The sequence below is a fragment of the Onychomys torridus genome, chromosome 8 (genome assembly GCF_903995425.1).
Source record: "Onychomys torridus chromosome 8, mOncTor1.1, whole genome shotgun sequence".
Lineage (NCBI taxonomy): Eukaryota > Metazoa > Chordata > Mammalia > Rodentia > Cricetidae > Onychomys > Onychomys torridus.
The window spans coordinates 93265289-93387184 of record NC_050450.1 but is presented as its reverse complement, the minus strand read 5'-3'; the positions used below and the strand labels follow the sequence as shown (position 1 = coordinate 93387184).

Sequence of the window (121896 nt, the reverse complement as noted above, 5' to 3'; positions counted from 1 at the left end):
CTGAGGCAGAAGGATGACAAGTTTGAAGACAACCTCACCTACATAGAAAGAACCTGTGTGAATAACTAATAAGAAATAAACTCTATCTTCCTTTGCGGCCTTTTATCCCCTATCATCCTCCATTTAGTATACAACCGTCTGCCATTGTTCCTCTATACATCTGAAACCAAACCGGAGCGGAGGCGGAAGGAAGGAATCATTTTAACCTCAGTTATCAAATACAGTTTTAGAAATTAGACAATAGAAGCAAAGGCTGTTGTATTTACCCATGTTTTGTTGTCTATTGTTTCTGCCCCCTGCGGATGTTCCACATTTCCTTCGATTACTATTTCCCTCCCTGATGCTCCATGTGTATTTCTTCTGCTCTTTCCTCATTCTTTAGAAAACTTCCTCTAACTATCCTCTAAAATAGTTCTTCTGGTGGCAGACTCTTAGTTTTCCTTCATCTGAGAATGTCTGTGTAGTTGGAGAACTTCTCTCCAGGTGCCACCAAGCTCTGTTAGTCCGTCAACCCACTTGTAAAATAAACACACAGACATTTATATTATTTAAACTCCTTGGCCATTAGCTCAGGCCTACCATTGTCTAGCTCTTACTCTTATATTTAGCCCATTTCAATTAATCTATACTTTGCCACGTGGCTCGTGGCTTACCAGTACCTTATCTCTTTCTTGTCATGGTGGTGGCTGGCAATGTCTCTCTCCTCAGCCTTCCACTTCCCAGAATTCTCTTCTCTGCTTGTCCCGCCTATACTTCCTGCCTGGCTACTGGCCAATCAGCACTTTATTTATACAGAGTGATATCCACAGCACTTCCCCTTTTCTTTTTTGTTAAAAAAGGAAGGTTAATTTTTTACATAGTAAAAGTACAGATAACAAAACAATTATCAAGCAAGAATTACAGTTACAATATTAAAGAAGATATCCTATCTATCTTATATTTGTGAGTCTAAGGTTTTATATCTAACTTATCTTTTTGAGGAAATTATATCTATCTAGTCTTCAACCACATCAAAGACCTCAGAAGGATATAATATTACCTGAGAACATGGAGAAGGATGCAAGCAACTTTTCAGAGTCTTGTAGGGTAGACAGAGACAGCTGGCAGCCTGGACAGTCACCTAATGTTCCTTTGTAAAGTTGGGGCATTTGTCTTCAGCCCACAGGGCTAGAGTCTCTTGGTCACTTTTTTCAGTGTCCTGTAGAATGTCTGGCCGTTTCCTCTGCGAAGCAGGAACCTGAAGGACCATTTTATTTTTGAAGGATAGATTCTCTGGATTGACATTTCTTTTCTTTCAGCACTTAAAAAATACTATTCATAGAGATGCACAACTATGATTGTAAAACTTGGGAGGCTGAAGCAGGAACATAGCCATGAGCCAGCCTGGACTATATACATACGTGTGTGTGTGTGTGTGTGTGTGTGTGTGTGTGTGTGTGTGTAGTAGTAGTAGTAGTAGTAGTAACCAGGACAGGCCATTCAGAGATATCCATCTCTGTCTGTCTGTCTGTCTGTCTGTCTGTCTGATGGGTAGATATAGATATATAGTGAATATATGTACTTATCTATATATCAAGGCTCTGTCTCGGGGGGGGGGGGGGTGAGAGGCAACATCAACAAAGCAGAAATGTTGTGCCTCCTTCCTGAGCCCTTCCCCACCCGTAGTTTTTGGTGAGAAGTTCACTGTTAGTCAATTCCCTGGTTTTCTTCAGCTACTTGGAAGAATCTTCTCTTGGCCTTTACTCTTCAGAAATATAACTACGATCCATCTTGAGGTGAATGTCTCCAGGCTTATCCTGATTGGGATTTTTTTAGTCTCTTGAATCTAGAGATTTGAGTCTTTTGCCAAAGTTTAGGACTTTACAGCCATTGCTTAAGGTCTGTTCAGTTTATTTTGCTTCTTTCTTCCTTCTGGGACTCCAGTGACACATTTTATTTTATTTTTTTTTTATAGTCCACCAGCCCTTGAATCTGTTCCTTTTTCTTTTTAAGCCAGTTCTTGGTCTGCTGTTAGGACCGAGCGATTTCTATTAGTCTGTCTTCTGTTTGACTAATTCTGTTCCCTGCTGTCCCCATTCTGCTATTACATCTATCCATTTCAGTCAATCTATCTTCAAATTCTAAACTTGCATTTAGTTCCCCTTTATTGTGCCTCTTTGTTTCCTGGGGGCTATTTACTTTTGCATTTATTTCTAGTGTGTTCACAGCTGCCTTGAAACCTCTGTCATATAATTATAACATCCCTGTCATCCAGATGTTGGCATCTAGTGATGGATGTTTCTTTCTCCATTTAGTTTGAGATTGTCTTGGTTCTTGGAATGATGTGTGATTTTCGATTTAAAAAAAAGTGGGCATTTAAATATTACATTAAGACAATATGTATCTTACCTCTGTGTCGGCTGGCTCCCCACACCCCATAGTTTTCCAGCAGGGAAAGAGGTACCACTGCATTGCTTCCAGAAGTTGTGACTTGGTCCTGTTGACCCCTTAGTAGTAATTCTCTCACTGTTCCTGACAGAGGGAAGTCCTGGCTCTCCAGGCAGTCTCCACTGCCCTGAGGCGGCAGTTGCCTTGTTACCACTGGAGGATGTCAAAGTTCAGACTCTAGCAGGCATGAGAAGAGGCCAGCCAGTTGTGCTGATTAAATGGCGAAGTCTAGGTTTTCCACACTGCTCTCTAGGGCACCAGCACCAAATGGGAGGTTCTGCAGAACTTATTTGGCCTCTCTGACATGACACTGCTTAGTGAGTTGCCCCCCAGCCTCATCGTGTAGAATTATAGACTCTACACTCAGCCTTGGCTGGCACAAGGGAGACAACGTCTTTGCTATGGTGCTTGGTTGAAATCAAATAGTTGTTGTCTATGCCACTCAGGTTGGGCTTTTGCTGTAACAAAATACCTTGGACTGGAAATTTGGACCAGTTTAAAGTATAGACATTGCCTGCTCACAATTCTGGGAGCTGGGGAATCTAAGGTTGAGATATTAGCCAATTTGGCCACCAGGGAGGACTCTCTTCCTGTATGTAGGTAGCACTTTCTCACTGTGTCCTCATGTGACAGGGAGTAAATGATATGCCCCCATTTATTCTTTAAATATGTATTTACCTATTTATTTATTTATTGTATGTGTACCTGCACAGGTCTACGTGCACCATGTGGGCGCACATGCTGCAGAGGCCAGAGCAATGGAATTTACACATGGTTCTGAGCTACCTGTATGGCTGCTGGAACTGACGCCAGTCCTTTGGAAGAGTAGCAGCACACACTCTTAACTGCCACGCCATCTTTCCAGCCCCTTCTTCCAAAGCTACCAATCTCATGATGAGGATCTCACGCTCATGACCTCACTCAGCCTCAATTATTTCCCAGAGGCCTCATCTCCAAACAGCATCACCCTGGAGGCTAGAGATTCAATGTAGAAAATTTGAGGAGACATCATTCAGTCTATAGCATTACCGAAAATTTTCCATCTTGCTAGGCTGCCCTTTTCTTGGTCTTTTAGCTAGAGAGAAAGGGATTTTGATAAGGCTTTTTACCTTTGTCAGCCTTTCCAGGTGGCTTGCTTCTTCAATTACAAGCCAGAGTCAAAAAGAAAAGCCAAGAAATATGGTAATGTTGTCCTATGGTCCCCAGACATTCTCCAGGAGCCTTCTTATGATTGTTTTGAATATAACATTGGCATTTATAATAGAAATAGGAAAATTGTGTTGTGTGTCAATGTGTATGTGTGGTGTGTGTGTGTGTGTGTGTGTGTGTGTGTGTGTGTGAGAGAGAGAGAGAGAGAGAGAGAGAGAGAGAGAGAGAGAGAGAGAGAGACTCACTACTGGGCATCATCTACAAAGTATTGGCCACAAGTGTTTCTTAGTGGCTCCTAAACTTTAGTTGATACATGCTGTGGGATGGTCTTTCTGTACACTGTGAATATGTATTGCTACCATTGGTAAATAAAGAAGCTGCTATGGCCTATGGGAAGGCAGAATAGAGCTAGGTGGGGAATCCAAGCAGAGAGATGAGGAGAAAACAGAATCAGAGATTCTGAGTGCTGCCAGGGAAGCAAGATGTAATGGTTCCAGGTAATGCCACAAAGCCATGTGGCAAAACATAGATTAATAGAAATGGGTTAATTTAAGATGAAAAAGCTAGCTAGCAAGAAGCCTGAGCCATAGACCAGACAGTTTGTAATTAATATTAAGCCTCTGAGTGATTATTTTATAAACTGCTTCAGGCCAAGTGGGACACAGGAAAACTTCTGGCTACAGATACATTTGTACACTTTTATACAACACATTGAATTTCTTGAAAAATAAAATTATAGTCTGTCAAGAATCATGGAGTAGGGTATAAAAAAAATTGACTCTGCCCAGTGAATTAGAACACCAACTTTGGTGCATGATATTTCTTATGTACTTTGCAAATCCTTTCTGCAGAAAACTAAATTGGCATTTCACATTTGGGAAACTCAGATTCCTTTTTCTATTTAGGCTTACAGAGGTTTGAACTAACTCAGGTGGCCTTATTTGCCCTATAACAGTGGTTCTCATTGGTCTCCGTGAATCTTGGGTGTGTGCTCACACATTAATGCCATTTTCACAATAACAAGATTCGGTATGTCTTTCCCATGTGTAAATTTGCACTGATACCATACAGTTATGGGTAAAAGTGCTGATGCCTTAGCATGAATCAAGCCGTGGTACAAACCATATGAAACATGTCTGAAAAGCCATTTATTTAAGTGAATTGAAGACAAGCCACAGACTGAGAAAATACTTGCAAAACACACGTCTTATAAAGTGTTAGTGCCTCGAATATACAAAGGACTCTTAAAACTCAACAATAATGCAATTAAATAATGGATGAAAGATGTAAATAAACACCTTGCAATATGAAGCTATATGAATGATCCATTGATTTAAACAAATCAAATCCCCAGATTGAGAGGAAATATTTATGAAACATACATCTCATAAAGTATTAGTGCCACATATACAAAGAACTCTCAAAACTTTACAACAACAAATAACCCACTTAAATAATGGGCAAAAGTCATTAATAAACACTGTATTCTTTTGAGACAGGGTCTCCCACTGAACCAGGAGAGAGGCTGCCTCCTGTCTTCTGTCTCCCACAGTGCTGGGGTTGTGTGTGTGGGGGCACACCTGGCTGGCAATTTATACCCTGACAAGGTAACTTCAGGAAGAGGGGACTTACTCTAGCCCACAGTTCAAGGGTGCAGTCCATCATGGCAGGAAGTCAGAGCCAAGGGAGTGGGAGGCAGCTGGCCACATCACCTCCGTAGTCAAGAAGCAGACAGTGAGGAATGCTGGTGCTCAGCTCACCTTCTCCTTTTTATGCACTCCAGGATCTCAGCTCAAAGAATCTTGTCACCCACAGTGTATGTGGGGTCTTCCTACCTCAACTGACCTAGTCAAAATAATCACCCACTAGCATGCCCAGAGACCCATCTCCCAGGGGATTTGAGACGTCATCAAAATGACAACTGAAATAAACTATCACAACATGAATCTTCACATCAGGAAGAAAGAACCCTAAGGTGAACTGTGGGCTTTAATCGATAATACTGTATTAATATTGGCCCATCAGTTGTAACAAATGCACCACAATAATGAAGTCTAGCTGGATTGGTGGGAAATGCCTGCACTCCCAGCACTCAGAAGTAAGGCGAGTCTGTGGCCAGCCAAGGTTACATCACGAGTTCAAGGCCAATCTTGGCTACAAAGTGAGATTCTGTCTCAAACAAATGATAAGGAGAGGGGGCAAGATGGCTCAGTGGGCAAAGGCACTTGCCACCAAATCTAGGGCCCTGCATTTGATCCCCAGGACCTGTGTGGTGGTGCTAGAGAACTGACTTCTGAAAGTCTGACCTTACATGCATGCCATGCATGAGTACACCAAGCCCCCACCCCAAGTAAATAAATGTAGTAAAAACATGATATTTCTATCTATATTTCAGACTTCACATTGATACTAACCTTTAAGAAACTACCACCAGTTGAATTTTGGTTGGAAATTCAAAAAGAATATTCATAATTAGTTTTAAAGGATGTTACAACACCATTTTCCCCACCTACACAGCTCTGTAGGGGCAGGTTTTCTCCCTATACTGAAGCCAAAGCAACATCTTATAACAGACTGAATGAAAATGCAGACAGGGGAATCCAACTGTCTTCTATTTCGTTAAAATCTAAAACAGTTCTCTCCTCTCAGGAAACCATTTGTTCCAGAAAGTACAGTAGTTTGTCAATGTTGTTAACATGTAACAGTTTATTACTATTTTTAAAGGAGCCAATAAATGAACATTTAAAAATATCTGTTTTCGTTTCTATTGTTGTTTTCTTTGTGTTGAGACAGTGTCTTACTAGGAAGCCCAGCTGGCCTCAGATTTGCAGTGATCTTCCTGCTTCCGCCTCCTGAGTGCTGGGATTACAGGTACGTGCCACCACGCCTAAGTTTCTGTGTGCTTGCTCATTCTCTCTCTCTCTCTCTCTCTCTCTCTCTCTCTCTCTCTCTCTCTCTCTCTGTTTATATGTGTGCAGGTGCATATGTGTCTACATACATGTAAAGGCCAACTTCAGGTTACACGTTCCTAAGGAGCTATCCACCTCTTGTTTTGAGATAGACTTTTGTACTAGAAACTGGGTTTGCAAAGCAGGCTAGGCTGGCTGTCCATCAAGCCCCAAGACCCCACCTATCTTCACTTTGCTAGTGCTAGAATTACAAATGCATGCCATGTGCCTGGCTCCCTGCAGCCGCTGCCCCCCTCCTGCCCCCCAGATAGGGTCTCACTACGTAGCTCTGCCTGTCCTGAACTCACAGAGATCCACCTGCCTCTGCCCCCTGGATGCTGGAATTAAAGGCGTGCGCCACTACACCTCACTGTGCCTGGCTTTTTTTTTTTTTTTTTTTTTTTTGAGTTCTGAAAATCAATTCCATCCTTCGTGTTTGCATGCTGATCACTTTACCCACTGGGCTGTATTCCCAGGCCCTTAATTTCTTATACAGTAAATATGGATCTACAGAATCCACACAAACAGAAGTCCTTTAGAGTCTTCCAAAGTTTTTGAGTATAAAGGGATCCCGAGATCAACAAGTTTGAGAACCATTGCTCTAGATCAGTGTGGTCAGTTAAACTTTAATCTTTAGGTCCCCTTTTAGACAGTTTACCAAGGGAGCCCCGAATAGCAACCGTACCCACCAGGTAGAGAAGCTGCCAATATTTGCCAGAGTGGTCACCAGGCTGTCTGGGCACATCTCAGCATTTTCTTTTCAAATATGAATTTGGGATTTGTTCAATTTTCGTTCTTCTGTTATCTCCCTTCAAAATGAAATATTTCAAAAGAATAAAATGAAACATAAAGGTAAATAAAAAAACAGTGAATTCAAATTCATGGTGTGGGAACATAAGGCATGCTATTACAGCTTTTAATGGCAGATAGTTTACAATAAACATTGGGCTTAGCCTGGTAGAAAATAGTCACAGACGGGAGGTAATTACTTGTCCATCTCCAAGCATCAGAAACTCTGGACTCCCTCCAGTTGAATAATTCAGATCTGCCAACTGTCACTCACTGCTTTTTGTTGTTGTTGTTGTTGTTTTAATTAAATTGAAAGAGGGAAAAGAGGGAATGAAGGCTAAACCTCCCTTTGAGAAGCATCAAAATGCCAGGGAAGGATAAATCCTTGACCTGCCTTTACAGTGTCTGTATCAGCCTTGAGTAGGCGCAAAGGGGATGTATATTTCCATGCCGGGAGGGCCTGCTGCCAACAGCTCTGAGTATTACAGGCTTCTGGAAACAGTGAGAGGGGAAAGGCTCCATCCCCTCCAGCTAGGCATGCAAATGGACCTCTTAACCGGCCTTGCATCGTCTCATACAAAATAATAAATACACCCAAACAGAGAGAAGGAGAGGAGCAAAATTGGGCAGAAAATCTGCTCTTAAGATATGTGGGCAGAACAGATGAAAATAGAAACCCGACAGCTTTCCAGTGACTTGAGGGTCTAGATAAAGAAAACATAGCCACTCTAATTCTTATTTAATCCTCCTTCCTCAGGCGTTCTTTGTTTAACTTTGGTCAGAAACTGTTAGCCATCTCTGCTTATTTGAGGGCAGTGGAACTGCTCAGAGCAATACCTGAGCCAGAGTCTCGCCGGCACACATTCTAATTTTGGAGTCCTTACATTAAAAAAAAACAAAAACAAAACAAAAACAAAAAAAACCTGTGGCAGAATTCAAGGTCGTGGTAGGGAGAGAAAGCTGACACTCATAGTGTATATCTCCAGTACGATTCAAGAATGGGTGTTGCTTATGCTCGTTATATACGCATTTCAGATTAAGGGGTAATTAGACACCAACTCCAGCTGTTAACTAAAGAAGTTTACCTGTTATTTATTGATACCTTAGATTATTTCAAGTCAAGGGCTCTCAGTGGCATGCTGGGTACTTACTTATCTGGGGTGTTTCTTGCTAAAATAAACAATGTATGTGGCTCTTCTTCTGACTGCTTTATCATTACCCTGGCTAAGGGGCTGTGTCAGACCACAATGGAAACTTCCAGTTTATTATACAGTGTATGAAAACAGTTTTTCTTTACAGCTATGTTTTAGCAAATCTAGTGTCTATTCCACAGTGATGTTAGTAAATCTGACTCATTTTATGTTCCAAAGGGACTTAAAAATAAATCAAACTGAATCTCATGAACTGAGATAGGTGGGATATCATTTCAACTTCCTTCTGACAATGTATGGTAGCTCCTAGGGGCTGCACCCTGAAGGCGTGGTAATGTGGGGAGTGAGGAAACGGATGAGCTCTAGGGAACTGAGGCTTGGTGTTCCTGTATTGCTTCCCTTCTGGTGCTGATGCTCACATCTGTCAGCCTCCCAGGGCCTAGCAGGAGTAAATCCAATGGTATCTGGTCAGTATTTTAGAAACCAACAAAATTCAGTGACAGGGCTGGGGAGATGGCGCAGTCAGCAAGTGTTTGCCACAAACATGAGGAAGTGTGTTGGAATCCCTAGAACCCACATAAAAAATAAATAAAAAATAAAAACCAAAAGCCAGGTGTAGCGGAACAGACTTCTAATTCCAGTGCTATGGAGGCAGAAAGAGGCAGATCCCTGGGTCCAGCTGGCAGCCAGTTTAGCCTAATCAGTGAACCCCAGGCCAATGAGAGGCCCTGTCTAAAACAACCAACGGAACAAAAGAACCCATGGTCAGCTTTTGAGGAATGACACCCAAGGCTTCTGGTCTCTACACACACTTGCACACACATGCACCCGCTGGAAAATGGACACACACACACACACACACACACACACACACACACACACACAAATTGAGAGAGAGAGAGAGAGAGAGAGAGAGAGAGAGAGAGAGAGAGAGAGAGCCTTGGGTGATGAATATGAACAAATCTTGGACCATCTCAGATATACTTTGAAGATTCATGGGTAGACTGTAAGTTCATGAAGTCTACTTTCTTTGATCGTTACAGCTTTATACTAAAATTTGAAAAAATTCACACAACATGATATGTCAGGAAAACAAAAGCAACCAAAGAATCTAAATGTCTACCTTATCCACACTTTCAGAAGATCTGGCCATACGAGAGCCACCATGATTCACTAAATGACAAGAAAATCCACAACTGCCAGGCTGCTCCCCTCCCTGAGACATGCAGCTAGCCCTCACCTAGCCCACCTTCTGTACACAGTATCCACAGGGGCCGGGTGCAAAGGGCCCGTGACGGAGCAATTCACTGCACTGCTTCTCTGCAGGAGAGATGGAACCAAAAAGAGTCAGGATTCTAGGCTCACTGTGCTCCCTTCCAAGCTGTGAGACCTAAGAAGAGTCACTAAGTCAGACTATGAAAACTAGATATGTTTCTTCTCAGTGTGTGTGTGTGTGTGTGTGTGTGTGTGTGTGTGTGTGTGTGTGTGATGTATGTATGTGTGTAATGTATGTGTGTGATATATGTGTGTGTGATGTGTATTGTGATATACATGTGTGCAAGTGCATGTGCATGAAATATCTGTTACATGTCTTTCTCCGCCACTCTGCACTTTACTTTTTGAGACAGGATCTTCCACAGAAGCTGGAGCTCACTGAAATCAAGTAGGCTTACTGGGCAGCAAGCTCCTGGCATCCACCTGTCTCCACCGCCCTAGCTAGTAATGGTGTTATAAATGCATGCCACCATGCCTGATTTTTTTTACATGGGTGATGAGGATCCACCTTCGTCTTCATGCTTGCAATTGAACCATTTTACGAACTGAACCGTCTCCCCAATCCCGTTTCTGCTTATAGCCCAAACTATACATTGGAATCACTTAGGAGACTTAAAAAATCGCCTCACTCTTACTTAGGGCCAGTGTATCTGATACTTTGAGAGGATGTTCAGGCATCAGTACTTTCTGAACGCTCAGTAAGAGACTCTAACACAGAGAAGGAAAGGCATGATTTAATATGATCACAGAGATTCCTTCCCTCCCCCAATTCTGTGGTCTTCGTAGCTTGAAGCAAGTGCCAGAAAACTAGAAATAGCTTATGTGCCAGAATGCCAGCAAAGACGAGCACTCCCCACCCCCGGCCCCCCACCCCACCCCATGGCGCAGTACTCACGTGTCAGTCTGAGGACAACCTTGGGTGTCCGCTCTCACCTTTCACCATGTTTTGACAGAGTCTCTCACATTGTTCACTGCTGCAAACATCATGTTATCTCACCCACAAGTTTCCAGCAACTCACCTGTCTCTACTTCCTGTCTCCTGTACGGCACAGAGGGATTGCAGACCCGTGCACTACTACATCCAGCTTTTCACGTGGGTTCTGGGATCCGAACTCACGTCACCAGGCTTGCTGCAGCAAATGCTTTTCCCATGAACCATTTTCCTTGCTCTGTAGCCCAAACTGATCTCAAGCTTCCAGTGTAGCTCAGGCTAGCCTGGAATTCACAGTGGTTCTCTAGCCTCTGCCTCTGAAGTGCTGAAATTATAGGCATGTACCACCCACCATGTCTTGTTTTTTTCCTTCCATATACTTTAAACCATCTGTAGCACTCATATGATACCTAGTACATTGTAAGTGCTGTAGAAATAGCTGCGAAGTTGTGTTGTTTAAGGAATAATTACAAGAAAACTGTCTACATGTTCAGTATAGACATATCAAAAAATATTTTCTTTTTTTTTTGTTGTTGTTATTTTGTTTTTTGAGACAGGGTTTCTTTGTGAAGCTTTGTGCCTGTCCTGGAACTCACTCTGTAGACCAGGCTGACCTCAGACTCACAGAGCTCCGCCTGCCCCTGCCTCCCGAGTGCTGGGATTACAGGCGTGCGCCACCACCACTGGGCTGGACGGAGCTCAGCTTGTGGAGTGGTTACCTGACAAGTGGGAGGCCTGGGCTTGATTTCCAGTATTGTGAAAACCCAGCCTGGTGGCACACACAGAGAATACCAGCACTCTAATGAGAGAAGAATTAGAAGTTCAAGATCACCTTTAACTACATAGCAAGTTCAAGGCCAGCCTGGGTCACATGACACTTTGTCACAAAAAAATTTTATATATATAATATTTTATACACATACATACATGCACAAACATAGACCCATATATATATATATATATATATAATTTCCATCTGTGTAAGTTAGTTAAACCACCCAGAGTTTGGGAGTTTGGAGGGTTGACCACATTTGAAGTGCACAGACTCTCTCACAAATTCAACAAAAGCAGGAGAGGATACAGGACAAGGACAAGCAGGACAGGGATGACCACACGCCGATCTCAGGGACAACTGTGAGGAACAGTGTGACATTTCTCCAATCTTTCCATCACCTAGGAGTGTGACTTCAGTACCTGTTTTCACACTTCCCACACGCACAGGCTCACTTCGCCCATCCTGTCCCTAAATAGGCGAATACAAATGCTGAACAAAGAGCTAAATTAGAGGATGCCTTTGGAGACGACAGCATCTAATTGTGTCTTCCAGCAACTGCCTTGTCACTGGCACTCTCCTGGGCTTCAAAGCAGTTGTTTCTCTGGCCTGGGGAAGGGGGGATTTCCAGCCCACAGATTTAAGTCAGGCGCTTATCGGGCCCCCACCCTGGCCTTATCATACAGCCACAATGGAGGGCAGGGAGGCAACAGCCTGTGGGGCTGAGCTCTGTGGGAACAAGGCCAGTTCCAAGGACAGAAAGAAGTAGGCTGCGTTCCAGGACACAATGATCAGGAGTGCCAGGAGCCTCCAGCTCTCCCAGGAACTCTCTCCTCCCTGAGCCAAAAGAGTTATATAGATACCCTGATATATGTGTGTGCTCCAGGTACACCCCAGATCACTCACCTTTTTCTTGCTACAAATACCACAGTTTCAGATCAACTCCACTCCATAAACACTGGCTGACTACATCTGTTGCCTGCCCGCCCTAGGCGGCTTTTGATAAAAATGTTTGGAGGTTTCCTCCAGACAGGGAGGGGAAGGAACATGTGAGAAGGAGGAAATGGGCACAGAGGCTGGCAGAGAAGAAGCCTAACGCCACCCAGCTCGTGGTCTAGCCAGTGTCTGGCACTGCCGAGAAATGCTTCCATGGGAAGGGACCTACCCACCAGCAGGCTCCGCGGCAGGCCTGGGGCAACCCTTGGAGGTGAGCTTCCGCTGTGCAGTGCGGTGCACCGTGAGAACCTTCCCGCTGCTCCTGCCTTGGTCCGCCCGCCCCCAGTCCACACCTACCTCTGTTGTAGAGCTCACTCTAGGTCTTGTTTATCTACCTTCCTCCCCCACAAGCACAAAGGCTACATCTTAGTCTTCTAGGAGGCCTAGCGCTTGGCCCTTAAGTGCTTATAAACATTTGATGAACCGTTACACCCATAGGCCTTCTCTGCATATTTAGGGGTACCAAAGGAATGTCACCCCACCATGGCAGGCGAGTGAAGGAGGTCACAAACTTTTTCGTCAAACTCTAGCTATATTTTAAACAAAGATGAAGGAGAAGAGGTACAGGGCATGTCGAGACGTGTGTACCCGTGTACACACATACCCATTTAGATGCTACCAGAATGTTGCCTCTGCCCTTGCCTGTGTGCCCCACTGTTTTGCCCTTAGAACCAGGGGTCTCAGTGGAAAAGACCGTTAGGATAACTTGTTTCCCTTTAAAATAAAGAAAAAGCAAAACATAGCAAAACTTTTGCCGCAATCAGAGAGTTATCATAATTTTTTTTTTAACAAAATGACCTGACAGTGTTTCCCAGCATTGGCTGGCGATAATGCTGCCAATGTGTGCCTGGCAATCAGAAAGCTCGGGGTTCCAGCAACAGTTGTGTGGCCTTGGATAAGGAATACAGGGAGATTCTTTGTCCTCTGGCTGCTTCAGTGTATTAAAGAGAGATAATAGTATATTCAATGGGTATGAAAAAAGCTTAACATTAGTCTGCATGAAGCTCTTTGAAATGCATGAGGGCATCACAGTGTCTCAATTCAACACTTGTCCTAGTGTTCACTCAGAGCCTTTTTCTGGGCATTTGTAAAAAAATCTCTGTGTGGATGTGGCGTGTGCGCATGCACACACATGCGCGTGTGCACACACACACACACACACACACACACACGCACACACACACACATTTTAAATGGCTTAATTGCTTTTAAAAATTTTTCAGTAAACACATTGGAATGATTGTGAGGCATCTGTGCAGTGTACCGGCTGCAAGTCTGCCATGATAAGAGCTGTTTGAGAAATGAAATCGAATTCGTGACAGAATAGCAATGAGTCAATTGATGACATATTGCATTAGCGGTGGCCTCCGACCCATGTGATGCCAACCAAATGCTTTTTCCTTTCTCTGTAATTTAATCATTTTTCAATTAGATTAATTTCTTTAAAACCACACAGATAAGCCACTTGTATTGCACACACACACACACACAAACACACACACACACACACACACACACACACACACACACACACACATGGATTTAGATGAAATAAAGGATAGACTATAGTTGTGTGCTTTACTCTGGAAATGAGCTCTATCTTGTTTTTTTCCCTGTCTGACAAGAATTTTTTCCAAAACTTCGTATTAAAGTAAGAAGTCAAGAGACCCCCCCCCCCCCCAAAAAAAAAACCCTCATGGCAGAGACCCAGCTACCACAGTATGAAAACACAGCAAGGAGAGGCCCCACAGTATGGCCGCTGGACACATTGACGGCTGTTTTGAAAACACTGTTTTAATGCAGACTAAGCAGCTGGAAGGTGGTTTTGTGAGGGCAGTTAGTTGACAAGCCCGCCCTGCATGCCTGTGCTCAGGCTTGCTGGGAGAGTGTGCTCTACACACATCCAGGAATTTGTTTGAGGATGGAGCGTGGTTAAGTCATGGTTGAAGAATGTTCTCTCATTATCCTGACTCAGAGGGTGCAGTGAGCCACAGGAGAGATGCTGTACAGTGATACCTTCAGTTCTGTCTGGTTTTCAAGAACTGCTTCCCCGGTGCAAAGGACACGTCACTCACCCGAGGTTACCTCAGTCACGGAAGTTAACCCTGGGGCGTCTTTGTCACTGGAGGAACACTGCTTTTCTAGACTTAGATTAAGCCCCTGACCTGTGGGGGTTAGACCGAGGAGGCGGGGTAGAACCGAGAAGAGAGTTGGGAAGAGGCGAGAGAGATCCCTTTCGGTGGAAGGAGAAGAACAATTACCAAAGTCTACAAAACCAGCCAAGAAATTTGTTTGGGAAAGAGAAATCTTAGATCTGTGGTTTGGCAAGTAACAATAGCTTGTGATGAGAAGGAGAAAAGCAGAAAAGAAGGGGGGAGACAGGGATGAGGAGGTGGGGAGGAGAAAGGCAAGGCCGAGATCACTGCAAGTATCCTAGAAAGGGGCGTGCCGGCTCTGTCAATAAAGTGCTGTGCAAGCATGAGGACCTGAGTTCAGATCCTCTGCAACCATGAAAACAACAACAAAAAACCCAGGCAGTGTGTGCCTGTAATCCCAGCACTGGAGACGAGACCCAGGGAGATATGCCTGAGGCTCGTTGGCTAATCTAGCTGAATCACTAAGCTTGAGGTTCAGTGAAAGACCAGTCTCAAAAAATGAAGTGGAGGGATAGAGATTTGACTCAACGGTGAGGTGCTTGCCTAGCGTTGTGGGCGAGAGAGGGGAAGGACACCTAGGTTCAATCACCAGCATACCATAAACCGGGTCTGGCGGGGAGTGCCTATAATCCCAGAATTTGGGAGACGGTGGCAAAAGGATCAGAAGTTCAATGTCATCCTTACCTATGTAGCAAGTTTGAGGCCAGACTGTATGAGACAGTCTCAAAAAAAAAAAAAAAAAAAAGTTTGTAAAATAATATATGGTAGTGAGTAACTGAGGAAGAAACCCAATGGCATCTGCTTCACCACCCCCCCCCCCCCCCCCAACACACACAGAGCAAGGACATGCACAGTAAGGACAGGCTGGAAGGAAAACTCAGGATAGTAGCCACAAGGCATAACATAAGGTTGTGTGTCCATGTCCTGGAGCTAGCAGAAGTATCTAATGATTTATTTTTGGTTGTCTTTTCTCATGTCAATTGACACACACTTTGCTTGAATGACTATTTGAAGTTTCCTTACACACTAGACTAGGAGTCATAAGGACGTGACTACCATTTCTGGTGATGAACTTCCTTGTAGACCTACACAAAATACTCCACACAAAGTGCACACACCTGAGCACACATGCATGCATGCAGATGCTAAGGAACACAACCAGTTAAAAAGCATGGCATGGGGAAGGGAAGAAAAATAAACTTTGCACGAAGAGGTGGGGATGCAATGCAGTGGTGGAGTGCTTTCCTAGTATGTGAAAGGCCATGAGTTTGATGCCTACCCAAAGCCTGATGACCTGAGTTTGAACCCTTGGTCCCACAGGGTAGAGAGAACCAACTCCTGAAGTTGTGTCCTGACTTCCACACTTAGCTATTGTGACACACATATGTCTCTGTGTGCATGAGAACACACACATACACACACACACACACACACACACACACACACATATACACAGAAATAAATAAATAAATAAATAAATAAATGTGACATTTTTAAGAAAAAAATAAGCAAAGTAAACAAAAAAACCCGAACCTCTCCTGTGACTTTCCATGGTGCTTAGAATAAAATCCAACCTCATGTCTCAGAGCCCTTATTACCTTTTCCTGGCAATGGTCCTCCAGCTGCATGGCTTCTCTTTGTTCCCTGACCCCTAAACTTCCTTTTGCCTAAAGGCTTTCCTGGTGGTCGGACTATCTCCACCCTTAGAGTCCTCCTCATCCTTTTAGGTCTCACCCAGAGACCTAAACCGTCTCAACCACCACCTCCAAATAGCTTCTCCCTCTCCCTCCCATGCCTCCCAATATTCCCTGTCACTGCACCTATTAATGAACATGATTTACCACCTGTTGGTATTTATTGATATTTATTTGTCTAGGCATAAATCGTCTTTGACACTTATAGCCATTCAGTAATCATTTGTCGATTAAACAAACACATTTGGTATTCACAGCTTTGAGTACTGGCAGCAGCCGCCTCTGATAATCTGTCTTTGTTACATCTCCTCCCGCTCCTGGCTACCCCGGGTCTAGTTCACACCTGTACCTGGAAGACATTTGTGGGGCCTGTAAACACCCTAAAGCCAGGTAAGGGGAAGAGAACAGCTGTGCTCAGGTGGGGCAAAGGCAGTGCATTGAAGAAAGACGTTAGAGTGACCCATCTGGTGTGGTCTGTCACATTACAGAAACAGAAAGAGAGCCAGCCACTAAAGAAAGACACCTGGGCTGGGGGTGGGGGGTGGGGGGGATGAGTCAGTGGATAAAATCACTTGCTGAGCAAGCATGATGGCCTGAGTCTGACTCTCCAGAACCCATGTAAAGCCAGACACAGTAGTGCACATCTGCAATCCCAGTTCTTCTAAGGTGAGATAAGAGATGGAGATAGGGGAATGATGGGAAACTCTTGGGCCAGCCAGCCTGCTGTACTGGAAGCAAACAACAAAGAGCCCAAAGTGGAAAGAGATGGAAAGTGAGGCCCAGTACTAGAGGTTGTCCTTTGATCTTCACACACGAGCCATGGCACATGTGTCTTACACACACACACACACACACACACACACACACACACACACATCGTAAAATAATAATGATAATAAAAAGACAGGAAGGCAAGCATAAAAGATGCTTGATGTCAGGGATGAATGTCCATCTATGTGTTTGGTCCCCACTCCATCCCTGGGAGAGTGGAGGGCACGCCACAGAGCCAAAGCTTCATGAAGCAAACATTTCAAGATAAATGCTTAGAAAGAAGGCTACCCACCCCGTTTCTCTGCCCTGCCTGCTTTTTGCAGCTCTGGTCTTCCTCACTTGCTCTGCACTTTTGCCTGAATAAAATGCCATAGTATAGTTTAGTAAAAACCCATGATGTGCTTGGCGCATGTGTTTCCTGCCTTCTTGATTAGGGTCCCTTTTGTTTGCTTGCTTCAGCCTGAGTACTATTTGTGTAGAAACATATTTAATGCTCATATGATATTCTCTCTCCCCCACCCCCACAGTTCTGGAGATTAAACCCAGGACCTTGCACACACTAGGCAAGCACTCTACTGCTGAGCTACACCATTATTTCCCATGTGGGATTCTTGATGCTCCTTAGCTTCTGAAGGGAAGGCTGAGCCTTATGCAGTCAGGGATTGAGGATCAGCCCACAACTTGCACTCTTGGCTTAACATGTATGGCCTAAGTTTATCCAAAGTCCAAACAAACCTGATACTCCTTCTGGACAGAAGTCAAATTCTTTCCTTTGGTAACCATTTTTCAGAAATGAAAAAAAAAAAGGAATATATTCTCTCAGAGTTCATATAATCACATCTAATCTTACATCAGAGGCATTAATTGCCATAATGAAAGGTTCTAAATACTCCAAATCTTCCAAAATAGATAAAGCAATAAAAGCTTCTGAGAAGCATTTTTGGTGCTGGGGGATCTAAACCCTCTAATGAATTTGTCCCCTCATTGTAAAACAGGATGACAGGCCAGCTACAATTCCAAATGAGGAAAACTCTAAGAGCCCTCCTAAAGGGCATGCTTTGGCAAGAAATTAATTGTAGGGAGTCTGCCAATCTCTAACAGAGTCTACTTTATTCCACAGAAGAATTAGATCTGGAACATCTGATCTTTGAAAACCCAGCCGGCGTTACTAAATTTCGTATCGTTCATGGATGGCTGCAAGCTTCAAACAAGATCCACCCTCGACAGTAGAGGTGAGGTCATAATAACAGGGGTCTCTGAAATACAGCCTAAAAATTAGCCACAAAGATAATGTTTTAAAGACATAATAAGCCTTTGAAGACATTCTTTGAAGTTGTGGGTGATGTACCTTTGGGTGTCCTCAGACTTCAAGGAGAATGAAATGTACACATTGTTACGTATTAAGCAGCTCAATATTATGTATTAAGTGGCGCTGTTTGCCGTGTGAGAGAAGCCGTGAGGCACAACGAAGTCCACTGTAAGAGTTTAGTAAGGGGAAGGAATAGACAGGGTGTGCATAGGCCTGTGGAATGACCATGTAGGAAGAGAGGAGGGAGAATGGGTGGAACCCACTTTTATAGATTGCTCCGCACAAGCACACACGGGTTTATGCAGCTACACCACACATGCACACAGATTATGTGATCACGCTGCTAGCAAATTACATGATCACACAGCACACAGATTACATAGGATGTAAGGCCCTGGGATGACTAAGCATCTTGCCTGGCTACTGGACAGTGCACACTCGATCATGTAGCTGGGGGAGTGGCTAGGAATTCTAGCGCACGTGAAATGTAATCAATGGTGGTAGGTCCCATGTGTCGAGCAGTAACTGCTTTTGAGAAACTTTGCCTTCATTGTTTCATTCGTTCTCACAGTGTGCTGTTGAGAAGGCTCTGATTATTCTCCTTCTAACTATGGGGATCTGGAGGTCTGAAAAATGATAAGAAGCTGTTTGTTATCACATAGCAAATGCCACTGCTGGAATTTAACCTAAGTCTTCTTGAAGCCATACTATGCTGCAAATAGAATAAATGGAAGAGGAAATAGCCCCTGAGGCTGAGCAAGAGGGAATCTAACTGAAGCATGATGTTGTAAAGCCTCCAGAAGCTCCGAGAGGGGTGACCCAGCTCAGTCATGGGATGGCGATGTCCCTGGACTGAAGGAAGGTCGTTCTTCAAGTTCTCCTTGTGCTGCTGGGTAAATCCCCTCAGAACACACAATTCCCTTAAACCTATTTCAATATGCACCAAGCCTTCTGATCTTTAATTCAGTCTCCTGGGGGATGCTTTTCCACAGGAGAGTGCCTTGCATGCCTAACAAGGGTCAGCCTACCAGCTTTATACTCTGGTGGGGAGGGACATATGTTGAAAGTAAAATTACTGAGAATCAATTCCTAAAATGGTTGATTCTGAGGTAGCAAAAAAAAAAAAAAAAAATGGATCCCTGGAAGTGAGGAAATGGCTCTGTCAATAAAGGCTAGCTTCATGCTTGTGGAGATCTGAGTTACAATCTCCAGACCCCATGTTGAAAAGGAGAGCTTGGCATCCCAATGATGGTGAGATGGGAGGGGACTGGTGAAGCCCTAGAGCTTGCTGGACAGCTAGCCTTGCCTACTTGGCAAAGTTCTAGGCCAGTGAGAGACAAAGGTGGATGGCACCTGAGGAATGATTCTTGAAGTTATTTTCTGACATAACGCACACTATCGTATATATATATTCTCACATGTGTATGTGTGTGCACATGCATACACTCACATCTGTAGAGGGCACACATGAGGTCTTTGTGCCCACAGATAAGCACTAAGCAAACCAGGAATGTTAAACATGCAGGCTTGTCTCTTCAACAGAAGGGATGGATACCCGTTTTTCTACCCAGAGGTTGGGGGAAGATGTGGTTAACAGTCTGATGTCTTAGTTGGGGTTTCTGTTACTGTGAAGAGACCATGACCATGGCAAGTCTTATAAAGGAAAACATTTAACTGGGGCTGGCTTATAGTTTCAGTGGTCTAGTCCATTATCTTCATGGTGGGAGACATAGCAATGTACAGGCAGACATGGTGCCAGAGAGGGCATTCTACATCTTGACCCACAACAACAGGAAGTGGTCTGGGACATTGGGCCTGGCTTGAGCATATATGAAACCTCAAAGCCTACCCCCACAGTGACACATGTCCTCCAACAAGGCCATACCTACTAAAATAAAGCCACACCTCCTAAAAGTGCCACTCCCTATGAGTTTATGGAGGCCAATTACTTTTAGACTACCACACTTGGTGACCTGTGCTATCTGTAAGGCCAGGCCACACCGGAATCCTCCAGACTATTACATTTATTCTAGGATCTTCCTCTTTTACTTTGAGCATTGTTTCTCAGTCAATAGGACCCACCCATCTTTAGGGGAGATGTCACATGCACTCTGTAGCTTGCTGACCTCTGAGACCACAGCTGATCTTCCCCTAGGCACTTAAGCCATATAGAACCAATCTTTGGAAGAGGTCACATATGCTTTGCAAAAGCATTTTGATGTAGTCACACCTGAAGTTTTGTTGTGCACATGGGATTGAGATCGTTGTCACTAGGAATCTTTCTCCCAAAACTGTAGTGTACTTAAGTGCCTAAAAAGTAAACTTCCCAGTGTCAGACTCTAGAAGTTTGAACCAACACCAGCTACTAGGTCATTTTGAATCTGATTTCCTTCTTGCCTCCCTCAGACCATTACTCTGCCAGTCGTGGAGTTAGCAGGGACCCCACGCACAAAAGTTTCCTGATCCTGTAAAACCAAGAAGCAAATCCTGAATCTTCAATGACCTACTAAGCACTCTACTCATATGTTTGTGTATGTATGTGTGTGTGTGCATGCATGTGTGAGTGCCGGTATACATGCTCACAAATGTCAAGGTCTGAGATGGATCCCTGCATCTTCCTTGATCACTCCATCACCTTATATTTCAAGACAGGGTGTTTCACTGAACCAGGAGTTCAGAGATTGGCTAGACTGGCTGGCCAGTGAGTTCTGGGGATCTACTTTTCCCCACACCGTACCCCCAGCCTCCCACCTTCCAATCATGCTAGGTTACAGATGCATGTGATCACACCTAGCTTTGCACAGGAGGGCTCCTAACTCAGGCCCTCATGTTTGCACAGAAGGTAATTTACCACCTGAACCATCTCTCCATCCAGCCTCCTCTAATCCTCTTAATGACATTAATATGTCTACTTTGAATGGGTGACATTAACAGATTGCCACAATGGTACACTGTGTAAGGGTTCTGTCCTTAATTATGTCATCAGCCTAGCACGTGGCCCAGCCTAAAAAGCGGGCGGGCCCTCTCTGTGTCTCCCCTTTTCTCTTTCTGCTTTCTTCCCTCCGCACCGTCTCTCTTTCCCTCTCTCTCTCTCTCTCCCTCTCTCTCTCAATAAAGCTCTAGAAAGGTAACAATGGCTCCTGACTCCTGGCGGGCGGCGGCCAGCCACAAGCAGCGCCGCTTTAACCAACACCCTGTCTAATGAAACATGGCTATAGGGCAAGTGCAGAATAGCACACCAGCCCACAACATACTTCGTCATTATCTGGTTCTAAAAACTTTTCGGGGACTGGCAAGATGGTTCAGCTGGCAAAGCCACCAAACTTGATGACCAAAGTTTGATCCCTGGGACCCAAGTTGTCCTCCAGTCTTCATACACGTACCATGGCACCTGCTCCCCCACCACACACAAAACAAAAAATGTAAAAAGTTTTTTAATTAATTCTATGAATTCCCAAGGAATTCTAAAAGTCTAACATGCCCACAGCCCCTTTGTGAGAAAGCAACTCTCTAAAGACATTTTTTTTTTTTGCTTAGGTTTGTAATTAATTATTTTTATTTACCTGTATCTGTGTTTACGTTTATGTTATGTTTATGGGTGCCCTTATAGGCAGAGGACGGTGTCAGATCCCCAGAACTGGAGTTACAGCAAGTTGTAAGCTGTCTGATAAGAATATTGGGAAGTGATATGGGATCCTCTGGAAGAGCAGCAAGTGCTCTTAATCACTGAGCCACCTCTCTCGGGCCTCATATGCTTATTTTTTGAAACAGAGTCTCATTATGTAGCCCAGGCTGGCCATGAGTCTCGCAAGCTTCCTGCTTCCTACTTCCACCTCCAGAGTGTGGGGATTACAAGGGTGGTGCACTGCCACACCCAGGCTAGAGGGATTTTTTTGTTTCTTAACAAACAGACAGGCATAGTTCATGCCAGGTTTGAATGAGGGCAGCTCCAGCACAGTGACCTCAGCTGATGAGAACAGGAACTCATTAGTCATGGGAGGCTCAAGGCAGAATGCCCCTGTCTAAGCTGCATCGAGGGAGGCCACTTGGCATGAAGCTCTGTGGCCTGTAGGAGCTCTTGATTGTATGCTGACAAGGACCTAATTAGTCAGTAGTCTCTCTCTCTCTCTCTCTCTCTCTCTCTCTCTCTCTCTCTCTCTCTCTCTCTGTGTGTGTGTGTGTGTGTGTCTCTGTGTCTCTGTGTCTCTGTGTCTCTGTGTGTCTGTCTGTGTGAAGGTTGGCTATTTCAGTACCATTGAGTACCTGGGCCAAGTATTCATGGGAACCCTGAGTCTTACTTTTATGTTGTTTTTAAACCATCATAGCACCTGAAACATTACATTTGAAGTTGCCCTTTGCAGAACTCTTAAAGAATTTCTTGGGCCTTATTTGCAAACACAAGTCATCTCAACCCAGGCCTATTTAAGCCTTTTTCTTCTTTACTCATCATTTACGAGGGACGTTATGCAAAAAAAATAATGGAGAATAGGACGCTTCCTTCAGCGGATGTTGTTTTTTCTTCCCGGCTTTCACGCTTCTCTTTGGTAGTGCTTTGCTGTTTAGTGCTGGGAAATGTCCTGCTTTGTAATTTACATGTCAAGGTTAAGTTTACTCACTAAACGCTGATGTCAGAATGGCTTTGTAGCTTTTTTATGAGCTGACCTTTGGCACTGTCACTTTCTTTCAAGGGCATAGCGCTTTCTTATCATGGAACTGAACTTTCAAAAGCCACAACAGAAGGGACCAGGCACTTGGGCACTTGTAGCCCCAGCTTTGGAGAGGCAGAGGTAGAATGTTCCTGAATTTAGAGTTAGCCTGAGCTTTGCAGTGATGGCAACACACCCCAAAAAGCACAAAATAACAACATAGAGTACTCGAAATACAGGAAAAGTTTCAGACTGAGATGAGTGACTTCTTTAAACCTTGTTATTGTAAAATTTTAAAGTACTGATCGTCTCCGCTACTTTGTGTTGTAGTAGTAAAACATGCCTTGGAAAACAAAACTACCAATTGACAATTTGTCTTCTCTCATTTAAACCCTACAGCAGTCTTTTGAAGCACAAAGTATTTTTTTCTATAACTCTTAAAACAGAAAATCAAAGATCCACATCTAATATGTGCCAATATGTTTTTTCTTGCTAGTGGGCAACATTAAGTTGTTGGGAATGGGAGTTTTGTTCTGAGCTCTGGGTCTGTCTCTCGTCAGGTGTCTGTCCTTGACTGCGTCATTTCTGTTCAACTATCTCACTCAGTCTTTGTATCTTTCTCTGTTAATCAGTAAGAATAATTATCACTAATTACTGTTATCATCTTTGAGGTAAGTCCTCAAGCTCACTATCATTTTACTACTAGTTTCAACCCCCCACCCCACCACACACACACACACACACACACACACACACATACACACACATACACACACACATACACACACACATACACACACATACACACACACATACACACACATACACACACATACACACACATACACACACACATACACACACACATACACACACATACACATACACACACACATACACACACATACACACACATACACACACATACACACACATACACACACACATACACACACACACATACACACACATACACACACATACACACACACATACACACACACATACACACACACATACACACACACATACACACACACACACACACATACACACACACACACACACACACACACACACACACACACACACACGGTGAGAAGGTTTCACTGTCTCAGGCCTCCATTTCCTCTAAGTACTGGGATTTCCGGCGTGTGCCATCACACCCACTTTATGTGGTGCTAGGGATAAAACCCAGGATCTCGTACATGCCAGGCAAGCACTGAGCTAGCTACATCTCTAGAAAGGCCAAGGCCACAGAGAGAGGTTCCATGCTACAGCTAACGGTTTAGGAGAGAATATCTGGTAGGCAGCTGAGAAGAAGAACAGAATGCGGTATTGCCAGATGGCCCAGCAGGTAAAAATACCTGCAGGGACCCACAGGGCAGGAGAGAACAGACTCCAGAAAACTGTCCTCTGACCTCCACGTGCATGTATTGTGTGTGGCATGCTTGCCCTCTCACACACCCAATAAAAATACAATGCAGTAAAAATATTTTTTTAAAAAAAAAATAGAATATGGGTGGGAAAGGCAGAGTGCTGAAGGCCAGATGAGAAAGAGCCCAAACAAGTATTCCCCCAAAGCATATTTTGTCTAGACCCTGTGCTATTCAAGATATCTCAGAAGTTGGTGAAGATGAAGAGAGGGATTCAGCGTGTAATAGAGGCCCATCTGGCAAGGGATGACTCAGGGAAAAAAACAAAAAAACAAAAAACAAGCAAGCAAGTCCTCGGGAACAATAGGGACCAGTCACAGTGAGAATCTGGGGCTCCCTTCTCAGACTGTGAGTCGTCTCTGAGAGCATCTTGTTGATGACTGAAGACATTTGGACCTATGCTGCTTATGTGACCGGGAAGGGGTTGGGCGAGGGAGTGGGTGACGGGCTCAGTGTCGTTGCAAGGTACATACATTAATCCAGTTCAGAGACCATGGAGTCCCAAATTAGGGGTGGTGGACCCCAGACATACGGAGACTCTGGGCCACTAGTGAAAGTTCCAAGATTTCTTTTGTCTATCTTCTTTGCTCTTCTCCACCCAGTTTAAAATGCCTTTAAGTGACACCAGCCTAAATATACCCCAGAAAACAAAACAAAACAAACAAACAAAAAAACAGAAGAGCCAAGGTTGTCTATCAGAACCTCACAGAGAAATAAACCCGGCCCAGGGACAATGAAGTGAGCCAAGGACCTGGTGAGCACTGGCCTAACCCTCCAAGCACCTCTTTCCTCGAGAAGCCAGTAATGATCACTGCTAAGAGGCCGGCTTCCCGTCTCGGTTCTGAAGCGGATCACTACCTCCCTTAAACGTAGGATTGGAACATTTTACTTGAAGATCCCTGTACATCAACCATCTCAAGAAGTGCAGCATCTTTTCTTCTTTCCATTTACTGCCTTTAATATTTTATTCGACTGCATTTTTTTTTCCTCTCCCCTTCTCTAATCTCCGTATGAGAAACAGCACTGCATCTGGGCGTGAACGCGGACAGCGGCCATCACTGCTTTCCTTTCCCAACTGCATCCCTTCTCGTTCCCACGGCAACCAGCGGGGCCGCCCACGTGTGGACGCAGGACCCCCGGGGGCAGCAGTCCTGCCCCACCCCCACGATCCACGCTCGCGGCTAGCGGCACAGGCTCCGCGCGAGGAAGGAGGCCCGGTTGCCAAGGAAACCGGAAGACGCCAGGTAGCCGCCCCCACTGTCTCCGCCCCGAGAAAGGCCGGCGGCAACGGCGGACAGCTGCCTCCGGGAGGAGAAGGAAGAGGGGCGGCAAGAAGGAGGGAAGACGTGAGGCGTGGGGGAGGAAGAGGAGCCCAGGACCGCCCCACGCACGATTGATGGGCGGCTCCTCTGCTGTGGGCCTGCCCACCCGCTCCACCCCGCGGCTCCTTTAGCCTCTGGCAAGGGGGCAAAAAAGTGCTGATCCCCAAGGTAACAGGCGACGCCCCAGCCTTCCCAGAACTGAGGATCAACTTTTCCTTTTAAACTTAAAAGATTCTAGAGGGAAATCAGGCCTGGAGCTTGGTGGCCCGCCTTTCTCTTTCTCTGGCTGACCCCAGCCAGCTCCAATTTGTTTCTGCCTCAAAGGAATAGATTGAGGGGTCTGGTCATGTTTTGCACATTGGCAGCCCCTCACACAGCTATATACCTTCTCTGTAGATGGCTTTGGTCTGTAAGTCCAGGAAACGGCTTTTGAGTGTGAAAAGATGGTATTATTAATGCTAGAACCCAATGGCTTGTCATCCTTGGGGTGTTCCTTCTTACTTTTCCAGTTAGTCTCTCCTCTGGGCTCTAAAGGTCAGTATTTGTTAGCTAGGTCTCTCCCGCCCCCGAACTGCATTTCCCAAATGAAATTGGAAGAGTCAGCCCCTCCACCAAGCCCTCAGCCTCTGAAGTATAAAGTGGGCCTAGTCACTAAACTTATACTCAACGCAAGTTTATAAAGTGAGATTCTTTTTAAAAAAATCTCTATAAGATTTTTTTCCCCACAAGCTAAAATGGAAACAAATCCTGTAATCCTTGTCATTACAAATTAATTCATTGTGGAAAGGGTTGAATTAAAAGTTTTCTCAAATCCTTCTTCCAAGCACCCAATCTCGGGAAAAGAGGAATTTATAAACCTGATTGCCAGGCAGTCACACAGCTACTTAAAATTTTGTTTCAAATGAAGCTTCATTCTAAAGAGGTTAAATTTACATTTTGCTTATTTGCCAAAAGCAACACAGTATCGCTTTAGTGATATTTCACAGAGAGAGCAGAACGAGAAAATGGTAATATAGCTTAAGGCACTCCCTTCAGATCAGGGTTTTTTTTGGGGGGAGGGGGGAGTACAATTACAGATATAGAAAAGGAGACAGCATGTACACATGAATGTACATATGCATTTATATATACACATATGTGACATTTTTTAGAGAATGGGAAGGAATGTATTCTGCCATCAAGTCCTTTTCTTCTTAGTTAGGGTACCTCACTCTGAATTCCCTGGAAATTTACCTCAGAGAGGAATTCATATGTCATAGAGTTCTTAGAATATTCCTCATTGAAATTTCACAGATGTGCAGAATTCTGAGCCGGCAGAACCCCTCACTTCCTCTCTCCTCTCACACACCTCCTCATCCCTGGCCCTTTCCCTCTCCTTAACATGGCTTCTTACACTGATTTCTAAAACATAATCTTGGGCCAGCACTTTGTCACCCAAGGCTTACAACAGAAATATGCATGACCATGTGTGAATTTCAGACTGGGAAGCAGTTCAAAGGTGAGAACAGAAGACAATACAGGTTGCTATTTTAGAATCACGCCTTGCCCACGTTTTATTATCCACCCCCACGCAGCACTCTGGACAACTGTCTATATCTGTGGAGGGGGCATAGGGGGGGGGGATGACGACACCCTTGGCTTCAAATGGCCATCTGGTTGAGTAGGCCCCCGAAATGGAACTCTGAGAATCAAGCATTAGCTCTTGTGCATTTATTCCCATACAGTTATTTCTATTTCTTGTTCATTCTGCTCAATTCTTCAAATTTGCAGCACAGTCTAAAATTCAAGTTGATGTGGAGAATATTTCTCTAACCCGAGATAATTGACTGTCTCCTTGCTCTGTCTCTAATAGGACAGACACCAAGAAAACAGATTGTTTCATCTCATAAGGTCTTGATATATTTGAATAAGAAAGTACAGGTGGCACTTTCGTGTTTCAAATATTCATTTTACAGTGAAATGTGATGGAGGGCTTCTGGTGGGTAGAGGGAGTCTCTTGTGGGCCCAGTCCTTTGTTGTGTAGACGATTATGAAGTCAGAGGCTATCTAGCAAGTCTTACAGTGGTGTTGGTTCCTACCTCTTCAGGCCAGGTTATTTCAGGCCTCCTGACTAAGAACCTTCCTTAAATTGTATCACCCCAAAGCCATGCTAGATTTTCTGGCTTTCTGTACTAACTTTGCACCTACACTATTTCATCCCACTGGACTATGGGCTGTGCCCTTTCGAGGCCATTAACATAGTCTGGTTATGAGTCCTGGTGTTCTCTGCCTGATTAATATTCAGACAGGCTTCTCTTCCCAACAGGAGCAGCAGGGGTCCATCTTTCTGTTTTTAATCCCACCGTTTTCTGAAAAGGGGAACAGACGTCATTCTATGCAGGTACAGATTTATATGAAAAGTTACAAGTGGTATTTTTAAATGTAGTCCATAAATGTCTGAAATGATCAGACACACACATACACACACACACACACAATCTTTATGCAGATTTGCATCAGGTATTCATTACAGTCATAAACTAACACAGTTGCTGAGAAATATAGGAAGAAAAAAACAGGTAATGAGGGTAGAGCCATATCCCTATGAACATGTATGATAGAAAAGTGCTCATCCAAATGATAACAAGTCCAAACTGTCCCGAAGCATTCAAGAGAACAAAGTGTAGTGTGTGAGGTGGGGGAAGGGCTCCGTAGAACTGGATCACGTTGGTCTTACAGGACAAAGGTTGATGTGGAACTCGATTATTAATTATCATGGGGAGAATTATTAGGGGGTTTTAAGAGGGGAGAAGCATGATCCTATTTAGGTATTTTACAAACTATAGAACTACAGACTGTAGCTTCAGACCCTAACTCTCCAAAGACCCTCTGTCTATCTTGAGAGAAAACAGTCATCCCCCCACCCCGGACCAGGAAGCTCTCCATGCTGCTCAGTGGTAGATGATAAACCTTGCAAGATTTAATAACTCCTAGACCAGACACTGGGTCACCTTAGTCAGGGACAAGCGGACTGTCAATATCTACACAAACTGAATAAACAGAGGAGAGAAGGAAAGCCACAGAACGCGCACACCTGAGGGTTCGGTTGGCGACTGTCCCCCTGCCCTTTCTGAGGAGTTGAGAGCACACTGGTCACTAAGAATGTATGCAGCAATCTATGAAAGTGCTTCGGTGAACCGTGAACTGGAACTGACTATGGCAGCTTAGATACTGGCAGTCTCAGTACAAACAGTGCCATTTGATAACTCCGTGAGCTATAATATTGTGGTCATAAATTGGACCACACCAGCAAAGCCTGATTTCTTGAAGTCAAGACACATCTTTATCACCTGTTTACAACTAGTTAAATGGAACTTCAGCCTTGTTGATGCAGTAAATGCCCTGGCTAGGGGTATTAACAGCCTCTTCCTGGAAACGTCTCTTCAACAGCTGTGGGACGGCACCCACTGGGCGCCCCTCCTGCCTCAGGGGTCCTTCACTGAGCTGCTCTTCAGCTTATTTGTTGATGGTTTTGTCCCACGTCCATCTTCTCTGCTCAGTTGTCACCAGTAGGCCAGCAGTGGCCAAATCTTTCCCTGTCCAGTCAGCTCAGAGCCTTGCCTCTCTGGCCGCTGGCTTGACCTCTCCATCTGCAGACACTGTAGACACTTCAAACTTCTCGCAAAGCCGCCCTTCCTGCTTCCAGGCAGGCATAAGGGTTACACGGGAGGATTATGGCTGGTTTTGTGTGTCAACTTGACACAGCAGAGAGGCAAGGCCTCAGTTGAGGAAATGTCTCCATGGGATCCAGCTGCAAGAGCCATTGAGTGTAGAGAGCTCTGTGGGGTGTGCTGTGGGAGCTTGGAAGATAAGAATGAGAACAGAGCAGACGATGGAGGCCTGGCTTGTGAAGTTTCAGGGGGAAGATAAAGACTCTATGGGGGACATTTATTACTATGATTCTGTGGTTCTGGGTAGCTGGGACTGAAGAATCAGTTGTGATTAACAAGATACCACAACTACAAAGCGACATTTTGCTTTACTGGGACACTAGATGCTGGTTGGCCAGAGCTAAGAAATTAGTGGTGATTAAGAAGAGACCAGAAGCCTGGTGGTGGTGGCGCATGCCTTTAATCCCAGCACTTGGGAGGTAGTGGATCTGAGTTCGAAGCCAGCCTAAAACTGAGAGGAGTGGGGAGGGAAGGGAGAGAGAGAGAGAGAGAGAGAGAGGGAGAGAGACAGAGACAGAGACAGAGACTGACTGACTGACTGACTGACAGCATTACTGGGAAATCTTCTGGGAAGTGTTTCCTGAGAACACAGAGAAGCTGTGTTCTGGAGGTGGCCAAGGTTGTGCCTTGTGCTGGCAGCTGGACTTGGTAATGTGTAGGAGTCACCCAGGTGGTACTGGTCTTGAAGGCACGAAGGGGTCATGGAGAGCAGCTGAGGATTGGCACTGAAGAGGCCTTTTAAAAACACAAATGTAAGGGTTGGGAGATGGCTCTGTCAGCGAAACGTTGCTGGAGGAAGCATTAGGACCTGAATTCAGGACCAACACCCCCATCATCATCCCTATCCCCCATTTAAAAACCTGGGCAAGCAGAGATGGGAGGATCCCTGAGACTTTCTGGTTAGCTATTCCTGCAAAATCACTGGGCTCTATCTAGGCTCAGTAAGAGACCCTGTCCGGACAAAGTAAAACAAAGAGTGATTGAGGAGGAATTCTGGTGCTGGTCCCCACCATCTGCCCCAGATGCCCTGCCCTCACTCTGTTCCTCCTTCGCGCCCTGCGGCACCTGCTGTCCTCTCCCAACTCTTGCCTAACTCGTGATTTATCAAACCCAGTGTTGTGGGCTGACTCCTTCCAGTCAGACTCTGCTCTTCTACACCACCATTCTTTCAAAGAAGCCACACCCGGCTCGGTACTGGCAGTTAGAGTCGGATTGTCTAGTGCTGGTTTTCCACCCTAGTCTGTCGGCAACACAAAGGCAGGACCTTGTCTGCCTGACTGGCTGCTGTAGCCAGCAGCTGGCAGTGTCTGGGTTGGATTAGGGACAACGGTCACATTCAAGAATTTAAGCAACCCAGGACTTCTAAGTTCTGAGATCTGTCTGGGTTCTTGTTTTCATCTCTGCCATGTGGTAGAGCTGCTACCCAGTCAGGGGTCTCTGTCAAGCTAACTCCCTTCGAGTAACCAGGGATCACTGAAGTCCTCTGATGAATGTGACAGCATTGTTTATGGCTGGGATAGAAAAGGCTATCAGGAGTTGGGTACTAATACAAAAAAGGAACGTCTGTACCTTTCAAACAGCAGGGGAATGGATTAATAAAAGAACACATGCACTCATACTTAAAGAAATCCATATATGGTGACTCACAAAAGCATTTGTCACAGTATGCTTATTTCTCTCTCTTCCGTAGATCGGAAACTAAGAACCATGTTGCATGAAGCCAGGGACAGGCAGAAGTTTGTCAGTGATGTTCAGTATCTGCGGGACATGCAGCATAAGGTGGACTCTGAGTATCAGGTAACTGCGGCAAGCAAGCCTTGTCTTGGGGGTAACAGAACCTTAAGGCAGCATCTGTGAAAGCCCACTCCCACCCTGCCACTCACTGATTGGCTACAAAAAGCCACTCATCTTTCTAACCTGTAAAATGGTTAGTACCAACTTCATAATACTGTGAAATAAGCATTTTATCCCAGTGATGATCCCAGCTTTCATGTTTTGCCCCATGCTATCCTCCATGCTACAATGTTAGGGGCCTTTTAAAAACCCAAATGTAGGGGCTGGGAGATGGCTCAAGCAGTGAACTGTTGCTGAATAAGCGGGAGGACATGAGAAGATGTTTAGTGCAGGAGCTGGGGCTGGAGCTCAGTGGACAAGAGCATTTTGCCATAAACATGAGGACCTGAGTTCCAAGCTCCTGCAACCACACTGTAAACTAAGCATGGCCGTGTGTGCCTACAACCCCAGAAGGGACACTGGGGTCTGCTAGTCACCATCCTAGCTCCAGATTGAGAGACCCTGTCTCAAAGGAGTCAGGTAAAGAGTGATACAGCAGGACACCTAACATCTTCCATTGGCCCCCACACATGTGCCTGTACACACATATACCGTACACACATCTATGCATCCAACAAATATTTAATGCAGTGTTTGGCCCACAACCCTTGACAATAATGATACTAGAGTTCATATTTTGCTGAGAAGCAAAAAGACCTCAAGAGGTTTATGCAGTTGCCCCACCATTTACAAAACAGCATGCCTTTGTGTCGTCCTGGGTGCAGGAAGAAAGGTGGTTAGCACACTCTACAAGCAAACTTCTGGTCTCCATGGTTACAGTGTTTGCATGCGAAAACAAAACTGACTGGGGAGCCTGAAGGGTCATGATGCAGTTACCTGGGGCTGGCTGCCATGGGACAGACTTGCTGGACTCGGCTGTGGGATTCTTAGAGCATTTAGGAGATGTCACTCCGCTCCCCGCTGTGAGAAGCAGCCCTTACCAATCAAAGAGACACATCCTCAGCCTCCATGGAGCTTGGAAAGCAGGCCCTCCCTAAGGAAAACACAGCTCAGCTATCAGGTTTTTCTGCTCCTTAGCAATTTCAGATAGAACTGAGCCTTCTGGGTCACCAAGGAAACCAGACCCGGCTCAGTAGCCTGACTTCACCTGAACAGTGCCACTCTGCTCTGGGGTTGGAAAGGATCGGCAGTTTCCACACCCAAGAGGACTACAAAAGGGAAGATTTCCAGAAACTGAGTTAAGAATGTCAACACAAGGACGGGTTACTCAGGGAATCATCATTTTTCACAAAAATGCCTCCACTACCTGGCTGGCATGTGGAAATACTTGTTTAATACTGTGTCTACGATGAATGTATAAGGCGATTGTCTTGTTGTCACTGGTGCCCGGTAAAGACAATCATACAACTACATGTTCTGGATCCTTTGCAGCTTTATTTTCTAAGATCACTTAGGCTTTCAACATGGCCAGTTGTGTTGGATTTGGTTTGCTTTGGATTGGTCATTCAACCAATATTTAATCCATGCCGTGCCCACTTTGTGCTGAACAAGATCCTTCTCTTCCAACATTCTTATTCTAGGTTTGGGAAATAGAAAATGTGCACACAGTGTAAGTTTTTTAGTTAATGCTCCAGTGTGGCTCTAGAATGTCCCTCATAAGCCCCTGTGTTAGAGGCTTGGCTCCCCACTTGGCACTATGTGGAGAGGGGAAGCTTTAAGGGGCATGACCTAAACGAAAGATCTTAGGGGTTGAAGGTGTGCTGCGGAAGGGAGCCATGGGAATCCAGTCCCTTTCTTCCTTTCACTATGAGGTGAGTGGCTGCCGCCGCCATGATGTCCTAGAGCCCAAAGCAGCAGGGCCATTTCATCATAGCATCTGTCATGATCAAACTTGCAAGGCTGGGAGCCAAATCAGACCTTGCCTGTCTTTAAGCTGCCTTGCCTCAGATACTCATTAGAGTAGGTGGAAAACTAAGATAGTTGCTAATAACTATATGAACAGACAAAAACAAACAAACAAACAAAAACCACAGCATCATACAGGGAGGGGGGGCTGCCACCCTTGAGAGCCAAAGGAAAGTGTCTAACATGGGGACATAGAAAAACTCTGCACAACCGGATCAGACTGGCTCTTACAAGGAAAAGCCGGACATGTCATACATGTGAACTCCCTACAGTGAGAAGTACTGCATAGTTTTGGAGGGAAGAGACATGATCTGGTTTAGCTTTTTTCTCCTTTTTTAAATCACTTTTTGGCTTTTGTGAGGGGAAAGGGCTGGAAGAGGCAAGAGAAAAAGCAAAAGATTTTGAAGGAATGATTGACATTTAAGAAAGACGATGTGGTGAATTGGACCAAGTTCATAGGCACGGAGCTGGCAGCAGAGAGGTGATGGATGGAGATGAGCATGGCGGATGGTCAAGAATGGCTCCCTCAGCGTGTTTACTGTCCACCAGCCCTTCTGGTTATACTCCTGATTTAAAGCTTCCCACTCTTCACATCTGATGCCACACTTCCAATTTCCTTTCAACAAAAACCCAAGCCAGCAGCAGGGGAGCCCTCTCAACCTCCTCCCTGTCATCTTAGGCTTTACAACCTTCCAGACCTCCAATCTCAGAGGGCAAAGTGACCACTGACCTGCTAGTGACCAGCTAAGGCCTTGGCCTAGACCAGCCTCTGCCATCCATGGGACTCTGCTGTCTATATTTTGATCTCTCTCTCATTTTATTGTGTATGTATTTATATTTTATATATTGGCTTATCTATTTATCATTGTGCTGGGGCAGGATCCCAGGCCTCCTGCATGAAAAGCAAGCCCTCTACCGACTGAGCTGTACCCTCAGCCCAACCTTCTGCCCTTACTGGCTTGGTCTACAAATACACTGAAGTTCCCATCCTAAGAACCAAGGCACGAAGCCTTCCCCCTCCAGCAGCATCCTCAGCTTCCTCCTGTCTGTCTCAGACATCTCCAGCCAGTCAGGCTCATTTCTGTCTCCACTTCCTTCTCTGTGCATGTGTGTGTTTTTAGCTCCACACTTCCTTCTCCCTAACCACTGCTGAGGTCAGCAGCCCAATGCAGTGATACCTCCCAGTCTTTCTTTCCTGGAGACTACTTCTCCTGGCCTCCTCTCTCTCCTGTCACGGTCTCCTGACATACTGCCTCCCTCACATTAATCTCCATTTGTCTTTCCTACTTCCTCCTCTTCTCTCTGCCCTTCTTTGCTGATGCCCCAGGGTCCCATCCTCAGTCCCCAACACACACACACACACACACACACACACACACACACACACACACACACTTCTGATATACAAGGCCCTCATCACTTGTTGGCTCTTCCTGTGTTTAATCACTACTTCATACAAATGGCTTGTAACCAGAGTCTCCCAGAACGCCAGAATCATGGGTTCACCTGCGAATTGGTTATTTTCACCTGGATGGCACTCAGGTAGCACTGATCCAACATGTCCACAGATAGGCATCACATGTCAGTCCCTCCTCTGATGGCCCCTCCTCCAATCGAACCCTTCCCTGACTCCTCATCTCTCACCCACAAAGCTTTGGCTGCCAAACTCTGCCAAGCTCACCTAAGGGCACATGATGAACCTGTGCCACCCTTTATCCTGTGGCCACCACCGTGGTTCTAAATACCGTAATTTCCACCCGTGACTACCACAGTCTCCTTCAGTGTTTAGCTCGTCCCCTGTAGCTTTACCATCTTTCTAACTTTTGTCTTATTCTAAACTTGACGTCGGCCTGTGCCACTGGACCACCTGAAGACCTTCATTAGCTTCCCAGCAAAGTCAGGCTCCAGACCCCGGGACCTAAGCAAGACTAACATTAGCAGGAACAGTTATTACTTAACCCCTGCCCCCACCTCTCCCCCCCCCGCCCCGCCCCTGATCCCCCCTCCCCCTGCACCCCCTTCCCCCGCTTTGCTTTTACTGCATTCTCTCCACAAAGATAGTAAAGATCACAGTTTTAATTTAGAACTAAAAATCTCTGACTCACATAGTATGCAGGTTCAGTTTTTGTTTGTTTTAAAGAAATCACTGAGTGGCAATTTACATGGCATGAAATTCAACCTGTTTTAAGTATGCTGTCAATGATTTGTGATAGATCTGCAGCCAGAACCACCATTCAGGCATTTCCCTCACCCCAGCTTTTAATACCGACAGCTGTCATCTGTATCACTTCCTCTCCATAAGGCCAAGGAGTGAGCCTATGCCGAGCCACACGCTGTAGCTCCCGAAAGCCAGTGCCATCTACCTTGACCACCAACTTGTCAGACATAGTCCAGCTGGCTTGTGACTGCTCCTAGAACCAAATGCATCATTACTGACCATTTTCAAAACCACTCCTCAATGGGGCTGCACGAAATAAAATATGGTTACCTTTAAGATAGAATGCTGTTGGGAGGTGAACATAGACCCACAGTAACAACTTCAAAGGGAACAGCAATGACTTTTTTAGTCAGGGTCTCACTCTGGAGCCATGGCTGGCCTGGAACTCACTATGTAGAGTAGGCTAGCCTTAAACTCACAGAGGTCCACCTACCTCTGTCTACTGAGTGCGGGCCTAAAGGTGTGTGCCACCATGCCCAGCCCTGCAACTGTTTTTAAATGATGCTATTTAATCTGTCCTTTGCCTTATTCCAGAAAGACTTTAAAGTTGTGGCCTAAAAATCACTTGCCGCTGGGCATGGAGGTATACCTCAATACCTTCAGCCCCCAGAGGGTTGAGAAGCAGAGGAAGGAGGACCATGAGGTCAAGGCTTCCCTGGGCCAGGCAGAAGATTGTCTTAAAAGAGAATCAATTTCGTGGCTTGAGTCACTGTTCACTAAGTCTCATACAGCCGAAGTGTATCAAGATCATTTACATTACTGAGGGTAGTTGTGGTGGATATCCTAACGTGGTACATCCATCCCATCTCATGTGTCTGAGTATAGCTGTGGATGCAGCCCAGCACAAATCCATAAGCGTATTTAAACATTATGAGATTATTTTAGTGATTTTGTTTTGTGACTTGACGGTGTGGCTCTTGCGTGTGAACTGGCAGTGACAGCGTGTGACACTGTCAGAGGTTGCCTGCTGCGGGTTTGGCCCATCACAGCCTTTGGGAATCCAAGCATCCTCTCTCAGGGCAGCCGTCTGCTCAGGGCACCTGGGATTTCCCACCGCAGGATACAGGAACAGTGTAAGACCTAATCACGACATGCAACTCCCAAATCATATACACTCACCACACAGTCCTTCCCACGCTCGGCTTGCCTTTAATGAACTGGCTCAAATTGAAGCCCTCTGGGACCTCCTCGTTTTTTCTAGAGTTGGGTTATTCCTGCTCTGTCCTAAAATACACCAAAGGTTGGTATGCAGCAAATTGACAGTGCCTTCACAGGTCTGTGGGCTAGCTCTAAGAGAAGGTTAACCCACCCTTGGTTGTTGTGCACCTACTCTTTTCAGTGGCTGGGTGGGGCTCTTGTAAGAAAAAAGAGGAAATATACATCTATTTGGCATATTACATGCTATTTCAGAATCTGGTAACTAGTATATAATTATACTCTATCTTAGAATTTGGCTCTGTTCCTTCCAGGGTGTTCATATTTCCTCTCTCTCTCTCTCTCTCTCTCTCTCTCTCTCTCTCTCTCTCTGTCTCCCTCTCTTCCCCTCCCTCTCTCACCTCTTACTCTCCCTCCCCAAATGTATTTATGTAACTGGAGGCAGAATTTAGCCTTAGCCATTAATGCCCACTGGAAAGCTCGAAAGGAAGATTACACTTGGCATTTCAGAACAATTTTCTACAATCTCTCAAATGTGTTCAGATTGGTTTCATTTCATGTCACTTACTCATCTCAATTCTTTCAAGTGCAGATCAAACAACTAAACATGACGCTATAAATGTGCTGAAGGACATGATGGTGGCTTTTATACCAGGTCGCAGTGGGTGGGAGGGGATGCAGGTTGAGCAGCCCTAATCTGATAATCCCAAATCTCAAATTCTCAAAAGACTGGGAAGGTTTCTGAGCACTAGTACACTGCCACACCAGGAAAATGTTTCACACACAAGCCTATTTAAAACATTACATAGTAATCCCAAAGTACAGGCTCACGGTACATAGATTTTTGTGGTTAGACTTGGGACTCATCTGCCAGACATCTCCTTTGTGATATATGCAAATATCTTAATATCTGAAAACAACTCCAAATCCAAAACACATCTGGTCCCAAAGCATTTCAGATAAGGGATCCTCAGCTGTCACCCAGCTCCTCTTCCTACCAGAGCCTGGGAGAAGAGTCTTATTTATTCATTTATTTTGCAGTGCTGGGGATTGAACCTGGGTCCTTGCCCAGGACATGCATACGCACAGCTATATTCCCAGCCTCCTAATATATCTACACTGTGTTACTAAGTTACCCAGGCTGTGCTTGAACTCACTCTGTAGCCCCAAAAGGCCTTGAGATTACCATCCTCCTGCCTCAGCCTCTCCAGTAGCTGAGATTACAGGCCAGTACCATGAGGCCCAGCTTTGCGGTACATGCTTCTCTAGTGTTCTCAGCCAGAGGGAACTATCATGCCAAATTTTCTTAAGTGAACTTTAATAATGCTGCCAATGATCATTAAAACCCCCAGCTCTGAGTCCCACACCTTAGACCGGAGTAAGAGCAGCAACAGAGCTTAGGCAGTGCCAGCTCCTTCCTCTCTGTGATGATAAGGTAGAGCAACCGCAACCGTACAGGTGCCGTTATTACTGGAGATGTACAGTTGGGGGGGTACTTCTGTCCAGTCTTCTAGTTTGCTTTCTACCACCCGATAACCACCATGGTCAGAAGCAACCAGGGAGGAACGGGTTTGTTTCAGATTAGAGCTTACAGTCCATCCTGGGAAGCCAGGGCAAGGATGGAAGCAGAGACCATAGGAGAATGCTGCTTACTGGGTCACTTCCCATGGCTTGCTCAGTCTACTTTTCTATACCATCCAGGACCACCTGCCCAGGGGTAGCTAGCTCTACCAATGATAGGCAGAGCCCTCCCACAGCAACCATTAATCAAGAAAATTCCCCATAGTCCTGCCCAGAAGCCAGTCTGATGGAAGCAGTTCCTTACTTGAGATTCCCTTTTGACAGATGACTCTAGCTTCTGTCAAGTTAAAAAGAAAGAAAGAATTAACCAACACAGCTAAGTTGCATGGAACCCTGGGTTCAGGCCCCAACCCTGCATCAAACCAGATGTGGTAGCAGCACCTGTAACATCAGCACCCAGGCAATAGAGGCACAAGTTGCCAAGATCATTCTGGGTTACACAGCAAATTCAAAGCCAGCCTGGGCCACATGAGACCTTGTGTGAAAAACAAACAAACAAAAAAAAGTAAATAAAATAGTAATGTCCATATTCATTTGTTGTGGGATGTTTGTACACTGGGTGACAATATATTGCTGCGATTGTTGTAATAAAAAAGCTGAATGGCCAATAGCTATGTAGGAGATATAGGCCAGACTTCTGGTAGAGAGAGAACTCTGGGAAGAATCTAGGTGTGCAGGAGATGCCAGGAGACAGAGAGAGGAACCAGGAGGTGCAAGATGGAAGAGAGGTAACGCCACGTGACAGAATGTAGATTAATATAAATGGGTTAATTTAAGTTATAAGAGCTAACAGGACAAGTCTAAGCTAAGGCTTAGCTTTCATAATTGATAAGTCTCCGTGTCATTATTTGGGAGCTGGTGGTACAAAGACAGATTTGCTACATTCATTTTTTGTTAATTTGGATTATTTTTGTGGTAGTTGTTTTTACAGCAGAACTGGAAGCTGATCACATGACACATGGCTTCTTGGGTCATCAGGAACCCAGATGATGACAGATAATAAAGACTCCCTGAGCCTAACTATGGGCTCAGACAGCTGTAATGTTAGACACAGCAGTACAGTGTGCCCCAGTGTGCCATAGCACAGGAGGCCCTCAGCTGACTGCCTGAGTTCTGTGGGTTGAGAGACAAGACCTTTCCTTCAGGGTATGAGTGTGCCTCAGACCCACACTGGAGGACTCTTTCTTCTGTGACCAAGATCACAGTCACATGCTTCGGCAAAGGCTGAGTTTAGAAATAAGTACACCAGGAAGTGGGCTGGAAGACAAAAGCTCGCTGGTGGTGATGGTGCTGATGGGAAGGGAACATGGAACCCTCCCCACAGGCCAGTCCCAGCTAGGATCCTGAGAGAATCCCCTGCTCTCCTAGTAATCTCGTGACACCATAACATCTCTCTCTCACACAGCTGAGGGAAGTGTAATCGATGGAGTCAGCCTGCCCAAGGTCTCTGCTAGAAAGTGGCAGAGCTGGGGTTGGGTTTGTTTACCGGGATTGAGTTACAGTGAGTCACAAAACCCACGCCATCCCCCACAGGCAGATTCTGTGACTTGCTCCCACAGTGGAAGCTTCCACACAGAAGGCAGCCTGGCTGCATGTGCTGTCGTCAGAGGGCCAAGAGGTGGGGGAAGAGAAGAGAAGGAAGACATAGAAGTCACCTGACTTTAACTTTACTGCCTTTAACTTCAAGACTGCCCTCTGATGGTCTGGCCACACATCCGAAACAGGAGACACACAGACATTTAATCCTGACAGGTGGGACACCAAGGGACTAAATTGAGAAGTCCAGAAGGACAGTCAATTATAAGTGGATTTCTCCTCCCCAGCCAGGGGTTCCACCTTCTCCGGCCAGCTGGTCACTTTAGGATCCATCGCCATCAAGGACCAGACAAACAAACAAGCCATTCACATTTACAAATAGAAAGAAAATGCTTCCTGGGGTGGGGATGCCAGGTTTTTGCCTCATCTAGGACTGGACTTCTGGTAGTTGCATTTCTGTGTTCCTTTACAGCAAAGCTGTAACTCTGAGAGGATTGGTGTTTGAGTTGCACAGAAAGATTGCTTGGCTGTCTTGGGCTGGAAATCATTAAGTATCTGCCCTGCCATGGTTTATCTTCCCTCCCACTAATCTGAGAGAGAAAGAGAACCAGAGAGAAATTGTTTTCAACATCATAAAACAAAACAAAACAAAACAATCTATCCATCCTCTCCTTTTAGTAAAGAAATATTTAAAGCCGGGCAGTGATGGCGCACGCCTTTAATCCGAGCACTCAAGGCAGAGATAGGTAGATCCCTCCAAGTTTGAGGCCAGCTTGGTCTACAGAGTGAGTTCCAGGACAGCCAGGGCTACACAGAGAAACCCTGTCTCAAAAACAAAACAAAACAAAACAAAACAAACAAACAAATCAGGAAGAAAGAAAGAAAATGGAAAGAAATAGTTAACTCAGTCATATGCATTCTTGAAGAGAATTTCAAATAACTAAAACCACCCAGCCAACAAGAATTCTGTTCAAAATCTGCCTTGGCCCTGCGGGTGTTCGCTCACGCTGTCACCTCCACTTTCTGACCTAAATACCGGTTAGGGGAGGTCACCACTTCACCTGTGGCTTTACCGACTTCCTCGCCTACGCCTACAGGTCCCCACAACAGCAGGTGGTCTGATTTGAAGTCACTGTGGGAAGCCGGCTCACAAACAGCTCAGGACAGGATTGGCTTAACCGGTGAAGTCTCTTGCTATCCGGTGTGGCACTCTGAGTTTGAGCCCCGGGACCCACACAGTGGAAGGAGAGAACTGAGTTGTCCAAGTTTGTCCTGTGACCTCCACATGTGTGTCATGGTACCTCCTATGAATACACACACACACACACACACACACACACACACACTACTTTAATGTTTTGGGGGGCCTGGAGAGATGGCTCTGAGGTTAAGAGCATTGGCTGCTCTTCCAGAGGTCCTGAGTTCAATTCCCAGCACCCACATGGTGGCTTACAACCATCTGTAATAAGATCTGGTGCCCTCTTCTGGTGTGCAGCCATGCAGGCATAACACTGCATACATAATAAATAAATCTTTTAAAAATATTTTTTAATGTTTTTTTAAAGCAGTTCATATTTACTCAAGTTCCCTGGCTTATTTTTTTGTTGAACTTATTTTTGATAGATACTGTCTAGTATTCTCTCTCTCTCTCTCTCTCTCTCTCTCTCTCTCTCTCTTGTGTGTGTGTGTGTGTGTGTGTGTGTGTGTGTGTGTGTGTGTGTGTGTGTGTGTGTACCTGCTCTCAGAGGTCAGAAGAGGTCATCATCAGATCCCCTGGAGCAGGAGTTACTTACCAGCAGTTCTGAACCACCCAGCATAGGTACCAGGAACCATTCCCATCCTCTGCAAGAGAAGCAAGTGCACTTAAGCCCTGGGCCATCTCTCCAGACCTTCTTTGGGTTTTCTTGCTTACATTATGCAACACAGAGATCCTGGCAGCACTTCCCAGTGTCCATTTCAATGATTTAACATGACAGCGTTGTTCAAAATAAAAGATGGACCAAGGGACAGCAGTAAAAACCAAAGCAAGCATTCTGGAGTGTTCTCATTGTCCAAGCTTGGTGGGGTGAGACCTCATCTTCCTCCTAGAATCCAGAAGTCCACCTGCTGTAGGTGACCGGCCGGTGAGCTTGGGGGTGGGGGGGGGCACTCCACCTGCTGCAGGTGACCAGCCGGTGAGCTGGGGTGGGGGGCACTCCACCTGCAACTCATTTTCGAGGCTCAGTGTGACCAACTTCTCAGGGGGGTCCAGGCAGCATCTGTTTCCCACAGTCAGGTATTTCTATTCTTAACCTTGTAGCTTACCCACCCAGGCTTTCCCCAAGGCAGGAAACTCTGAATCCTAGCGTTAAAAAAGGAAATGCTTTTTCTAATGGAAGTGGAGGGGAAATGTGAAAGAGATCTCTTTTCTCAACCCAGCTGGAAGTGGGGGAAATGGCAGGTCTACGTTAGTAACAGCACCAGACTTCTTTAGTGAATATTTTGACCCTGGTAGGTCACAGATGAGTGAGGGTCTGTGAGTATAGAAATTCAGAAATGTTCCAAGTGCATTTGCTGTTGGGGGGGGGGGGGGAAAGGTTAAAATCTGTTGAAATCCCTGGTGTCCTTGGGTTGCTTCAGTCCTAGGAAAAGTGTTTGGCGCTGGATTTTATTTTAATTTTGCTAAGAAAAATGGTGATGGGACGGGGGCTAGTTATTTTATTTTTATTACATTGCATTTAGGGACTGGTACTTTCTGAAGCAAAAAGATGACTCAAGCCAGACTCAGATCCAGCACGTTTTCTCTCATCCGCAGAATTTAAATTAAAATACGAGTATACAAGACCTGCACAGTGACCATACTAGTTGACATGGCAACATGAATGGGGGAAGCCCATGAAAGGCTACAGACAATGGCCACAGAGGAAGGGAGAGTCCATCCATTTTCTCCACTGATGAACTCCCTGAAAGGTTATCCAGTCCCAACTGGTCAGCCCTAAACACAAACAGCACGAAATGTACTCAGCGGGCTATACATAATACAAATATTATATATATATATATAAACTATAGAAGAAGAGGTTCGTTAACTTGAGAAGGGTAGGAAGGACCTGGGAGAAAGTGGAGTGAGGAAGCAGGGCTAAGTGATGCATACACAGTACTAATGTGAAGTTCTCAAAAACATTAAAAATATTTTTACATTTTATTGAATTACTTAAAATTATATATATGAAGGGAATGGCAAAAGAGTAATACAGTAAATATGAGCACATTACAATGCTATACATGTATGAAAATGTCAGGATGAAATCCATTATTTTGTATGCCAACTTTAAAACTGATAAAAGAAATGATAAATGCAATTCAAGATGCTCGAAAATTCAAAAGGTGAGAAGTGGTTCTTACTCCTCAAATTCTTAGTGGCTAGCTGGGAAAAAAAAAAAAAAAACAACTACACTGAACTAGGAAAATTATACAATTCAAACTACATGTGTTAGCTTTGTGTTAACCGATAGCAGTCCTCATCTTTACTCACAGGGACACCCTCCAAGACCACACACACCCCCAAGAGATTTTTTGTTTGTTTGTTTGTTTGTTTGGTGTTTTAGTTCTTCGAGACAGGGTTTCTCTCTGTAGCTTTGGAGCCTGTCCTAGACTAACTCTGTAGACCAGGCTGGCCTCGAACTCACAGAGATCCGCCTGCCTCTGCCTCCCGAGTGCTGGGATTACAAGCATGTGCCACCACCGCCCGGCTGCCCCCGATAGTTTTAAATGTCAACTTGTCACAACCTAGAATCACCTGAGAAGGGGCCTCATCTGAGGAAGTACCTAGACCAGATGGTGGGCACAGCTGTGGAGGAGTGTCCCGATTATTAACTGTGGAAGGAAGAGCTGCACTTAATCTGGATGGCACCGTTGCTGGGCTGGGCCCTGTTTGAGGGTGAGGGCAAGCTAAGCGGAAGCTGTCAGCAAGCAAGCGAATGTGCGTCGATTCTCCCTGCTCTTGACTGGCTAGGATCTAAACTGCTTGAGTTCCTGCCTGGATTTCCCCTTTCTCACAGACTGGAACCTGGAATTATAAGCAGAATAAAAGCTGGCCTCTCCCATTAGGCACAGTAAAAGATTAGCAATGCTGCCGGATTGTAAAAAGAGAGTTCTGATGACACACTATGTGTGATACAGTCGCCAGCATCAGTGCCCTTGCCCTTGAGGCCATCATTGAAAACATGAGGATTGCTTCAGCCACGGTGTTTTCATATGCCGAGGCAGAGCTGATAAATGGGCAGCTATGAAGTGAGTAATAGGAGTACCGCTTGAAGAGTGTGTATATGCTGGACAAAGAGATAATTCATGTCCAGGGCAGGAAAGAGTGGGATGAAGTGAGATTTTATCACATTATTCAGAATGGTGCGAGATTCAAAACTTATGAATTATTTATTCTTGGAATCTTCCAGTTCATGTTTGTAGACCAAAGATGACTATGGGTAACTGTTGAAATTGCGGGTGGAGGCAGGCTACCGTCCACTGCTTCATTAGCTATTCATCCAGCCCAGAGAAGAGTGGGCAGACAGGGAAAGAGGAGCCGTCACGCTTTAGTGTGACAGCAGGCTGAGCCAAGGGAACAGAGGGAGGTTATTCTGAGCAGAGGGAATGGCCTGTGGCAGATGTATGAAAAGTCTTCTAGAACTAAGGAATGACCCAGGAGTAGATCAACCCAAGAGGTGGTAAGAGGGGGTGTCACGGAGGGGAACAAGACTGGAAGAAGTTGATATGGCATTTGGGGTACAACCTCCCTAAAAAGGAATTAGTCTAGGTGCTAGAGTGATGGATGGCTTGGCAGTCAGGAGCACTTGCTACTCAGTTCTGAGGATGAGAGTTCGGCTTCCCCTACCACATAGGGTGGCTCACCAATGCCCGTGACCCCAGCTCCAAAGGATCTGGTATCTTCTGGCTTCTGGGGGCACCTGTACATACATGTGCATATATGGATATGTACACAGAGACATAAACAAAATATTTTTAAAAGAAAGAAAAAACTACTCTTCATAAAATGCCCCATGGTGTGTTTATTGTCTGTATTTATTAAAGCAATGATTGATGGTTTTGATCTGGCATTTTGGGCAAAGGGAAAAAAGAGTGACGCCTGGTCTTTGAACCTGGTGACAGATATGTCATGAACAGCTGGAGATAAATATCATTTTCCCTGTGCCTCTCACATTGGCATTAAGCCTGAAACTGCCTAAGCTAGTTACAGACCCAAGAGAAAGAAGCCATTTTCCCATCTCTGTTGTGTGTTCTCTAGGCTTGTTTGAAACGACAGGAATACAAAAAAGACCCAAATGAGAAGACACAGGATCAGCTATGGGGGAAGGACACAAGTGACAGATCCCGCTTTTCAAGTGGGTCATCGTCCAAACAGGTACGGAGAATTTGTCTCTTGCTTCCGTGTGTGTGTGTGTGTGTGTGTGTGTGTGTGTGTGTGTGTGTGTGTGTGTGTTCCTTGCTGGGCCTAACTCTTGTCCCCTGGTGGTGAAGGAGCTGATATTCATGGTCTGTGAGACCTGCGTTGATGCTCAAGTTGGAGGCACTGACCTCCGCAAGTCCAGCACCATGTTTGTGGTTTCTGATCTAAGTCTCGGTACTGCTGTCTCTGGTTTTCATTTCAGTGCAGGAATAGAGTAAGATGCAATGATAACCACATCTATAGTAATGGGCAGTTTAAATATTTTTGTGTAACTTGATAACAAATAGTTTAGAATAATATATGATAATGTTCACAGTAGCCACTGAGTGTTTGTAGCATTGCAAACACTGTATTCAGCTTTTCATATCTATTAACCCATTTAATTATCATAGATACATATATGTCTATCTGTCTATCATCTGTCTACTGTTTTGTTTTTAAGACAGGGTCTGATGTGTCTCAGTCTAGCCTCAAACTGGCTATGTATCCAAGGCTGGCCTTGAACTCACGATCATCCTGCCTTTACCTCACAAATGCTAAGATTAGTATACATATTAAGATATATAAACAGTACATGGTGGTACATGCCCATAATCCCAGCACTTAAGAGGCAAGAGGATCAGGGGTTTGAGGCTAGCCTGAGCTAACAGCACCCCTACCTCACCCCAGTTTACTTTCTATTGGTATTTACTTCGTCTTACAGTCCAACATGATGGGAAGTTAGGGTGTGAACTAAAGCAGAGACCAGGGAAAGATGCTGCTTACTGGCTTGGTCTCTACATAGCTCAATCAACTTGCTTTTTTTTTTTTTTTTTTATGCCATCCAGAACCAGTTGCTCAGGGGTGACACCATGCAAAATGGACTGGGCTCTCAAACATCAGCCATTAATTAAGAAAATACCTCCCCACACACACACACACAAATAACACACAGACTTGCACACACACACACACACACACACACACACACACACACACACCTTGGCCACATTACAGATGGCAACTTGCTTCAAGTAGTCCTAAGGAGTCTCAGCTACAATTTCACAGGCACTTTGCAGTGGAGGGGGCATTCCATCCCAGATGTGCTGACCCCAGAGCAGAGCTCTCTCTCTCTCTCTCTCCATGTTTCATGTTGAAGGTCTTCTCTATCTAAGAATTTCACTTGTTCTGTGTAAGAGCTAAAGACCACAGACTACATCTAACCCTGGCTGTTAGCAAGGCGAATTGATTTAAGGTGAGTAAAATGCCCCTTATGAATTCTTATTTAATATTTTATGCCTAAAACAGACTCCAGAGGAGGGACTGTCTTTCCTATCAGTAGTATGGATCTCTGAGACAGATCTTGGATGCCTGATATCTATCAAGCTCTTGATTTCTTCTTTAATCTACGACATTCACACAGTGGTTATTTAATGTTCAAAGGACACCTTAAAAACATCAGTGATTGATGTTTATGGATAGAGCTGTGTCTCTGGGAGAGATATATACTCCCTATTAAGGGATATAAAAGCACACGATAAACTATCCCACCTAGACTTTGAAGGTGAAAGAGAACCATCTCACCACATCAGCAGCTGCCAGAACGCTTCGCCTGGGCCTCTTCCTGCTGGTCAAGGAGTAAATATAAGGGAGCTATGCTGACACCAAGGGAGTGAGGTAAATCCAAAAATCAAAGCTGGTTTGGCTGGAACAGCTTATTTTAAGCACTAAGGTAAATTCTGTCATTTTTACACTTTGAATAAAAAAATCAAGGACAGATAACAAAAAATGTGATATAATTTTAAGTCAGATAGCAGCATGTAGCAATTTCTAGATTGAGATAACGGAACAAATGGACACCTGGTCCCTCTGTTTTCATACAGAGGGTCACACACCAGGTCACAGCCATGCTTTCACAGCAGGAGTCCCACACACCTCTGGGATGCTCCAGACTTGTCTGATGCTCCTCTCTGTCAGCACTGCAGGACAAGATGTTGTCACATTCCTACAGCTTTTTCTTCGCACTGTAAAAATCGCCCTTTCAGGCCCTCAGACCACTTCCAAACAAGGCCATGGCTGTCCATTTAAAAGTGACACGATCATAGATGACTTGGATCTGATTTTCTAACTCAGTTTTATACTTACTTGTACCTAACACAAAGTAACAACAGATATTGCATAAAACTGGCCATTTCTATCCAAAGACAAGTCCGGAAGCCAGGCATGGTGGCACACGCCTTTAATCCCAGCACTAGGGAGGCAGAGCCAGGCGGATCTCTGTGAGTTCGAGGCCAGCCTGGTCTACAGAGTGAGATCCAGGACAGGCTCCAAAGCTACACAGAGAAATCCTGTCTCAAAAAACCAAAAAAGAAAAAAAAGAAAAAGAAAAAGAAAGTAAAAGAAAGAAAGAAAAGAAAAGTGGATCTCTGAGCTGGAGGCCTGCTTGGCCTACAGAGCAAGTTCCAGGCCAGCCAAGGGTACATGTGTCAAGAAAAAGGAGGAGGAGGAAGAGGAGAAAAAGAAGACGATGACAAGAACAGGCATTTTCATGTTGTACTATGTCACCCTGCCTATGAAACAATACTTGCAAATCAACTTTAATTCTTCAAATACTATCCCAAAGGCCTGAGTCTTACTTGTATAGTATCTTCAGGGTCCCACCTTCTCATTGGGAAAAGAGACAGAATCTTAATTTTCCACAGTGGTTTGCTTCTTTGCTTTATCATTTGGGATGCTGGGGATACTGGGATGTTTGACTCTGGACACAAAAGCAGAGGAAGAACTTGATGAGACATGATAGTACTGGTGTGTGTGTGTGTGTGTGTGTGTGTGTGTGTGTGTGTGTGTGTGTGCATGTCCGTCCTGCTTGCACCCCACTTGGCTCAATACTTAAGCTTGGTACAAAAAACATAGCCCAAGGTCCCTTAGGAGATTCAAAACAGATGCAAGAAAAATCCTAACCCTCTATTGTGCGTCAGTTTGGATATACCCCTTCCAAGTTTGAGCAGTTCCTCAGATTTCTAGAGCAGTCCAGTTGTTAACTCCTTGGCCTGCTTCACAGTATCTCCTATCCCTGAGGGAATGCATGACTTATTAAATAAACCTCCTTCAAAAGGGTACACAATGCCAGGGGATGCTGGACCTATTTTCCCAGAGACTCTAAGAAAGAAGAAAGTTGGCATCTCCCAAAGGAGAACCAGGCCAGACAGATCCAATTTCCAGAGCCCAGTGTATTAAATGTCATACCAGGCAAAACATCCTTGGTCAGTCAGAAAAGGACTGGAAAAAGATACAGACGCATGAGATACTGTAAACCAAACAGCCCCTACCAGGGCGGGGGAGGTGTGCCTCACCAATTCCTTCCCAGAGACTGCCTGGACCTAGAACTCTAGGTAATGTTTTACATCTGATTTGTGAGGGCAAGTTTATCCTCTGATGGAGCGGCTGGTGCCAAAGTCAATTGCTGAATTCATGGAAATTTTTCCAATGTCCTGTCATCCTTTGAAGCATGCCATGACCAAATTTTGACAGTTGTGTTGCAATTTTCACGACTTGTTCATTTCTTAAGCCGGACTCCAACTGTCACAATTCTGATGAGCTTGGGACAAACCATCAAGGAATAGCTCCGGTGTCAAACTATCATTTCCAGACACCTGCCTTGAGGTGGGCAGATCGCCTCCAAACTCACAGTTAACCCAGTGACTGCTCCCTGGCACACCGTCCCTCTGTAACCAGAGGCTTTCCTAGGGCTGCAAAGGTTGTGTTTAAGTCCGAAATGAAGCAATCTCCATCAAGCCCTTTACTGAGATGTTCTTTCGTATGGTACATCGATCGAAGTCTGTGGCTTGCCATCATAGAAAACATAACCGAAGACTGCTCTGACCCTTGTCATCTTGTGAGTTTAAGCAAAGTGTTTCAGTTCTCCAAGGGGACACTCTCTTGTAGTTAAGAGTTTTCCAACTCTAACTACACTTACTATGTTATGCTTACCTTGCAAGATCATTGTGAGAATGAGGAAACTTGCTAAGTGATAAGCTAACATTAAGTCATGTCTATAAACTGCCTTGTTAGCCACTTCTACCGCAAGTGATGCCCCAACAGGTATCAATGAAGAAACAGGTTCTGTGACTTCTTGAACATTTTCCTTTGCCTCTGACCCATGGCAGGTCACATTTCTTTCTTTTTTTTCTTTCTTTCTTTCTTTCTTTCTTTCTTTCTTTCTTTCTTTCTTTCCTTTCTTTCTTTCTTTCTTTCTTTCTTTTCTTTCTTTCTTTCTTTCTTTCCTTTCTTTCTTTCTTTCTTTCTTTCTTCCTTTCCTTTCTTTTTCTTTTTTTTTTTTTTTTGGTTTTTTGAGACAAGGTTTCTCTGTGTAGCTTTGTGCCTCTCCTAGAACTCACTTGGTAGCCCAGGCTGGCCTCGAACTCACAGAGATCCACCTGGCTCTGCCTCCCTAGTGCTGGGATTAAAGGCGTGTGCCACCACCGCCCGGCCCAGGCCACATTTCTAAAAGCCAACCTAATGTAGCCACTTATCATAAACCTTTTCTAGAAGGTTGGAGGACAACATGGTGAACTGTTTCTTCCAATTAGAATTTACCAGGGAAATGGACAGCAGCTCTACATGTCCAACTAGAGGTTGAATAATTCTAAAGCAGTGTCCATGGAAGAAGAGAGTGGCATTTATCTTCCCTAGCCCATCGCCACCGCAGGGATTGATAGGGGCTCTGTCTTAGGGCTTCTATTGCTGTAAAGATACACCCTGACCATGGCAACTCTTATGAAGGAAAACATTAATGGAGTGGCTTACAGCTCAGAGGTTCAGTCCATTATCTTCATAGTGGGACATGGTGGTGTGCAAGCAGATGTGCTGAAGAGGTGGCTGAGAGTCCTACATCTTGTACAGGCAACAGAAAGTGAATTAAGACACTGGGTGTTATCTTGAGCATTGGAGACCTCAAAGCCCACCCCCACAGTGACACATTTCCTCCAACAAAGCCCCACCTACTTTAACAAGGCCATTCCTCCCAATAGTGTCATTTCCTATGAGCTTATGGGGACCAATTGCATTCAAACTGCCACAGGCATCAAGATATTTTATCCTCTCTAACCTTGACAGACAATAGACATGACCTGATTTCCCCATAGAAGATGAGAGAATTGATTGACTAAACTAGCCTAGGATGAGGGGAGGGGGCAGAGCAGGGGGAGGCAGTAAGCTTGTATAAAAGACTCAACATGAGCCTTCCTCGTGTTCTGGATCCTGGATCCTTGCTGGAAGGGACACTGTTCCAAAGGTACTAACCTCAAGGGCTGAAGCCAAGCGGTCTCTGGATATCCTACCCTAAGAAGGAAGATGGAGAGGCTGGAGAGATGGTTCCGTGCTTAAGAACTCTTCCAGAGGACCAGGGTTTTGTTCCCAGCACCTGCATCGGGTGGCTTATAACTACCTGTAATTCCAGCTCCCTGGTCTGTGGGCACATGTCCATTCATGGTACACACACACACACACACACACACACACAAATGAAAAAATAGGAAAGAGAGGGTTCAGCTCAGCTTTTCCAGGGCATCTGTCACTTTGCTGAGAGGAATGAGGTTGTCAGCCTTCAACTCTTGGCAGCTGAGCAACTAAAGATTCAGATTGCAGGCCGTAAAGACCCAAAATTACACTGGAAAACGGTGTAGGCAGTTTACTTGATACCAAGAAGCATCTGGTCATGGCCTGGGCCTGCTCACTGTGATGTTTACTGTAGTGAGGTCATCCAAACCTCCCAGCAAGCAAAGCAAGCTTCCTAGGCAAGGCTGTTACCCAACATAAACACCGTAATTGTTTTTGTCCATGAGAATCCACACAGACTCAGGGGATTTAAAAACAAAGCCTCGTAAAGTAACCTGCAGTGTCTTTAAAAAAAAAAAAAAAGAAAGGTGTGTTGAGGCTGGCTCAATGCCAGCTGGGCAAACATTCAGATCAGCACTCGGACTCCAAGCACCCAAGTAAAAGCCAGGCATGACGACACAGGTCTGTGGGGAAGGTGGCTCTCCATCGCTCCATCCAGCCAGTCTAGCTAATTGGTGATCTACAGACTGAGAGACCTTGTCTCCATATAGAAGGTGGATGGGCCCTGGCATGATGATACACACCTTTAATCCCAGCACTTAAGAAGCAGAGGCAGGTGGATCTTTGTGAGTTCCAGGCCAGCCTGGGCTATAGAGGTGGTTCCAGCCCAGTCAGGGCTAGATAATGAGACATGATACTGAAATAAATAAATAAGATGGAAAACCAATTGAACTAATGTAGACCTCTGGTCTGCACACACACACACACACACACACACACACACACACACACACAGACAAACATACACACACACACACACACACACACACACACGCACGCGCACACACACACACACGCATGCACGCACGCGCGCACACACACACGCGCACACACACACAAACACGCGCACACATGCACACACACACGCGCACACACACACACAAACACACACATACACACACACACACACGCGCACACACACACACACACACACACACCACACACCAGTGTCCCATCCCTAAATGAGGGTAGGCAAGATCCAAAACTGTACTGAGCACTACAGCAGTGGTCATGGCACATACTTGTAATCTCAGCACTTTGGAGAGAATCAAGAGTTTAAGGTCACCCTCAACTAGGTAGTGAGTTCAAGGCCAGTCTAGGCTACCTGAGACACTGACTAAAATAAATAAATAAACAAATAAATAAAAGTAGGGCCAGAGAGATAGCTCAGTGGGTAAAGGCACTTCCTGTGCACGCCCAACAACCTGAGGAGTTCTAGCCCTGGCATCTACATACATGAAGGTGAAAGGAGAGGACAGACTCCACAGTTGTCCCCTGACTTCCACATTTGGGGGACAGCATGTCCACCCATACACATGTACACAAAATAATAAATAAAAATTTTACCTTTAATTTTACATGTATGAGAGCCTCCATGTATGCATGTGCACTACATGTCTACCGGGGGCTGATGGAATCCAGAAGACAACATCAGATACCCTGAAACTAGAGTTACAAATAGTTATAAGCTGCCATGTGGGTGCTGGGAACCAAACCTGGGTCCTCCTAACCACTGAGCACTGAGCCATCTCTTCTGCCTCTAAACTATATATAAAATTATATATATTAAAAAAATAAATTCCAAATTTACTTCCACATGCCTGCCCCACAGCCACTCAGCAAATGGCAGGCACAGTGGACCGTGGAAATAAATAGCATCTCCACTGTGACAGAGTTATACAGAAACAACTATTCCAGATGATGTTCAAGTCCAAAATAAGACTCCATGGGCCAGGAGAGAGTTCTGTTTCCCAGAAGCTGGGCCTGCATAACCCACACTATGGAGGTGGCAGTCCAGGGAAGCTGGCATTTTTTGCAGTGTGTGTGTGTGAGGGGTGTTTGGGGTGTGTGTGGTATGTGTTGTGTGGGGTGGGGTGTGTGTGTCCCGGGTACATGGTGTGCCTCCTTCCCTCACCTGCTTATTTATTCATCCTACCCTTCCTGTGAGACTCTCACTTCTCTCCTTTCCAAGGGCTCCTGGGTGGCTGTTCTCATTAACCTGTCAGTCAGCCTACTGACACCCTGAGCAGTCATGAAAGCAGCCCCAGCTTGGGATGTGACATCTGTGTTCCATGAGTCACACTTTTAATTTTCTCTGACTTCTGCTTGTCCATTGTGGGGTTCCTCGGGGGCCAGGCCTTTCTTCCTCCTGGCCTCAGGCTAGTGTGCTGATGAGGCAGGTCACACACACACACACACACACACACACACACACACACACACACACAGAGCTTTTAAATGCCGAAGGGCCCCACCCCAGGAGGCTGTGAGTCATCTCTCACACCTGGTGTGGTGTTTGTCTCAGCTGCCCTTTTAACTCTAGCTCAGATCCTGGCACCCTGGAAACACACCTGGGTAAGGAGTAGCTGTGCACACAGCTTCTGCAGCCGACCCCACCTCCCCCAAAGAGTGCCCCCTGGAGACGGAGTGTGCGCCCCACAGTCTGACAAGCATGGATCTGTGGGAATTTTCCTCTGGGCTTGTTTACCATCTTGGCTGTGGATTTGTTCACCAGAATGCCCCTAGAGCCCCTGGTCTCACATGGCTGAATGCATGGAAACCTCAAGCTGGTTTCCTCTTCCTGTGTTTTTATTTCTACACCGGCTAGAATTCTGGAAGTTGTGTTAGACTCCTCCTCCTCTGTTAGTCCCTCCTCCTCACGCTTCACAGTAGACACTAAAATCTTCTGTAGACTGCCCAAGGACTTTTCCCTTACTGGGCCCTGTCTTTCCTTCTGTCTGAATTATTGTAGTAATGAATTCCCCGGCCATCTCTTCCCAGTCAGTCTAACAGGCTGCTGCTGTAAGTGTAACCCTTCTGAAAGCAAATTGGATGGCAATCTTTTTTTTTTAATTAATTAATTTATTTATTATGTATCATGTTCCACCTGCATGTGTGCTTGCAGGCCAGAAGAGGGCACCAGATCTCATTACAGATGGTTGTGAGCCATCATGTGGGGTGCTGGGAATTGAACTCAGGACCTCTGGAAGAACAGCCAGTGCTCTTAACATCTGAGTCATCTCTCCAGCCAGACAATCATTTATTTAAAATCCCTCTTTCATTTCCCCACTCTTTGGGGTCATCTAGGAAGGTGTTTATTGGCCTCACCTATAGTCATCACTGCATCAACTCTTTGGGACACCTGGTCTGGCACCTAGGTCTTTCTGGAGGTCCAGTGACTTCTCTCACCCTCTGTGTTCAGGCCCTTCATGGGGTAAGGCCTCCTTCCCTTAGATCACAGTTCTCAACCGAGACCCCCTTGGCGAGTCCAATGACCCTTTCACAGGGGTTTCGTGAGACCATCAGAAAACACAGTTACATTACAATTCATAACAGTAGCAAAATTACAGTTAGGAAATAGCAATGAAAATAATTTTATGGTTGGGGGCCAGCACAACATGAGGAGCTGTATTAAAGGGTCACAACATTAGGAAGGTTGAAAACCACTGAGCTAGACAGAAGGAGAAGACACTGTTTATGGATGTATTTCCAATGGCCATCATGCATTCAGTAGAAACCTAGGGCTCATTTCATGGCTAATGTGTTAGAAATAACCATATACTAATGTCAGCCATGCTGCTGTAAGGGCCAGAATATGGACCCTATGTGCACTTGGACGGGAGACTGCCCTGTGAACTGGTTCGAAATTAGGGACAGAAGGGTGACGCTGCCAGTCTCCCATTCTTTTCCTGGCATACCACTTGCAAAGGACCAGGTAGCTTTATTATGATGCTGGGTAAATTCCCTTTTCCACAGGTAGGCAGGCTGCAGACCTCAGAGGATGGAGAAACCTCAGAACAGCCCCCAAGTGACTCCTCAGGGTTTGCTTGGACTATGCAACCAAGGGTACCTCTTTGTGGCTGAACTGTGGTTATCTGGTCCTTCCAAGAAACCCAGCAGGCTGAAGTGGGTGGTCCTTCTGTGCTTACTTTAGAGACCTGTCCCTTTCTGCATGCAACCCTGAGGGCTGAAGGTCTTCCTCAGCAGCCGTGTGGGAGTGAGTAGCAGTGACTGTATGGTCAGGAACGCCGGCAGGGCATCCTTCATCCTTCGCTGAGGCATTTAGCTGGAGTTCGACTAGGTGATTTAAAAATAGGGCGTGACATTAAAATGGGGCAACTGTCATGTTAAATTGGGATTGCTTCCCCAAAGCCGCCCTGCCTCTCTCAGAAGATAAGCAAGCCAGCCTCGTCCTTTGGTGAGGGCTAGCCTGATACCAACACCAACAGCCTTCCCAGCTAAATTGTTGGTACCAAGAACTGGTGGCCTCTGACCCAAATAGTTCTCTGTGTTAATTGGACGTAGCAGCTCAGAAACTGCAGAGGAGATTATAATCAAATGTCTTTCTTTCCCACTTGCAATGCTATGTATCTCACTGTACTTCGTTTTATTAAAATTACCTGCTTTTAAAAATGGCTCCAATTAATTCCTGCAACAACAACAAAAAAAAGCTTGTTAGAAACCAATTAAAATTAAGATATCAAAATCTTAAATTTTTTCAGTTGCAAGAGACTAGTATTCAGATGGTAGACACAGCATTTCATCCTAAAATAACCTTTCATTTTGTTTTCATAATGTTTCATTCATTAAAAAATTAAAATACAATTATTTGTCAATTAAAAATAAATCAAATTTAAATTTTAAAATAATAAGCTGAAGTGCAGAACTAATAAATCACTTGTGTGCGGCACAATGTGTTTAGGAGCCGTACTAGGGGCACAGGGAGATGAGTAAACTCCCTCACAGCACAGCCCCCAGTGGGGTTAAGCTAAGGCATGCTACAGAAACCTGCAGTTCAAGACAGAAAAGAATGCAGGGCCGTCGGCTGTGGTGCCACACACCTGTAGTCTCGGTGCTCAGCAGGCAAGATGAGGATCGTGAGTTCTCGGTCAGCGTGAGCTACATAATGGGTCCATAAATGATTGAATGAATGGAACAAAAACAAGGAGAAAGCTTCACAGAGAGTGAGACTTTTACATTTCAGGTCAGATCCTGCCATGAGGTGTTGGAAGTAGAAGTGAGGAGCTAGCGATCAGGTTACAGGAAATGCCCTCCCAAGAACTTCCTTCCCATTTTAGGAAGATGGCCTCTTACCTGACACTGTGCTTGCAGGACTGTCCTGCAGGGGACACTGTCTGTATCCCTTCAACACCACCCTCCCAGGACCAGGAAGAAGGAGGGCTCTCTCCCTCTCCGCTGCTGCTCACAGAGCCTGGCTCCTGCGTTTCATTGGCCTGTGCAGTTTGATTCCACCATCTTCTCCCCTTCCACAACCATTGGTTTCTGATCACACTCCCTTATTCAGTGTGGCTCTGGCAGCTCATCCTCTCCCTTCCCCGTCCTGATCTCCAGACACATTATCTAATGACTTGAGCATCCACTTAGATACCCCAGCCACACCCTGGCTTCCCAGTTCCTAATGCATCTCCAGTGCCCCCCCCCTTTCCACTTGCGCTCACACCACACCCATCCCAAGGGCTCAGCCTGCATCTTATTGTCACCCAAAGGATTCCATCCTAAGTGACGACTGTTCTATAGGCCTCTCCCGTTCAGCCCTTGGTCATTTCTGCTGTGGTATGTCCTCAACCGCTTGGGGGCCCTGCTCAGATTCAGGCCCCCTCTCTCTGAACTGACATCCCCTTCCTCAGTAGCCCAGATTCTCTGTAACTCCTTTGTCTTTTCGTCTTTCTCAAAACTGTCATGAAATCCTGTCCATTTGTGGTCTCTGCGCCACCTCCAGGTCGCTAATTACAGCTAAAGGAAATGTCACCCCACTTTGCTCGGGGTCACAGCCAGCGACCTCCAGGCTTTTCTCAGAGCTGCCCAGTTTTGCTCTCTTTTACCTTTCTCCCAGTGTTCAGCCCATCTTCCCATCTACCTCATACCTTATTCCCACCTCCTTCCAACATTCCTACCTGTGCTCAGGATCCCCACATCTCCCTCCCAGAACCCTCAGACCACCCCTGCCCCGCTTGCATCAGCCAACTCTGCACGAGGGCTTTCCCATCAGCATTTAATCATGATCTAAAAAGAGACCAGCCTCCCCTCCCCTGCACTCCCCTCCCCTCCCCTCCCCTGCACTCAGTTCTTTTCCTTCACACCCCAAGTTCCCAAGAGAATTATTTACACTGCCTGACTCCACTTCCCCACCTCCTACTCACTCTCCAACCCACTCCAATCTGGTTTCCACACACATCGGTCCCCAGAAATGCTCCGTTGTCATGTGACTTCCACATCTCTCCATGGAGCTGCCACACTGCCTCCCAGGCATCTACAAAGCCACCCTCCCCTGGCTTCCTCTTCATCTCTGGAGCCCTTAATCTTTCTCATCCTCCTCCACCCTATTCCTGAATCCTGGGATTCCTCAGGACGTGGTTCCAATCTCACTCTCTACCTGGGGTTGGGGGAGAAGGGGGTTCTTCTTAGCTTGTATTTGGGCCACAAGGTGGACTCCCTAGATCCCCTCTCTTAGAACTGCTTTCACACACATAAAATAAGACATAGGCTCTCAAAGGAAACCGGAAACCACTTTTATCCAAATAGTCCCCAAAATATTTTTAGAAAATTGTGATTCAGTAATGTATGTGCTTCCTTATTAACACGTTAAATAACAAGCCACGGGCAGAAAGGGTATTTTGAGACATCTACAACAAATTTACTGAGATATGAAAGTGTCTGTGATTGTCACTGGTGACAAAATTCTCAGGTCCTGCTAATGCTAATGTGGCCGGGTGCCTGCATCCCTGGATGAACACAGCCTGGGGTTCAGGTGGAGAGGAGGGGAATTTTATTATAAAGATGTCACTTGTCACTATCCAAGTTGATGCCTCACCAAGACTTGTTCTCTCTGTGTGCTGCTCAAAGTTACCTCAGGAACATTTGAACTGCCAGAGTTGAGGCGCTAACTACCAATGACTCCCAAACCTACACTTCTAGCTCCAACTCCACTTCGGGTCCCCAGATTTAACACTCATCTTTTCTCACTCCCTCTACTTGGATACACCTCATGCTGATCCAGGCCCCAGGCTAAAGCCCCCAGCTCGGCCCTTTAGTATCCCTTCAGTGTAGAATCATCTGGATCTGACAGTGTCTCCACCTTCCTCGCCCTGTGTTCAGTTCATGTCGTCCCACACATCTATCTCACTGCCCTACTATCATTTTGTTGGTGGTGGAGGTGGTTTGGTTTGGTGGCCCAAACTATCCTCAAGCTCCTTATCCTCCTGCCTCAGCCCCCTGAGTGCTGGAATTACAGATGTGTGCCACCGCCTCCTGGACCCAATGTCGTTTTGATCCATCTGTATAGCCAGGGCAAAGTTACTTCAGTGGGCTCCTAACCCACCCTCCCCCCCTTGACCCTGCCCCCTAAATCCCATTTTCCATCCCTTAATAAGGGAGAGTATTGTTGACAGACAAAACAATCTCTATACCTGCTGAAGCCACTTCTGTGGCTTTTAAAATGGGGACCAAACTTGAAACTAACACAGCCCTCTGGAACCTGGAGCTGTTTGCTGTTCTGGCCCTGGCCCACACTGGCCCATGCCCTCAGCCTTTATGGTTTCTCTTGTCTTGCCACACGGTCCACCAGCCCTCTTTTGGCCGACAGCACTAGCATGCCTAAACAAGCCCTTTCTCTCTTGAGTTGCCCTTGTCAGGGTGATTTACCACAGCAGCAGAAAGAGAAGTAAGACACTTACTGTAGCAGTCTCAACCCTATGGGTCATGATGCCTTGAGGGTCGAAGGATCCTTTCACAGGGGTTGCCTAGGAGCATCAGAAAACACAGATATTTATATTTGTAACAGTAGCAAAATTACGGTTATGAAGTAGCAACAAAAATAATTTTATGGTTGGGGGTCAGCACAACATGAGGAACTATATGAAAGGATCACAGCATTAGGAAGGTTGGGAACCACTGGCCTACGCCATCCATCCACCGGCTGGTCCATCTTGCATGTTGGTATGTTCTGGTTAGCTCTGAGGTCGGAAAACTGCACACTTAAACACTTGAACACATCTCTAGAGATGATTGCTTGAGTTTTGTACTTACTCAAGGTTTCTTGTTGTTTTGATTTTAGTTTTAGAGAGGTTAAAAACTATTTGCAGTGAATTCTACAATTTTTAGAGTGAGATTTGGGAAGTCCCGACAGATTCATAGATCTGTGTCACCCAGACCCCCCTGAGTTTCTGCCACCCTGTGACATTCCCTCGGCTCCTTCCTAGACAGCCCCTGCCCCAAGGGCTGCCCCTCTCTTGACATCAGAGAGCACCTGGCATGTTTCTGGAGGTTTGTTTTTGAAGTTTTTGAGAGAGGGTCTTACTGTGTAACTCAATCCTCCTGCCTCAGCCCTCTGAATACTGGGATTACAAATGTGTACTCCACAACCCATAAACAACAGTTTTCTCTGAATTCCATCTTTTTGATCATCTCAGATCCTATGTTGAAATAGGTAGACAGTGGGCCTGCTTGTTCAGATGGCTCCGTGGCCAAAGGCACTTGCTGAGTTGGATCCCTAGGACCCACGTGGTGGAAGGACAGAACCCAGTTCTGCAAAGTGTCCTCTGACCTCCACAAGAGCCCCATGGCAGGCTCTGCTCCCCTCACATGCACACAAAATAAATAAGTGAAATGTAAAATAGAAACTAAAAAGGAAAATGGGTTGGTCAAGTGTCCACTTGAAATAAATTAGATAAATGGACCTGTGTGATAATAGTAAAATTACATAAAAGTTACAGATTAAAATCAAAAGGAAAAAGTGTTGTTGTTATTTTTAAAGGTGGTTATAAAACTACAGAAAGTGTAGTTTTCATATGCATCTTTAAATACAAGTTGCTGCAATGTTTCTCCAGGATGATTTAGGAATAAAAAGAATTTTAAATCTTTGTGCTAATTTTAATCTGGTGAGATAAATTCCCACTTTCAGGAACTTAAGGACTTAACTAAAAAGCTACTCAAACGCTAGTCACAGCGCTGTTCCTCTTAGGAAAAGCTGAAAGCACTCAACGCAGCCAACGAAAGAATTATGACGTTCATACACAGAGCCATAGATCCTAAAGACAAAGAACCATGGAGAATCCGTAAGTTTTATTTTTTTTGCAGATTTATTCTTAGAGTCAGATTTGTATCATAGTCTTGGAAATATTTCATGTTTATTGCAGCATGAACCAAATGAATCAACCTAGTAATATAATTAAAGAGCAAAGATTTTAAATAGACAGGATAGAAATATAAAAGAAAACCTATAGTATTAATATTACTATGAATTCATGATTTTTAAAACACCTACACTTCTGATTGATTCCAAAGAAAGAACTAAGAAATGATGTCACTCGAGCAGCAATGGATTACACATGGTCCTCTTTCATCTCCCGTCCCTTTCTTCTCTTTTATTCTTTACCTCTTTTAACAGTCTCACTACCTTGCCAAGGCTGGTTTTGAACTTCTGATCCTCGGCCTCAGTCTCCCAAATGTGAGAACATTTATCACTTTCTAATAGCTCCTCAAGCCAGGTGCCATGGGGCTGTGATTACAGCCTTCGGGCAGTAGAAGCAAGCTTTGGAGTTGTGGCCAGCCAGGACTAGGTGAAACCCTGTCTCAAAAACAGCAAAAACTTAAATAACATTCTCAGACAGAAAGAATTAGTGTTTTTTGAGAAATAGCAAAGGTGGGTAAGGTATGTCAAACCCAAGACAAACGGCTAATCTGCCTTTAACATACCAAAGCCAACTCAGGCCACCAGGTTCTCCCAGCATCCCTCAGTCCCTACCTGACACAGAGTCCTCCAGTAACTGACATACCCTGTCCCCTTACCCTAAACTCTCTAGCCCTGGACTCTCTGGGCTTTCACTTGCCCCAGCTCCCCTGGAGCCTGTATAGCTCAGCCATTTTGGCTGTACCAGTCTCTTGGCCCAGACCGCCTTTCTTGTCAATGGCTCCTCTTGCTCAGTCTGGCCGTGTTCACTCTGGACTCTCCCAGATGTCTGTCTCTGTCCCTTCTGTGTTCCTCATATCTACAATAAAACTCCTCCTCCATGAGAACTAGAAGTAGTCATGTCCTTCCTTTTATTTTTTTTTTTATTCAAGATCTAAGAAGGACTGTAGTGTTTTATTGTACTAGAAAGCAAAAGAACATGTCAAAGGCTATAAAACACAGCTTCTGTGGGTTCTCACCATTTCAAATTTTACTTTTTTTATTCTGTGGTTGGGGTGTGCCAGAGCACACACGAGGAGGTCAGAGGACAACTTTGGGAGTCGGCTTTTTCCTTCCACCATGTGGGTCTCAGGGAATGAACTCAGGTCATCAGGTTTGGGGCCCTGACCCAGAGAATCATCTGCTGGCTTCACTTCCCATTTTAGATACAAATTTAAGTGTCAAATTTTTGATAGAATTGGATGAGACGTAAAGACCACATTGTAAGTAAGCAAACAGGCAAGAGAAAAAGAAGGGTATGTATGCATGTGTACATGCATGCTCATGGAGGTGGAGGTCAGAGGTCATAGCAGCTATTGCCCTTAATTGTTTCCCCACCTTATCTTCCGAGTCTTTCACTGAACCTGGAGTTCAAAGATTGGCTAGACTGGATGGCCAGCACATCCCAGGGACCCCCCAGCTCCAGTTCCCTAGCATGTGCCATGCCTGGCTTTTTATAGGTTGCTGGGGATTTTTGAACTCAGGTCCTCATGCTTCCTTAACACACATTTTGTTGACTAAGCAATCTCCTCAGCCTCAAGAGAGAACCTTGTGTGGGGGTGTGTATGGTATGTGTGGGTTTGTATGGTGTGGGTGTGGGTGTGAATGGTGTATGAGGTGTGTTTGGTGTGTGTTTGTGTGAACGGTGTGTATGGGTGTGTATGGTGTGGGGTGTGTGTGGGTGTGAATGGTATGTATGGGGTATGTGTGAGTATGTATGGTGTGTGTGGGATGGGGTTGTGGTGTGAATGGTGTTTGTGGGTATATATGGTATATGTGGGGGTGTGAATGGTAAGTGTGTACGGTGTGTGTGGGGTGGGGTTGGGTGTGAAGGGTGTGTGTGTGGGTGTGAATGGTGTGTGTGGGTGTGTATGGTAAGGGGGGGAGCCTGTGTGTTTGGACCCAGAAGTCAGTGTCAGGAATCTTCATCAGCCCCCCTCCATTATTTAGAGTCGAGGTTTCTCATTATACCTAGAATCACTGATTGTCTAGACTGCTTAGCCAGCAAATTCTGGGGAGCCACTTGTCTGCCCCCAGTTCTTGGGTTACACAGTATATATTATATATATATATATATATATATATATATATATATATATATATATATATATATATATAATCTTTTTATGTGGGTGCTGGGACTTCCATTAAACTTGAATTAGAATTCAAGTCTTCATATTTGCAAGCAAGCTTTTGGCCAACTGGTCCATCTCCCCAACCCCCAGAAAATACTTTTTTTAAGAAAAAGAATGGTAACTAATAATTGGGGAAGAAAAGTAAAATTTTGAAATCATTTTGCAACCTTAATATAAGTATAAATTTAGGCAAATCACATCAAAAGGGGCTAAAATCATTGGAGAGAGGAAGTTTAGGATCAGGCTGGGCTATTCAACAAGTGTCAAAGAATCATTCCACAGAGGACCACAAACTAAAAAGCAGCAAACCTGGGCCTTGCCCTTGGGGAGCTCGGATAGTCCAGCTCTTGCTAGACATCAAGCAGGGTTGGCTGTATGAGGACAACCTAACAGTGTGAGTGCTGGTCTGGCATTCCAGAGAAGGACATCACATAACCTATAAGTATTTATACCCCCAAAAGATGGAATTGGATTTGGTTATGAGGAAATACCCAGAAGATGCTCTATGAGGCAGCTGGCTCTATCTCTTCAAAATGGTCAAAACTGAAAAAGCACAAAAGGTCAGAAGAACACACTAAGGGACAAAGGGATATAACTTGCCATGAGGTTGGACCATTAGTCCCAACAAATAGCTGGAAAGATAGCACGGGCACGCATAGTTTTGAGTATGCTCTCTATATTTGATAGTATTACTATTATAGAACTAATTTTTTTAGGTCAGAGAAGTAGTGTTGTGGCTTAGTTGAAAATGTGTTTTAACAGGAAGTGCACTCTGAAGTGTTCATGAGTAAAGTGCCTCAAGTCTGGCCAGTCTGGAACTATCCAGAACAGAATATTGACTGCTAAGGAGGTGGCTTAGTGGGCAAAAGCACTTGCACAAAAGCCTGGAAAATCTGAGTTCTATTCCTGGAACCTACAGTGGAAGGAGAGAAGCCATGTCACCAAGTTCTCTTCTGACCTCCACTACATTCACCACCCACCTCAACAACGATAGTGAGGCTGGTGATGGGGATGATAGTGAGGGTGAGGGTGAGGGTGAGGGTGAGGGTGAGGATGAAGGTAGTGAGGGTGAGGGTGAGGATGAGGGTGAGGCTGATGGTAATGATGGTGATAGTGGTGATGGGAAGAACACAGAGATAAACTAAGCAACTTGACACAAAAAATAATAGTTGTTAAGGAAAGTATAGTGGCACACACCTTTAATCCCAGCACTCAGGAGGCAGAGGCAGGCGGATCTCTGAGTTTGAGGCCAGCCTGGTCTACAGAGTGAGTTCCAGGACAGCCAAGGCTACATAGTGAGACCCTGTCTCAAAAACATGAAAAATAAGGTGTTATTTATAATAATCTCAGCATTGTTCTCTACTCCAAAATGGCCCAATGGACCAGATTCTGTTACAGTGACTCAAAAACTTCGGCTGTAAGAAATATCTAGGGGTCAAGAGATGGCTTAGTTGGCAAGGGCATTTACCACACAAACCTGAGTTTGATTCTCAAAGCCCACATAAAGGTTGAAGGAGAAAACCAATCTCACAAAGTTGTCCTCTGACTTCTCTATGGGCACTATTGCACATATATATACATCTTGCACACACTTCACACATCTTGCACACATATCTCACACATACACATACACACACAAAAATAAAAATTTTAAAAGAAGTCTGGCTGCATGTGATGACACAGGCCTCAGTACTGGAACTCAGGAGGCAGAGTAAGACATATCTCTGTGAGTTCAAAGTCAGACTGCTCTGTGCAGCCAATTCTAGGACATCCAGGACTACACAGTGAGATCCTGTCTCAAAGAAAGGAAGGAAGGAAAGAAGGAAGGAAGGAAGGAAGGAAGGAGCAGGGAAAGAGAACAAAAGGAAAGGAAAGAAGGAAGGAAAAGAAAAGAAAGGAAAAAAGAAGAAACAGAAAAAAGAAAGAGAGAAGAAAGGAAACAAGAAAAATAGGTATGTATGTATGTAAATGTAGCTGGAAGTGTTCCTGTCTCTCTCCCAATCTGTAGCCACTCAGACCCAAGTCAACACACAGAGGCTTATATAATTACAAACTGGATGGCCTATGGCTCAAGCTTCTTGCTAGCTAGCTCTTATATCTTTAATTAACCCATTTTTATTCATCTATAAGTTTCCAGGTGGCCATGGCTTACCAGTATTTTACATCTTGCTTCTCCTGGTGGTGCTGGCATCTCCTTCCCCTCCACCTTTCTTCTCCTTGTCTCTCTCTTCAATTTCCTGCCTAGCTATAACCTGACTTTCCATAGGCCAGACAGCTTTATTTATCAACCAATTAAAGCAACACATATTCACAGCATGCAGAAAGACATCCCATAACACTTCCCCTTTTCTATCTAATCAAAAAGGAAAGTTTTAACTTTAACATAGTAAAATTACATATAATAGAACAGTTACCAAGCAAGAATTACAGTTATAATATGTAGTCTATTTATATTTGGCAAAATTAAAATATTCTATTCTATATTTGTAAGTCTGAAGTTTCATATCTAATTTATCCTTTATCATGACTAAGGAGAACTATAATTATAACTATCTAGTCTTTAACTACATCAAAGACCCCAGAAGGATATTTTACCTAAGTAAACAGGAAATGCATTGTAAGCAACTTGCAAAATTCTGGAAATGACAGAGACAGCTGGCTGCCTGGACAGTCATCCAAAGTTCCTCTGTAACGTTGGGGTATCAGTCTTCAGCCTGGAGCTTTTAGTCACTTCTCCCTGTGTGCTGTAGAATATTTGGCAGTCTCCTTTGAAGAACCAACCATCTCGTCTTGCAAAGTTCAGTGGTCACCTTCCTATGGGTCCTGCATGTCCATTTTATACAACATACTGTCAAGCAATTGACACAAAGACACTCTTTTGCCTAGTGGCTAACTTTTGTCACAAAAGAAAGCAAACTCATAATGAGTTTCTTCAATGCCCATTATTTTCTCTGAAGTAGGTTGGTGCTGCCAGGAGCAGACATGTCTCAATGTCCAGAAAGTCAAAGGTCTTAAAACATTTTAAATGCCATATTGTGTAGCTCTTTGAAGTATTTGAAGATTACCTACCTAACTGAAATATATCTATGTTTATCTAGAAAACTAATATGACTACAAGTTTGATTATCACAGATGATTAACTATTAATCTGTATTTCTTAATGATACATTACAGTTTTAAATAAGTTGTATAAACAATATCTTAAACAAGAGTAAAAATATACATACAGTATAACAAAATTAACTTTAAATTTGTGTTAATAAACTAAAATGCATAGCAATATAAAAAATTTAAGCCAGTTGTTGTTCTTTAAAAGTACATTCAGCTGGGTGGTGGTAGCACATGCCTTTAATCCCAGCACTCAGGAGGCAGAGCCAGACATATCTCTGTGAATTTGAGGCCAGCCTGGTCTACAGAGGGAGATCTAGGACAGGTACCAAAACTATACAGAGAAACCCTGTCTTGAAAAAAAAAAAAAGTAGATTCAATAATCTATCCTTTTATCCTATCATATCTATAATATTATCCCTTTTCTTTTTTAGAAAGAGATTGCAGTTATAATCAACCTGCTTTAAATAAAAATAAGCATTTAGAAACAATATTTTGGGAATTGGGGCATAGCTTCTCATACTACTTCCTGCTGGATGGGGGCACTGGTGATCTTAAGGGATTCCTGAGAAGATTAAGAATTATGGTCAAGTCCTGACTGGAGTAGTCTGTGAGGCTGCATTGTCTGAGCCAGTTGCTTTGAATCTGTTTTGGATGTTGCATCATCTGGGCCATGGTGTTGTCAAAGACCTTTCAGAGTGTCTTGGCTGATCAAACCATATTAGCCTGGAAGCAATCCATAGGTTCTCATCTCCTGTGGAAACAAAAGCAGAACTCTTTTCCAAAGCAATGTATTCTTAAACAAAAATTTTGAAGTCAAGATACCTTTAAAATATACATATTGGTTTAACTCGGCAGCCTTTTATAATCAAATGCCTCCAGTTAAAAATCCCAAAGACAATCATGCAGTATCCAGATTCTTTGTGTAATTTCCATCCTTATGTGGCTTAACTTTTATATTACTCTTATTGTGTCTTTAAAGACTTTTATGTTTTAAAATTATTTATTTCTTTATATAACTGACTATATTCATTTTTCTCTTCCAAGCCTATGTAAATTTTTACACACACTGTAAACCATTTAAAGTTTTATTCCACCTGAATCTGCCTTATTGTGAATCTATAATCCTTCTCTGACCAGAAAGGAAAAGAAAAATAGGTATATATGTATGTATAGCATGTGTCAAAAATTATAGCCTGCTGGTGATTTCCATAGCTCTCCATTCTCAGCTTCCTCTGAGTCTGTGGAAGAGTGGGATGGATCGTAATCTCAAAGAAAATCTTGAAATTTCACTCCCCTCCCAGTCCAGCAACTGACCAAGAGTGGCCAAATGTCATGAAGACTTGAATCCTTAAGGACATTGTTGTTCTCAGATCAGAGCCTTGGATGGGATCTTGCAGCCTGGTGGCATGAGCATCAGAGAGCAGACAGGATGCAGGCAGCAAAGCACTGTCCTCAGATCCCAGGGATAGAGACAAGGCTGTGGTGGCCATGCATGCGACAGCCGAGCTGACTCCTCAAAGTACAGACACTGAGATCCATGTCTCCTCATACTGATCCTTACCTTACCCAGCACCACTGGCAGCCATGTTTAAGTGAGGGACAGATGAACTGAAGGAACAGTTGGATTTGAGTACATGATACCCAAACCCAAAGAAATCTTCAGAAGACAGACTATCAGTCTACCACATTATTATTGTTCCATTTTTAAAAATTTCAAGTAATGACCTCAAAATGTCCTTAATGCATAGAAAAGACTTACTGCTCTTAAACTTTTTTTTTCTGCACAAGGTAAAGTTTAGCCTGCCTTATATGGTAACAGCATCCAGCACAGAATACACTTTATATTTCCTTGTACGCAGCTGTTTACATCCCATCCATAAATCTGCTTATACAAAGCAACCCTCAATTCCCAGACATGGCTTTTATGCATGAGGCACAATTTGATGTAGACTTGGGGACAAGCACTCTGAAGACACTCATTTGTGCGCACAGTCTCCTGGCCAACCTTCCCGTGTTGTCCCTGTTGACTGTCAAGGTTTGTTGCCTTGACCTCGGCTTTTCATAATCTTCTGAGACTAAATTTATTCCCAACATAATGGGCACAGTCTCTCTCTCTCTGGCACCAGCCCGTCAGTCCTCCTTGCCTCTTCCCTCCTCCCCATCTCTACTGTTTCAGAAGATCCACTTAGCTCAGCACATGGCAAAATCTGGTGAGGTGTGCATCCATCAGCCCTCAGCCCTGCATCCAGGGAGGGATGAGGGGTGGACAAGTGGAACCCAGTTTCCTGGGTCTTAGAAAAGAGACATCACGCAAGAGTTGGAAATAACGTCAAAGCTTTTCTGTCCCTGGCTACTTGAGTCTACGTGTCTTCTGGTCACCTCTCTTGTCACATTATTTCTTATCCAATAATGCTTGCTCCGGGTTTTCAGTCCCTCTTACATTCTGGGGGAAATGCCTTCCAATTCTTTACCCGTCCTGGTGTCTCCACCTTCCAGAAGCTCTGACTTGTAGCCTTCAAAGTATTGCCAAGTTTGGACTAGTGGTGTAACTCAGCAGTCAGGCTTCCCAGACAGAACACAGAGAGAGGCCCTGGGTTCAATTCCCAGCCTGAGGAAGGGAGGGAGGGAGGGAGGGAGAGAGAACAGGGAGAAAGGAGGGAAAGATTTAAAAACAAACTGTTACGTTATTAAGTTGTTCCCATTGCCCGACACTAACTAATCCCCGGACCAGTGGTTCTCAACCTTCCTGACACTGAGACCCTTACTACAGTTCCTCATGTTGTGGTGACCCCCAACCATAACATTATTTTCATTGCTTCTTCATAGCTGTAAGTTTGCTATTGCTATGAATCACAATATAAATATCTGATGTGCAGAATATCTAGTGTGTGATCCCAGGGGGTGGCAACCCACAGGTTTAGAACTTCAGCTCTGGAGTTCAGAGAGTGTTTGGTGCGGTCTTCTACACTCTGCTTTATTATGTGGGATGGAGTCCTGGAAAACCTTAAATCCACAATTAATAATACTTCAGAAAAAAGGAAACCTTGCCAATAAATTGAAGTTAGCACAGCTTTATTAGGACACATATCAAGTTCCTTATATTAAAGTACACCCGCATAGGCTGGGTTTTTGTTTGTTTGTTCTTTAACCTTTTCAGTGTTTGAGCTTTGACTTTGAAAGACAGAGCTGTTTTTTCTGCTCCAGTGGAATACAGCAGCGGCCTGCTGTCTCCACTGTCATGTGACATTTCAACTTAGAAACATATGGAGAAGGAATGGAAACTGTAAATTTCAAAATTATAACAGGAAAAGACAGTTCTGAACTCCACTTGACATTAAAAAAGTCATTAGTGTTGATTTGATAATCTCCAGCAATTGTTAAGCATTTACTGTTAGAACTTTGGTAGCTGGAAAAAAATTAGACCATATTTTCTTAAGATTTCATGAGTCAGGGCTGGAGAGATGGCTCAGAGGTTAAGAGCTCTGGCTGCTCTTCCAGAGGTCCTGAGTTCAATTCTCAGCACCCACATGGTGGCTCACAACCATCTGTAATGAGATCTGGTGCCTCTTCTGGCCTGCAGACATACATGCAGACAGAACACTATACGTAATAAATAAATTGATTGATTATAAAATAAAAAAAAAAGACTGTGTGAGTCTCAGGTGGCTAGCGTGACTATAATACATTCTATGGTCTGTGGAAGACACCAGAGCGCGTATAGGAACTGATTGCCCTCTCTGTTCACACGTCCTGGATTGTGCATCTGTCCAATCATCAGGACCTTCAGCTTTGGTCTTGCTGTGGTAGCAAATGTCCAGTAGTTAGCAGCTAATTTTGAAAGTGGCAGAGAGTGAGTAACAGAGCCTGAAAGCTGACACCAGACACTATAGTGTGCGAATGCAGCATCATTATGCGTTGTGTATGCACATCTTAACTCACTTGATCACCAGGAAACACCAAATGTAGGTACTGTTGTTCACAGAGGAGGAAACCCAAGGAATGGGAAAATAATAATAACCAGTGAACTATGATAAGCTTGCCCCACGTCACATGGTTACCAGCCATAAGACCCAGATCCACGGTCCAGAAGCCTGAGAGTTCTAAATGCCACACATTAGTGCCAGAATGAGTTCCCACAGCCTCTCACACCCTCTCGCCTACATGATGGCCAGTGGGTTTTCATGAGAGGCGCCAGGTCTGAAGGGCCGTTAGCAAAGACCAGAAAATCAAAACATAAAATAAATTCCAATGCTGAAGTGACAAGTTTGAGATTGCTCGATGAGGCAAGAGGGAAAAGGCCTATTGGCACACCCACCCATGAGCACCGCAGCCCTTGGTATCGTACCTTCTATTTCCAATCAACAAAAAACCAGGAGCCAGTTTCTAAACTCTCAGGACCGATGCCCTGGCAGTAAAGGTGCTGGGGCCAGGAACCAGAAAAGGATGGACTCAGACTCAGGGGCACAGTCCTGCTTGACAGATTAACTGGCCAAACTTTGTCTCAGCTCTTCAGTGCTACTAAAGAATGGAAGCGTAGTGAATGGGTAGATGAACAGGCAGAACAGCCACCCAACAGAGAGCCCTTCACCAGACCCTCCCAAATTCCCACTGCCTGGGGCAAGCAAGGAGTTCCAGCCGGAGCAGGGGTGGGGTGGGGTGGGGGAGAGACATACACAGATCCAGGAGTCTTATCTGGAACCACTGTTGCTTTGCTGCGGGCTAAAATATAAGGCCTGTGTAAGTGGACTTCTCAGCTCACAGGCAGTTTGGGGAAGAAAATCTGTCCAGGCTCACTGCTGCTCTTTTGGGGATCCAAATCCATGACTCTGGCTTCCATCACCCAATCATAATGACACTCTCTAACATCAGAATTAAAATTTGCCAAACACCCACTTTGCTGAGCATAGAGAGCTCATCTCGTGCTCAGAAATGACCTCATGATTCATCTTTGACATTTTGGAATCATTTTCAGAGATTCCTATTAAGTCACAGAATTGAAAGTGGGGAGGAAGAACAGCAACCTCATTATGGCCTCTCCTCCGTCCCTTTCTCTGAGGGTGGTCCGTTTTCCGAAAATGGATAGAGAAGCAATAATTATTTGTTTGAAAGCTGTTATTTAGAACCTAATTTAAAAATAAGATTTGTCCTCGTGGAAAATAATGATCTGTCCACCTGTGGACATATAGACTTCTGCACGGGAGACTGACACGTGGAGATTTTGTTTTTAGAGTTCCATTTGTCTTCCATTGCACCCAATAATTCAAAGTTCTTCAGCGTTTTTTCCCTGAGTCAGGAGCCGGTGAAATGGAAATGCCACACTGTCAGCAAGAGCGATGAGCAAGAGCAATACGAACTGCAACAGCTGGGGGAGGGGGGGTGCCAGGGAGGTTAATTTGGCATTGTATTCCCGTGAAGGATCACATTTTCAGAGAAGCACATTTTCTAGTGCTGGACTAAGGTACCATGCAGGAGAACCTCCCGAGACCCAAAGGTGGGGAAAACCCTTAGGCTTTTGCTTGTGTGCGGAGGGATGGCCTCACAAAGCATGCCAGTGCCCGGACCTGCAGCAGCAAGGCTGTTCTTCAATCACCCTTGGAGGCCAGGGTCTTGACTGCCATTTATATTGTTTGCATCATTTCTCTGATGGGGATAAGTGTGGCAAAGTGTAAAACTTTTGAATGCTTGGGTAATTTTTATTGCGTCTGTACTCCTGGGCTGAGATGCTTTGACACTATAGGAATTGTGACCTGTCCTCGTGTGGATTTATACTAATTTGTTTTTGGAAGAGACAGGAGGGGACTTCTTAGGAGATTCATCTGTCTTGTGCAATGATTTGGAATATTGAAACTGAGATCTGACTCAATCAGTCCACGCTGCACGATCTAAATTTCCTTTTCGTTGTAAAGCATATGAATTAGCATAAGGAACATTTTCCTTCACCTGTCCTCAAAACAGTTCAAATCTCAAACAGCACACCTTTCATATATAGCTTTAAGCATGAGCTATTTATTAGTCATCAAATTACTTAAGGGTCAAAAACATATTTTTGTCATAATATGCCCCAATAACAGGCTCAGAAACAGTCTCTTCAGTGTGTTTCTGGTATGTTGAAGCTGACCCACCCGATCCATCAAAATTTCCCTAACACAGATGGAACTGAGTGGCACACACAAGATGTATCTGAGCTGCTACTGGAGGGCCCACGGCATCCACTTCTCCTGTTTCCTGCTTAGGGGAGGTCAGCCCAGCCTCTGAGACTCACACATCTTCCATTTTCCGCAGAGTTCTAGTGAGGAGGATTCTTTAAGTGAACCGAGATCATCTACCAAACTACCTACAGCTAAATGTGAGCCCAGACTTCCAGCCATTGACCAAGCTTCAGTCAAGCAGAAACACAAAAGTACCATGACTCCAAGGAAGCCAGAGAAAGTGAGCCCCAGCAAATCCTCCCCAGGTGAGCTCAAATCCACATCTGACATTCTAGTCTTACTGGTCACAACAAGCTAGTGAGATTGACTAATCCTGGAGTTTACCAAGTGGCCAGTTTAGGTCTTGGAAGGCCAATGAATCTGTACAGATGGCAAAATTAATTTCACGGTAAATATGCTCCCTTATCCGTAGGCCCAATTCTCCACTTCCTCTGCCACTGCTTACAAATGCCCCTGTTCTCCCTTGTCACAGTTCTGGGGTTGGGGGTTGAAGGCGTCTGGCCCCAGGTATCAAGTTTTATGACTAAGCCAAGAGGAACTTTCAAAAGCATCTGAGTGACATAATTTACAGCAGAGAGCGAGGGTAATAAAGTCCTCCAGTCCCCGGGATGTCCTCTCAGGGAAAGGGAACTTGATAAACCCTCCTTTTGTGTGATTTGGTAAATAACTCAGGCAGCCTTTGAAGCTAAGACAGTCGTCTTCTTGGGGCAGGAGAGACTCATAGTATCCACCAAAAAGCTAAAATCAATGGAAGTTTAGAATGCCTCAGGCTCATCCTGTCCCATCAAAGCCAACATCTGTGGGACAAAATTGTGTCCTCTGGGAACCACACACACTTTGGGATAACTAGGCGGAAAGGTCTGCCTCCAGGGAAAAGAGCCAAACTAACTGCTGAAGGATTCGTAAATAGCAAAAACCATGTGATTCATTAAAACCCCCAGTCACAGTTTCTTCCTAATCCTAAATAGCTGCTGTCATGCTACCACCCGTCTGGTTAAGTCGGAATGGATTTGTAGAAAATGGCACCTTTCACTCAGATTAACCACCCACACTTTCTTGCTTTAATGAAGTCAAGATCAAATTGACTTTCTAAAGTATTGGCCTCTTGGGCAAAGCACCAAGTTCTGCTCCTTATTTCATAATGGCGGCGGGGTGGTATATGTGTGTGTGTGTGGGGGGGAGTATCCAAGTTAATTTCTCATTTGAAAGACTTCTAGTAGGGAATTAGGCTTTTAAGTCAACTATCCGAAGGCCAGGGTAGAACAGGTGAGGTCACTGATTGAGTTGAGGTTGGGTTTTGACGGCTGTGCTCTGAGGGGACGCTCAAATCATGCAGCCCCACCCATTCAGTGTAATAGTTAGCCTTCCCACAGAAACCCAGTAGTGGCTGCCTTTGTCATCTCTGGAGAGAAGTCATTAAAATGAACCTTTGAGGTCCACTCCGTTATTTGGTTTGTCTGATTAATAATGCAGATGTTTTTCAGACTGAGCAAGCTCCATGTGGAACTCACAACACAGACAGGGAATTATATCCCTTTCCATTCTATAAAACATCAAACTTGAATTATCAGGCTAAAGAGCACCAGGGTTTAGGCAAGAGACCCATGTTGGTGGAGGAATGGCTTTTTCACTAAACAGGAGATGTGACTTGTAGCAACTCACATTTTCCAGCTGCTGTCTTTATCATCCTGTTATGTTCCAGGCAGTACTCAAGACCCATAGAGCTAGGAGCTGATGGGGCTGGCTGCCCAGCCAGCATAACAGTCTTGGAGGTTAAGATCAGTGCTGTGGAGGCTGGGTGGGAGGGTACAGCACCTAACTGTAGTCCCAGTGGCACAGTGTTTGCCTACCATGCATGAGGCCCCAGGTAAAAGGGAGGAACAGGAAAGGAAAAAGCAGCTAAGACCAGCAGCAAGCACATCTGTAACCTCAGAACTCAGGAGGCTGAAGTTGGAGAATCAGGAGTTCGAGGCCAGCCTGGGTCACATAGTAAGATCTTGTCTCAACAAGAAGAGGATGAAGAGGAAGAAAAGGTTAGATTAAAAGCCATATCATTGGTGGGGTAGGAACCACTGGTTTAATGAGTGTGGACTCTTCCAACTCCTAATTAGCATAGCAAAGTGAAAGCTTGAAGGTTTAAGCTGAGTATGTTGAGGAAAAATTGGGAGCTGGGGCTGGTGACAGCGCACAGTTTAATTCAGATAAATACCTGCTATGACAGAAAAGAGGATTTGGTTTCTGGATTATCTGGACGTTGATCTAATTCACTAGCTGAATCCAGTTTCCTGCTTCACATTTGTAAAGAATTCAGAGGTGAGCCAAAACTGACATTATGCCACTGAAACTAATTTCCGCGTCAGACTTAAGCAAGACAGAAGCTCAGGGCACAGTGAAACCCCTTTGTGACATCTGCCTCCCAGGTTAGCCTTCCTTCAATACAGTGTTATGACAGGCTTTCCCAGGTGAGAACTGTAGCTTGAGAACTGGGCTTGCTTTGCCCTGACTCTGTGTGCTGACCACCTGTATCCTAGAGTCCCACTGTGTGTGAGTGAGCTGCCACTAGAAACCCAGGCATGGCTACTGACAGCCTGGGCCCACTCTGTACCAGCAGAGCTCTCCTCACAATCTGGCCAAAGGAGGTCACAGTTCCTGCGTCCCACACAGCTGTTTGGAGACAAGCTGGCCTGGTGCTCCTCTTCAGCCCCTTAGACTGTGGGTGGCAGCTGCAGCTTCTGGGACAGTACTTTGGGGACCAAGCGCTTGGACTCTCTCCTGGGCCCCCATTTCTGATTCACTATATGTCTTTTGGCAAGGAACTTCTCGACACCTCAGCTTTATCACCTGTCAAATGGGGGACCAGGGACAAAAATGGCATCTGTCTGCTGGATAAAAAGACTCAGTGATAAGCATGTGCTTAGCTGTCAAGAAGGGCAGACCACTCGGTAGGCTGTGGCATTGTATTATCTAGCACAGGAGGATCTGTAGTAAGGAGCAGACTCCAAAACCTTCATTTTCTGGAGTTTACCCTCTCCTTCCTGCACACATTTCTTTTCCTCACAAAAATTAGAGGTGTGTGTTCAAAACACTCTGACGGGGCTGGAGAGGGGGCTCCGTGGTTAAAAGCAGGTGTTACTCTTGCAGAGGACCTGGGTTTGAAAGCCAGCACATCCACTGTGGCTCACAATCACCCACAACTCTAGCTCCAGGAGCACCAATGTCTTCTTCTGGCCTCTCTAGGCACCAGGCATGCACGTGGTGCACATACACATAAAAATAGATAAGTCTAAAAGAAAAAGTTAATCTCTCATACACACTTTTACTGCATTCTGAGCTCCCACAGCAAAAACACCAGTAGGAAAAGCTAATCTAATCAGACATTGTTCCCCAAGCCAGAGATATTCATTATCTCACACAAGACATGGCAAGTTTAGGCAGTGTGTCAAGACACAGCTGGGTCTGACAAGCAATAGAGTCAACAGTTCTTCAAGGTGAACCCCGGTGTAAGGTGGGAAGAAAGCTTGGCAGGTTGTGTAACAGTTCAGAATTCCATGAGACACAGTGCATCAGCAGACCCAGGAAGTACCAGGGTGTGGGGTCCATGGGGACACTGTGGGGCTTTCAAGACCTGTTTGCTCCCAAGACTTCTCTCAGCCCCAGCCTGGCTTGGAAAGGAGTTGTGTCTCCATCCCAGGACGTAGAAAGGCATCCAGAGGTCACCATGAGGAGGGGGTTATGGCGCCTGCAGTCCTGCAGCGCTTTCTACTATAGGGCCAGGCCTCAGGCAGCCACCAAACTGTCTCCTGCTCGGCTTTCACCTGGCGCTTCAGCAGAGCCTCCTCTAGTTATGTTCCAGGAAAACGGATCTGGATGCAGTCCTGGGAACCTGCTTCCAAAATCTTGCCCTTTACAACAAAGCCAAGTGTTGGGAAATGCTCCTCGCTTATTATTAAGTCCGATGTGTAGTCATTACCAGATTCAGATTGGTAGGAGGATCGAGACTCTGGTGGCCTTATCATGGCTTATCTCAAAGGCCTGTTCTTGTAAAACTCAGCGAAAGCAGTGAATTCAGGTTTTAAAAGATAAAAGTCTGAACTAGCTGTGGTTGCTCTTGGATTAGGAAATGTTTATTTAAAGAGCAGTGTAGGAGAGGAATCGCAGGGCAAATCCTAAATCTTCATCATTTGCCTTGCAAGTAAATGCTATTGAAGATTTTCTCAGAAAGGCCACGGTTAATGGGTTTCTCAGCAAGTCCAGCTGACGCCTGACGACTTTCCAAGCTGTCTATCCAAGCCAGAAAAAAACAAAAAAAACCCCACAATGTTAAATGAATCCTCCTGGCTTTATAGAGAGCATCATAATTTTCAGCCCATTATTGCTGATTACATGACGTCATGGCTCAGAATGCCAGCTCTGCTTTAGACCCCTACAGTTGTTAAGCTGACAGCCTCCCTGAACTCAGGGTCCTCATCTGGAAGATGGAGTTGCAATCTTGCCAACTTTACCAAATAGAGAGGAGGGTTCAGTCCCTGGGTGTTAGCTATACCTCAGGGAAGCACTGGACAGCTAGGTGGAAAGGCCAGGAAGCCTCTGGCTGTCCAGGTCTAATCCTATTGCTAGCAGGACCCCAAGGACCTTAGGGAGCAAGTGGTGACTGAAACCGCCAGAGCAGGAGTGAAGGGGGACCGCTCAATGAAGACAGCTACACACGGAGAAAAGTGAGAGATTTACACACTGCCCCACTAGACATTTAGGAATGGACAGTGTGTCCTTGAATCCTCTTAGCAGGACACTCTAGAGCCTCCACTGGCCTGAGACCCTCCACTGTAGCTGATGTCGTCTGTCAGTTGGTTACAGTTTTCGTCATTTTAGACTCAGAACTGATTTTAGCTGCAGCATTTCACCAAGTTGTATGGGGAGGTACTTCACTGGGGCCCAACTGTTAGCTTCACACCATTATAAGGAGATGCCTGGGGTAGCTGACTCATTGTGGGGCTGGTGAGTTGGCTCAGTAGGATAAGAGGCCCTGCCACCAAGCCTGATGACCCTGGTTCAATCCCAAGAACTGATTCCTACACACACACACACACACACACACACACACACACACACACATAGGACACACACGGACACACACGGACACACACACACACACACGGACACACACACACACGGACACACACACACACAGGGACACACACACACACACGGACACACGGACACGGACACACACACGGACACACACACGGACACGGACACACACACACACACACACACACACGGACACACACACACACACACGGACACACACACACGGACACACGGACACACACACACACACACACACACGGACACACACACACACGGACACACACACACGGACACACGGACACACACACACACACACACACACACACGGACCCACACACACTCACACAGACTCATAGTAAACAGATTTTTTTTTAAGTTTATAAAATTCATTTTTGGCTCATAGTTTTAGAGGTTCCAGCCCAAGATTCTAGGGACCTGCTCTGGGGCCTTCAGTGAAGTCACACATCACAGCAGGAGTAGCTGTTAGGACCACCGCCTCCCTTTGAGAACATACTTCCCATGACCTAAGGACCTGTCTAAGACTCTGCCTCCCATCCTAAGCCCTAAACTATTAACACAAAGACCTTTAGGGGGCTCCAATCCAAACCCCAGCAGCATTCGAATGGGGGGGGGGCGGTCAGTACTGTCCTGAGCAATGTGCACAGAGGAGTCTCAGGGCAGAAGGTTTAGGCTGCCCTCCCCCAGGCCTGCTTACCAAATGCTAAAACTTACAGGTTCTGACTCCATGGATTTGGATGAGCTGGGACTTTATATTCCTAAGACAGTTGGAAGCAGTGTTCACAGGGCCGGTCTAGGGAGGAGCAAGGCTGCAGAGAGGGGAAACCACCTGCCTCATACTGTAGATGAGGAAACAGGTTCAAAGAGTAGGAGCCATTGACTCAAGGTGACCTAGCTGGCTGGTGGCAGGCGTGAGGGAGTCACTCGGAATGCTGACTCCATTGGGCATGCACACTCTGCCTCCAGGGAGGTTGGCAGCAGAGTGTAAGGTTAACCATCAAGTCATTAATTCCCCCTGAACACGTCTCTGGTCCACCTGCTTCCCCTCCATGCTCTTGGTTCTCCTCTGTCCCCAAGAGCCCACCAGGATCTGCTTCTTTCTCCTTTCCCTTCCTTACCCTCTGCTGCAGAAAGGCCAGGTTAGGGCACGACCGCAGCCTCCTACCAGTGGGGCAGCTGAAGAACCGGGGGAAAGAACTTGCTGGAAGGGAGACCCTGCAGACCACCATCTGTTGCTGCCAGAACAGCTCGTTAGCCTGGCTGTGGGAGATAAGAACACAGCTGAAGCTTCCACAGGGCTGCCTCAGGATGTTCTGAGGAGCATGCCTAGGAAGCACTTCCCTACATCTGCCAGGGCCACATGAAACTGTTGCCTGGAAAATGGTTTGAAGGCGGAGACACTTTGAGTTGCTCACCCTTGTATGCCTCAAACCTGAGCAAGATGCCTCCGGGGCAGGAGCCAGGTCCACTACACCTAGGACACCCAGACACATCACTCCTGCCCCAAAAGAACCCCTTTTTTGGAGTTTTTATTCATTCACAGACTTTTTGAAATGCCCTTTCCCCATGAGTGCTGCTTCCTGACTGCTCTTTTTCTTTTGTGCAGGTGACAGCAGCGAGCACCCCCTGTTCTGTGTTGAATATTCCCCTTACTGCTCCGTCTTTGCTTTCTCCCCCATCCTGCCGCCCAACACCAATTACTGCTGCCTCCTCCTGCCGCTAATTCCGCCTGCCTCCCAAGGGGCCCAGGGCCTTCCCTCCTCCCTTCCTTCTGTCCTCTTTCCTCCCAGCCCGCCGTCAGCCCCATCAAGCCCCTTGGCCGGGTCTCCAGCATCCCTTTGCTATTTCCCCATCTCCCAACCGACTCCATCCGAGACCCCTGTGCTGTGCCTACCCGGCCCCAGAAGGCCCAGTAAAATTTACCTCGTGTGGTAAGTCACCCCTGGCAAGGCACACAGCACAGAAGAGTCAGGGAGAGGGGAACAGCAGAAAGCAGATGGACAGGAGCAGGGCCAGAGCAACACCAGGCGGTGTGGTGTACAGGGAAGCAGGAAGACGAGACAGCGCTGACTCTTCCCTTGAGATGAGCGTCTACTAGTGATACAGGAGTGAATGACCAATAAAATCCCATCATCTCTGCAGATGGCCTCTCATTTCTGAACTCCTGTGTCGGACACTCTTGGGGACATCACCATCACACACCCGGCAGGCTCCTCTGGGTCTGACGATACCCTTGGCCAAGGCTACCCCAAGAGGGTGACACCAGGCTGGTGGTTCTGAAAGCACGCACTCTGAAAAGCCCAGCCAGGACTGTGCTGGAGAGGACAAATTAAAGGGCGCAGTTGGTATTTACAGTTCCCTTTCCTGCCTACTTATTAGGCCTTGCATTTCCTAAAATCAAAAAATCCCACCTCCTGAGTTCCAAAATAAAACATATTTATGGTACATAATTAGGCTTTAATTAAGATCTCCTCTGGGTATGTGAGACAACATGCACTTCTAGCACATTCAAATAGGCAAATAGACACGACCTATTATTTATGCTGTATAGAAAGCTGACTATTAAACCCGGGCAACATTGGCTCTTGCAGCAAACCTGTTAATTCTTCCCATGATCCAAAGGGAAAAAGCAGCTTTCCCAAGAGGCATCTTGTGGTGGAATCTTGGCCCGTCTTGGGCACCAGGGATAGCAGTCAAGGTTTCCTGTCTACATTTTCTACATGCCTGTCAAGTGCTGTGTTTGTGTATGGCCGGTGACATGAGGAACTAGGCAGTTATAATGTGCATGGGCTTGACATTGACAGTTGAGTGGACTTGGTTTTCAGTTGTCAGGGTCTTGTATAACTATGAGCCTTCTACTTTTTTTTTTTTTTAACCTTTCCTGATCGAAGTATGAACTGTTACCAATGACAGATCCCTGGCAGTATCAAAAGAATGGAGGTAGATACCTTTTATCAAAACAGCTGTTTGGTTTCTGGGCTCCTGGATGCTCAGATACTGGAAGAAGGCATGAGCTGCATGCTGTCCAGAACAAACTATGTGCTCCCTAAATCCACTGGCAGACAAGATACAGACTTTCCTGGAAAACAAACTCTCCTCTGTGCCGTCAGGTGAAGGGCCTGTCTCCCAGTAGAGCTATGACTTAGAGATTTTTCATAATTAATATATGCAGCAAACCATGGTAAGGGCCCATCATAGAAAGGGCCCAGAAGTCTGTTCATGTAGATGAAAGGTTTAAGAACCTGATCTATATGGCATCTGGAACTTTCTTTCTTTGTTTGTTTTGTTTTGTTTTGTTTTGTTTTTTCGAGACAGGGTTTCTCTGTGTAGTTTTGGTGCCTGTCCTGGAACTCATTCTGTAGCCCAGGCTGGCCTTGTACTCACAGTGATCTGCCTGCCTCTGCCTCCCGAGTGCTGGGATTAAAGGTGTGCACCACTGCCTGGCGCATCTGGAACTCTTAAATCTGTGTACATAAACTGTGTCAGTGAGGCCACCTGTTTGGCGACTGTAAGTATATGTGGCAGAGAAAACATCTCCTGTGGGTTTGCTTTCTTCTGGATCTCAAGGGCACTTCCAAAGCAGAAGTCCAGAGTGCAGCCATGTTAGGTCGTAGCCATGAAGGTCATGACCGAAAGATGTCTTACTCATTCTTGCGAACCCTCAAATTATCATATAGTTGAGACGCAGAGGTATTTGTTGAAGAAATTATAATAAAAGGAGTTGCTATTTGCCTTTTGGATTTTTATTTTTTAAAAAGAGGGCTAGTGGGAAAGAATCAACAAGCGGTACACGAAACAAGAGCTGCTGAATCAATTATTCACCCGTGAAAGCTCCGTGACAGTGCGTTTCAGCGTCCTTGTGGAAATGACTTACCATTTGCCACTACTAGTGGTACTGTATGCTTTATGAATGAAGCATCTGCCAGTTCTAATAGCTAGTAGGCACCAGATACTAAGTTGGCCCATGTATGTATATTACTGCTAAATGTTACAGTAATCTAACAAGATAGGAATAACCCCATTTCACAGCTGCAGAAAATGAGGTTCAAATTGCCAAAGTGTGGGTGGGTGGGTTCCAGCTTTACTGACAATGGTGGGTTTTTCCCCAATAGGCCTGATGAAACCATCTCTAGATGTTCAGTGTGTGTGTGTGTGTGTGTGTGTGTGTGTGTGTGTGTGTGTGAGAGAGAGAGAGAGAGAGAGAGAGAGAGAGTGTGTGTGTGTGTGTGTGTGTGTGTGTGTGTGAGAGAGAGAGAGAGAGAGAGAGAGAGAGAGAGAGAGAGAGAGTTTACTCACACCACGGGTGTGCAGGTACCCACAAAGGTTGGAAGAGGGAGTCAATCCTCTGGAACTGGAGTTATACATGGTTGTGAGGTTCCTTGGCGAGGCCGGAAGGGGGAATGTGCTGGGTTCTCTGCAAGAGCAGCCAGTGCCTTAACCACTGAGCCGTCTCTCCAGCCCCAGGTGTTCAACTTCATTACTTAGTTTGCTGAGGAATTGAGGAAAAATAGTAACAGTTTGGGAAATCATTTAAGCGGCCTGATGCCTTGAATGAAGAAAGCAGCTTTCTGAACATCAAAAGTAACTTTTAGATCAAATGAGTGTTCCAATTTAAAAATTAATTCTAGTTTTAAAGTTCCCCCTCGTTCGGGCTGAGTCATCTTCTTAAGCCCTGCCAATCATTCTAGGCAATTATCATTAGTCTCGGCAGTAGTGTGCAACACACAGGATGGCTAAGAGACTGGCTTCCTTAAGGAATTTACAGTCTACTGAAAGAGAAAAAAAAAAATAAGGAAGGTTGCAGAATTTAAATAGTAGAGATGATTAAAGACCAGGGCATTAGGGCTTTGGTGTCAAAACAGTGGACATAAAGCCAGACCTTGAAGGATCTTCCGGCTGGTGCTGGCTGCCGTGGAAAGTCCCTTCAGAATGAAGGCTCTCTCCCCGTATCGATGTGGATGGGACCAGAGTGGGTGTCAGGGCTGTGCGACATTCTACCTCCTGGGATGCAGCAGTGGGTTGACTCTTCTGCCAACAATCAGAAGGAAATCTGTCCGGGACCTATGGACCAAGTCCTTAGACTTGGCCTGAGCCCTGGGCTACCCTTCTTTCAGTTCTGTCTCCTTTGGTGTAGCAGAATGCCGCCAGGATCTGGTCCGGCGAGATGGTTCAGTGGGTAAAACACTTGACGATTTGAGTTTGATACCCAGAACCCACGTAAAGATGGAAGGAGAGGGCTAATGGTGTGAAGCTGTCCTCTGACCTCCACATGCCCACACACTAATGATAATACAGACTTTTTTTTAAAAAATACAGCTTCTGCCTCTTAGCTGGGAGGTGGTCTCTGAAGGCTGAGAAGAGGGACGAGGCCTCCAGTGACTGGGGATCCTCTGGCTTCAACCAGCACAGCTCTGGGTGCTAAGAAACTCTCCACAAGCACCAGATCCTCCCTCCTGCCATCCTGCCCCCCCCCCCCCGCTCCCCTTTTAGAGAAATCATGTCTCAGCACACCTACACTCTTCAAGGGACACATTATCATTTCTAGAGAACTTCTCTCCTCCTCTGGCTACTGGCACAGCATCTGGCTATTTGCCCTGAGCTGACCACCATCAGCTCTTATCTTCCAAAGAGTTCCCCAAGGGGCATGGTCCTCTGTCTTGAAACCCAGAACCCACAGCCTTCTTCTCCTGGGGCCAGTCAGAAATAAATTGGCCTACTCACTGGATTAAATTGGGTTTCACAGGATGCCAAGGAGGACGTTCATGCGTTTCTGAGTCTTGGTGGAAACTATTCATATAACCACAGACTCTACTCAGGAACGTAAATCCACTTTTCTTCTCATGCCAAGAAAGCCTGGGCTCTTCCACCAGGCAGGGGTTCATCCCAGCCTCACCCCTATGCTGTGAATTGTCTGAATTTTCAAAAAGGGGATGAGCCAGGACAATTCTCTTGGGGGCTGTAGCATCGATGTTGATTTAACTGCATAGATGTTGATATAACTGCCGTGGGTACCCAAGAACTTATAGAGATGCTTGGAAAATAAGAAACTCTCCCCCGCATCCACATGCACAGATGTCGAGTATATGTGAAGAAACTCAGCACTATTCATGCCAATTAGAAGCCTGGTTCCAAAGGAGAATTATGAGAGTGTTCACTGGGAACTTGGTGCACGGTGGTCAGTGTCTTCCATGGAGGTGGGTGGGCATGCACAAGGAAAAAGGTAGACATTCCCAAGGACTTGGGACCTTCTTACAGGCCATGTTTGATGCTAATATACAACCAATGGATAGAGATGCACAGGTACAAAGTATGTTATTATTCAAACCCTGGTAAGTGCTGGGGGAGCATAACACTGTGTACCCTGTCTCAGGTACACAGTGCTTTTTTTTTTAATACCATCATCACTTATAGATATGGAGATATAACTTTACAGTAAAAGGGGAGAGGAGCCAGAGAGATGGCTGTTTTCAGAGCATCTTGATCTCCCAGAGGACACAAGTTCTGTTCCCAGCCGCCATATCAAATGGTTCACAACCACCTATAACACCAGTTCCCGGGCATCTGACACCTTATTCTGGCCTCCATGGGTTTCACAAAGACACATACTCATACACATAAGTCTTTTTTTTTTTTTATGGTGAAAGATCCCTTGCACCCCCATTCCCTACCCCACCCCCACTGCAGGAATCAAGGTGCTTATGAAGCCTTACAAAGTAGTCATACTATTTCCATACTATGGGTAGGGAAACTGAGGCTTGGAGAGATGTGCCCAAGCTCTCGTGGCTACAAAGGGGTCAAACTAGACTTCAAGCCCTTCTCTTCTCTGACCTCTTGGCTCGATGCTTTTAATTCCCTCCCACCCTCCCCCACATGTACACCACCTCCTACCTTCTTTGATGATACGTTTTTATACAGAAAGTATTTTCCTATTAAGTATATGTGCATATATATATAGAGAGAGAGTTATTGAAAAGCTTTTGCACCTTTCAGTGGCACAGGCACCAAAGATTTTATCAAGGAAGAGGAGGCCCAACCTGGGGCGATTGACAGTCAGTCCGGAAATGCACAGCTCAAGAGCATCTGGGGAGAGAAGCAGGCAGAAACTACAGCTGTCAGCAAAGGCCCCAGCACCCCTGGGAGTAGGTAAGGCCTGTGGCCGCCACCTCGGTCCTTGGGGAGAACTGACATGTGCTAGTGCCTTGGGGATTACTGTGACTTTTAGCCATCTTTGCCTTTATGAGATGGCGGGGAGGGGTTACCTGTAAATGAAACCCTTGAAAGGTTGAAAAAGTAAACTATTTAATAACAGGTGTATTTTCTCCAAGAGAGGCCGATGGGAAAAGGAATGGGCAGAGTTGATCTTTTATTCCTCTCTCCCATTAGGCCATGAGAATGACTATGTGGTTTTGCATGGACTCAGGGCTGGCAGGAGGGGCACAGACCCAGCCTGCAGTTCTGGGGAGGTCCCACCTAGCTATAGTGCCCACGCATTCATCAGGAGAGGAGGACTGATGCCCATGGGTGGCAGACTGATTACCTCCCCCGGGGAGCTTTTCACTTGTGATCCAGAGCAACCACACCAGCAAGATCTTCTAAAGTCTAAGAAATAGCTTCAAAATGAAAGTCAGCTTCATTTCAAAGCAGTAGCTTAGTGGAGTCTTCCTCTCCGAGTTTCAGGCCTGAGCTGGCATCAAAGGCCTACACCATGCAGTCAGCTGACCCTGCCACCCTCTCCTGTAGCGGCGCCAGCCTTCCGTGAGAGAAGCCATGGGCATCACGCCTTGTTATTGACCAAAGACAGCAGCCTTCCTATTTAAATGAGATGCATTTAAACATGGTGATGAACACTTACAGAAGAACCAGGGTTGCTGAGGACGGCTGGAGTACAGATGAGCCTGTAATGGTGACACATCCTCAGGGGCCCAGTGACAGAGTGCCTCCAGGAGGGAAGGGCATAAGCCTCAGAGCAGACTGCCAGCCTAAAACTCTAATTCCCTCCTCCTCCTAACAATGGGGTCTGGGTGGTCACACAGCCCCTCCAAACTCCAGCTCTCTCGTCTTAAAATACGGATGAAGATGCCTTCCTTACTGCTTTGTTACAGTGTAATAACTGAGACAAGTGTCGGACACACAGTAAGCCCCGCCTATGGAGAAGGCACGAAAAAAATCACTAGCTCTACCTGCCCTCTCCCCATGGCCATTGTCAGTGTCAGTGAGCTTTAAGATTTGATTTGAACCGTGAGGGTCTCTGCGCATGGAGCATAGAGTTTATATAAGCCTCCATCCATACCTAGGGTGTGTCTTCCTTTATGTGGGGGTCCACAGGGGACTTGTTCCAGCTATTACAGTGGAGCCTTCCTCTTCCTCACTATATTATACCCCAATTACACTGTCCCCTTAGTTCCTTTTCTCACATTCTTACATAAACTGGAATATGAGCCAGTGACTTAAACCATTGGGGAGAGGTTTGGGACAAGTGTGACCAAGGCAATACACAGAAGCTCTGAGAAATCAAGTTTGTTTGTTTGTTTGTTTGTTTTTAATTCCCATGTGAACACATAATGGAAAGGGGGAGGGGGCATAACGGACAATTTCCCATGACTCCCAATTTCCCATGAGTCCACTAATAAACACATTCTAAGTGCAGCCTCAATATGTGTAAATTCACCTGTGAGTTAAATTGAGCCTACGAGATTGGCTAAGGTTCTAGAACAGTTGATAGTGGCAGGGAAGTAATACTAAGCCTTCCTGGGCCCCGTTGTGCCAGATGCTGGTGACACAGATGGCTGGTGACCCTGCTATGACAGAGATGCTTTCCTGTCCCATCTGCAGGGCAGCGTGGCGCAAACTGTCTGCAAAGGAATTTGGCAACATGTGTCAGAAGCCTCTGGAAGGTTCATCCCTCCCAGCCTGGCAATTCCACTCTCATCAATCTATTCTAATAAAAAGAAGACATGTTGTCCAAGATTAGTGAGCAAGGCTGTGTGTGTGACCTGTGCTACAAAGCCTCAAAATGAGAAAAGAAAATGTAAAGCGTGTGTGTGTGTGTGTGTGTGTGTGTGTGTGTGTGTGTGTGTGTGTTATGTGGTAAAGTGCTTGTTTTGCAAACATGACAACCTGAGTTCTATCCCTCAGAACCCACATAAAATTCTAGGTGGAGTGCTATCTGTGTATGATCTCAGCGCTGGGGAGGGAGAGAAGGTTGGGGACAGCAGAAACAGACAGGTCCCTGGAGCTTGCTGGCCACCTAGTCTAGCTGAATCATTGAGATCCCAGTTACTATTCTTTTGCAGTGTTGAGACACCATGACCAAGACAACTTATAAAAGAAAGCACTTAGGGGCTGAAGAGAAGGCTCAGTGGATAAAAGAGAGCATTTACTCAGGGGCTTGCTCACAGTTCCAGAGGGTGAGTCCCCATCACGGTGGGGAGTGTGGTAGCAGGCAGGTAAGCAAGGCTCTGGAGTAGTAGCTGAGAACATACATCTGATCCACAAGCGCTCAGCAGAAAGAGACTGGGCCTGCAGTCAGCCACCCACAGTGACACACCTCTCCAACAAGGCCACACCTCTTAATCCTTCCTCAACAGTCCACCAACTGGGAACCAAACATTCAAATATGCGAGCCTATGGGGGCCATTCTCATTTCAACCACCATAGACACTGGTTTTAATAAATAAAGTTGAGAGCCAATTGAAAAAGACACCCAGTATAGACTTCTGGCCTCTACACACACATGCACACTCAGGCACATGTGCACACATACACATACACACACACACACACACACACACACACACACACACACACAAAGATATAGATATAGATAGAAATATACATATATTGCAACATATCTATATATACATATATGTTCATACATACATATATACGTATATACATATACAAACAAAGATATATATAGATAGATATAGATAGAAATATGCATATATTGCAACATATCTATATATACATATATGTTAATATATACATATACACACACACATACACCCAGCATATGCATATACACAAAGCAAGAAAAACAAAGTTGAAGACATTATGACATATTTATACTGTAATTATGATAGTATTCTTGAAAACTAACAACAAAACATTTAAGGGAAGAAAGAATATGCACTTGACATATGCAATGAACCACCTGTGCTTTCTTTTATGCCTCCAGATAAGGGTTACAAGTTCATGTCTTCAGGAAGCTGGTGGGTATGGGAAGAGAAATAGAAAATGAGTTTTGAGGCCTGTGGTAAACCACAACACACGTTTCCACCTCAACATCCACTTTACTCAACATCCGAACTCTGAGCCACAGAGCTGTTGCAGGGTGAAGATAACCTGGGGGTTTGACTTTGCAGCTCATCCCTGAAGTCCAGCTCATCCCTGAAGTCCAGCACCTGAGCGACGTCCAGCTGGGCTTTTGGTTATGGGAGCCTTGGACCATTTCATCTTCTCTAGTTCCTGAGTTTTCTCCAATAGTTAGGGATCACATTTCTAACCAAAGCGGGGAGGCAGGGGAATATATATTGTTAGAATTCAGGGCAGCACTGGTGAGGCTCACAAGAAAGTTCAAGACCAAAGGCAAAGTTCCAGGCCAGACAAACAATTCTTCCAGTCTCACTTCAATGAGCCTAGACCTCCTGGAGGCAGCAGGCACTCAGACCACAGCTGGAGCCAAAGCAGGGCCTCAGAGAAGCACCCAGCAGCTCTGAAGCAGGCAGGGGCTATGAATAGCACATCCCTGGCATACCGATTGAGTACTCCCAGCCCATAGCTACTGAAGTCTGCTCCAGTTTTCACACACACACACACACACACACACACACACACACACACACACACGCAAAAGGGCTTCAAATAGCATAAATATAGAATAGATATAGCACAGACTGACACCTTTGGGGAAAACGCATACATGCGCACACACATACACACGCATGCACACACATGCTTACGTGCAGCTCTGGTTGAATTTCCAAGATGAAGGAGATTGTGGTGACAAGGATGAGTGTCTGAGGAAGCCTCAGGACCTTCAACACGGCACAGAGATGAGACTTCTGCCCCAGGGACCTGTGTCACACCATGACAGCTTCGGTGAAATGATCTCAGGGTTCCTGTGAGGTTCCAGCCGCCCAGCTGACTCTCTCATCTCCCACATCGGAAGGCTGAGCTAAATCAGCTCTTTGCTTCAGGGCAGTTCCTTGCCATCTTACAGAAGATGTTCAGAGAGAGGAGGAGGCTGAGGCAGCAGCACTGTTGGCTAATTTTGGGGGTCTTTCTCAGATTCAAACTGTGAAATGATCAATAAGATGCTACACTTCAACTTTGCGTCTCTTTTCTTCCTTAAGAAACAGGGTGTGGCGGTGTCTGTTAGAAAGTGTTTGACTTGCAATTATGTGACCTGAGTTCAACCCCAAGAACACATGTTGCGGGGAAGGTGTGGAGGAACACACTTTTAATCCCAGGGCTGGGGAAGTAGAGACAGACGGATCCCTGGAGCTCACTGACCACCTAACCTACTTGGTGAATTACAGGCCAAATGAGAGACTCTGCCTCTAATTAATTAAGAAAAAGAAAAAAAAAAAGTGTAGACCCCACCTGAACTTTTCCTCTGGCCTCCATGCATGTGTGTGCACGCACACACACGCCAGGATTCAGTTGGCTGTATCTAGATGACATTAGTTCCCCAAACATGGATCAGCCCAGTGCCCAATAGATTGGGCATCCAAGCTCTATTTCTGTTCAGACATAGCCAAATGCTCAAAGCATCCTTGAATTGTTGACACATCTCTTGCCGGGGTTTATAAACCCCATGAGGGGCCCAGTAGGACAGTTTAACTGATTTTTGGAAGGGCTGATGAGTAAAGATACGCACTGTGTCACTGAGTGTCCCACGCAGCTAACAATAAAAGAAGCTTACAGAGTATTAGGACATTAGAGAGGCGAGCTGCGGCTCCCCTGCAAGGCACCTCAATTAAAGGCAGTATTGACTTGGCCTCAGCTGAGCCCGCTGCTCAGTGGATTTGCATTTCCCCCAGCAGAGCTGTTAGCAAGAACCTTGGGACTTGGTGGCATCCTGTCCACTCAACAGGCGAACTAAGCGATCAGGACAGTAGAGCTTCATCAGATCTGCAGAAGAGCAGGGACAGACACGGAGGGGGTTAGCGTGTCAGTGGGGAGCAAGAAGAAGTGGAATCACAAAAGCACTTTCAATTTTTTACCCACATGGGGTGAAAAGCCCTAAACCACATGTGTGCATCCCGATAGATCCCATTGGTCCTCATTTTTTGTGAGGAAATTGCAAAACCCGGGGAAGGTTTTCAGGGAATTGCCCAGGGTAGTGAGTGGCAAGGAGCACAAGCCCTAATAGAGACCTTGGGCTCGAATACTCATTACCTACATCACTTATAGGAATATGACCTTGGGCAAGTCATGTGACCTTCCCTTCACCTTGGTACCCTCTGTTGGAACATGGTGGGAGTACAACATCTATCTCATAGGACTGCAAGGCTTTCCTGAGTGGATTAGCTGGTATGGTTTGACAAGTAAGCATACTTGGTAAAAAGTGCTTATTATTTGTACAAAGCGAGGTTCGTTTTTTAATGGGTGTGTTTGTCTATATGCAGGGGCACGTGGAGGAGGGTGTGTGTGTATGTGTGTGTGTGTGTGTGTGTGGAGGCCAGAGGACAACGTAGGGTGTCACTGTCAGGAACATCACCCAACTCCCTTGAGACACAGGGTTTCTCAATGGCCTGAAGCTCACCGGTTAGGCTAGGCTGGCTTGCCAGTGAGCCCCAGGGACCCTCCCGACTGTCCTGCCCCTCCCCATCCAGTGCTGAGATTACAGTCTGCCACTGCCACCAACAACTTGACTTGAGTTCTTGTGGTCCAACTCAGGTCTCATGCTTGTGAGGCAAGTACTCCACAGACCAAGCCACCTCCTCAGCCCCACAAAGTTAAGTTTGAGTAAGTTATCTCACTGGTAAAAACTGACTTACTGGACATCTCCTCACAGCTTGGAATAAGGAGGCAGGGATTCTGTGCCAGCCAGATGTTATAGAGGCCAGTGGCAAAGAAGAAATAATAATTTCTTGGGAGATTTATAACTTTTATTTACACTAAATGGTGAACTTAATCACAATCATTGTGTACCCAGACACTAGCTTCGAGAGCCTTCTTCCCTGTTTACCAAAATGGAACTATACTTTCCTTAAGTTTTTAAACAGCTGTGTGTGAAGTAGGGATGTCATAAATATACGTGGGATCAACTTGGATGAGAAGGGACCAGCGGGTTTTATGTAAGTCACTCCTACACTGCTATTTTTCTTTTTCCACAAATACAGAGAAGGTTAGCTCCCCTGTGCTGAGCTGGCCTGCAGCTGGACCAGTCTTACTGAAGATCCTGTAGAAAGAATCTATGGCTACATGGTTATCCCCTTCTCCTGAGCTACATTCTGAGTGCCCGAGATGTGAACCCACACAGTGCCAACTCACAGGTGTGAGTGCCCGAGATGTGAACCCACACAGTGCCAACTCACAGGTGTGAGTGCCACAGATGTGAACCCACTCACGTGCCAACTCACAGGTGTGAGTGCCACAGATGTGAACCCACACAGTGCCAACTCACAGGTGTGAGTGCCACAGATGTGAACCCACTCACGTGCCTACTCACAGGTGTGAGTGCCACAGATGTGAACCCACTCACGTGCCTACTCACAGGTGTGAGTGCCCGAGATGTGAACCCACTCATGTGGAGCTCACAGTTGTGAGTGCTGCAGGGGTGAGCCTCAGAAAGGAGAACCCAGAGGCAGTAAGGAGACACCCACCACGAGGTTTTCCTCACAGGCTTATGGCACTCCTGCCCTTGGGTTGTACAGATCTTCTTCTCTCCCCAGGGCTTTATCTGTTGTTACTTACTGCCTTTGGCAGAGAGGGGCTTTTTCCGTGGGCACTTTTAACAGAATTTGTCTCTTCTCAACACAGATCCAATTGTCCAACCAAAAAGTCTAATGTGTGCAAACGAGACTAAGCTGAAGAGGCCAGCTCGAGAGAGAAACCTGGCCTCATCCGCAGAGCTCATGAGAACAGCTGGGAAGCCCCTCGAGAGACAGAAAAAAGGAGACCCAAGTGTTCGTCCCCAGAACGAACCCCACGCTGCCCTTTCACAGACCTTCCAGCCAATGAATGGTTCTCAAGTGCTGAGTGAGTCTTTGGGGGCTCCACTGCTCCCCACCACCGTGGTAGGCCCAAGAAGGGCACCATTTCGGTACCACGATGAAGATTTTTACTCTGCGTTGTCATTAAGCAATGAACAAGAAAACTATGACACAGAAGACGAAACGCGCGTGGAAGAGGAACTCCTGCTGGTTGGGATGCGTTCTCCTCCCAGCCATAAGAGAAGCCGATTTCTTGGGACATCAACCACTGAAAACAGAAATATTGAGGAAAATGCTGAAAATCTCCGAGGAAATTTCGTAAGATGGAATGAGTTCAATCCTGGATCTTCAAGAAAAAGTGGTACCACAGAGCCAGCAGACAAGCAGCCTTCCACTGAGCAGAGACTGCCACAAGACACCAGGCTATGTGGGGAGCTGCCTAAAGAGGACCCCAGTGGAGACCAAGAAGATGAGAAGACTGTTCTTTCAGGGGATGCCAAATCTAATGATGTCATCCGAGACAGAGCTGAAGATGAATCCAGTGACTGTCCTATGGGAGACAGGCCCATGGTTTACAATTATGACAGAGACCGGCAAAATTACTTAAGTGGTTCTCGGAATTCATTCGACAGCTTATTTTCTGGGAGAGCCACAGCTCCAAGATCATCCATGAATACATCTTATAACACGCATGGGTCCCTGCTGCATTCTACTCTGTTAGATGATGTCCCCACAGGCTTGTCCATGTCATCTATTCTAGTCCCCAGTTCAGATATGGAGGAAAACCTGAGGTTCAATGCACGCCGGCCACTCTCACCAATCAGAAATAGGAATCCATTAGCCACTGCTGAAAACCACGATGATGACATCCAGGGAGCGGAGGAGATGGCGTCAACAAGCCAAGCTCAGGGGTCTCCACTATTGGCAGAAGATCTATCAAATCCTCAAAGCAGCGTGACCTTGGGAAATTCTCCCAGCTCTTCTACAAGAAGACATTTACAAGGCCATTTCTATATGCCTGGGTCCCTGCAAGAAAACATACCTTTTACTTTCTTTGCACTGTCTGATTTTCCAAATCCAAATGATCATGAGACCAGTGTTAGAGTCTCTGATATCATGGATGAAAAGGGGACCACAGAAATGAAGGCAGACCCCGAGAAACTCAGGAAATTGCAAGAAAGGTAAGGACTTGTTATAGCCACACACTGCTTCCCTATTCCACTCCCTGCCTCCCCCACTAACTCTGAGCTGAGATAACCATTGCTTTCATTAGAGAAATGTGGGAATTTTACATCACAGGCATGTTCTTCCTTGACATGTTAATGAGACTGCTCGTTTTGAGAAAATCGTCCCTTTCATTACCCTTAAAAGGTATGTATGTACAAAGAGGAGTTTGGCAATCCCATTCAGTTTTATCCATATATCCCCAAAGTATCTTTTTCCTTGAATGCTATAAGAAGGGCACCTTAAGCCGGGTGGTGGTGGTGCACGCCTTTGATCCCAGCACTCAGGAGGCAGAGGCAGGCAGACCTCTGTGAGTTCAAGGCCAGCCTGGTCTACATAGGGAGTTCCAGGACAGGTTCTAAAGCTACACAAAGAAACCCTGTCTCGAAAAACCAAGGGGAAAAAAAGAGTGAGGTCTGGCCACATGGCCCCGTAGGTAAAGGTGACAGACAGTCTTAGGAGCTGAGTTCATCCCCAGGACCCCCACAGTGGAAAGAGAGAACTGACTCTCCTAAGTTGCTGTCTGACCTCCATATTCCCATTGTCAAACACACACACACACAGACACACACACACACACACACACACACACACACACACAGAGAGAGAGAGAGAGAGAGAGAGAGAGAGAGAGAGAGAGGAAAGAGGTGTGCATGAACCCACACGCACAGAGTAAATGTTTTTTAAAATGAAAAATAAGGGGAAAAAATAGAAAGGCCAATTTCCAGGGACACAGGGACACCTGGTAATACAGGCTCTCCCCTTTTCTCCCCAGCAATTAGCTAGGATCTTTTTTTTTATTCCCTGAAAAGGTTGTTAACTCCCCAGAGAAGGAACCATCAGCTCTTGAAGTTTGCAGCTCTCCCTCTTGAGGCTCACTGCAAATCCAACCAACAGTTCTAGGATTTAAACCTTCCAAACCAAAAGACCGTTCCCAAACAGTTACCATAGTTACCCCAGTTCTCCAAAGGGTGGGGCTGGAGCAACCACTGCCTCCATTTTAAGTTCTCTCTCTCTCTCTCTCTCTCTCTCTCTCTCTCTCTCTCTCTCTCTCTCTCTCTCTCTCTCTCTGTGTGTGTGTGTGTGTGTGTGTGTGTGTGATGTATGAGAGAGAAAACAAGACTCCTTTTTGAATTGCCCTTTTCTTTGATCTTTCCCTTCTCCTGAGGTGAGTTTAGGATATTTCACAGCTATGAAACTGGATACTTTTTAAAGCCTTCATTAAACAGTCAGAATTCTGCCATCTCTTTTTATGATAGGTGTTTACTGTGCCCAAATCTTGGCTTAAGGATCTGGAAATTGATTCTTAGAACATGAGCCTTCTTTGTACATGTTAGTATGGCTCCTCCGGGCCATTAATTACCCTATCGATGTCCATTTGGAAGCAGGAAATTTTCACCACAATGAGTTAAAAATGGAAAAGGGAGAAATAAAACAGACTGTATACACTCCTCTTCAGAAAAAAGAGCTTGCTTTTCTTTGTTCCATGTGTGTGTGCGTGCATGCCTCTGTGTGTGCACATGTGTGCGTACATGCCTGTGTGAGTGACCATGTAGAGGCTCGCACTTGACATCAGGCGTGTTCAATCACACTCCACTTTGCTTGTTGAGGCAGATTCTCTCACTAACTCAGAGCCCTCCATATCCTGCTGGTCTAGCTCACCACAGCTTTCCTGCTGGGATTACTGGCAGCTCCACACCTACCCTGCTAAGTGAGAGCTTCCTAGTTGTCGATGTCTTTTCTTCTCATAGTTAAACAAGCTACAAGAAGACAATCCATAGTTAAGACCAAGAGTCCTCACACCCACCCATCTCCACCAACCCCGAAATGTAGCTTCAGTTATACTTGTCAGACGTCTGGACTCCAACCATCCTAACATAATGTCTTTGGATTCAAAATAGTTTCTTTTAAAATGCAAGCACTTCTAGACATGGGCCTGTGCATTAAACAGCTATCATCCACGGGGTCTTTGTTTTATCAGTGCTCTCTTTTTCTGTATATAACACATCTCAATATTTATCTTTTCAAAAATGTCTAATTTAGAAAATGTTTGTAAATGAAGATTTGTTTATTTATTTATTTTGAGATAGCATCTGACCGTGCAGCCCTGGCTATCCTGGAACTCACTCTGTAGATCAGGCTGCCCTCAAACTCTTAAGATGTCTGCTTGCCTCTGCCTCCCAAATGCTGGGCATTTGTGGGGGCTCCCCCCCCCACAATAAGTAGTTGTCCTTCTGGTATAGATTGACAAGGATTGTCCCTGCTGGTCTACACGGCCACCTGGGTCACGCATCCTGTGCTCTCCAGATACTGAGCAAACCCATCTGTGTGAAGGGGTCTCTGCTGGTAGTCTTGCCTGTCTTTCCCTGACCTGGTGTCATCACACCCTGATGTCTGCAGCACTCGGAGGCTGTAATAAAGGACAGTCAGTGTACAGCCTTCCTCACCAGGAATTCAGAGAGTCCTTGACTAAACACTTAAGGGTCTGCTGGCTGGGGCTCTTTCATTGGAATCACACTGAACTATGCTAATGCTGACAGCCTGGAAACTGACTCTTGATTTGCATGGCATCTCTCTCTGTCTTGATGCACTGCTGTCATTTTCCCTACAAAAGCCCTTCGATTCAGCTCTAGTTCCTCACTTGCTGTTGTTTGCTATTGAAATGATATTTTCAGTTCTAACTCTTGGTGTCTCATGTATAGAAATGCAATTGACTATAATTTTTATTTTCTCTGTCTTTTGTTAAACTCTCTTATTGTGTACAGTACTTTGTCTCTAGACTGTTTTGGTTTTCTATGTAGAAAACAATTTTGGCTGGGACTAACATTTTCATCCCTCCCCTTTCAAACCCTATATTTTTAATGCTGTTTTAAATCTGACAGTGTTGTATCAGTTTTTAAAGGATGGCTGGTTCTATATTAAATGTCTATTGCCTTTTGATGAGTCTCCTTCAGAGCATAACCTCACTTGCTTTGCCTGTAAGAGCACCTAGAAACACACACCTGCTCATCACAGGGAGCACACATGCCTCAGGGTCATAATGTGTATTATAAAATAATTTCAAGAATGTTCTAGGTGCCAGGGAGACAGCTCAGCTGGTACAGTGCTTGCTGTGGTCTTATGAGGGTCTGAGGTTGGGGGCCCAGCATCCACGGAAAAATCCAGGCTGAGACAGGAGAATCCTTGGGACTTGCTGGCCAGCCAGTCTTGCCAGTGAGCTCCAGGTTCAGGGAGAGACCCTGGCTGAAAAATTAAGGTGGGGCAGCACTGCATGGTGGCACACGCATCTAATCCCAGCATTCAGGAGGTAGACTCAGGCCAATCTCTGTGAGTTTAAGACCCAGCTGGTTTGTGTAGCAAGTTCCAGGCCAGCCAAGCTACACAGTGAGACCCTAACCAAGGGTTGGGGAGAGCAATAGAGGAGGACCCTCAACATCAACCTCTGGCCCCCACACGCACACATGTGCACACACATGAGCACACACACACATACACGCACACACACATGATCAAACCTTGGCATATCGTCCCCTAAAGCTCTTGCTGCCACACAAAGACCACTCAAGTGTTCATAATTATTTTCTTCTAGTATTTTTATATTCTTAGTTTATACAGCATAAAGCAACAGTTCTCAACCTATGGGTCACAACCCCTTTGGGGTCACATATCAGATATTTATATTAAAATTCATAACAGTGGCAAAATTACAGTTATGAAGTAGCAATGAAATAATTTTTTTTTTTTTGAGCTGAGGATCGAACCCAGGGCCTTACGCTTGCTAGGCAAGTGCTCTACCACTGAGCTAAATCCCCAAACTGCAATGAAATAATTTTATGTTTGGGGATTTACCACAACATGAGGAACTGTGTTAAAGGGTCATAGCATTAGGGAGGTTAAGAAGTTCACATAGAGATTAATGATATGGGCTTTTTTTTTTTTTCAGCTCTAGTTTGCATTTCTGAACATAGCTCAAAAGCTTCCGAGGCCAGTTTTGAACCCAGGAGCTCTGACTATGACTCCTGTGAGTTTACCAGCTTACACAGACAGCTTCTTCAGGGTGGCTAAGGCAGAGAAAGGGGTTCTCTTGGCCTGATCCCTCACCCCCACCACCACCATTTTGGACTGATGGGAATTAAAACCATGACCTCCCACATGCCAGACAAACAAACACTTGACCACTGAGTTACATCGCTTCCATGGAGCTCACACTTAGAGTGACTACATCCATGATCAATAACTCCATCTGGAGAGTCCTCGCAGGGTCCGGAGCCCAGGCAGACAAGGCATGAGGGGATTGTTCCTTCCTCATCCTCCCATGAATACATTGGGAAATGGTATTTATAGAAACAGTGAATGTGGGGACTCTCACGAGGCCTTGTTTTCTGTTTAGTCTCCTGGAGGAGGACTCGGAGGAGGAGGAGGGAGACTTGTGTCGAATCTGTCTGATAGCTGGGGGTTCCCCAACCAACCCCCTCCTGGAGCCTTGTGGTTGTGTGGGAAGCCTGAAGTTCGTTCACCAAGAGTGCCTGAAAAAGTGGCTGAAAGTGAAAATAACATCAGGTAGGTGGAGAAGGAAGAGAGGCAAGCGAGCTGCGGCATGTAATTAATCTGAGATGCCACAGTGTGGGCCTGGGAGCCTCCTCAGCAGCTCACTGTCAGGGAAATGTGGCCTTGCTTGGGATTCGTGCTTCCAAATTCTGTGATGGGAGGGTAAATGGATGTGGGGTGTGTGTGTGTGTGTGTGTGTGTGTGTGTTTGTTTAAATCTGAGACAATCTTGGAAACAAATTCTCCTCCCACTTGAGGCCTGGACAAGATGATAAGCTCATCTCCTAGGAGGAAAGGAGATGACATGGGTTGCCAGTAACCCCTCAGCAAACATTTGGTAGCCCTGTCCAGTTAGTAGCACCAAAAGGTCCATCATGAGAGACAACCCCTCCCCCCAAATACATACAGAAGTCTACTTCATTTGCAGGGTGGGGTGGGGGTAGGTGGCTGTCACTAAGAACCCAGTAGGGGTTAGGGAGATGACTCCATAGTTAAGAGCACTTGTTACTCTTACAGAGAACCCAAGTTCAGTTCCTAACACCCACATCGGGCAGCTTATAACCTCCTGTAACTCCAGCTCTGGGGAACATGATGCCCCCTTCTGGCCTCTGTAGGTACTCACACACATGTGTGCGTACACATGCTCATAAATAAAAATCTTTTTTACAAAGAGCTCCAGCAAAGCTGCCTGCTTGCCAGAGGGATAAGTAGCGTGTCACTCTGATTTTCTAGATCTACATTAAAGGGCTTCAAATGTGGCAGCTTTGTCAGGCTGATCTCATAGCTGGGCATGAAGCCCCTCTCAGTTCTCCCAGGAAGTGACAACCTAAATACAGACACATGGGAGGTTGGCTACAATGTTCTTGGCAGAGAGTAAAGCATGCCTTTCATAGTGAGGGAGGAGCCAGACTATCTAGGCTGGGGGAGGTTAACTCAAAGGGGCTCCGTCCTAGTGGTCAAGTAGAAAATGGCCACTGTGTCTTTCAGCCCACCCTCCCTGGAACTGGTACTTCTCAGCCAGATCCTGTTTCTCTTTTCTTCTTATTGGTCTCAGGCCAGGTAGCAGGTCTAGAGCTTTACCCTGCCCCCACGGGCTGGAGCCCTGTGTCCTCACCATATCATGTCATCAGGGTAATCATATTAATTGACTCTCTATCTCTCCATGGGTGCCTCTTTCCTTCCACGAGAAATACAGAATCAATCCCCAAATGCATAAATCCATATCTACAAGCAAAGACCAAACTGGGGGAGGTTTCGGTGTTTTCGAGAGTACACTGATTGTTAACGACTCTGCCATAGCCATGCCGACTCCTGCCCCAGGGAGATGCAAACAACGTCTATCTCTTCATAAGTCCCCAATGACAAACCAAAGTATGATTCCACCAAAGTTTAACCTGGAGAACCAGTGAGTTTATTGGGCCTAGTCACAGAGCATGAAGGAGTTATTGGCAGGACCGTGGGCGACCCCAAAGCAGCTGCCCTGGAGAGTCTCCACCCATAGCCACATAAATGGAACCCCTCTTCCATTTCCCTCCCCCAATCTGGATACTCTAGGACCTCTCTAGACCCTCAAGCCACATGCAGTTAGGGCAGAACTGCATACAAATGGTTGGGAGGAGTGCCTGGAAACTCAGTGAGGGCCCAGTGACTCTCCTTGTCAACAGACCACAGACCCTGGCTATTGTGCTGGACTCTCAGCAAGCAGGCACAGCTAATCTGCTGACCATGTGACCGTGTTGCTTAGAGGATCAAATTCTACAACAGCCATGCAAAGGCTTTCTCTTACTAGAAATTCAAGCCAATTAAACATTTAGCACAGGCCAAAAAAGAAAGGAAAAAGAAACAAGTTAAACACGATGCTATTTTAGGAGCTTGAATATGTTCAGCAGGATTAGAATGGAAGACACATGTCCAGTCACCAATACCATTGCTGATGATGTTAAAAAAGAGAGAGAGAGACAGACAGAGAGAGAGAGAGGAGAGAGAGAGAGAGGATACAAGCAAACAAAATGCAGAAAGGGGAAATGAACTGTTCACCCTGCCTTTAACAGTCTGTGTGATTTGCTATTTCTTCATATCCACACTAGAAAGTGAGACCTGGGGTATGAGCCTGCAAAGTTCTGGTCATTAACCAGATGCAGGTAACTGATATGTTTCCTAGTAAGAAACATTAGCTAGATGCTGCAGCTATAGTGTATGTGTGTGTGTGTGTGTGTGTGTGTGTGTGTGTGTGTGTGTGTGTGTGTTTGCGTGCGCACACACGCAGCACTTTTATTTCCACAGAACAGCCCTGGTTCTGCAGCTCCTGCTTTTGCCTTGGGGAAGCAGAGCAATCTGGGCACAAGCAGAGCAAGCACGGGTCACGTTGTCATAAGGACAGCAGCACAGGGAGCCTTCCATTTCTTTCCCCAAATGCGCCAGACCCAGACGCTGCTGTGCCTAGACTCCACACCTGAGCCTCACTGCCTTTCCTCAAGTGGGAGCAAAGGTAGATCTGGTAGCCAAAGCCATTGGCTGAGGATAGCATCTTCTGTGGATTTGGTACTGATTTATTTATTGCAGAACTGTTAGGTCTACAAGGGATGGGGGAGACCTCAGGTCCAACAGTCACTCCTCCTGCAAAGGTCTGTGTTAGAGAGAGACTTCTTTCCGAGTAGCAATTCCAGTTTTATGACCCATTATGTTTACATATTTAGATAGAAACAAGACCTGTTATTTGAAAGCCATGGAGATTTCACCTGCCTGAAGCTCAAATAATAAATGACCACAAAGGGAAAAAGATGTTCAGAGTTCAGATTTCAAGGTCATTTTCTCCAGAGGATGACTGACTAGGAAAATCACTGAAGCTTGGAATTCATAACACACACAAATTCAGTCTCAAAATATCTCCTGTCCAAAGTACCAGCACAGACTCAGAGTTGTATATAACAAAGTAGCGGCGGCAGCGGCGGTGGGAGGGGGGGGATAGTTGGAGAGATGGCTCAGTGGTAAGAGCACTTGGCTACTTTTCCAGAGGTCCTGAGTTCAATTCCCAGCAACTACAAGGTAGCTCACAACCATCTGTAATAGGATCTGATTCTCTCTTCTGAGATGCATGAAGACAGCACTCATATACATAAAATACATGATTTTAAAAAATGTGTGTGTGTGTGTGTGTGTGTGTGTGTGTGTGTGTGTGTGTAGAGAATTTCTGAACTATACTTTCTTACATATGATTCTTACTCTTGATTCCAGGAGCAGATCTAGGTACTGTGAAGACCTGTGAGATGTGTAAACAAGGCCTGCTGGTTGACCTGGATGACTTCAACATGACCGAATTCTACCACAAACACCATCAATCCCGGGTAAGACATATCACTGCCACCTTCTTCCTGGTCTAGAGTAGGCAGAGGGCCTAGAGAAGACGGCTCAGTGGTTAAGAGCACTTGCTACTCCTCAAGAGGATCTGGGTTTGATTCCCAGAACCCATATAATGGTCCACAACTATCTATAACTCCGGTTCCAGGGGACCCAATGTTCCTTTCTGGCATGTGTGGGCATCAGGCACATATATGCATACATGTATAATACACTCTTACACATAACTTACATAAACCAGTCTTTAATAAACAAAAAGTAGGTTAGAGGTTCGAGCAGAAAGCAACTTAAGCTCCTTGGTCTAAGAGCCCAAGTGTGACATGAGTTTGAGCCTTATTTGGCTTACTTCTTTGAGAAGGTATGTCACTAAATTGGAAAACTGAGAAGTCTCGGCCATCCTGGTTGACAGCCACCTGCTAAAAGGGACCAAATGGGGAGGCTGGAGTAGCCGACTGAACTATGGGAACAGCAAAAAATACTGGGCAAACCCCATGTCCAATTTTGCTGAAGTAATTTAATAACAACAACAGAAAATAAACTCAAGGTCTTGAGGGAAACGGTCCCCAACTTAAATATCAAGTATTCTGAGTAATGAGGACCTGCTAATAAGCATGAAGTAAATGCTTACTGTGTGCTTTATAACACCCGTGGAACTGGGGGATGGGATAAGTGGAGAGAACTCTCCTGGGGTCTTTGGATTACATTGCTGAGAATGTGAAAAAGTTAATTAACCTCGGGTGGAAGGTGATTTATGCCCAAGGCAAAGTTAATCACTTAATTCTCAGGGAAACAATCTCCTATTTAGAACTACACTTTCCAATAGAGAAGCCACAAGCCACTTGTGACTAATGAGAAGGTGGCTAGTTCTAATCAATACATGTTGTATATGGTAAATACCCACTAAATCAAATACTTAATTCCAAAAAAAAAGTAAAATAGCACATTTTTTATATTAAATTTATACTTCCTATCCTGGTTAGTTTTATGTCAACTTGACCCAAGCTAGAATCATCTGAAAGAAGGGAACCTGTACTGAGGAAATGCCTCCATGAGATCCAGCTGTGAGACATTTTCTTTGTTAGTGATTAACAGAGGAAGGACCAGCCCACTGCGGGTGGTGCCATCCCTAGGCTGATGGTCCTGGGTTCTATAAGAAAGCGGGCTGAGAAAGCCATGAGGAGCAAGCCAGTAAGCAGCACCCCTCCATGGCCTCTACATTGGCTCCTGCCTCCAGGTTCCTGCCCTGCTTGTCTTCCTGTTCTGACTTCCTTCAGTAATGAACAGCAAAACAAACATGTAAGCCAAAAAAAAAAAAAACCCTTATCTCCCCAACTTGCTTTTTAATCATGGTGTTTCATCACAGCAACAGAAACTTCCTTTATCTATTTGTCAATACTATAACAAAATGTATGAGACTGGGCAACTTTATTAAGAAAACAGGCTTAGAGCTACAAGGGCAGTGGATGCCCATGCTGAGCACACACAAACACACACAGAGAAAGCTTATTGTGTAGATCATGTTCTTCTGGTAATGGTCTGCTTGCTGGCAGATTCCTGAAGCAGAACATGGCATCACATGAAAAGGGACAGGTAGCATGTATGTGTGCGTGTGTGCGTGTAAGTCCACAAGGATACAATCATGGGTCTTCATCTTGATGTCCTTATTTGAGCCTCTTCCTTCCCAAAGACCCTCTTTAAACAATAGGGTTAGATTAGCTTTCCAGCTTTTTTGTGGATTTTTTTAAGTTAGTGTTTTTACTTAGCATAAAAAACAATTGGCAGCTGGAGAGAACCCAGGTTCGATTCCCAGCACCACATGGCAGCCCACAACCTTTTGTAACTCCAGTTCCAAAGGATCTGACCTCTTCTGGCCTCTGCAGAGCCCAGGCATACATGTGGTACATAGACATACATGTAGGCACACATTCATACACATAAAATAAAAAATTTTCAAAAAGAAACAATGGGGTTTATTATGACATTTTCATACATATATGACTGTTCTTTGGCCATATTCACACATAACTACTGTAGGAGTCACAGAGGTCTTTGTGCTTGTGATGGGCACTAGGGGAGCCTGGAAGGGGAGGTTGGCACACAAGGTTGTTCCTTCAAGGCTGGGGCCGACATATTTCCTAGCTTAGTGACCTTTATACTATCAAGTGACTTCTCTGCCCAGACCCCCATGGGGAGCTTGTTTTTCTCAATCTTTAGAGCCCGTGTTTATGGACTTTACAAAGAGTTTCCATGTAGTCACGGCTGATCCATATTTAGCTTACTTTGTTCCTCAAGGAGATTCATATGTGCTTTGAGGCATGCAGGATTGAGTTAATTCATCACTAGAAAATGTTTCACCAAATTGTGCTGTGCTTAAATATTCCTATAACCACTGGGGGTCAGACTCCAGAAGTCAGAAACAATACCGGCTACCGAGTTGTCTTGAACCGCCCACCCAGGCTAGTCAGTCACTCTGCTGGCTGTGAAGGTAGCTGAGACTCCTGCGGACCCTGACCTGTCCCCTCCCCAGATAAGGTCTCCACCTTCAGACTTCACAGTGGGTATGTGAGCCAGCCTCCATCCCTATAAGGAAGCTTTGTTTTGGCTCCCGGCTCTGGAGGTTGTGGTGGAAGGTTGAGTGAGTTACTTCTGGCCTCTGATGAAAGTGTGCTGCACAAGTGTGGGAGAGCAAACTGATCACCTTTGGAGCCAAGAAGCAGAGGGAGAAAGAAGGTGCTGGCACTCACTGAGCATTTTCCTTTGAGTGGCCTGTGCCTGTCCAGAGTGGCCTGAAGACCTCCCTAGGTCCCACTTCCTGAAGGCTTCACCTCCCAACACCCTGTAAAATTCTTCTTCATAACTGGAAGCAAAATGTAGACTTCCTTAAGAATTAACAACAAAAACAAACACAAACAAACAAACAAAAAACCAACATCCCCCAGAGCCAGTGAGATGTCTCACTGGGTAAAGGTGCTGGCAATCTCACAAGCCTGGCAATCTGAATTCAATTCCAGGACCTGCTGGTTTGTGGCACTGATTACCAACAGAAAAGTCATGGGCCATGGCAGAACCCAGTGTTAGTTTTTAGAGCTTTATTAGGAGGGAAAATGGGTGTGGGGAAAGGGACCAGGCCTGGTGAGAGAGAAAGATGGGGGAGGGAGCAGAGCAGAGCAGAGAGGAAACAGAGAGGGGGTCTGCTTTTTAAGGAAGGGATTGTGTGACCACTCGGTGAGTATGTAGTCGCCAGCGCCCGCTGATGATGTAAGATGTGAGACACAAAATTCCAAGCTGCACTTGTACAGGATCCTACCAGTCTCTGCCATCCTCCAGTCACATGGTACACACTCTCCCATACATCCTCTAATGAGTAAATAAACAAATAAGTGCACGTTGATAATTTTGGGTTATAGCCCCCAGGCTGCTTCATGCCCTTCAGCGGACACTAGATTTGCGAGTGTGGATGCCACATTCCATGAGGCCTCAGTGTTCAGCATGCTATGCCATCTAGGTTTGTGTAAGTACACGCTGATGATCACACTATGAAATTGCCTAGCAGCACATTTCCCAGAATGTGTCCCCTGTGCTTAGGCAACATAGAGCAATAATTATACGTTGAAATAATGTTTTAGATGTACTGGGTTAATAAAATACCTTGTTCATATTAATTTCACTGATTTTTAAAACTTTCACATGACGCTATAATTTTTCAAATTACATGTGTTGTTTGCATATGTGCTTTGATTTGTATTATAATGCATGGTTCTGATCTAGAAGCAGTCAATAATATTCGTTATTATAAAATAAGTAGTCAATAAATATTTGTTATATGAATTGTCCCAGCATTACCTTTATAACCTAAAGCTACCCTCCCTTATTACATGATCAAAAAAAAGTAAGAAACATGATTGCAAAGCACATAATTTTAAAACTATAAAATCATTGTTAACCCAAATGTCTCCCTTAGAGGGGACTCAATTTGATTCTTATGTCATTAGCTTATATCCAGACCTTTTTCTGCAAACATTTTGACAGCTACGCAGCAGGCTTGAAACCAGCATGGGCTACACAGACTCTGTCCCACATAAACAACAACAATGAAATCGTGCAAAAATCCCCCACGGCTAGCCACCCCAGAGGACAGATTGTAACCTTTAGTTGCAAGACTTTCTTCTGTTTCAAATACTGATTCCCAGGCCTGGGATAGAGACAAGTGTCACTTGTTTTCAATTGTGGGGAAATATCCATAATATAAAACATAATATAAAAGGTTACGTTCAGAGCTTTTATTGAGCACCTACTGTATGCCCCACACAGTGCTGGGATATATGAGAGGACCCAAGACCAACACCACTGCCTTCTAATGAGGGTCATAAGTGAGCAATGGCATGGCACAGGAAGGTCAGAACAAAGGCCATGGAAAAGCCCAGGTTTTATGCTTGGTCCACCTGTGCATATGTTTACCCAGCACACTGCCCCAGGCACTGGGCCAGACACCAGGAGTCCAGGTGCAAACCGGTTGTCCACAGACCTCAGGCACAGTGTTGGTAAAAACCTCACTTTTAGTTCTTGCCTCCTGCAGGATATTATTTGTTTTGCAAACTATCAAGGCCACCTGTGTTAGCTCAATTTACATAACGCCTGCAGGAAACAGGCAGAACGGAGGTTACCTGTCCCCTTTTATGAATTGGAGTCACCCTGGCACTGCACAGTTAAAATTGTTGACCTAAAGTCACAGTGTCGGATGGCCCTGGACTGCCCATCCCACCTGCAGCACTTCCAGAGCCTCACCCATGGTCTCCCAGAGATTGGCCACCGCCATGTTTGCTCTGGCTCACAGGAGGCTGTCTCGGTGGCCTCTGGCAGGCACTTCTCTGTAGCTCAGGCATGACCTTGCTTCATCTCAGCCAAGGACATCTGTCCTTGGACACAAGCAAGCTCCTAATCACCTTAAGCCCCAGGGGCTGGCTTCTCTGGAACACGCTTAAGGGCTGCATGAAACACCAGGCAGGCACCAGCTTCCGCTGTGCTTTATCCAGATGCCCATACTTGCCATCAGAGCGGGTCTCTTGACCACAAGGACCGTTCAGCAAAGGAAGGGCAGACTGGCTGGTTCATCTAGTAAAGGTGCTTGTCTCTCAAGCCAAGCTACCTCAGTTCCACCTCTGGACTCACACAAAGGTGGAAAGAGAGAGCTGACTCCACAGAGTTTTTCTCTGAACTCCATATGTGGGCCATGACATGCACACGCATGTACACACAGACACATCACGCACACACATGCATACACATGTGTACAATAATTAGTTCATGTTAAAGAAACCAAAAGATAGGAGCTAGGGGGAAAAGGGAAATGGCCAGTAAGCAAAGAAGCTCTCAGAGCTCCTGTCCACAGTGTCCCATGTCCTCTCCTGCTAGTGCGCCCCCCACCCCCACCGCCACCCCGACAGCCCCTAGGCTTGTCAGGCTGGTAACAAAGGGAACTCCACGTGGGAGGCAGAGTCTTTGGGTCAAGAACGGCACCAGTAAATAACTCTTCAAAATGTGGTTCCCTGGAACCCTGTGAACAAACTGTTGCAGTGGACAGAAGGGCGGGCTCCCCATCACCTGCCAACCGGCCTCCCTGATTGGTCAGAGCGCCTGTGTCAGCAGCTCATTATGCAAAGGCTATTTATTTATGGCTCGCATGGCAGGTTCCCTCCCACGGAACAGAGAAGAGGCATGATCTACTAGAAGTGACTTTTCAAATTATCTGCGGAACACATTAGTGGGTCTTTCCCCATCTGCATGCCTCCAGGCCTCATTGAGCCATAAAAAGTAAATGATTTTCCTGAATGCTTTGACAAGCCAGTCGCTCCCAGCCATTTTCTAGCTAGCGGGTTGCTTTGCCATTTCTTGCCCAGAGAGTCTGCTCTGAAAGCCCCGCCACCCCTGGCAAAGAGAGAAAACCCTCTAGCAGAGAGAGAGGTAAGGCGGTTTGGCTGGAGTGAAGGAACACACAGTGGGAAGGCTTCCTGGAAGCGGCGGCTTTGAAGATGGTCCTGAAAGGAGGCAGTAGGCATTGACTTGTGAGGATTGTGGATAGGGAATGGAAGAAGATTAGAAAACAGGAAATATGAAGGGGTAAAGATGCCTGTTTTGGGGTTGAGGTCAGAAGAGTGTGCGCGTGCACGCACACACTCAAAGACTAAAAATAGGAGTCTAAGTGCTTTGGAGAGTGAGTTTCAGTCTTGAAAGACAGTAGAGTACAGAGGCCTTGCACAGTGACCTTGAGGCCACATGTCACACCAAGAACCGGAGATGGCCTAATAACAAGGAAGGGCATGGGGATCCCTGCTCAGCCTCTGAGCCAGTCTTTCCTGGAGGCAGCCGGGTCCTTGGAGACTTGAGTTTGGCGCCAACTTCCTGAGCTGCCCTTGATCAGCCATGAGCAGGGGGATGGCACATCTGCAGCTGCAGGAAGAAGATGAGCTGCCCCAGTTGGCCGCCCTGTCACGGTGATGCTTTGTTAACCTGGGCACTGTCAACCGTCTGACCCTTCCCAAGGGTGCTATAAAGGGTCCTGACCCCTGCGAGGATTGTAGTCCCCAGGGGCTGGGTGGCTCCCTGAGCACAGGCTGACCCACTCTGGAACACCACCACCCGTGGGATCTGGTGGGAGGACAGATGTGTGTCCCCTCCTCCCCCAGTGCTGCTGGAAGGGGTGACAGGAAGGGCTGTGGAGCATAATCAAGGAGCTAAAGACTCGGTGAGCTATAAAAGATAAACAATAAATAAGAAAAGGACATAAAGTTGAGAAAGGGGTTCAGGGAAAGGTCTGGAAGGAGGAGAGTGGGGGTGGACATGAGCAAAATATATTGTATACATGCATTAAATACTCAAAGAATAAGCACATTTTTAAAAAAGGCAAAACAAACACTTGTTAACATACTCTAGCCATACCAGCCAGGAGAGAATTTTACCCACTACATGCATGCCCTGTTCTCTCTCTCTCTCTCTCTCTCTCTCACACACACACACACACACACACACACACACACACACACACACATTAACAGTCTCCCACCACCTACCATCACAACCATTTCTCTCCAATGTCCACTCAGCCAGCCTCCTGCCCTGGGCAGACCTCCGCCGTAGGTGTCTGTGAGCTCTCTCCCTGACATGGGGTGATCAGGTCCCACCAGCGAGCTCTGAGGCATTCTGCTTTGTGCACCCCACAGCACTGGCTTCAGTGAACCCTCTCAAATGTCTGTGGGATGGGATTCAGCCTGGACAATGGAACTTTCTCAGAGCCTCCTCCCCTGCATAGCAGAGAACTGCAGGAAGGTGGCCGAGCTCCTTTGCCCGAGGCCTCCTCCTGCTCTGTCTCCCGGTCTCCAGGCAGGCCTTTTTCTGGACGTGGGCTCTTTCCCCTTTCTCCCTGCCGTGCTGTGGATGAGCCTGTGAATTTTTTGTGGATGAACTTTAGGTTTTCTCTCCTGCATGCAGGTACAGAGTAGGCTGATGAACTCCGGTTTGTATCTGGTACTGCTGCTTCACCTGTATGAACAGAGGTTTGCAGAACTCATGACACTCAACTACAGGCGGGCTTCCAGAGAGAGGGTAAGTCCAGCTCTGGGAGGAGCCAGTGGCACAGTCCAGAACAGCACCTGATGATGTTTCTTAGACCTGTAGTCTCCTGAAGGCCTCCATGACAAGGTCCAGGATTGTCACTGTTAGGTCCTAGATTTAGTAGCTGCTGAGTGTATGTGCAGTGACCTCTGGCTGAAGGCAGGTATAATCACATAGTTGCTTACTGTCGGATTCAAATCATATTTAAGTGGCCATCAGTCGCCATGTAAATGAAGGAGTCCCTAGGGAAACCTGCCCTGCAAAACAGAGGTGTGCAAGAATGCTCTTGTTAAGTGTATGCTCTGTGAGGGTATGTGCTCTGCTCAAGCAAAGAGAATCTGTGCAAAAGCAGGCCGTTCCACACCTGAGAGCTAGTGAGTGGCCACACTGCAAGATGTTAGCTCTGCCAGCTGTGTTTTGGATCCCAGGGTACATTACGCTTCTGTGTGTGTGTGTGTGTGTGTGTGTGTGTGTGTGTGTGTGTGTGTGTCCCTAAGGCTGCCAGGAAGTAAAGGTGTTGCTAGTGGCCCCATTTGGCAAATGACCATGTATGTACCGGAATGGCTGTTCTTTAATAAGGAAGTGTGGCCAGCAAGAATAACATAGGATGAAGGGAGAAGCCTGGCCCTGTCACTTAGCAAAGTCAACAATGGGTGGACCTCTGAAGTCTCAGCACCTTGAGCCCTGGGGAACTTCCACTTCATCAAATGGCTTCCCATGGCCACATGAGAGAAGAACTCTGGGAGACAAGGGAAGTTGCCCAGTCATGCCAGGGGCTGATTGCACGGTGGGGACTTCCAGGACGCCCCTGGAGACCTTGCTCTTGACCTCTGTTCCTGTTGGGGCATGACAGGAGAGTAAGGCAGTGTGGCAGTGGACAAGCCACTGGTGGTGCTAGAGGCAACTTCAATGATCTATCATCCGAGCCCTGACCCCCTTTCTCTTGGCTTCTTTCCCCTCTTCCTCTCCCTTCTCTGCTCCTCTTCCTCAAGTGACGGCAGACTTCTTCCAGCACCATCCTGCTCAGAGGCTGGGGTGCAGTCCTTGTCGACTCTCTCTACACCACCACTTCTATTAAAACACTGGATTCGGGGCTGGGGACTTAGCGCAGTGGTAGAGCGCTTGCCTAGCAAGCATAAGGCCCTGGGTTCGGTCCTCAGCTCTGGAAAAAAAACAAAAAACAAAAAACAAAAACAAGAAAAACACACTGGATTCAGGGCCAAACATGATCATTCAAGTCCTTCGTCCCCACACTCGGGAGGCAGAGCCAGGAGGATCTCTGTGAGTTTGAGGCCAGCCTGGTCTACAGAGAGAGATCCAGGACAGGCACCAAAACTACACAGAGAAACCCTGTCTCGAAAAAACAAACAAACAAACAACAAAATCAGAAACAGAACAGCAAAAACTCACGCTGGATTTGGAGACTGGGGATACAGCTCAGTTGGTAGAGTCCATGAAGCAATAAGGTTGGTCCCCAACATCACACAAGCCAAGACTGATGACACATGCCAGCATTTGGGAGACAGGCAGAAGGATCAGAAGTTCAAGGTCATCCTAAGCTACAAAGCAAATTCAAGGTTGGCCTAGGGTGTGAGACCCTGTCTCAAAAAGAGAAAATGCTGGGTTGGTTGGGGATTTAGCTCAGTGGTAGAGCGCTTGCCTAGCAAGCACAAGGCCCTGGGTTCGATCCTCAGCTCAAAAAAAAAAAAAAAAAAAAGAAAGAAAGAAAATGCTGAATTCAAACCACTGGTCACAGGAATTGCAGACTCATTTCTACTTTTTTCTGGTTAAAGTATTCCCTCATATCCTGAGTGTTCAATGAAGACAACAGATTGGGTTTCTGTCAACCTATCTCCCGAGGAATTTCACCCTCTCTGTGGCCCAGGCCTGCCCTTCCTTAACCTCCCCATGGTTTTAATAGTGACATAAATTCTTCATAGAAATACTTAAAAAAGAAAAGAAAGGAAGAAAAGTACCGGAAGCAGGAAATGGTCTTTTGTTAATATTTCTGTAACTTCATTTTCATGATCCTGCATCTTTTAATGAACGTTTTATTACACATTGAACTTCAAAGCATCAGAGTTGATGTGGGTTACAGACGGCCCTGCAGTGAGCTAGCAAACACAAGCAGTATCAACCAGTGGGGCTAAAAGGCGAATATGAGAAGACAGTCTGGTTCCATGAACGAAAGAGAACCAAGGCCTATAGCCTTGCCTCTCAGGAGACTCCTGGCAAGTCTATTCTGGAAAAGGCGTAAGCTGTGCCAGGGGCACGCTGGGAGCCAGAGCGGACGGGAAAGAAAGGGACAAGCCTCCGCTTCTCTCACTGTCAGCTCACGGGGAACTTGGGAAACTCCGAAGCACACCTCGCCCGCTCCAAGCACAAAGCAGAACCTGGTTATAAATAGCCAGTGAGGAGGCCTCCACATGGGCTGGAGAGATGGCTCAGTGGTTAAGAGTTTATGCTGCTCTTGCTCCGGTCCCAACACTCACATCAGGGGGCTCACAACAGCCTGTAAGGCCAGCATCTATGAGATCCACGCCCTCTTCTGGCCTTCATAGGCACTGCACTTACATGCACATTCCCCCCACACCCAGACATGCCTACGTACATATTTCAAAAGGTTTTTTTTTTTTTTTTTTACTCTTTTAAAAAAGAAACATCTGCATGAAAGCTGGAGGTCAGTGGAAAGTGTCAAATCCACCTCTTCCTGATTTTGTCTCAGGAAGAAACCTGAGGGTAGTGTTTGTCAAAAGAGATGCACAGACTTGGAAGAAAAACTCACTCCTTTACTAGAAGCATGGGAGAAGCCCTTCACATCAGGCTTCTTGCTTGTGTCTCACGAAGAGACCTTGTGATAAATCTCTCAGTGGTGAGGACTGTCACTTCCTCACTCTAGTGTGCACCCGGAGCTGAGGTGGTCGATGGGTCGCTTTCTTGTCATTGTGATAAAATATCTAAAACAAAACAAACAAACAAAAACCTGAAGAAGGATTTACTTTGGCTCACAGTTTGAGGCGGACATACATCATCATAGCAGGGAGAGTGTGGTGGTGAGAGCAGCTTGCCTGTGTTGGCAGGATCATGAGGAGGCCCACTCACACCTCAGCAGACCAGAAAGCATGGAGATGAATGCTGGCTTTCTCTTCTGAGTTTTTTTTTTTTTTTTTAAATAGACCAGAATTTCTATATATCCCCCAGCTGGCCTGGAACTCAATATGTAGACCAACCAGGCTGGCTTTTGACCTCACAGATCTGTCTGCCTCTCCCTCTCCAAGTTCTGGAAGTAAAGGTCTATGTCACAGCACCTGGCTTCCCCTTTTATTCTTCTTTATTTAGTCCTGGACAACAGCGCATGGGGTGGCACCATTCATATTCCGGGTGGGTCTTCCTCCTTTACTTATCCTCTCTGGAAAGCCCTCATGTACACATGTGTGAGTGTGTTCGGGACCAGTTGAAGGAAGCACTGATGTTATTCTATGACGGTGCCCAGCAGCAAGCTGGCCCTTCCTTTCCTAACATCAGGTCCTTATGATGAGAGCATCTCCAGGGACCACTGGCTGATGCTGCCTTGCTCGCCCTCTAGTCTGATGGGGCAGTCTGGCCTAGATGGAGAAGTTAAATGGACTTTCCCTTTATACACACATGGGATGCTCCATCATCTGGGGTCAGCTCCCTGAGAACCCCCTTCATGACCTGCCTCCTGGTCTGACTCTTGTCTCTGATTATTGGTGTCTTCAGGAGAGAATGCCCTACTTCGTCCTCTGCCCCCGGTGTGCTGTTAATAGTCACAATGCCAGGCTAGTGGCAGAAGTCAGGGAGTAGAGTGGCCGGCTTAGGAGGCAGGTAGGGTACTACAGGTCCATTCCTTCCTCAATGGACCATCCCCCTTTACACTATTTCCACAAAACCAGAAGCTCTTGCCTCAAGAGGCCAAATCTATCCAAAACGTGGGAAGCCCAGGTTTGACCCTTTGACATCTGCTCACCAGGACAGGGATTCCTAGTGATGTGTGAGGAGTCATAGACATCAGCATCTGGCACAGAATCTCGAGGCAGCATTGGCGAGGTTGCCTCAGTGGCCCTCACTGCGGCGTGTGGCAGTGGAGGTTAGCATAGTCCTGATGTATAATTCACAGGTAACCAGGACCTGCTACTCTAGACGAAATCCCATCCCTCCTTTGGCCCTCCCTTGGGCACAGAAAAGAGCCTGTAGACAAGTGCCGCCTCCACCCAGGCCAGGGAGTTGCCCCTAACAGTGTCCAGCACCCCTTGTTCTGTCCCCAGCCTGACACAAAGTCCCTATTCTCCCGGGGGAAACAGCACCAGACCCAATACAACAGGGCCCACATCCTTGCAGCCTGGCACAATGGGCTCCCATGGAGTACACAGCGTTTCTTATTGTGGCATAAAATGCCATAAAATCAGAACAAAGAGAGCCCAGGGCCTGGATGGGTCGGCAGCTTCCTGCCAAGCAGAGAATACAAGCGATTGTTTAAAAGCCAGTGGTGAGGCAAGTGGCCAGTTAGCAGAGCCTTCCTCCCCACAGCCTGCACACTGTGCTGGGACCATCCGAAAGGGATTCTGCTATTCAGATCAATTGCTAAAAGGAAGCAAGTCTGTTCACACTGCCAAATATAGAAGCCCCGAAACAGCAAGGTGACCTGGGTTATCACGGCGCTGTCCTTGGGACAAGCTGAGCTCCACCAGTGCAGAACAACAGCCCTGATCCTGAGCACCTTGGTGAGACACACGAGTTATACATCCGTTTGCAATTGCATTGTAAAAACAATTCATGTCTCATTGTCTCCTCTCTCATAGTTGTCAAGAAATCACCCACAACCCAGACCGGAAGAAAACGAAAGTAGGTTTGGGGGGTCCATCCTGTCTTGCCTTCTTTAAGGGTGTTTGCTAGTCATTTCTGCTCTGGTGTTGAACCTAATACTGTGGAAGGAAATCATGACCACCACCCAGAGGCAAAAATAACCCCACAAAGCTGGGGAAACTCTAGCCTTCACTAACAATCAATCAGGAAGGCTGGAGGTGGAGCAGATAAGAATTTTAATTCATCCTGAAACCAAGGAAAGGGGTCAGCCAGGAGGAAGAGAGTGTTTCCTCCATAGCATCCTCTGGCATCCAGCGCTTGATGAGGTTTTGTTGTTTTGTGTTGTTTTTGTTTTTGTTTCCTGCCAGGATCCTGTCTGAGATTTTCCTTCTCAGATCCTAAAAGCAGGCTGGTTAGCCATTACCAGAGAGAACGTTCCTTTGACAAGCAAGCGTCCTGATTGTGTTTTGATGCCATTGGGTATCATCAAGTGGCCTGGCTGGATTTAGAGGCTGAACAACAGGTCTCCAGCCTCCTTCAGACAGGTTCCTTATTCCATAGAAATTCTCCCTGGAGAAAATTAGCCTAATTAAAGCCGAGGGCTCGGAGGCAGGCCTTAAGACTCTATTCACGGAGAGAATAAGCGTCGCAGGGAAATAGAGGGATGTGACACCTGGATCTGTCTGGGTTCTTGGAGGAGAAATTTTACAACAGCCTGCCCTGTCCTGGAAGCTTAGGAGAGTGATTCCCACGCTGGCATCAGCGATCTCGAGAACTTACCCTAAACACAGATTCCTGGGCCCTCCCACAGTCTCCACTCCAGCGATGGGGTGGGGCTCTGGAATGTGTCTTTCCACGCACAGCCCACAGACAGGATTGATGCATCCCATTGCGGGGATGCTTTGTGGCCCCTTCCCAGCCCTCCACAAATAAATACCTGACCAGAAGAGACATTGCACCAGTCCAGAGCTCCCCAGGGTGGGCCCCCCCCCCCGACCGCAACCCTAGAGAAGCAAGCTTTCTATTCAGGGCACGCAGTCCTAGGGAACCAGGCTCACGGTGCTCAGAGATGGGAAAGGCCCTTTCTTCTCGATACAAAAGGAGCTTCTGGAGCCCCAATCCCCACGCGATTGTGGGGTCCAAGCCAGCCTGCACGACGGCTTGGCGCCCCCTGGAGCGAAGCCCCAGGACCGCGCGTGCAGTCGTCCCCAGATCCCCCGCTTGCTGCCTGGGTGCAGCCGGGAAGGCGGCGGTGCGGTGCGGTGTCTGAAAGACCTTTGTGTCGCCGCCCGCATGCACTGCCTCCCAGGGACCACACCTCCGCGCAGGGGTTGTCAGCGTGGCCACGGCGAGGGCCTCGTGCTCTTACAGGGACCTGACACACGGCAGGCTTTGGTCCCCAGCAGGGAGACCTGCAGAGGGTCCCGGTGCCCTGGACCCCACCCCGCCTCGGAGGCGCCCGCAGCGCTACCCGGTTGGGAACCTGCGAGGCCAGGCGCGTCCAAGAGGGTTCGGCTGGGCAGGGGCGCCCCCTAGTGCCCCTTGTGACCGCTGTGTCCTGCAGCCGGGGAGGGCTCCCCCAGACCCAGGACCGGAAGGGCTGCCTTGGTTTCTAAGGCTGCACCACAGGAGGCTGCTCTCCCTAAGGGATGTTTAGAAAGGAATATCGACCGGCTAGGTGGCCCATGCAGACTGCTGCGAGTTCTAAGCCAGCCTGCATTGTATAGTGAAGCCCAGGGCGTTTGTCTCAACCTCCACCAACCAAAATAAGTCTCGACTGAGAGGGAAGGAGATTTGCTCCCCGCTAGTTCCTCCCAAGCAGGTGGTCCCTTTGATTGTCTGATACTCATTTGCTATCTCAGTTGGGAACTGGCCCATCTCCAGAATCGACCATTCACAGGCCATAGGGCAGCCAGTTCTTTTCTGGAAAAACAGGCAGGGTCTACCTGCCCTTAGTCCTGTACACTCCTGAGCTACTAGTAGGGAAGGGAGAGTCAGTCCCGGCTGTGCAGAGCCCAGAACAAAGGGGCCAGCACACTGTCCTCAATGAATGAGCACTGGCAGCCCTTAGCCTGTCTCTGTGCCAGAGCCACTATCAAGACAAAAGTCAAGCGTCAGAAGCAGAGCCAGAGGAGGCCAGCCCTCCCCCTTGGCCACACTCTTCTTCTTTGGCCCCCACAGCCTGGCATGACTCACCTGGTTGGCAGCATTTGGTTAATATGGCCTGCCAGCACTGAGTCACAGCTGTGACCCTGCTGCCCCAGTTCAGTCCAGGTAAACACAGCGGGAAAGGACAAAACATCAGTACAAAGGGTGCCACAAAAGGAGCCAGCTGTCTTGTGGCCCTGGGGTGCCCATGCCAGCCTTCTTACTGGGTTCCTACCCCACCAGTAACACTGAGGTGAGGGCATCTCGGGCGGATCCTTAGATGTGTGAGCCAACCTGTTACAGAGCTCCTGACCCAGCTTCTCCGACAGCTGCTCCCCAGCTGGCACAAGTGACCATGACTGTAGCCAAGACCAGGGCCAGAAAGGGAGTGCATCACCTGCTGATATGCATATAGGTGATGAGCGAACACAGACAAGCCACCTCTCAGTGTGGGAGAGGGAGCTGGGACACCCACAGTGGCTGGGGCTTCCTTGAGACCAGAAGCCAGATAAGAGGGTTGGGGTATGAATGTCGAGGTATCGTTTACTCCTGTTCCTTCAACTGTGATAGTGTTTCTACGTAGTCTGGGAATGCTTTCTCAAACCAAAACAAAAAGAAGGATCTAGAAGAAGAGTTTCCCCAGGAATGAGGAAACCCCTCTCCTGTTCCATTTGCTGTACTTGGACCTTTTGGCCACCCTCCAATGTCATGCTGTCCTGCTCCTTGCCATCACAGCCCCATGCCCTCCATCATGTTAGGCAGTAGAGTTCACTTGGGAACCTCATCCTGAGAGAAGGCAAAGGCTCTACCAGCTATTCAGTCTACAAACTTTATCACCAGACTGGGGGCAGAGACAGCTGAAATAGATTCAGTAGCCTGCTGTCCAGCTGCCCCTGACCCAGCTGGAGCTCCAGTGCAGGCAGCCTGGAGATTCCTCAGCCCCAGATTAGAGTGTTCCCCCACCCTGCTCCATATTCCATGTTGGGGTGTGTGTGTGTGTGTGTGTGTGTGTGTGTGTGTGTGTGTGTGTGTGTCTGGCCACCGGGGCCAGGGTGGGAGAAAGAAGGGCAGTGGCACCCTGCCCCGTGTGGCAGATCCTGAAGCCTGCTGTGGCCCTGGAGCCTGAGAGATGGTCTTGCTTTCTAGGTTCCGAGTCGGGAGATGGTAATGAAAGCAGTGTTTACCCAGGCCGGGTCATCTAGCAAGGGAGCTGGTCGTGGAGTGCAGCAGAGACCTCTCCACCCAGAAGCCCTTTCTGCACCCCTACCCTGTGCCTCCCTTCTTCCTTCCCCTTTACTGAACCTGAAACCAGTGTGTTCACAGTTACTTTTCCCACCTGGGCCACTCCGTTCAAGTGTGTGGCTTGATTATCCACGGGCAGCCACGGGGACCAGCCTCGTCCCAGCCAACACAGGCAAAACAGCCGAGTCCCGAGTGGGCTTCCCTGCTGCTGCCCCTCAGCCCAGCATCCCAAGTGGACCCAGCAACTCTGGCAGCCCAGCAGCCTGGGCTCCCACTGCTGAGGGCCCGCCCCTCTTCAGGCCTCAGCCCACCCTGAGTGGAGTGGATCCGTGCATTCAGTAAACTGACTCTATTCTCCCATTTATTTGGTATTTATTTCCCTAACAGGCTGACAGTCTGGAACTGCAACCCGCCTCCCATGTTGTTTCTGCCCACCACCAGAGTCTGACACATCTCAGGCACCCATGGGCTGGGGTGAGCTGGATCCCATTTAGGATCCGTTGCAGATGTGGATTCTGTGATTATTCTCCTCATGACATCTAAGGAATCAAAGACCAATGAGACTTAGCATGATAAAAAAAGAAATCAGATGGGTAGCGGGGAAATTGTATGTGGTTGTGGAGGGCATGAAGGATAAGAAGAGATCACCAGCTAAGTCTGGTGGTACACTCCTGCAGTCTCAGCACTGGGGCAGGAGGATTATAAATTGGAGGCCAATTTAGGCTGTATAGCAAGACCTAGTCTCAAAAATCTAGAGAGAAAAGCAGAGACAAAAACAGGCTTTCAAAAAATGGTGGAAAGGAGAGAGTACCATTCAAAGATGTGAGCTGAGTGAAAGAAACCACATCCTAAAGACTTCATAGTCTATGATTCCACTTGAATGTCATTTCTAGAAAAGGCGGAACTATAGAGGCAGAAAGCAGATCTGTGAACTCGGGGAGATGAAGAAGAAACAGGAACTGGAGGTGAGGAAGGTGTCTTAGAGTGGTTACGTGATGACAGAACTGGACAAATTTGCTCAAATTCAGTGAACTGTGTGTTGGCAGTGTGGGAATATGACAGCTGACTATGATACTTGTGCATCCCTAAATGTCCTCAAAAATAGGAGACAGGACAGAGAAAGGAGGAGAGAAAATGGGGAAATGAAGAGAGACCCAGGAATTGGGGACACGCCTCAGTTGATAGAGCACTTGCCTTGTGTGCAGAAAAACCACTGGGTTCATGGTCTGCACCACATAAACAGTGTTCTTGTCTGTGATCCTAGCATCCAGGAGGCAGGGGCAGGAGGGCCAGAAGGTCAAAGTCATCCTTAGTTAATAGTTGAGGTCAGCCTGGGCTACATAAGACCCTATCAAAAAACAGAGAAACAGGAGAGGACGGTATGGAAATAAGAACAAAGTGTAAATACGTACGTACGTACGTGTGTGTGTGTGTGTGTGTGTGTGTGTGTGTGTGTGTGTGTGTGTGTGATAGCACCATAATGAACCCATCTTATTCATTTATTTAGGTTTTTCAAGATAGGGTTTCTCTGTGTAGCTTTGTGCCTTTCCTGGATCTCACTCTGTAGACTAGGCTGGCCTTGAACTCACAGATCCACCTGGCTCTGCCTCCTGAGTGCTGGGATTAAAGGCGTGCACCACCACTGTGCAACCCATCATTTATGTTTGTTTAGATTTATTCTAACTGTATATGTAAGAGTGTTTTACTTGCATGCATGTACTGTGCACCATGTGTGTGCCTGGAGCCTGCTGAGGTCAGAATAAGGCATTCAGTCCCTTGGGACTGGAGTTATACACAGTTGTGAGCCTCCATGTGGGTGCTGAAAATCAAACCCTGGTCCTCTGCAAAAGCAACAAACACTCTTAACTGCTGAGTCAACTCTCCAGCTCTAAGTAAGTAATATTTAGAAAAAATATTTATTGGAATGATGGGTGTGGTGATTTGAATAGGTATGGCCCCCATAGACTCCTGTGTTTGATTGCTTGGTTCATAGGGAGTGACCTCATTAGGAGGTGTGACCTTCTTGGGGTGGGTGTGGCCTTGTTGGAGGAAGTGCGTCTATACGGGTGGGCTTTGAAGTCTCATATGCTCAAGCTATGCCCAGTGTGGTACACAGTCTCCTTCCACTGCCTGTGGATCAAGATGTAGAACTCTCAGCTACCTCTCTGGCACTACATCTGCCTGCAGGCCACCATGTTCCACCATGATGATAATGGACTAAATCTCTGAACTGTAAGCCAGTTCCAATTAAATATTTTCCTTTATAAGAATTGTTGTAGTCATAATGTCTCTTCAAAGCAATAAAACCCAAACTAAAACAATAGGTTCATTGTGGTGTCGTCGTATATAAACAAAATTTAGATCAAACAAATTTCTTCTTGCCTTCAAAACACATGCTCCCACAACAGTTCCCAGCCTGGCTCCCAGCCTGACTCTCTCATAAGGATAAGACACTGCAGCCTAGAGGTGAATAATGGGAGCAATAAAGTTTGAGGGAGACTAGTCTGGGCTACCTAAATCTTGACCCATTCTTCTGATGGGTTCCATTTAAACAACATGATACAACTCCTGGAGATAAATGGATTCAGCCAATTGGCCAAGACCCAAGATCAGAGATAAAGATGAACATCTTTGCTTGTTAGTAGATCCTACACAGGCTACTGAAATTAACAGAAGCTCAAGATCTAAATAAAATTTAAAGCTCCAAATGCTGATGCTGTTCAAACATAGAGCTCCTAACTGCAAATTAAAATGGGCCTTTGGTTATTAACTGAATTTTAAAGCTGAGTGAAGATTCATCTAAGAACTGGCACTGAGAACCATGGAGGAGGGGACAAGCATGCTTAAAAACAAATTATATAGGAGTTAGAGAGATAGCTCAATGGCTAACTAGCTGCTTGCCCAGAGGTCCTGAATTCAGTTCCCAGCACCTACATGGTGGCTCACAGCCATCTGTAACTCCATTTCTCTTCTGGCCTCCATGGGCACCAAGCATGCATGTGGTACACAAATGTGCAGGCAAAACACCCATATACGTTGTTTGTTTGTTTTTTCTTAAAGGGGGGGGGGTTCTGGAAGAGAGAAGAGAGAACAGAAAGAACTTTGGTGACTTGTAGAGTCCAAAATATGAGAACCAAGATGGAAGAGAAGGCTGTTGAGCAGGGAGAGCACATGTGCTAGCAATTATTTAATGCATACGAGGGAATGGAGACTGTATGGAACGCTATATGGAATACTATTTATAGAAGACATCTTATACCAGGGACTCGGACATCCTTGGATGTATGTAGACAGCAGCAGCAGGGTGTGGAACAGCAAGGGAAGGTGGTACTTAATATTTTGTTATCCTTAGTGTGGAGGACACCATGCACGTTCCCCAGATTCCAGGGAGGGAAGAACAGTGCAAATGTGAAGAAGACAGCAGGGAAGCACAGTATTGGGGGCCAGGTGTCCCCCACACTGCACAGCTAGACACCCCACAGTAACAGAAGGCCAGGTGCCCCCATACTACACAGCTAGACACCCCACAGTAACAGAAGGCCAGGTGCCCCCATACTACACAGCTAGACACCCCATAGTAACAGAAGGCCAGGTGCCCCCACACTACACAGCTAGACACCCCACAGTAACAGAAGGCCAGGTGCCCCCCCCACTGCACAGCTAGACACCCCACAGTTAACAGAAGGCCAGGTGCCCCCCACACTGCACAGCTAGACACCCCACAGTAACAGAAGGCCAGGTGCCCCCACACTGCACAGCTAGACACCCCACAGTAACAGAAGGCCAGGTGCCCCCACACTGCACAGCTAGACACCCCACAGTTAACAGAAGGCCAGGTGCCCCCATACTACACAGCTAGACACCCCATAGTAACAGAAGGCCAGGTGTCCCCTACACTGCAGTTAGACACCCCACAGTAACAGAAGGCCAAGTGCCCCCCATACTATACGGCTAGACACCCCACAGTAACAGAAGGCCAAGTGCCCCCATACTACACAGACACCTCATAGATCTCAGAGGTGTCTGGAAGTGAGAAGACATCATGGATGGGAAGAGAAAAGTATCACTGCCTGGGATCCCCAGAAAAGGCTAACTCTGAAGTCTTCCACCAGCTAATGAAAGAAACCAGTATTTGGCTACTCTGAATACATGGCCTTGAACCCTGGTGTCACCTCGAACATTAACAGCCTGTCTGTCACTCACTCCTATTTCTAGTGTTGATAACTGCTTGCTTTCCATACACAGAAGGCTAAGATCTGCCCCCTCCCCCTCGATGGAACCGGTTCTGATGGGAGAGAGCAAAAGACTGAAATCGGCCTTTTCCTGGGGCCTCTTGGCAGCACCCTCCCGAGGAAACTCAGGCCTGCTGGAACATCTGGCCACTTTCATCTCATGCTGGACCCCTCACAGCCCCTCTTCAGTTCCTTGGTCCCTTTCCTTCCTTCCCTGAATGTCTTCCTTGCTGGTCTCCCCCACAGTGCTGATCTTTTACCTTGTGTCTGCCAGAGACTCCAGCCCCAATGCTTCAGGCAGCTTGGCCAGGTTTGGGCAGTTCTGTTCCAGGATAGCCATGTGGTGAGGCTGGCTGGCTCCTCACCCCTGCGGCCTCAGAGAGCTGCCCACTGGGCCAGTCCAGCTCTGCCAGGGTACCTGGGAGGAGGCCATCTCTGAGGTGATAGGAGATTGGGGGAATGCTGTTCTCTGGAGAGCCGCCATCTTCCCATTCATTCATGGATTCATTGAGCTGTCACTGAATGTGCAGGTGGCCAAAGCTGGGCCAGTTCAGGACTTCAAGTGAAGGCTGGGCTCTGTGCCTGGTAGACAATGCCCTTCGCCCAGGCCTGGGACAGGTCTCAGGACATCTGCCACTCAGCAGGCTCAGCGAAGAGCCTGGCACATAGAAGAAATGCTTCATGTTTATTGAACTGAACCCTGCCACAAGATTGGAGGCTCTGTCACATGTTCCAGAACCAGAACTGTCTGGGAGCCAGAAGGCAAGTGGCCAGGTCCAGAGTCTTCTTCCCAATCCTTCAGAGGACTACAGGAGCATTCCCCAGCTTGCCACTGGGCAGACAGGGCCACCAGCAGGGAGACTTAGAATGTGGTCTCTTGGTAGCCCCAGGGCCTAAGAAGCTATAGGGCAAACTTGCTTGTGAGTGTGGGGTTGGGGGAGTCGCTTCAGCTTACTCTGCAAGCTTAAGGGCCTGAGTTTGGCTCCCAAGCACCCACATAAAACTCGGGCAGTAGCCTGTGTTTATAATTCCAGCCCTGGGGAGGTAGAGATAGGTAGATTCCTGGAGCTGGTTAGGTCAGTTGGCTTGCTTACCCAGTCAGCTGCACACACACACACACACACACACACACGCACGCACGCACGCACGCACGCACGCACGCACGCACGCACATGCATGCACATGCACGCACACGTGCACTCAAGAAAACAGAAGGTGGGCAGGCTGGATGTGGCTCAGTTGGTAGAGAGCTTGCCTGGCATGCAGGAAAGCCTGTGTTTGAAACCCCGCATCACATAAGCCACATACACTGGGACATAGTTGTAATCCTAGCACTCATAAGGCAAAGAAGTTCAAGGCCATCCTTGGCTACAAAATGAATTCAAACCTAGCCTGGTCTACAGAGTGAGACCCTGCCCCAAATAGAAAAATAAGAAAAATGAACAAAAGCCCAAACTTATGGGGGCTGGAGAGATGGCTCAGCGGTTAAGAGCACTGGCTGCTCTTCCAGAGGACCCAGGTTCAATTCCCAGCACCCACATGGCAGCTCACAACTGTCTGTAACTCCAGTTCTAGGGGACCCAACACCCTCACACAGACATACATGAAGGCAAAACACCAATGCACATAAAATAAAAATGAATAAATCTAAAAAAAAAAAGTAAATGGATGCCAAACACCACCCCTGGGTGACCCTGGACATTTGGGACCTTGTTCCTTCAGCTACTCAAATGACCCAATAGAGCCTACAAACAGTGCTTTTCACCACCCTGATTTCTTCTCTCTCAGGACAGGGGTCAGGAGTATCCAAGGGGAACCGCTGGCCCTAGCGTGACTCCCAGCTGCCCCTCAAGCAATCCTTGAGCCATGGCCAATGGCAGAGCACATGACTCACAAAGGGACTATTCTGGCCTCAGTTTGGAGAGCAAACCACTCAGGGTAAAGTGGGTTAATCATTAAGGACCCTACTTCGGATTAAGGGTCCCTTTCCTGAGCAGCAGGCCTAGCACCCTTCCATGGTCTTGCTGTTAGAGCTGCAGGGCTGAGACAGCCAGAGGAGGGGCCTCCCACTCAGAGAAGTCCCATCTCAGGCAGT

The 121896-nt window shown here is 46.2% G+C and overlaps 1 protein-coding gene across 5 annotated transcripts; it reads left to right on the top strand.

Annotated features, from left to right (window-relative positions):
• Positions 1-16614: 16614 nt before the first annotated feature.
• On the top strand, positions 16615-116158 carry Marchf10 (membrane associated ring-CH-type finger 10). Of its 5 annotated transcripts, XM_036194607.1 has the most exons (12): positions 16615-16678; positions 18180-18291; positions 31173-31279; positions 44953-45069; positions 71425-71596; positions 83448-83600; positions 90447-91800; positions 96234-96403; positions 99625-99734; positions 107233-107346; positions 112176-112218; positions 115474-115529. In XM_036194607.1, the coding sequence occupies exons 2-12, from the start codon at positions 18246-18248 to the stop codon at positions 115527-115529; spliced, it is 2442 nt and encodes an 813-aa protein (XP_036050500.1). In that variant the 5' UTR covers positions 16615-16678; positions 18180-18245. The 5 variants fall into 5 exon arrangements, with proteins under 5 accessions (XP_036050500.1, XP_036050496.1, XP_036050499.1 ...); XM_036194603.1 differs by lacking the exon at positions 112176-112218 and having other exon boundaries at positions 115474-116158; XM_036194604.1 differs by lacking the exons at positions 16615-16678; positions 112176-112218 and adding an exon at positions 28078-28152 and having other exon boundaries at positions 18246-18291; positions 115474-116158.
• The last annotated feature ends 5738 nt before the right edge of the window (positions 116159-121896 follow it).

Coding starts and splice junctions, on each gene's coding strand:
- Marchf10 (XM_036194603.1), top strand. CDS start 18,246: ATGGATGGCTGCAAGCTTCAAACAAGATCCACCCTCGACAGTAGAG. Junction 31,280..44,952: donor AGGTGGACTCTGAGTATCAG/GTAACTGCGGCA, acceptor TGTGTTCTCTAG/GCTTGTTTGAAACGACAGGA. Junction 107,347..115,473: donor GGCGGGCTTCCAGAGAGAGG/GTAAGTCCAGCT, acceptor CTTGCTTTCTAG/GTTCCGAGTCGGGAGATGGT.